Genomic DNA, 144,114 nt, shown 5'->3' with positions numbered 1-144,114 from the left:
TGGTAAAATGCCAACACTTTCTTATTTTGCTCATAACTCACGAACGGTTCATTCTGCTGATGTCCGGATAGAAGTGCAATTAGGTGCAATTAAGACTCTAAATAATGGCGTAACCTTTGTTAATTGCACCTCAAGTCGTTCTGCCAGCATCAAAATTACACACTTTCCTTATTTTGCTCATAACTCACGAACGGTTCATTCTGCTGATGTCCGGATAGAAGTGCAATTAGGTGCAATTAAGACTCTAAATAATGGCATAATTTTTGTCAATTGCACCTCAAGTCGTTCGGAGCTAAAATAAATAAATAAATTCTATTTATGTACTCTATACTACCTCTCCACATTGAATATAATATATATCGCGGGGTATGAACCCCGGGTCTGTGCTCAGGGTTCGTACTCTAAGCATGCCTGAGCACAAAATTTTATCTTAAATTTTACGACCTAATATTTTAGCAACAATATGGAGGCCCAATCTCCATATGCCGATTTATTTTCTCAAGTCAACAAACCTTGTTTCATAGAGTATAGTAGTGAAACTACACCCTACCTAATTAAAATAATAGAGTGAGGTATAGATATAAATATAAAAATTGAGAAAGAAATACAAGGCAAGAAATTATTTCTCCCAAATACAAATAGCTTTTTATTTGTAATCTATTAATATTTTTTACATTAAGGTATTAATGATATTTATAATCAGAACACATATAGTGGCATAATATATTATTCCTACGTTATATTAATATTTCCATTATTATGATCAAAAATTATTTATAAAGGTTTAGTTTCTCTCAATCTACTTCTGGTTAATAATCAAATATATACGAAAACAACCTAACCAAAAAGTGCTCAATATTTCTCAACGCGATGAACTTTTGTTCAAATGCTCATTATTGTCTAATATTATTGCACTTTCTTCTCCAATCGGTACAGTTTTTATTAGCCTTTATTTTAGTTTTAATATTTTAAATGAAATATTTTTTTTTACCTTTTCCTGTTGATAGCAAAGCAAGTTTATTATGAGATTTTTAGGTAGCTTTAAATAGATAATTTGAGTCATTTTGAAAATAAGGTTTCAATTGAAATTGAAATCAAGGCATAATGTATTTATCAATCTCAAAAATTCTTTTAGATCCAGGCCCGGCCCTGACCAGTTCATATATAATATTAAAAATTTACAAACTCATATAAAAAATATTTGAATTTAAATATTAGAATCTTAAATTAAGCATTATCAAATCTTACATGAGTATAATAAAATTTTATATGTGTGTAGATACATTTGTATTTTGTAAAAATATATTAGTACCTATATTTAAACGATGTACTGTATATTAATCAATTTAAATATCTTTTAATAACACCGAGTCACACTAAATATAATTCATAAGGTACATTCGGGATAATGCTCTTGGTAGAAAAGGTCTTTCGGTATTTATGTAATACTATTAATAAATTTAAAAATAACATTTATACGAAATATTTTAAATGATTTTCAAAGAATCTTCCCCTCCTAAGGCACTTTTACACACCTAAGACAATGCCCATTTATCCTAACCTCAAGAAGACATCTAACTTCAAGGAATTTCATTTTTTAAAACAAAAAAATTATTATTTTAAAATATGATTATTTGTTTTTTGAAGAACTTGTACTCTCCTCAATTCCGTTTTTATTGAATAATTTTTTCAATATTATATTAGATAGGAATATAGTAATATATTAAGGAATCAAATAAAAATTTCAAAAAAATAAAAATTACAAAAAAGTAAACTTCAATTAGCGAAAAATGAAATTTAAATATTAACATGAAAAGGGAATCTAAACAAAAAGAATATTGAATACAAAGCAATGACCGATATTGTATTTAATCAAAATACCAAGTTGGATGATACTGAGAGTGACTAACAGTATTATTTTTGAATTATAATTCATCCCTAATCGCACGTTCTGGAAAATGTCATTTCCAAAAGAACAGATCAACTTATTGAAAGATTTTGTCAAACTATGCACGCTTAAGCCAGAAGTGCTTCAAAGTCCTGAATTAAATTTTTTTCGAGACTGGATCGCTAGGTTTTATTTTATTTTATATAATATTTCAACAAATAATATTATATAGTTTAGGGTCTGGTATTAAACATGAACAATCTGAGCTTCCAGTATAATTTTAAATATTAATTAGTAATTTTTTTACAAATTAGAAAACGCATATATTTACAGATGCTGCTCACGATTATAAATCTGATAAAGAATCATCTAATCCATCAGATATTGAATCAGAAGATATTGAAAGTGATATAGGTAAAATTTTCTTATCATGTCCTCTATGCAATTTGTTTCCAGAATTCGACAATGAATTAACTGTCAAACCTGATGCCAATGATAATGCAGATCAAGATATGGGAAATAATGATATTGATGTTACAGAGGATATGGAAACAGAATCAGATAATAAAAGACAAGAAGCAAATAAAGCTATGGGAGAAGGTAATATTTATTATTATTGAATGATAAAGTTTTTTGATTTATTAAGAAACTTTAACATAAGTTAAAAATTTTAAATGCAGACAAAATTTATATTTTGCTAGTTATATAAAATTGTTAGTATTTTAATATTGAAACATGAAATTTTTTAAAATCATAAAATATATTTTTAAAAACTGAATAAAATAAACACTAAAATGCAGATATTCTAACATATTTTGGTGATAAATGATAAATTGAGCATATCAGTAATATCATAGAACAAATTGATAGAGATGGTATAGCACAATTGATATTTTTAGTACCCAAATTAATACACTATACAAATTAAATATATGTTAATTATATAATCCCCTCCCCACCCTCACAGTCAAAATCACTCATTAAACATATCCTTTTCTTTAGATTTAAAAAAAAACTATAATTGTTTTAGCCAGTTTTTATTTGATCTGGATCAAATAAATATTTGCATGATAACATGGTTGAGAAACATTTTTTATACAAACCATCAATTACTTTATTATATTGTCTGTCATTAAAATGATAATTTTTATTGGATGTCCAAAACAATAATTATTTTATTCTTATTTAATTTTTATTTTCTAAAAATAATGTTAAATCTCTCAAAAATAGAATTAAATTTTTAAAAGATTTAATTGAATTTAAATATAGAATTTTATTATAAAGTGTTGTAAATAAAGCAAGATTTCCTTAAACTTTAAAAATCAACTAACAATTATAAAAATATAGAACATTTATATATAAACAAACAAATAATTGATCAAAAAATTATAAAAAAAGAATCAATTAATATATTGGGTTATTTGCATTTCTATTACCTTGATGACTAACTATTTTAATGGCTTGTTTAAAATAGAAGGATTCATTATGATTGGCACTTATTTGGCTTAATTTTCTCCCAAATAATGTGATAAATTTAAGGAATTCCTCATTAAAAACACGAATAGTATTATTGACAAGTGGAATAAAAATTATGTTAGTGATGTCTCAATATTAGTTTATCTTCAAGATACCTAAATATGAGTATAAATGGTTTGCATTTTTATCTTAAAATTTTGAAACAAATTATAGATTTATATGTAGCCAAATCCTTTATCTGCAAAATAAATAAAATATATCTACTTATAATACTTTAGGAGCTATGATTATTTGAACTGTGCAATTTTACACCATACCGAGGGTAAAATGGTTAAAATAAAATTGAACATAACTTTATTGTATAATCTAATAAATACCATATGGGAATGTAAATTTTTTCTAAAATAGCACATTTAAGTGTGTCTATTTTACATTTAACATTTCAATTATTTTTTCCTTTGTTACTAAAAATTTATTATAAATAACATTATTTATTAATGTCCCTGTTTGCTTAAAAATATATTTTATATGTTGTAGATATTAATATTTAAAAATTATTTTTTTACAGCTTTAGATGGAACATTTAACATCTTCACATTTATAGTCTTTTAGCTTATATGTTAAAAAAATATCTGCATCAACATTGTTATCCCATCAATCACATTGCCCTGGGTTTCCCTACATTATATAAAAAACAGTAATTTAAAATTTAGGGAATTATAAGATAAAGTATGAGAAATAAAGATTTGACATATTTTATATTCATAAATGTAGATAGTTATTTATTCGGAATAACTGGTCAGTTATTTTTCAAAATTATAACTAGTTAGTAGTTGCAATTATCAACCCTACAAAATATTATGTGAAATATTTCCATTTTTTATTATTCTTATTTTTTAAATAATTTTATCATTTAATTCAATAAGGCAAAAAATTAAGAATAGAAAGGAATGAACATTAATATTATTTTTGGGCCACATGTTGGACCTATATTTTATTAATGTTTTGGCCTGTTACTAGGACTCTATTTTAAATAATTTGCTTATTAAGTACCAGACAGGTCCCATTCCCCCACCCCTGATCCTTATATTTTCCTAATTCAACAAAGTCTGGCTGTTGTTGTAATCAACATATTTGTTGATTTTTTTTAAATAACTACTTTACTATATTATTGAACTTTATAATAGAATAAAATATTTGACATACCAAGAAGATGCCAAAAAATTAATTAAAAAAATATATTTGGCAATTTATTATTACCAATATTTGTCTTCATGTTACCATTGAATTCATTAAGCCAAATATACGTAATTAGATTTTTTAAAAAAAGTTTCAAATGTTGGAAATGAATTATCAGAAAAGTGAGAAATATATAAATTATTATAATTAAACTCTCATGATCAGTAACAAAAGTTTATTGGGTCTTGTACAATTGGTGGTCCGTTTTGACCCAGAAAATCTATCCCCTCTCCTTATATGAATTTATGTTCACTCCTATAGAACTTTAAATATTTTTAAATTGAATATATTCCTAATTTTTCGGATGAACGACAGGAGATTTGGAAGGGGCCTTAAAATTGTATGCTGAAGCCATTCAGAAAAATCCGAATTCCGCGGCCCTTTTTGCCAAGAGAGCTCAGTAAGTGATTTCGCTTTCATCAATTATATATATATATTATTTTACTACAAATGAGCTGAGAAGTTAATATCATATATTATTTTTTTATTTTGTGCAAAAATCTAGAAATTAGGATATCACATATTAAAAAAATATAATAATATCTAGATAATGGGAAGAATAGAAATCTAGGAACCAAAATTACCTCAAATAATTCTTTAATAGATCATTTTCCTATTTTCTCCAGGATTTTCAATAAACTCAACCGTCCACGTTCCGCTATCAAAGACTGCGATAAGGCTCTGCAACTTAACCCCGATTCGTCTCTCGGTTTGCGCGTTCGCGGAAAAGCTAATTGGTTCTATGTTTTTGCTTTTAACATTTAAAATACCCTTGATTTTCCTAAAAAACTGCAATTTTTTTGATATAAATTTAATATTAAGTTTTAAACAAAATTGAACACTAAATCTAAAAACAAATGAAAAATATGAAATAAAAATTAATTTATTATCAACTCCTTGTTATTGACTGAAATACTTACTGGACAGAATTATACACATTTCGGGTTTTTTAAATATTTTATTTTCGAACCAAATTTTTAAATATATATCACGATTTTACAAAAAAATAATAATTTTTAACATATATATTTTTCTCACGTCAATTATTATATATATATATAGATATAAATATATATTATAATAATACAACATAAGTAATACTTTATTTTTATAATTGTAATAAAGAATTTATATAGGAACTATTGGGGGATAGGTTATTTATATAAAACCGATCTGGCCACTAAATTTAGATGATGTACCAAATCACGTACCTCGTCTAATTTATATATCTATTTTTATTTCTCTTAAGTATGCTCGGGCACTGGACTCAAGCTAAGCTCGATTTGGCTCAATCCCTCAAAATTGACTTTGATCCCGATACCAATGATTTGTTGAAAAAAGTCATGCCAAACGTAATGCATTAATTATCTCATGTATTTATATAATGGAGCTATTTTTAAGAAAATGGGTTTTCCTATGTTTGTTTTTGATAGCTCAGACTAGTGTTGTTAAATTGCTTGGTCGTAAAATTTACGACCCTTTTATGTGCTCAGGCCGACCCGGGGTCCAGGGTTCAGACCCGGGGTCGTGTCGTGTAACGATTTAATAAACAAGTTGATAATTAAATATTTTTTATTGTAATAATAATCACTGATAGAGGGCGGGTCTAAGGTCTTGGGGGTCAGGAATAATTTATCAAAACAAAATATCGATATATGGGTAAATTATAATCTAAATATCTTTAGATTGAAAGTATTCATTTTTTATCTTGATGGTATGATTGGTTTTGGAGGGGGGTGGGAGGAGGAAATGTGAAAAATAATATTTTTTGATATGGAAATAAAAATATTTTAATCGTGGCCACTTACTTAGGGCTTGGAAATAATTAAAATGAATTATTATGTAGGTTTGCTTATAGATTATTTCTATACTATCCTGATCTTAGTTCAGAATTAGATACAAACTTTCTGACCGGATTTATTTAATTTCATCAAATAGAGTATGAATATTTAATAATATATTTAATTAAAATATAATTTTTATTTTCGGGTTTTTAATAATAAAATTAAGTATCTGTAGCTAATTTTTTTAATGAAATCCCCTATTTTCTTATGTGATAAAAAAAGTAAATTATATATTTCTACATGATTTTAAAATCTAAAATAAAGATGTGATTGATATTAACGAGTGGCTTAGCATCTCTAGTTTCTATAAATATAATAAAATATTTTTATTTTACATAAAAAATTCAACATAAAATTGATTAATTTGATTAATTTAGATCTATTTAAAAATATTTCCGTCAACATTCTCGATGGAAACAGTTATAATTATAAATTTGATGAAAATTAATTTCCATTTTTTTAAATTTTGAAAGAAAAGGAAGTGTTTCAAAAAAATTTCAAAAACACATTTGTTTTCAATTATAATTTTATTTGTATTCGTAAATATCAACATCATCGTCATCACTTTTCTTATTATGTATAATATAATTATAATAACCATATTAAAACTGAAACAGAAAATAAAATATAAAAATAAAATCAGATTATTACTAATTATCTATTAAATTAGTTTTTCAAACTTCAAAGATATGTATGATATAGATCGAATTTCCTTTTCGATATATCATATCGTATGTGAGAGGCTGTGAAATATATTAATCAAAAATATATGGATCTTGTTTTGTTATTTGGTTTGAAGAACGCTTTGAAAAATAATTATTTAAGTTAAATTACAGGAAGTTTTAAAAAATAACAATTAATAGTAAATTTTATTTTATTTTTGCAATAAAAATTTTTTAAATCTGAAGGGGTTTTATTTTTGATAAAATCGTCAACATATTTTTTTAATATTAATAATTAATTAATAAACATTCATTGTTATTTTTTTGCGCATTCTGTTTATAAAAGTGTGCGATAATCTCTTAAGAATCTGTTTTTAGTGAATTTGGTGATATTGACTTGAAAGATCGCCGTAAACGTAAACTGATTTCTGATAAATAAGTAAATTTTGATATTTCTAATAAGAAATCTTCGATTTATTAATGTTAAATATTTAAAATATTTATTCAAATTTCATAATATATTTGTTTATTATTTATTATATATAAAGATTAATGTTACTTACTATAAAAATATTTTATATACTTTTAGAATTGAATATAAACTATAACTGATCATTATAATATATTTAAATAAATGACATAAAAATTAGATATGATATCGGATCGGATAGGCCTCCAAAAAGTGATATCAGTACACACCTACTTAAAACCCAAATTTATTAGTTATACCTTTAAAATCCGTGGTGATCCTGGATAGTTGACATTTAAAAATTATGACATATATAATATTGGGAATATAACTTTAATATAATAAAGAAAAACTTTTTATTGGCCATTTCATCACAAATTATAAATTTACATTTCTTTTTATTATCTATACATGCATGAATGACGTTGAATTATTGTATTGGTCCACATTTAATTACAATATCAATATGTGTTAAAATAAAATTTTACTTTTTTATTTTTTTTCCGTTATGCATGGGTTACTCTTTTTGAATATTTACTGATATTTTTATTTTACCATAAAAATTTTTGATCAAAGAAAGTCCCCAAAAATGAGAATAAAAAAAAAGCTTTATTAATTTAGAATGAATAAGATAAGAATAAGATTTAATTTAAGATTAGAAAATGAAATTATTTTTTTTTACTTTTCATTTATCCGAGCCCCAGGTGTAATTCATAGGTGGGTCTGAACCCCGGGTCTGTGCTCAGAGCTGATTTGGTCGATTATTTAGACCCAAACCCCGGGTCTGGGTTTTACACAACCAACCAATTAACAACACTAGCTCAGACCAAGGATTTTGATTAACCTAAAAACGGTTAATATCTGATACTGTGGAAGTAAAGCATAAGGTTATAAGTAAAAAATATATTGTTAGAAATGAAAGTCTATAGAGGGCAACTTACTTATATATCAGGTTAGGGTTTCGATTAAAGCCCTACAATTCGGGTTTTAATCTAGAAATTTTTTGGGCTGGGCTTAACCATCCCCATCAAAATTATTCTGATTTTTGGATCGGACCTTGCAGATACACCAGAAGCAAAATAACGAGAGAAAGGTTTATAATTTTTTCGAACAAAACTAGCCATCTTTTTTTGAAAGTTTATTATTTTTTGCAATAAATTATGATAAAAGGCGCATAAAATAGAAGAATATGAAAGGAAAAAGGATAGGAAGAAAACGGACAAGTTGGAAAAGCAAATGAAAGACAAACAGCGCAAGGTCAGGGAGGCCCACGATAAAGCTAAAAAAGTTTAAAAAAATTGTTTATTTGATTCGTCACTAGAGAAACATATAGAATCAAAAATTTTGAAAAAATATATTTTTTGTTTTTGATCATCAGGATGTCAAATTGATAGGTACATCAATTTGTTAGTTTAAAATTTTAAAATGGTTTAATTTCATTTCGAATATTTTCTAAACGAATTTATATGGTTTGGTCTGGTTTACAAATTTATAGCATTCTTTTTTTGATTTTTTAAATATTTTGTTTGCATTTTGATAAAAAATATTTTAAAAACTTTTATAAATAAAAATCAAACAAAAGTAGAAAACAAATTAAATTCTTTTATTAATCATGTGTATGAAATGACTAAGTAAGTAACATAACATGAACTAAATTTTAAATTTTTTGTATTTTTTTGAAAAAATTATTTAAACTATGGCGGTCATTTTGAAATAAACCGTTTTGAACTTAAACAGGTTCTAAAGTATTTTTAACACTCCATTTTTCTCTTATATTTTCTTTTTACGATTTTTTCGACTCTGTTTTTGAGTAAATAAAAGAAAATATTGAAATTTACAGAGTTGTTAAAAATACTTTTTACATGGATCTAGATACAGATACAACGTCTAAAATAATATCTAGATACATATTATTTAATCAAAAATCTATCTAGATACAGATACCACATTTTTATATCTAGATGCTTGTATCTAGATCCTTTAACAACTCTGGAAATTTATGATAAAAAAAAGAATTACGAAAATAATTTTTACGAATATATGAATAATCATAAAATCTAGCCCCCCCCCCCAGTAATTAGGTGGATTTTATATGAAATAAACAAGTGTTTCGGACGACTACTCTTTTTACATAAAAAAAAACTTGGCTTGATATTTATTTGTGTTGTAAATGTTGATAAACAAATATAAAGAACGTTATCCTTAATATCTCTAAAAATCGAAAATCATAAATAATCATTTAATTAAATCAATTTTTTTCTTTCAATAATATATATGAAGAGTCACAAATTATAAGTATATAACCCATAAAACTCTATTTAAAAAATTAAAACATTACCAATATTTTCTTATTTCGATAAAAAAAAATTAAAAAATCGAGAAGGGAATTTTTTGGGTGTCTAAACTCGCAAGACCTTTATATTTGACTGTTTAATTTTAAAAAATTGATAGCTATTTTTTTAATTTTAATTATTTTAAAATAATTATGATATTGGCGTTATATCTAAAGATAATTATAATTTATTTTTTAGTATACTATATATATACCTTTGGGCTAGAATTAAATAATTTATTTGCATTATATTTACAAAGCTTATAAAACAAATAAAGACAGTTTAGTTAAGTATTAGAAAGCTAAATGTAATTTAATGTTTAATAAAATCGATAAAATATGACTAGGAGACGTTAATTTGATTGAATAGGACTTGAGATTTTATTAAATCTACCGAATCAGGGCTATAGATACCACGCCGATTGGAATTTTGTTGGATCGAGTAGATTAGGTCCATATATCAAAAAATTACATTACATATATTTTTAAAATAGCACCTCACCCACCATCTATATTTTATATATATTTAATTTAAAAATTAAATTAGAAGTAATTAATAATTATTCTTAGAAGTTTCAGTAGTACCTGAATAAATTCCCTTCTCAGAATTTTTTTTTAAAAATATTACCTTAAATAGAATTTTATTTAATAGATAAAAGTTGATATATAATTTGTGACTAGCATAAATATTCTTAAAAAAATGAGATTTAATGAAATCACGATTCTCGACTATAGGCATATATCTTTTGATTTGGTTAAGCTAGCTCTTTAAAATTTGAATTTTAACAAAATTCTTGGGTAAGAATTATGTCAAGTTTTTTCTTACTTTAAAGAAGGCGTCCTATTATTTCCTTTTTTTTGTGAACCCAATTACCTTTTATTTAATCAATTTCTTTTTTTGTGACATAAATGGCATTCTAACATATTTTTCTAATTAAAAAATAACGTATTTACTTTGTCAAGGATAATCCTACCCACCCGGGAAGCTCGATTCCCGGTTTTCCTGGTGCCCTGGGGGGTGCGACAAGTAATCCTGGGGCTGCAGGTGCTGATATGGGTGACTTCTTCAAGACCCTCATGGCTGACCCTGAAATTTTGGAGGCTTTTCAAGTTAATAGCTTTTTTTTGGAGTTGCACTTTTTTTACCTTTTTTAAATGATTAAAATTGAGTATATAAGTTCTTTTGAATTGTTTATAAGTCAAATCATATTGAGTGTATCCCGATTTTAAGAAAGAATTATAAAGTACAGAAAAATGTGCTATTCTTTTATTCTTGTGGAACAAATATCATTTTAAATCTGCATTTATAATTGTTTTTTACGATTAACTTTTAAAAAAATGGCAGAAAAAGGTATTACTACATATAATAATGAGAAATATTGTTTTTTGAGAAAAAAATATCTTGTATACATGATTAGTGAAATAGGAATATAGCCAGCGGAGAATAATTGAAGGATGAAAAGCTAGCATAGCTAGAATTTATCAATGATTACTTCAAGATTATCCAGGGTGTTCAATTAGCAAGTGTACTATTTGATTTTTTTTAAACGCTTGATTCAAATGGGGAGATAGAAAACTAAATTAAAATTTCTCTCATTTTAAAAATTTATGTAAAATAAAAAAGATTACATTAGCAAGGGATCCGTCGCTTAAGGGTTTGAATGACAATTTTGTCTGATTAATGAATTAAGAGAAGAAATACCGATAACTTTTTTCTTGAAATGTTAACGTCAGCAGAAAAGAGGGATTTTGTTTTGCTTTATTATCTGTGTTCTTTTTTTTATTATGCGGCCAAAATTTTGGGTCCAATTAAACGAGATGCAATCTGGAGCAACGGATTAATTTTACATTTTTTTCTTGCAAAAACATTTAGGATGCAGAAATATCAGCCGCTTTTCAGGATATAAGTGCCAACCCCGCCAATATGGCCAAGTACCAATCCAATCCTAAAATTTCTGCCTTCCTCCAGAAAATGGTGTCCAAAATTGGAAGTGGATCTGGCGTGGGTTCAGGATTTCCTAAATTTTAGTTGATTTTTTTTAAATCTAAATTTTCAGAAAGTAAATAAATATGTTTTTATCAATGAATCATTCACCATTTGTTTTTATTTTTTTGTTTTATATTTCTTAAAATACTGTTAAGATTTTTCACTTATGTTTTTTCATAAATATATTTTTTTGCTATAATAAATTAAATCAAATCATTTTCTATAAATAGACCATGATATATTAAAATTTTATAGATGTTAGTTTAGACTTATATTTTGAATGTATTTTTTATTTCCATAACAGCTTGTCTTATTTTTCCATTTATTTTCATAATTTTTTGGAAAAAAGCCTACTATTATATAATCGAAAATTTAAATGTTTTAATATTATTGTGTTACGTAACGTTTTATTTGTACATTTTGTAATAAAAATTTTTAAGTAACTTTAAATATACATTACCAACCCAGCTCACTTACACATTCAATCATCAATTTTTTGTTAAGAAAACAATGTAATTGCTAGCTTCATTTGTGATGATAAAATGATTTATTTTTCTTTACTAATGTTCTTTTGAAGTTTACCATTTTTCCCATCTTTTATTTTTATTTAAAATTTAATTTTTTATAAATAAACCATTATATCGAAGCGATTTTCTTTATTTAAATTATGCAAATGTTCTTATGAATTTTGACATGAAACGCTCTACCAGGGGACCTTGGAATGTGGGAAAAATGAGTAATCTTTTCCATGAAATGTCGGATAAATTTTTTTAGACAGGAGATTTTACTTTAGAGTGGATTGAGTTCGTAGTATAGTATCGAATCAAACCGTAAACCCGAAATATTAGTTTTCTGAATGTTTTAGAATTATATTTATTTTATATGAACTGTCCTAATTTAAAATATTTTTAAAAAGGCTAGTGTGGTAAAAATGTAATTAGTGAGGAAAGATGCGTGGCCATCTATTAGGAGTAAGCAAGGAATGCATAAAATTACTTTTAAGGATTTAGTGTTCAATATACAACATTTTTTTATGCTTAATGATTTTTTGTGCTATCCTCAATTCCTCCCCAAAATTGACAGCCAAGCAACGATAAAAATAATTTCCATTTGCAGTACTTTTCTAGGTGAACTAAAAGATGCCCCTGAAATGATTTTGGCTTCAAATTTATCTTTTCCATCTTCGCCTTTTTATTGTAATTAATAAAATTTATAATAAAAGCTATTCTAAAATTCAAATATGGTTTTAAATATTATTAATTAAAATTTAATATATACTCTCATTATATGTTATTTAATATATCTTGAGGCTTTGTTTCTATATGAAGAAATATATGAGTTTTCATTTGGATAAAGAAAATAAAATTGCTTTCAATATATCAAAGTAACATAAGGTTACCTGAAAATGATTATTATTTGTAGGCTTTTGTGGATTCATTTGTGATTTAATAATTATATTTGATATTAAAATTGAAAAAAATCTAGAAATAAATTGCCATATTGCTGGTTAAATATTATATACAAATATAGTTTTCTTCATATTTTTTTTTATTAAATTAGAATATTGCAACCAGATTGTTCAACCTTTTGATATTTAGGTTCTGTTCAGGTTCCAAGAAATTGTTATATTTAATAAAAGATTAGGTCAAAGAATTAAATTTTAGTTTTAAAGATTTAGCATGCGATATTTTAACTTTGGAAAAGTTTTGAAACTTTTCAAAAAGAATCCTAATTTCGAACATAACCTAAGATAGACATAAATAAAACATTCTTTATAGCTTTTTTTAAATTTAAAAATATGATTTTACAGAAAATGTATTCTACTTAAGATAATTTTACAGCATCTAAAATAAATTATTAACAGGATAATTATATATAAAATAAATATTACAATCAAGTATCACTTTAAATTAGAATTTAAAGATTTTGAAGCTGATAAACCTTTTTGACACATTTGATAAGAATAGAATTAGTTTATTGAATATATGATGTTACTGATATATAATATATTTGGGCCCTGGTAATGTTAATTCAAAATAAGATGATAATGACGCAATAACATTCATGCTTACGCTAATCTATAAATAATAACATTCAAGTTAATAAACTATACTATAGGACAGAAATAGTGGCTAGATAAAAACAATTCAAATGTGTTAAACGGAATGGCTGATTTAAAAATTACACTAAAAAATTGGATTAATATTTTTTATTTTCAAATGAATAAAAAATACGAATGCTTTCGTCAAAAAAAAAACCACACATTCACGTTCAAAGTTAAAAGAAACGTTATCACTTTTTTCAAATATCGGACGCGTTCGTTTACAACATTACAATTTCTATTCAAAAATTAACTTATATCAGAGACCTGCAGATACCATTTGCATGGCTCGGCCCGGATTTTTTTTCAAAAATTTTTTACGGCCCAGCCCGGGTTTAAAAATTTTAGGCCCGGCCCGTATATTTAAAAAAAAAATTTTGGGCCAGGCCCGGATTTAAAAATAAATTTTTTAGGCCCGGCTCGGAATTTTTTGAAATTATATTCGACCTGGTATATTCAAAAAATTCATATATTTTTCAGCGAGTATTATTATTTAATAAAGAGGCATATTAGCTAATGTTAAACGGCTCGTTTTGAGCCTATTTAAACGACTAACTCAATATTTTCGCCAGAAAAATATTGACTAAGCCTCGAAATTTCGATACTATATGTCTGGACCTTTGCTCCTTCTATGAGCAAAATTTTCAGGCTTTCGTAATATTTTACTGGATAAAAAACTGAGTTAGCCGTTTTTAAAAATCGGTTCAAATCGAGCCGTTTAACAACACTATTTTATTTTTTATTCTAAACAGATATTTAGTATATTACAAATTGATACTATAAAAAATTTGTGTAAATAATATTTTGAAAATACACTATATTAATTGTATTTATATTAAAAATAAAACTGATATTTTAATTAATAAATATTATAATATATATTATATAATTATGTATTTAATCCTTTGCGTATTTATTCCATGGCAGGAAAACTAATTATATTATGTAATAGATAATATGAGTGTTAGCTAATGTTAACTTTCACCCATATATAATCATTATAACCATATCTAATTGACGAATATAATAATTCATGTTGTATAAATTTTACAACCCAGCTCGGGTATTTAAAAAAAATTTTTTTTCAGGCCTGGCCCGGGTATATTTTAAAAATTTACTGTCTGACTTATATATTAATTTTTTATTTTTATCTAAATTTTATTTTTAAACCGATATTAAATTTTTCCAAATTTCATATGATCATCTAAATCTTTATTACTGTTTAAAATACAATTCCAATCACCTGATTTAAAAACGTCCATATCTGTCAATTACAAATCAACAGATAAACATATATAAAGGAAGAACCTTTTTAAATTATCTGTTCATATTTATACACCTTTATAATTAGCTATCGTAATATTAATTATAGTTATTAATTACCATCATAATATTAATTACAAATAAAGTTTGATTGTTCATCTTTCATTAATATTTATTAGCAAGGTGGCGTAAATATGTTGAATAATTGATGTTTTATTAATTTATTTTTATATCAAAAATATGATTATTAATAATGATAAATTTGTATTATTAGTATTAATTTAATAATGTTTTTATTTTACAAAACAATGGAGGAAAATATATTTATTGACCAATCAATTAAATAACTGGGGGAAAAATATTTACTGACAAATACTAAAAAAGAATATATTTAATGAAAATTTTATAATGTACACTATTGTTGGGTCATAGCCGAATTTTTATGGCTATGGCTAAACCGGTATCCCGTCTTTACAGAGAATCTTTTATAGAGAATGCAAATATAAAGAAAACAATTGTAGAGAATGTTGTTTATAAAGAATATCGTTTATAGAGAATGATTTTATAGAGAATTTATTTTGTAGAGAAACTTTTAAAGAGAAAACAATTATGGAGAGTGTCGTTTATAGAGAATTTCATTTATAGAGAATGATTTTGTAGAGAATCTCGTTTATAGAGAATAATTTTGTAGAGAATCTCGTTTATAGAGAAACTTTTAAAGAGAAAACAATTATAGAGAATGTCGTTTATAGAGAATCTCATTTACAGAGGATGATTTTATAGAGAATCTCTTTTATAGAGAATGATTTTATAGAGAATATTTTAGCAGAGAATTGTTTTAGTGCGAATTATTTTATAAAGAAGGATTAATAATTTTATATTGAAGAATTTTACAGAGAATGATTTTATAGAAAATGAATTATTTTAGAAATAAATTTTCTCAAATATGACCATTTACCGTCTAATTCTATTTTTTTGGCACTTATTAAACCAGATTTAATCTAATATAATTTATTAAAAATATATTTAAGGATATTTATTTGGAATAATAAATGTAAGGACTTATTTTAACTATTTTTATTACTATATTTTTCATCTAAAAACATTATATATATATAAATTTACAAGTTAATTGAACAACTTAAATAGTTCATATACAAAATAAATAATATTCAAATTTAAATCAATCAACATATAAAATAAATAATATTCAAATTTAAATCAATCATGGTTGGCGTGGATCCCCTTGGCGTCGATGTCGTGTCCTAAGAACCTTAGACTTTTTTTGAAAAATAAGCTTTTTGCAAAATTAGGCACTAAACCATGAGATAGTATTCTTTCAAAAACCTTCTTTATGTTGTTGAAATGAACTTCGTCACTACTTCCCGTAATTAGTAGATCATCAATATAAAATATGACATCTTTCATGTCACTGAAAATTTGATCCATAATTTGTTGAAAAATCGCAGATGAAGTCTTTAACCCAAAAGGAAGTCTGGTTAACCGGTAGTACCCCCTGTGTGTAGATATAGTTAATATGTCTCTGCAGGTTTCATCGATGGGAATTTGTAGGAACGCATCCTTGAAATCTATCTTGGTGAACTTCTTCCCTTCCTTGAGCTTAGCGATAAGATCATTTATTCTTGGAAGTGGGTATCTGAAGTCCTCAAGGGCTGGGTTGACAGTGTCTTTGAAGTCGGCGCAAACCCTAACGCTCCCATTATCCTTGTAGACAGCGGTTATCGGACTTGCCCATCGGACATCTGTTACAGGCTCAATGATTCCATCTCCTATCCATCTCATAAGTTCTCTAGTAACAGCGTCTATCTTTGAATAAGGTAACCGTCTAGGTGGTATGATTTTTGGTTTGGCGTCGTTACGTAGATATATTTTGACATTCCCTTTATTGATCGGTTTTTTAGTCAGTTTAGATTCGCAATCTTTTATTAATTTCTTTATTTCATCTTCATAGTTGGTATCAATGTTTGCTATAAATTTGTTCAAAATATTACTAAAGGCATTAATCCACATACGTCCCAATAACGCATTTTTATTACATTTAACGATAACGGCTTGCAAGTGTTTGGTGATACCTTCGTAGGTTACTTTAACTTGAGTGACGCCAATAATCTTGATTAAGTTTCCATCATAAGCTGAAAGTTGTAGAGTGGACTTTTTAAGATCTTTAATACCAATTTGTTTAGCCATTTCATGAGGTATTATTGTAAACTTGGATCCCGTATCAACCTGCATAGTAACAACAGCATCATTTACTTTTAAAGTGGTCATGAACGCATTATCATTATGTTTAAACTCAGTTAAATTGTTGATATTAAAATCACTACCATTATTATTTTGTGTAGGGTTATATTTTTCTTCAACAATCTCTTCAATGTTCATGTTACAATTGATGTTACTTTGATTCACGTCATTATATTGTAATGGTTTTCTTTGATTAATATACTGATTATAATTTTTCCACGCATTATTTTCTCCATTATTGTTGTTATTATAGGATTGATATTGATAACCATATCGATTATTATATTGACTCTGATTTCTTTGATTGTTGTAAGACCAGGAATTGTTTCTCCCATTATAATCATTGTTTTGCCAAGTACCTCTACCATAATTGTTTGAATTGTTATTGTATTGCCAGGCATTGTTTCTATTATAATTGTTTGCATTATTGTTGTTGTGCCACATGGAGTTTCTTCCGTAATAGTTTGAATTGTTATTCGAAGATTGGTTATTACGAAAATTTCTAGAGTTACCCTCACTGTCTCGAAAAATATTGTTTTGATAGTTTCGGCTAGCACTATAATTAGGCCTAAAATCATTATAATTCCTCTTCTTAAAATCAAAATTTTCCTTATGAATGTTACGTCCATTATAATTAAAATTATTTTCTTTAAAATTATTACGTTCATAATCATTAGAATTATTCTCATTATTACTAAAAGTACTTTTGCATGGTATTTTATCCATGTTTAAATTGTAAAATTTTTTATTTTTATCCAATTTTTTATTATTGTCTACATAATTTGTATCGCTAACGTCTGGTTTAATATTGCTGCCATCTAACTCCACTCCTAATTTCATCATCTTCTCTAAACCTTCGTGCTTATGTTTATTTAACTTCCTTCTAATATTATCATTTAAAGAACAAATTATTAATGAGGACTTCAGATACCCACTTCCAAGAATAAATGATCTTATCGCTAAGCTCAAGGAAGGGAAGAAGTTCACCAAGATAGATTTCAAGGATGCGTTCCTACAAATTCCCATCGATGAAACCTGCAGAGACATATGAACTATATCTACACACAGGGGGTACTACCGGTTTACCAGACTTCCTTTTGGGTTAAAGACTTCATCTGCGATTTTTCAACAAATTATGGATCAAATTTTCAGTGACATGAAAGATGTCATATTTTATATTGATGACCTACTAATTACGGGAAGTAGTGACGAAGTTCATTTCAACAACATAAAGAAGGTTTTTGAAAGAATACTATCTCATGGTTTAGTGCCTAATTTTGCAAAAAGCTTATTTTTCAAAAAAAGTCTAAGGTTCTTAGGACACGACATCGACGCCAAGGGGATCCACGCCAACCATGATAAAATCGAGGCGATCGTTAAAATGCCGGAACCAAAATCAGCCGCGGAATTGTCAACGTTTCTAGGTATGGCCGGGTACTACAGAAAATTTTTGAACAACTTCGCTGAAATAGCTGATCCTTTATACAAGATTGTTAACAAAGAAAAATGGGAGTGGAATTTAGAACACTCCAAAAGTTTTGATGATCTAAAGACATTGATTAGTCTTCCTCCAGCTTTGACGTACTTTAATCCTGAACTACCTATCGGAATTGCGACTGATGCATCTAAAAGAGGTTTAGGAGCTGTTTTGTTTCACACTGAAAAAGATGGCAAAGAAAAACCGATAGCTTTTGCATCAAGAACTTTAGCAAAATCTGAAACAAACTATACCAATATTGAGCGTGAAGCTTTGGCCATTATGTTTGCTATCAAGAGATTTCAAGAATACTTGATAGGGACTAAGTTCACTATTATAACGGATCACAAGCCGCTAATCCATATTTTCACCAAAGGGCTCAAAGATAATAGCACCATGTCATTAAGGTTACAGAAGTGGAGTATAATTTTGGGGGGTTACGACTTTAACATCAGATATAAGGCTGGTAAATACAATGTTGTTCCCGATTGCCTCTCAAGACTACCACAAGTAATTGATGATGACGTTATTGATGATATCGCGATTATAAATGACTTTGGCGATATACCTCTTAGTTTTGACCGAATACGTGATGAAACATCCAAAGATTTTGAATTATCTCAAGTTATGAATGATATAAGAAATAATGTGCCTATCCAAAATAAAATTTATGAAAATATTGAACAAGAACTAAGTATCATTAAAGATTGTCTGTACAAAAGCGACAAAATAATAATTCCGTCAAGTCTGAGAAAGAACATACTGAAGGCGTTACACGAAGGTCATTTGGGAGCAGGTAAAATTAAATCCTTAGCCAAAGATCGTATGTGGTGGTCTGGTATGGTCAACGACATTGATTTGGAAGTCAAAAGTTGCGATGATTGTAATATTTATCATGACAATCCAAAGAAAATACAAAATCCATGGGTAGCAGCGACTAAACCATTTGAAAGGATACACATAGATTATGCGGGTCCGTTTTTTACAAAGAATTGGTTAATAATCGTTGATGCTTACAGTAAATTTCCGGTTATAGTTCCGGTAAAGAGTATTACGACTGAATTCACGTTAAAGGAAATTTATAAAACTATTTCACTATTTGGTATACCTGAAACCATTGTTACAGATAATGGTACCAATTTCACGAGCAAAGATTTTGAAAAATTTTGTAGCAATTATGGTATAAAACATGTACTAACGTCGGCCTACCATCAGCAATCTAATGGACAAGCTGAACGTATGGTGAAAACATTTAAAGCTCATATGAAAAGAAACATAAAGATTGGCTTAGAAACTGCGCTGGACAGATTTTTGTTCAACTATAGAAACACGCCGAATGACTACGGGAGTTACACCGTCCAAAAGAATGTTTAACCGCGACATTAGAATAAAGTGGGATTTATTAAAACCTTTGGAGGATAAAGTTGGTGAAGTCTTCATGTCGTTACCACGAAATCGAACTTTTAATAGAGGAGACTATGTTTGGTATAAGAAACAGGGTGATGATACGTGGTGCAAAGGCAGCATCAAGCTTAAAGAGAGTAACACCATGTTTCAAGTTTATACTGATAAAGGGATAGTAAGTAGGCATATTGATCAGTTAAGGAAAAGAGAATGTTACAATAGTTTAAAATTTTATGAAATTGACCCTAAAAATTCCTCTAAGGGGGGAAGTGTGGACACAAAGAATGAGATTAAGATACCAATTACTAGACCAATAAGAATTAAAAATAAACCTGATTACTTAAAAGATTACGTGCTTAAAATTTAAATATAAAACGCAAAAAATATAAAACGCAAAAAAATATAAAACGCTAAAAATATAAAACGCATAAAACGCTAAAAGTATAAAACGCTATGAATAACTTAACACCTAAAAAATAATATAATAATCGTTATGATTTATCATTCCTTATTCTGGATTTTATTCCTTATTCCATAAATTATCATTCCTTATTACATATTTTATTGTTCCGAAATTCAAAATTTTATTTGTGTATATTATTCATACATTTGATTTGATCAACTATTTCAAATTATATATTCCGATTTATTCCAAATTCCAATATTCAACTGGATTAATGATAATAACAATTTTGAGAAATGTGAACAACATACGATAAGGATATCAAACCAACGATAACGTTCAAACCTACGCGATTGATTCAAGCCTACAATAAACGTACAAACTCACGCAACTCTAATAAACGATTTTAACAAACCTACGTGATAGAATCAAGCCTACGAAAACATTTGAGACTTATGCGCTAACCAAGATTAAACCGAGTACAATCGAAACAGGAAAAACTTCTAGGACAACAAGCTCTCGATGACTGCTGAGAAGAAGCTTCGTTATTTGTAGAAGAGGGGGAATGTTGATTGATTTAAATTTGAATATTATTTATTTTATATGTTGATTGATTTAAATTTGAATATTATTTATTTTGTATATGAACTATTTAAGTTGTTCAATTAACTTGTAAATTTATATATATATAATGTTTTTAGATGAAAAATATAGTAATAAAAATAGTTAAAATAAGTCCTTACATTTATTATTTACATGGTGCCCCGGATTTTGGATTTAAGAAACTATTTAAATTAATTCTTTTTAAAATCAAAATTATTTATTATTTCTTTATATCTAAAAACATAGTATATATATATATAAAAAGTTAATTGAACATATTAAACAATCAACCTTAATATATTTTAAAAATAAACAATATTCAAATAAAACTAAAATTAACTATTCAAATTTAAATTTATTTAAATATATAATCAATCAACATTCCCCCTCTTCTATAAATAACGAAGCTTCTTCTCAGCAGTCATCGAGAGCTTGTTGTCCCAGAAGTTTTTTCCCGTTTCGATTGTACTCGGTTTTATCTTGGTTAGCACATAAGTCTCAAATGTTCTCGTAGGCTTGATTCTATCACGTAGGTTTGATAAAATCGTTTATTAGAGTTGCGTGAGTTTGTACGTTTATTGTAGGCTTGATATCCTTATCGTATGTTGTTCACATTTCTCAAAATTGTTATTATCATGTTTCATAATTAATCCAGTCGAATATTGGAATTTGGAATAAGTCGGAATATGTAATTTGGAATAGTTGATCAAATCAAATATATGAATAATATGCACGAATAAAATTTTAAATTTCGGAACAATAAAATATGTAATAAGGAATGATAATTTAAGGAATAAGGAATAAAATTTTAATCCAGAATAAGGAATGATAAATTATTATATTATTTTTTAGGTGTTAAGTTAATCATAGCGTTTTATACTTTTAGCGTTTTATGCGTTTTATATTTTTAGCGTTTTATATTTTTTGCGTTTTACATTTTTTAGCGTTTCCATATTTAATTAGTAGCGTTTTAATACTTAATTTATTTTTATTTATTTTCAATCTCCGAGGTTAAAATATGCAAATATTATGCACATTTCCCTCTCTTAAAAAAAAATTTAAATTTCACACAATATTTTTCTAAAATAATGATGTTTAATTTTTACATAACCTTTTGTCTTCAAAAGCTTTATTTCAAAAACATTTTTATCATATTAAGTATTACTTATAAGGGTTATTTAAATCAATCCCTTTTAATTCATATGTTTTAATTACACTTTAATATCATTGGTCTCACAAAATAGAATTCATAACCTATCAAGTATAATTATGTTTTTGTTGCTAATTTTAAGTTTCACGTTAGGTTTAATTATAGGAAGAAATACGACTTACGTTAAGATAGAGAGTAAAGAGTTTGAAAATATTAAGAATGTATTAAGAAAGGAAGATAAGAAAAGAAATATAAACAACTTCATAAAATTATAAATTGTTATTTCTGAACTTTTTAAAAATTATATTAAAGCAAGGTATAAATATATATTGTAAACATGTTAAATCAAAATTTCAGTGAAGATGTACCATAGAAAAGTGACAATTGTCATAATCGTCATTTTAAAAGTTTTTCGAATTTTTTTAACGCAAGTGGGTAAAAATATAGATTGTAAATGTTATATAAAATTTCAGTGAAGATGTACCATAGAAAAGTGACAATTGTCATAATCGTCATTTTAAAAGTTTTATGAAATAGATGAAATGTTATAATATAAAGGCATTTTCAATCATGGAGAAAGAAAGAATGTGAAATGAAATTGTAAATAATTTTCATATGTTTTTCGTCTTGCCCCGCCCGTATAAAAAAATTTTAACCACGCTGGCCTCATATGAAATTTAAATATGACTATTCTTTAAATTTTTTAAGTATCTAATAAAAAAAAGTTTCATCGCTACTACACCACTACAAAAAATCTCATGATATAAAAAGCATAAAAGAATTTACGATTTAAATTATGATCAAAATATTTATGGTATTATAAAATAATATTTATTGATATTAATTATAGTTATGCAAAATTAATAAAGAATTCATATTTTCTGTGCTCAAAGAGGTTCCCATTTGTTAATACCTTTCTCTCTGTAATAGAATTGCCAATATTTTTCTAATTTAATTTTAATTGTAATTACATCATTTTTTTGATGTTTCCACAATAGTAGGATATCGGTATACCTTTTCCTAAACTGAGATTTTATATAAATAAATTTATATTTAAAGAGAAATGATGCTAAATTTAAATATATTGTTTATAAATTTAAAATAAACTAAGTAGCATGAATCCTTTCTAAATTATATTAATCAATCTCCTTTAAAATTTAAATGTTTTGTTATATAAATAGTGTACTCTACTCAGTCCTCTCCTCACTATTAACCTCATCTACCCTTATATTGTGAAATTAATATTGATAAAGTAAAAAAATTTGAAAAAAATTTAAAATAATAATATGGGAGAGAGAGAGAGTCGGGGGAGATATTGGTTATTTGGTATCCCGTCTTTACAGAGAATCTTTTATAGAGAATGCAAATATAGAGAAAACAATTGGAGAGAATGTCGTTTAATAATGAATGTCGTTTATAAAGAATATCGTTTATAGAGAATGATTTTATAGAGAATTTATTTTGTAGAGAAACTTTTAAAGAGAAAACAATTATGGAGAATGTCGTTTATAGAGAATTTCATTTATAGAGAATGATTTTGTAGAGAATCTCGTTTATAGAGAATGATTTTGTAGAGAATCTCGTTTATAGAGAATGATTTTGTAGAGAATCTCGTTTATAGAGAAACTTTTTAAGAGAAAACAATTATAGAGAATGTCGTTTATATAGAATCTCATTTACAGAGAATGATTTTATAGAGAATATTTTTGCAGAGAATTGTTTTGCAGAGAATTGTTTTAGTGCGAATTATTTTATAGGGAAGGATTAATAATTTTATATTGAAGAATTTTACAGAGAATGATTTTATAGAAAATGAATTATTTTAGAAATAAATTTTCTCAAATATGACCATTTACCGTCTAATTCTATTTTTTTGGCACTTATTAAACCAGATTTAATGTAATATAATTTATTAAAAATATATTTAAGGATATTTATTTGGAAAATCTACTCAATAAGAGGCTAAGGATATTTAATCTGGAAAATCTACTCAATAAGAGGCTAAGGATATTTAATCTGGAAAATCTACTCAATAAGAGGCTTTGAGATTTTTTTTAATTACAAATGTAGAATATTTTATTATTATATATATTTGATGCGAAATATCAAATACATTTAGAAAAGGAAAACATCAAAGTAGGCTTAAGAAAAATTTCCAAAAAAGCAATGTCCTACACCATCACTTGGAAAGCAATAAGATAAGTTGGAAAAATTAAGTTATTCACAAAAATAAATAATTACTAAGTTAGTTATAATCTTAATAACTTAACATTTTATTGCATAAATTTTTTATTCAAATTTTCAAATTTTTTCGATCAAATAAAATTAATTCAAAATAGTTCCATAATCCAAAATATATAATTTTTATTCATAACAAATGCATATATACATTGTATATAAATATAAATTTAATTATATATTTAAAAATATAATTTAAACATTTAAATTAATATTGTGAGACAATGCCCTTAGGTAATCTAACATGGGCCTTGAATAGTAATCTTCGACTATTCTATATACCCGTTGAGCTCTTTCCCGATATTGTTTCTTTGAAAGTGGAGCCAATAGTCCCAAAGAATATTGCGCTAATTTATAGCAATTAAGGCTATCTTCATCTTTGAGAGCTAAAAATTAAATAAGATTTTTAAAATATTTTATATAATATATATTTCCAAATGGTTGGATGATGGGAACTTATATGGGAAGAAAAACTCCGGTGCCAACCTTCTACTGCATCGTTGGTATTTGGAGCTCGCATCAGAGTGGAATCATAGAAATTCCATAATGAAATACTAAACAATGGGGATCTCCTCTCCATTGCTATCATTTTGCCTATCCATGTCTCCTCGAAGTATTCTATCAAAGGTTGGAGAATATCCCGCCTTTCTTGATAGAATTCGGAACCAACCAGCACCTCGAATCCATGGATTATGTCGTCCACTGGCACATATGCCAGTGATAATAACATCTTAATTTGTAAAGCAAAATTAGGCTCTGTCATATATGACATTCAAATTATTGCATTTTTTTGAACGGGCGCCATATGCATTGAGACATGTGGAAGAAACATCCACGGTTATCAGCCAACGGAAAAGATTGGTTGAAAGCTGATATGGCTGCCAATTCAAAGTCTGTCATTATAGACCTAGGATCAAGATGAATTTCGAAATTTTTAATTTTTTCGAAAATATTTAAATAATCTTGATGGCGACGCGACGCCATAAGGATATAAACGGCAGGAATAATCGTGTCGTATTTCATCCCATGGATGGTATAGATTTGTTGAAAGAGTGGAGGGCATGTTTTGAAGGTGCCATCTGCGTACCATTTGTCGCACGTTGATAGGAACTGTACATTTTTCATTGTTGAAAATATTAGGCATCGATGATCATGGTGACCGCTATCATATAATAAAAATTATTGCCCGTTATTATTTATTTGATATTCAATAGGGATTATTAGGTCAATTAAATTAACAGGAACAGTAGGCGCCCTTCCTACTAGGCGTCGTTTTCTTTGAATTGTTCTTTTGATTAAGGAACAACTTGGCATTCTCCCCATAGCTGCTGTAGATATATTGGTTGTTATATCCGCTATTATATTATTGGGTAGAGTTTGCGAGGTAGTTGCCTTTTCCTTTATTTGATTTATTTCTTTCCTTGCTTCAATTTCGGCAATGTCTGGAACATGATTATGCATTTGATTATGAAATATAACTCCAGATTTTGTCCTCCTTCCATTGCACTCCTCCAAGTGGAATTTAACGCAACGCCAATAACTTGTATCGTTAATAAGCTTTTCTCGTTGAAATATAAATGATTCAAAAATTAGTAATTGATTGTTTTGACTGCTTAAAATAAATTCAGCCATTAATTTATAAGTTCTTTAAAAAAAATTTAGATTTCAAAATTAATGACAATTTTTCTTAAATCCTATTATATATAAAATTAAACTTAAATAATTGTAAGTTTAAACTTTTATTATAATTTTTATTTATTTGTATTTTCATAGAGCAAATCTCAATCAAATATAAAAATTTTTTTATTTCCATTTTATTTTTAGATTTTTTTTTCTCAATAAGAATTATATTTGTCCATATTTTCTGTTTTATATTTTTACATAAAAAAAAACAAGACAGACGCTGTCATATAAATTTTTCAATGTCTAACTTGAATTATAACCCCTTACCCTGTGGTAAAAGGTCCTGTTTAACATTGTTTGAATGGTTAAGTGTCATTTTATTATTGGTAGATAGATCTGGTTATAAGCAAGTATAATTATCATTAATATTTAAATTTCTTCGTATCATTAGGACTAATTATTTATTCAAAATTTTCTGTTGAAAGGTGGGGGGGGGGGGTGTTTTTTTAAAATTCCGCATAAAATTTTTGAACTCTATAATTGTCCCATATATAATATTTCTCTATAAAATCAAGATCTACAAATAATTCTCTACAATGTAATTTTCTACAATATAATTCTCCACAAAATAATTATCTTTAAAATCATTCTCTTTGAAGTCATTCTCTATAAAGGACATTCTCTTTAAAATCATTCTCTATAAATTACATTCTCTATAAACGGCATTCTCTATAAAACCATTCTCTATAAAATCATTCTCTATAAATTAATTCTCTATAAAAATTATTCTCTATATAAAACATTATCTATAAACTACATTCTCTATAAAACAATTCTCTATAATTGTTTTCTCTATAAAATACATTCTCTATAATGGTTTCTCTATAAAGACGTGGAACCGGCTAAACCTAAGCCATTTTTGATTTATTTGGCTAAAGCGAAGTCTTAGCCAATTTATTTTGGCTAAGAAAGTTTTAAAATATCGAATATAACGAATGCCACCCTTCCGAATTACTTTATTATTGTATTTCCTATAAAACAGATTTAAAATAATAATTTTTATTTTATTAAAAAACACTGAAAAGGATTTAAAATAAATAATGAATTGTCACCCTTCTGAATTAATTTATAATAAAATATACAGTAAGGCAGAACGGTAGTCAATTAAAATCAGCTTAAGTCAACCTTAGTCAAAATCAGCTAAGGCTCAAATCGGCACAGGCTTAGTCCATGTTAAAATAAATTGGCTAAGGGTTAGCTTTAGCCAAAAAAAATCGGCTAAGACTTTGCCTCAGCCAAATAAATATTGGATCAGGTTTAATGTCAACCAAAAAAATTGGCTAAGACTTAGTCAAAAAAAAATTGGCTTAGGCTTAGCCTAATTCGAAATTATAGTTAGATAATGGCGAAATGTCGGCTAATTAGGCTCAATCTTCAGGCGCTTACCGGTGAAAATCCGTTATCATTAAGACTTTTTTATTTATATTAATTTCATCCAAAATTGAGATGGTATCTTTTAGAGAAAAACACCGAGGCCATAGTGATAGTTTTCGGCTAAACCGGCTAGAAAAGGTGTAAACGTCAATAATATAGTAATTATCGAACTATAGTCAAAAAAAATCGGCTGAAGTTTGGCCTTAGCCAAAAAATTGGCTTAAGCTTAGCCAAAAAAATTGACTTAAGCTTAGCCAAACCAATGTGGCCGTCGACTACAAGCAACCATTCTATAATTTCCCAGAATTTAAATAGAAGAAACTAGATAAATTCTACAAGATATTAAATTTTTTGGAATTCTACAAATGAAATAACACTAAAAATAATAACTTATCATTAGAAGAAGAGGTGATATCACACCAAAAAAAGCCATTCGATTGGGATATAAATCATAAATTTTGTTGACTACTGTGTATTTTTATTTGATCTTATATGGATGAATGGAAGTTATTTATTGAACGAAACGCCTACTGATTCGTGTGGATATTATTTTTAAAAATTACAGAGATGTAAATATTGTCATAAGCACAGATAATATGCCAAACGTGTCAAATCCCATTTTAGCTCTAAGGATTTTTTTAAAATATATTTGCGAAATAATAACAAATATTTATAATTATTTGGATATTATAGTATCGTCGGCCTAGAATTGGAGTGCTCCACTTGCGCAAAGGTTTAAAATGAGAAAATCAGCATTAAAGTTAAAAATCATATATAAGAAAACCTTCAAAAATTAATATTTTTTAATCTAGTTTTTATTTTTATATATATTGGGACTAAATAAGTTATTACACTTCTAACTCAAAAACTTTAAAAATATCGAGTGGAGCACTCCAATTCTAGACCGACGGTATATAGATAATTTTTATGTTTATAATACGTTTAGGGTTTTGTATTTAATTGATTTGTTTTTAGAATATCATATTTAAACCTTAATCAATATAATTGTAAAAAATTTAATCACTCAATTCCGTAAGAAATAGTTTGACCAGGTATGGGCTAGCAGGCAAAAAATATTTTATATTCTTATTCTTAGAAAACTATTATAATAAAAAAAACTAAATTAACAATGGGAACAAAAATTTTTTTAACAAATAAAAATTGATTTATCAAAAGATGTTATTTTATTATAACAAACAATAAAATTGTGCGAAAAGGATATTCTTCAGGCGGTATTAATGTCTTAGTTCAAATTCGATTTATTTTCATCTCGAATGTCCGATAGCCGTTTTCTAGGGGTCACCATGCTATAATAATTCGTTGCCTCGGGGGCGAACATGATGTTTTTTTCTTCAGCAACAAAACGGGTGGTAACTTTAGTCTTATCGCCGCTAATTAAACATGCGGGATCTTCTTTTTTTAAAATTATTATTAAAAATAATTGATATTTATATAATAAAACGAAAAAATTTATAAAAGTTGTAACTTATACCTCCCCCCGAAAAAAAATCGTGGAAGTTAGTTTTAAGAAGAGGTAAATTTGGTGTTTTCGATGACGTTACTTCTGTTTCTCTATACGACAGGCATGGAGGATTGGCGTTGAGTGGCGGGCGTGTACTAACGTTATAATCTCCCCCACCTTTAACGTCTTTTTCTATTATATCTAATATTTTCAGAAATTACAAGCATTTAAAACAATTTTTAAATGCGCCCAACGACTGGAGCTGGAAAATGAGAAAATAATAAAAAGACTTAGTTTTTGAATATTATTCAAATCCCTTTTATAAATAAGTTGTCAAAAATTAATAAAAACAATCAAAAAAAACCACCTTTGTTTTTTTTGAATTCTAAATTTATTAATATTAAAATTATAAAAAAAACTATCAATTCAATATTGGTTCGTTAGAAATAGATAAAAACAAAAAAAATTGAAAATCTTGCTTATATCCTAGAAAATTTGTAAAGTAAATTTGAAATATTAATAGATGCTAGGGAAGTAAACATTTGTATTTAAATTTAATTCTTTAAAAGAATCGCTAAAAATAGAGGAACTATCATCAATATTCGCATAAGTTGTTCCCAATTCTGGGAACAATGATGATATTTCCTCCATTTGTAGCGATTTTTTTAAGAACTCACTTTAAATACAAAAGTTTACTTCCATAATTTAAAAAATTTCTAGGAGATATAAATGAGATTCCCAAATTTAGACCCTATCCCCAATTCTATTACAAACTAATAATTGAAACGTTAAAAATATTTGTCACCTGAGAATCTCTAAAAAAATCTATGAATCAGGTTGAACCTTATGATATATATCCTAATTGTTTTAAAGATTATTATTCAATCAATTTGAATTGATCATTCTACCTTCCGCCTCGGCGTGGCGATGAGGGGATGGCAACGTCTAAGATCGGCTAAAGAGAATTAGAGGTTCCACGTGGACTGGGTTTATAATATCATCACTGTCTCCTCAACGGAGTGTAAAAGCATCCTAGAGGGGTTGATGTCGGAAAAAACATTCTAATGTAAAAAAACGTGCTCCAAAATTCCCTAATAATTACAACCAAATATAGGCAGGGTACAATCCAAAGTATTCCGTGGACCTCCTAATTCATCTACGACAAAAAGAACGGAAAACCTGATGGAACCACAATTCGTGAAAATGAGACTTATGATGGCGATAAATGGCTAGACATTTTGTGGGGAAACCAGCAATGATAGATGACGGAAAGAATGATAGAATAAGGTGGATGCACAAAAGTGAACAGATTTGTATTGCATACAAAAAACTAGGTGGATAGGTAAGGCCGCAAGAATGATTGGCAAGACAAATGAAAAGTATAAATTTTACTAGCAAGGAAGTAACGATGGCAAAGCTAGCTTTGGTGTGTTTGTTGCAGAGAAATGGGTAAATCGGTTAAACAATGATAACATATAAGGGTAGTTTGGAAATCTGCAATGGATTAACTCCGGAAGAAGTGAAAAAGTTTTGTTATTTGGGTCATATGCTAAACGCAGGTGAAGGCATAGAAGGGAGATGTGAATGTTTAGATATTGTGAAGTATCTGAGATTGAGAAAAAAAAAGCAAGGAATTTTGAGAAAGGATTGGAATAGAAGTGGTGATGAGAAAGAAGAAGTGTCATTGGCAATTCTTAGAAATTTTTGCATACCATATAGAAGTGTTCTCAGTTATAAAATATAACCTTTATTCTTTCTCCCTATTTGTTAAAATTAAATTGAAGAAAATCTTGGAAATATTTTAATCATACAGCGCATTAGTATTTTTTTTAGGAAAATAATCACATCTATCAATAAATATTATAATAAGGTATATTTTTATGCGCAATAATGATAGGATGAGTAATAATTTTATAAAATGTGTTTTCTCTACACTTTAATTATAATGACCGGTAAAGTCAAAACAACATTATACATATTTAATCAACCAAATCTAAACCCTTATTCTTACCTGAACCGATATGACGGGTCCAATCTTTAGTTTTATGGCATTCAATAAAATCAAGTATTTCTGTTGTATCAGAGACCCGCGGAGATCGAATTGTCGAACCTGGTCTTATTTTATTTTCATATCTTTTAGAAGTGCCCGGCACGGGTATCATTTTACGAGACCTCAACCTAGATTTTAAAATTTCGCCAAAATAATAATTTTGTAAATGTTTTAAATGGAACTGTTAAGTGAAATTTTCCAAATAATTAATTGCCTATTTTCGATTTAAAAGGGCCTGGTGTCCTTGGTTTGTATATTTATTTTTAAGCCCCAGATTGTTAGAATAACTATCATTTTTCAGCCCTTCACTCCAAATTTAAGGGCCGGTAGTGAAGTAGTTACATTTTTGGAAAAAATAACTCATTAGTCTCTTTTAAAAAAAGTAAATGTTAACTTTTGTTAGAATGTAAGGATAACTAATTACCCTTCAAAATATGTTAAATATTTATTATTACATTTATTAATTTAAAAATATTAAATATGATAATTTTAAAATTGCGTTAAGTGCCGAATTCAACATGAACATATTTTCCTTTTAAATTTCCCGCAAAAGGAAATAACCGAAACTTATTATATTTATACGGAAATCACTCTGTTAATTAAATGAAATATATTACCTATATGTAGCGCTCTAAATAGAACGTTAGTCTAGTTTGGAAAAGATTTTGGACAAAGAAGATTCCTTTTCATTTAGACACCAATTTAGAAAATAGTTTATTGTTAAAATTCACTAAATTTATTGTCAATTTATATGAAAAATTAATATTGTATTATGATATTCTTTTTGAGTGCAGCAAAATATGATTCTGTATAATAAAAAATTACATGATATAGTTCATATTAATTAATTTAGAATAACACTTGTTATTTTTAAAATATAACTATAACCTGTTATCTTTTAAGGATATTATTTGTAACTGTAACGAGTTAATTTTAAAAATTAATTTTTAATATCACTACTGGCTAAGTTTCGAGCTCGCAGGTCTCTATAGTGGAAATTAGTTTTTTATTAGGTAATCAGTGAGGCGATTCTGAGAACAGCTAAAGTTGTAATATAATGCTGTTATTTTGTTTTAAAAAACATTTCCACATCTATACAAATTTGTTTAAAATAATATAGATGTTGAATAAAATTTTTAACTTACTATGGATAAAAAAAAAATTATTTCACAATAAAAATTCAACATTAGTTACTAATAACTAAACAATTACTTTTTTTGGTATATATTTTAAAAAATTGGTATTTATATTCCCAGTCCGACTTTCAGCATATAAAAAAATTTTTTCTTTCGAATTGAAATGAAAAATGATTTATCGAATTATTTGATATTTATATTTTTTCAATAATTATTCGTTATAATAATATTCAACCGTTATTATAATGCATTTCTTCAGGGACTCCATGATCTTGAGGCGGATTATCAAGAGACGTGAAATCGAACCTTGTATTTATATTTATTTCAAATTTTGTATAAAAAATAATAATTGGGAATTAAAATGATAGTAAAAAAGAAATGATAGATTAAAAGCAGAAATAAGAACTGGGGCCCTCGAAATTAGTGAAGGTTAACGACCGTTAGACCACTACATGATCAGAATATGTTTTTAAAAAAAGGAGTCAGCTGCATTGAGATCAAGCTTAGAAACCAGATATAATCCGGCCAAATCAGTTAGCTTAGTAGACCACTTAAAAAATTTTTTTGGCTTTGTGGAGCTCTAAGCCAGTCTTAGTCGATTTCATTAGTCGAAATTGGGTCAAACTTTAGAACCTGATTTTGTTTTACAATTGTGAGTGAGAAGGAACCAGAACCACCACTAAGAAAATCAGACGAAATCCTGTTTAGACTAGGTTCCAAACTTAGATTATAAAAGTATGAGAAGAAACATTTATCGAACAAAAAAATAATATTTATGTTAAAGCTTGAACCATTTTTAGAGGGGAAAAAAATTAATTCAAAAGAAAATCAGAGTATTTATGAAAAATAACTATGATTGATTTGCGTATTATTTTTTGTGTAAAACCTAATAACTTTGGCCGCCTTTCTTTCGTTAGCAGAGATTTCTACGGAATCAAATGGAGCATCGATGATATTGGGTGTGGAACATGAATTGACCTAAAAGATGGGAGAATAAAGTCAGCAAATCGGTAAAATGAAGGTGAACATAACCATAATTATTTTAGGGGTAGCCATGGTCATATTTATTGGAGAGCATCTGTGGGCCAGATTAGCCTGAAAAAAGGAAATTCCCAAGTTATGGTTTGGGACCAACCTATACGAGCCGCTATAAATTAATTATAATCCAACGTTTTTATTTTACCCACTATTAACAAATATAGGAAGCTCTGTTTATTAAAAAAATTAATAAATTCAAAAATGTCAATTATAATAAAAAAAACTTTTAATATGGATTTAGGTGATTGAAAGCCCGCGACATTTTTCATACTATTCAGTTTCATTCTTGATAAAGGATTCGTAAAATTTAGTGGAAGGTTCATTCGAGGGTTAAGCTGATCGGGAGTTATGGCGGAGGGGATCAGCTGGTTGTGGGTTATAATTCGATCCCAAAATTGTGCGAAATTTTCACCAGGTATGGGGTCAGTTTTAATGAGATCAGAACTAATCTTAACCAAACTCGAATTAGGGTGGGAGGCTATGGATCGCGGCAACTTTTCGTTTGGGTGTTTGGCGTTTGACTTTTGGTAAATAGAGTTTAAAAAAATAAAGGTCTATTATAATGTATCTTTAAAGCTAAAATTAATATTTTTGTATATTTATTTTTTATAATTTTGGGCTGTTAATATGGAATTTTTTTTTGTTCAAGGATTATTAAATATATATGTTTAATAAAATATTTTCAACTAGTAATTAAGCATTATCTTGGAAAATTTCGAATAGTAGGAAAAAAATAAAATGAAAAACAAAATTTCTAGAGCATTTCAAAAATAGAACGTTGCAAAAATTTGGATATTTTTGACGTTTGCTGGTTAAAATTCTTATCATCTGCTTTGTATTAATTCCATAATTTCAAATCGAAAATTTCATATTTTAAAGTAATAGGTATATATGTATTTAATTGAAAACTAACCTGTTTATACTTTTAATCTTATTTTATAATGACTACAAAAGGCTCAATATTTTAAATGTTAATACGTTCTGGTATGGCGTCAGGCATAAATAGGTAGTCATATAAAACATTTGCAATTGTCATTGAAATTTCAAGATGGGTCAACATAACAGTCAGTATCCATTTTACATTTTAGTCACCAGAGAAGTCGCCGCTTCTTTGGCAGGGACGCAGGTGCCTAAAGGGAGGGCTCTGAGCATATTAAATACGATTTTATTGACGGGGAGGTCATCCACCAAGTATTTTTACTGAAATTCTCAAATTAACCACCGAATAATTTTACAAGTCAAAAATTCTTCAAACATTTAGGGATGTGGAGAAAAAAATCAATCTAATTTATATAACGATTTATAAAAATTCGTCACTGATAAATCACTTGACATATAATATTACTACAAATACTACCTTTTGAATATTATTTAAATTTATTTTAGAATTTTAATAATGATTTTTCCTAAGCAAAATGAAATTATTAATTTTTTCATCAACTGATTTGATACATATGTAACAGCAAGCGGAAGATAATAGATAATCAGATATGATGGATGATATTTTTTTGCAACATATCCAATGATTTTGGGATTGAAATTAAAATTAGCATCTTTTCAAGCTGATAATTATAACTTTTTTAAATTATCTTTTCAATATCTTTTCGAGGTTCTTTACAAATTTTGAATAGTATTGGCCATTGACTTAAACATGCTTGAATACTATCTGCTAGCGTGTTCTATCTAACCTCACTAGGATCCTTTTTAATAGAGGAGTAAAATATTTAATATTTGTTCCTGTACATTTTTACCCTAAATAATTAGCATAGATTAAATTGATAAGTGCATCTATGATTTAAAATATTTCCTAAACCAGAATTTATACATTGTTCCTTATCTGTTTGTATTTAATAATGAGGTCTACTCATCTTATCGAATTATATGTAATTTCTTATATTTTAAAAATATTTAAAATTTACTTTTTCATGTATTTATATAAAATAGGAAAGAATATCATAAAAATAAGATTGTAAAAAATTTTATTCATAAGTACCATGTTTAAAGCTTTGGCATTATCTAGACTCATGACGGAAACTAAATCTCAATCAGGTCTAGCAAACTTAAAAAAATCTAAGAACTGATTTAAATAAACCAGAAGAATTAAACCTAAAAGAATAGTTATAAAATTCTCTCGTCCTGAATGTTTAAAAAAAATCGGTTAACCGTTACTTTTTGGCGGGAATCTTGAAAGAAAACTGACGAGGTATTTTCTGGGCTAAAATAGGAAAATGGCGTTTCTAAAAAATTTTTTAAAATAATTGTTAAATAATATTATTTTGAAATTATTCTTTTCTTTTTGCCCTTCTTTGTGTATATCTTAAAACAAAGATTTTTTCTTATTTAAAAGAATTAAAACTATAAAGAAGCTTGTAAATTAAAATGCTAAAATCATCATAGTAAGTTAACACGATTAAAATCAAATGTATATCATGATTTAAATAATTTTTTTTTTGATTTGATTTTAAATAATAATTTTTTTTTGTTATCAAAAGCATTTTATTTCACCCTATTTTACTATTATTTTGCATATAAGTTTTAATTAATTGCTAAATTTAATTCATTAAATAATAAATATTGAAAACACATGATAAAATATTTTTTAGTCAATTGAACATTATCAGTCTAACTATGGTGTATTTATAAAGGCTCCTATTTAATCGAATTAAAACGGAAATGCTAAGAAAAAAATTCTAAAAAGTTGAATAAATACTTAATGCACAGAAAAAAATACTAAATGCTCCGAATTATTTCTTAATGCTAAATAATTTAATTGCCCAGAAAAAATTCTAATCATTCAGGCATAAAACTGAAATGCTCAGATTAAAAAATGAATCAGTAAGAAAATATATGAAATGCTCTGACTAGTTACTTAAATATGTTTTCTTAGTATACTATTGATTTTAAAAATTTATATACGATTATAAAATTTAAAAAATAATTATGACCTCCTCCGTTTCTCAAGGACTTAAGCAATTTGTTAATTAAACATTCAGTCTTTCATATAATATCCATGTTTGAAATATAAGAAAGTCAGAATGCCTCCATAGACATAGTGGTCAATAAAAATTACAATGTTATAAATAGATCTTTATATTAGCTTTTATAAGATACCAATATTGAAATATTATAATAGAATTTTTTTTAGTTTTTCCACTCCATCCCACCCTGAATAATAGTTATAATTATCCATGTAATATATTAATCTTTTAGAAATATTATGCTAAATTCTTTTTAATCCCAGGGCATCAATGTAATCAATCTATCTCCTGTCGTTATATTATACCAAGAAATTTTTAAGCTCCAATCCTAAAACATAATCTGAAGTGATGAGTATTAATAAAATCAATTGAATTTTTTATTAGCATTATTTGTTACCCGTGTTGAGATAATATATTAGAAAATTTTCAACACCCCCCCCCCCCCCCATTTCCAAGCCGCAGAATGATGAAAATCAATTAATCTCCTTATTCATTTCAAGATTAAATTACACAAGTAGAGATTTCGCACACAGAGGGCACATAGGTTCAGAATGTTTCTTTTTTAAAATCAGTTAAATTGAGCCGTTTAACAATACTTAGTACATTAGAAGTTAAAAACAAAGAATCAAGTCTGGACGTAATCTAATCAAAAATTACTTGACTTTAAAGGAATAGCATTTTACCATGTCTATAGTAAACTCATCCCAAGAATTTCAGACAATTTTGAAACCAATTTAACTTGATCTTTCCAGATTCTATAATTAAGGCTATAATCTAAAATTTAAAGAGAAATGTATAAAATTCACAGGGTAGGTTAAGCGCTATACACCAGAGTTGTTAAAAGACACTTTTCAGCAGATTGTTCGGCTAAAAAGTATCTAGATAGAGGGCCTAAAAATGTTAACAAAATGTACAATATTTAAGGATACAATGAAAATAAGAGCGGCCATCGTCGTTACATTTCACGTTTCTATAAAGTAACTCCATTACACTTTTTTTAAAGCGCCGAATTCTTTACTATTAAAAAGTTTGAATAAATGGTTTTCCTTTTATTTTATCAGTAGATATATATTTATCAGAGGTTTGCAAATGGCAAAATTTTCAGGCCTGGCCCGGCCTGGTGGAAATTTAAATAATGACGGCTTAGTCTGGTGGGAAATCAAATAATGCCCGGCTTAATTTAAATATTTTACTAAGGTAGCCTTGCCCGGTTTTTAAATGGTAAAAAATATGCTATTGAACATCAAAATAAACTACTATTTATAATTTTGGGAAGTGGTTAAATTAATTAAAAACACTACAATCTATGAATTGTCTCTCCGATGAAATTTCCCAATTAATCAAGTATATATATATAAAATATTTTTTTGCCCGGCCCAACCCCCAAAAATTTTATAAGCCCTGGCATTGCAGAGATATTTATAATATAAATATCCCAAAATTGAAATAAATTAATAATTGGATAGAATATTTATTATATTAATGATTATTTTTAAAAATATAATATTCATTTTTTTAAATCAATTTTAATGACGATTATTTCTCAAAACTTTAAAGATCTTTTTTAGTTCAATAGACGGGTTGAAGATGGCCTGGGATTTTGTAAAAAAAAAAGGTTTTAATGTTTGAAAATTGTTAAGGTTTTATTTTTTAGAGATGTATATTTACTAGTAGAAATTTCATGGTTATCATTCGAGTTATCACATTAGACATGTCTTAGTCCAAAAAAAGCGTTTTTTTTATCTTGGAAATGAGTCTTGGTACAATTTTTTTTAAAAGATGTTGTATTTTTATCAATATCTTTCCTCATATAAGAAACAAAATGCTGTGGTTATTATTCATTTGGCCTTTAAGATAACGATGAAGATAATTTACATAATATTATCCTTACTACTAGTACAATAAAAAAATGAACATTTCCTATAATAATAACAGCTGAAAGAAGAATTAAATGAGATGTCCTATAATTTATTTTAAAACTTTGCTTTAAGATACATTTTATTATAATCTTGTAAAGTGTGCATAATGCCAAAATTGAAGTTGGAAATTAAATTGCGAATTAAACAAAACATTTTTTATTCAGTTCAATCTTTTATTAATAAACATTCGCATAGGATTTATCACTAAAGCATACTCGTTTAAACACAATTAGGTATACTAAAAAGTCTTTCAACTAGTGTATTGGAAAGTAGGGATTCAAACCAACTAAATAATTTTTAAAAATAAATCATATTTGGCAGTGAAAAAAAATAATGTTGATTTTTTGTAACCTCTATTTATTGATTTATTTAATAAAGGAATTCATATATAAAATGCAAATCATGATTAAAAAAAAATACCATAATTAATTACTTGTGTTTCTAGAACCATGAATAGCAACAATTGATCTGATAAATTGCCATCTTAAGGACCTGCTTTAGGTAGAAAACTTCATTATGATCTTCATTTGTTTTAATTTTCTACCTAATATGATCAATTTTAAGAATCCCTCACAAAACTCCATAGGTATTGTGACAAGTGGAATAGATATTCCTATTCCTTTAAGTGTTCGGCTGAACAAATTGCAGAGACATTGATTCGGGCTAAAAAAATCAATACATATGTAATCCCAAGCGACAGGATGATAAAGGTATAAGACTGATAGGATCGGGCCTTTATTGTTGCTATAAATGATCTGGATCCAGGGGCATTTTTCTTATGAATTACTCGATAAGAGAAAATTATGGATGAGACAAAATTAACGGGGTGAGACATGAAACACTAAGATGATTATAGCTAAAAAAAAATTTTGATGGATGACTATCTTCCTAAAATTGATTAATTAAAGGCTCATAAAATGCAAAATAGGGCTGCTAACAAACTTTGCTACTAGAAGTTATGAAAAATAAAAAATAATATTAAGTTAGATAGAGAATTTCTATTTTTGAAAAAAAATACAAGGAAATTCTTTTTGAAATTCAGTATGTTGATTCCAACAAACAACGAAAGTTCTTCCTTTATTAAGATGGCCCTTATAACTTCTTTTTTTCTATGGTCACCCATAGAAAGTAAAGAAAAAATATCGACTAAAAATGTATAATGATGTTTCGTTAGAATTTTAGCAAATAAATATAACAGAAAAATATTTTAAAATTAATCTACAAAACTATGATTGATTTTTCTTACTATTTTTTTAGCAAAAAAATCCTGAAATATAGATTTTACCTGAACGGAATATATTAGAATGACAGTGATAAGTGCGCGCTTTTCATATTTAATATCTTGAATCCCGGTTTGTTAATTCTTAATCGTTTAACTATTATATTTTGTTTACTTGATGAACCAAAAATCAGGGAACTGATAACAAGAACAAAAATAATGCGAATCCACATTTAGGTTTATCCGGCTGAGGAATAGTTACAATAAATACAGATATAAATCCAAAAAAAAAATCCCACGTATTGCAAATACAATAACGATCGAAATTCTAATTTGAACAGGGTAGATTGATATTTTTGTATATAGAATATGACCATGGTAATAGCAAAAAGGATCCCTATAAAGGCGATAACATTTATTAATTTACAATAATTAGTGTAGTGTCTGATATAAATAATTGGCATATTGATACATACGGTTCTGTTTAAACTCGGCCATTTGCAGCTCGGACAGGATAAGCACCTTCGGAAATTATTTATTCTTAACTGATATTGTGGCGTAAAAATAAAACTTCTTTCATTACAGGTGCGACATGTCCAACAGCATTTACTTGAGGTTGGTTGACATTTTGTATTCATCTATTTGACATGGTGCAGAACAACGTGAGATTATTGTAGTATGTATAATTTCTCCATGTGAAGTTTGAAATCAATTTTAATTGACTCCGGTTTTCCTTGTTAGACTCATAACTTCCTACCGTATATAAATCGAAACGACTATTAAATTTATGAAAGTTACAATTCTTAACCCATTAATGGTCAAGATTTTTCTAGTGGATAAAAATGCTCAATTTTTTCAAATTATATTGATTAATGCTCAAATATGATATTCTAAAAAAATCAGCCAAAAAAAATAATCCTAAATAGAAAATCTAGCCTGGTGCATATATGCACCGTTAACCATTAAGAGGTTAAAAAAGATAAAAATTATATAAAATACTATAAGATCAAAAAAACAACAAATATCTTTATTCTTTTTTTGTAATTTATAATAAAAACGAGAAAATGTTTATATATTATGAAAATCCTTGAAACATTTAATATGGAGTGCGATTTGACATGTTTGGCACATATATCTTGAGTGCGTATGGCAATATCTGCATCTTCGTCTTTTTCCATCTATAATTTTGGATAAATAATGTCCAGATGAATCAATAGGGTTTTCACACTGTAATGCAAACTGGCTGGCGTGACCTGTACTTGAATTTTTTTCAATTTTTACTGGCTTTCGAAGGAGGTAGTTAGTAACTTCTCGTCTAAATGCAAGCAAACTCTTCTTGTCATCTCGATTCACGAATTTCCAGATTTTCCATGAATTTACCAAAGCTACATCAATAAAATTGGTGAATATTGGCCACCACCATTTTTTTCCTCTTATTTTTATTCTATATGTAGATATTAGATTATCACATAGATCAACTCCACCCATGTGTTTGTTATAAGCAGTTACCATATTTGGCTGAGGAATTTTTATTTTAGAAGATATTTTCTTAGAATACCTTGAAACATTAGAAAGCAAAGAGATAGTGTGGCATGTCGATGCAACGGTCACCACCGAATTATCATTCCAACGAACTACAAATATTTCGTTTAATTTTTCAAACCTATAATCATAATATCCTCTTTCTTTTTTTGCTACAACCTTTATAGATTCAACTGGGCAATGCTCTATTCTATTGTCCCTCACAGTTCCAGTTGCAAAATATCCCATTTGTTTTAAGTATGACAAGAGTTTAAATGATGTAAAGAAATTATCAAAATATATTTTATGATAATTTGGTTTTTGCAATGCCTTTAATAATTTTATGATTACATTTCCACCTAATCCATATTCATATTTATTTTCGCTTTTTCCTTGATATATATCAAATGAGAATACGTAACCGTCGGAAGAGGCCAATATCCAAGACTTGTATCCGAATCTAATTGGTTTTCCTTTTATGAACATTTTGCAAGAATGTCTTCCTCGATATGGTATCATCTGTTCATCTATTGATAAATGATGTTTAAAAATTCCGAATTGCTGAAATTTATTATTCAATATATTAATGTAAGGCCTAACTTTATAAAATCTATCATGTATATCTATTTTAGTATTGTCTGCCAAATGGATATTATATTTCAAATTTCGAAATTGTAATTGGGTCATTGTATCCCGGATTATTGGAATAGAAATATCGCTGTCATTAGACCAGTACATTCTTTCTTGTGGGAGAGAATGATATCAGTAAATAATAGAATTCCAATAAATCTCTGAATATCTTGGATGGTTATGCATATGTTAGGTCTATTCATTTGTTTAGCATAAATATTACTTTGTTCTACAATTAGGGAATATAAGTATTCGTCGAAAATTAAACAAAATATATCTGATGGACTTTTACCATGTAAATCATTTTCAAGTTTTATTACATCTTCCTTTTCTCCATTGAAAGGGCTTGAAGAATATATTGCATCCGTTTTTCTCCATTTTAAATTGTGAGAAATTCGAGAATAGCTTCTTGTAGAATATGGTTCTGGAAGGTCGTCATCAACTGAATTATGAATCTCCAATTCTCCAGCTGTATCTGAAGGCAAAACTCCGACATTTGTTAAGTCATTTTCATCGAAATCTTTTTCATCACTAACTGCAGAGGGGTTTGGAGGAATTATAACCATATCTCTTTCTTCAATTGGTTCCTCTTCAAAAAGTTAGCAAGCGCTTGTTCAATTGTTAGAAAACGTTTCATTAAAAAAATTTATTAAAAATTAAATATCTAGACAAATTATTTTCGTAGAATCTTGATTTTTTTATTAGTCATCTATTATTTTGATAATTTTGATTGAATTGACAAAACAGGTGCATAATATTTTATATAAATAAAATAAAATCTTCAGAAAGGAAGAGGCTAAAAATAATTTTAAACTTTGGAATATTTATGAACCTAATAATTTCATATAATTTGATCGGGATAAAAAATTATAATAGGAACAATATATTATTCGATTTAATCTCAGGGGAAAAAAATTTTTTTAAATTATTTTCAAAAGGTCTTTTTTGGGTATAAAATTTTTTTTAAAAATTCTTAAGGGGCTCGAGCCACCCACCCCTCCCCTTCCCACCCTTAGTGACGGTAGTGGTTTTAAGTATAATATAAAAAATTATAATTCATTATGTTAAATTTCATTTGTTTGAATTTTTTTAAATAATATATACTGCTAGATGGTTAACGGTGCATATATGCACCAGTCAACTTTATGTGGTTACCTACTAAAATATTAATTATTTAAAAATTCAAAAATGATTGATAAATATTGATATATCTATAAAGAATATATACACACTAGTTTTCATCGAAATAATTTTATAATATGCTCGTGAGATCACTTAGAAAATTTTGCATTTTAGACCTGATAAATTCGCAAAGTTTGAGGGTTTCTTAGGGGCATAAAAAAATATTTTTTTCATATTTTTCTTTTCCAGTTTTGAAGTACAATGTCTGAACTATATAAAAATCTTTTTTATTATTTAAAAAAAAAAAACTACTATGTTAAAATAAGGTATATAGGAGGTGGTGCATATATGCACCGTTAACCAGTAACGGGTTAATGGGTTATTTACGGCTCGATCCGAATTATAATCAATTTTACCTGACATTCCATAAAATGAGACATTTTGAAAATAGGGTTTTAAATTGTTATCAATTATGCAATTTTTTAATTGGCTTTTATTAATATTAGAACATTTTTTCCATATGAGAACATCTATAAGAAACAATAAAGCCATGGTGGCACCATACTTAAAGAAACTCTCTTATCTAATTTAATATTGATTACTTGTGTTTAAATTTAAGAGGGTATCGTTTTCATTATTTAAAAGCCTATTCCTAATGCTATTAAACCAGATGATATGGATCAATAATTCTATCCTTATTTAGCAACCAAGAAGAATAATTGGCTGAAACACTGCCAAAACAGTTATTGATCCTTTGACCATTTTTGCTAAGCCCAGCCTTCTAACAACCGTTGAAAAAGTAATCACCCAAACCTAGAACAAACCTCCAAAAATGCATGTGAACCAGTTTGAACCTTATATTTTAACTCTTTTAAAAATGATTAATAACAAGTTCTGACTGATAAATATCATTAATTATTTTTGTACATTACTATTTGATAATGTCAGCCACCCTAGTTAGCATATAGAAGTGTTCCCAATCATAAAATTAATTTTCCTCCTTTTGACAGAAGAGAATCTTGAATTTTTTTAAAAAAGGGTAGGGGAGACCGGGGTAAAACGATAGGCATTTTGCATATTTACCATAAAAATTTTAAACAAGAGTCAAACACAACAAATTATAGATCAATGTGTAGCCCCATCCCTCTTCTACAAGATAAAAAAAAGTGTAGGCCTGTATCTATAATATTTTAGGAGCTATGATTAGTTATGTAAAACTACTCATTTTCGCCATTTTACCCTGGGTACAGGGTAAAATAGATAAGCACTAGGGTAAAGTGGTTAAAATAATATTTGACACATATTTATTGTTTTATTTAACAAATATTACAAATTTAAGATTTATTTATGATTTTTATTTAAAAACTAATCGATACAATAAGGACATGTAAAATAATTATCATAATTAGCACATTTAGAATGTGCCCATTCAAGGCACATTGTACATTTTAGCCATTCATCGCCCTCGCGACTATTTTTATAGTTTTTATTACAAATAACACATAAACAATTATTTTTTGATATCTTTTTTTTTCTCTGAATTAATAATTTTTTTTATAAGGTGTAGATGTTAATATTTCTGAATTCTTTTTTTTAGATATTTTATCCGATGAAATATTGAATAATTTTGGAATAGGTATTATAGATGAAGGATTGAATACTTTATTATAATTTTTTGAGCATGATGGTAACATATCATGATAAGGTTCATCAATATCATCTGGAACATTTTCGTTCAATAATATAGATAAATCACTATCATTATTTTGTCACTGTAAGATTTTGAGTCACTGTAATATTTTCATCATTATTTTCAAATTCAATATTTGAGCTAGCATTTGAATTATTACAGCAGATATAATCTTGTTCTGTAAATATATTTGGGTTTAAAGGAAATATGCCACATGCTAATAACCCATTTAATATATTATTTGGTGTCACTGCCCTTGGTATTTCATTTTTTAACACTCCTGGAATATCATAAATCTGAAATTGTTGCCCACATGATTTCTCATCCATGTGTCAATAGCTCCATTATAAAACTTTTTCAATGGCCCATAAACTGCTTTGTCTAATGGTTGGAGTTTATGCGAGCAATGTGGTGGAAGTGTTAGAATAACAATCCCATTGGAGCGACAATAGTTTATAACGGAAATTGAACAATGAGAGCTATGGTTATCTAAGATTAATAAGACATTTTTCTCATTGGATGCACTAGAATATTTTTTAAAGTGTTCCAAAAAAGATAAAAATTCCTCCTCTTGCATCCAACCGATGCGTTTCCCACACCCTTAGATCCAATAGGCCTATCACGAATAAAGTGATCTTTGTATCGTTTTCTTGGAAAAATAAAAAATGGTGGAATGCTATGGCCTATAGCATTGATGGCTAAACATATTGTAACTAACGTTCCTCTTTCTCCTGACGTTATAGAGCCGACTTGTTTGGCACCCTTCTGTGCTATAATTTTTGCAGGAGTTTGAACGGTGGTGAAACCACTTTCATCTGCATTTCATATATTATGTGGTTCAAAGTTATAAGAATTATATAGCTTAATTAAATTTTCAAAAAATTTATTGACATTTGTGGGATTGAAGCCATATGCTCTTGCTAGACTAGTAGCTTCAGGGGTACGAATCGAAAGATGTCGTTTTCTAAACCCCATAAACCAGTCCTCTCCAGCCATACCATTAGTTGTCCAGCTTTCTGGGAAAGATTTGCCATATTCTTTAGCAAGCTGATAAGCAAATCCTCTTATCTTGTTTAAATTGAATTAATTTCATAATTTTAATAATACTCAATTGGTAACTTTAATATTAAATATCAATATTTATTTGATTATAATAAATGAATGAATGAAAAATTTAATGTGAATAATTTTATATTTTAACCGTTTTACCCATAACAGCTTTACCCATATATTATATATATCGTTATTGCGTGACTTCTAATATAGCTAAAGATGTCAGATAAATTTTATTTTATAGTTAATACATTAAGGAACATGTGTGCCAAATTTTGAATCCTGAGGATATGTAAATTTTACTAAAAGCAAAATATACTAGAGATTGATTTTTATATTTTTTGGGTAAAAAACAGTTTTTTGACAAAATATATAAAACCAGGTAAGTTTTTTAAAAGATGAACATAGGTAAGAAATTAGATATAAAAATACATCTTCACACCAAATTTAAGGTCTTTATACTCAATGGTTAAAAAGTTATTCGCGTTAACATTGTTACCCCGTCAATCGCTTTACCCCGGTCTCCCCTATATGGCACTATATTATTTTTTAAAGAATAGTGATAAAATTTAAAAAAAGTGTTCCCTTTTTACAATAAAATCACGATACTCATTTTTAAAATAATCGCTCAAAGTATTAATGGTTCATATCTTTTGGGTGGTGTTGAAGAAAAAAAATATAATATTCATTTTGCGATTTTTTTTCTGAGATTAATATCATTTGAAAACTTTTATTGTTTATCAATCGTTGTGTCAATTCTTTTAATCTTTAAAATTTGAAGCCAAGTAAAATGTCTTGATGCGGCGTTGATTGTTTCTTCTTAGTTAGTATAATAATATTAAGGGTTTAAAAATTTACAATATATAAAAGGTCATCCATTGTGTAAAATAACGTTTGTTTTGAATTGGAAAGAAATAAACTCAGGCAGATATTTAATATAAAAAAAGAGGATCAAATTAATTTTTAAATATAATATCAAAATGTACCTATAAATAAATATAGATAGAGCTAAATATGTATCTAGATACTTAAACAACTCTACGATATACATGGGTAAAAATACAATTCCGGTAAAATTAGGTCTGTTAATATTAAAAAAACATCCTATACATATTTTAAATATTGATTTGCAAAATAAAACTTATTTGATTAAACCTGCGATTTTTTAAATTATTTAAATCAAATTTTATAATAAAATATAAATAAGCCTAGTAGACGAAAATAATTCCTGAGGAAAAATTTAATCAAACATGCAATCAACTTTATTACATTAATTAAACATGTTTCCCTATGAAATTTAATTAAATTAGCAATATTTTAAAAAGTATTTTTTCATGTATGTTATATAAATATTTGTTCATATTTAAAAATGATTTTAGTATATTCTGTTCTGAGCATAATTTATAATTAAATTTCAATACTAACAATATTAGATAATATTAATTAAATTTATATTTATAAACTGCATCTAAATTCATCTTAGTATCAACTATTGAAACAATATTTAATTAAACAGGGCAGAAATAATAATAAAGATTTTTATTATCTCCTTAAGTTATAACAATAAAAATGATTTTTATAAAAATAATTTCAACATTAACACAACATAAAATCATTTATAATAATAAAATTAGAAAATACTTATTACTTATATGCAATATATAATAAAATGAGATGAAATAAATATTTTTAATTGAAAACAAAAACGAACCATTATTTAAAATTAGAAGCAAAAAAGTAAATTAGGCGATTTAATTTGATTTAATCATGCTACCCTTAACTAAAATAACTTTAAGCTTAGCAACATAATAAATTTATTATTATTAACTAAACAACCTATAAAATATATAAGAAAAAAATATTAACTAATAAAAAATACAATCAGGAATATTCATTTTAAGACATATTTATAAAAATATAATTAATATTTAATGTGATCGTTGTTAATGAAATATTATTTCTCACCGTAAATAAATTTCTCTAAAACAGAGAGCCAAATTATTTCATATTAATAATTACACATTATTCAAGCCTCCAGACTTTATTATTTGAAACAAACTTCTTCTATATGTAAGATATCACATGTTTATACCAGATTAGTAAATGTCAAAGACCGGACCAGATACCAGTTTTTAAAATCGGTTCGATCTTAGGGCCTGTACCATTGACCTACTATGCTAGAGTTTACAAACTTAATCCTAAAGAACAACAACCCAGTTTATCCCCCCCCCAACCCTTCCTCCTTTTCAACCATTGAAAATTTTCTATCTTCCTTTCTCTAATTTCCCTCCCTACATTTTATTATTTCCTCCCAATTCTTAAAATATGAATTATAAAATTATTTACCGGAGGTTTTAGGTGAGTATGATTTATCGATATCGTCCGAATTCCAGAATATACCGCGACATTTTAGCTAAAAAAAATAATAAGATAACTAATTATATGCTTGTTGATCGACAATAACAAAAAAAATTAACGATAAAATATTTGTGATTAATAAAAAACAACTTTATCAAAAAGCCTTTATTTAAATGTATGCCAATTAATCTTATAATCTTTTAGAGTAATAGTCAAAATATGGACATTCGCCAAATGATAACTATTTTCCACTAAAATTTTTTAAATTTTTTTTATAAAAAACCGTGACAAATTTTATAATTTTCTTCTTTTTTTCAAATAGTGAGCTGTTATATATGTTTTTTTTAAAAATCGTTTTAGACATTTATTAAATTACAAGTTTATTTATAAATAGGCATTTTAGGAATGATGATTTATTATCTTAACCGGTCAAAACAACAAAATATTTTTTTCCCTGGATATCAGACATTCTGCCCGAATCAAAAATATCAGTTTTTATTTTAAATGAAATTTGCAAAAGGAGTAATATTATGATAATATGTTTAAAATAGTACATTAGAAATATCAAAGGGCCGAACAGATTTGTCAAAATGAGAAAAAAAAATTATAAACCCAGTCCGTGAAACAATTGGATAAAAGATGGCTTACTCGGCCTGTAATAATATTTTTGCTAAATAAAGTATATATCTCTAATTTGAGCTGACGTGGTTAACATAGAAATATGAAGGTTTTGGTAATGACAATAAAAATTTATTGAAAGCTTCGTTACCATCATTACCGATATCTTTTAACTTTTTGACTAATACTGTATTACGGCCTTCCTACTAGCATGGGATCTCAGATGAGAACAATTTAGTAAGAAATGGCTCCTCTACCAATTCAACCGAACTTAAAAAAGTGGGTAAAACTAGATTTAAATAATATATAGAATAAATAAATTATCTTTGGCTTAGAATTGGAGTGTTCCACTTGTGCAAATATTTAAAATGAGAAATCAACATTAAAGTTTAAAATCAAATATAGGAAAAGCTTATTGATCAATTTTGACAGAGTGGCAAAAATTAATATTTTTTAATCTAGTTTTTATTTTTATATATATTGGGAATCAATAAGTTATTATCCACTTCTAAAAAATTTGATATAACTCACATTCAAATCCATTCGTCACTAATATTTTTTTGGCCATAAATTCATAAAATTGTATAAGGATTAAGCATAAAGTCAAGAGATATAGGTGATGATTGACACAAAGTGATATAGATAGAAACCATCCACGCCCTCCCCTGTCTTCTCATAGTCTCGGATCGATCAATATTGATGTTATAAATAAAACAGATTTGATAGAGTTCGGTTCATATTCATGTTATAATTGCTGGTTTCAATTACAATTCGCTCATAAAGCTTTAAAGTAGAATTTTTAGGAGTATAAAATGATAATGTGTGTTTATCTTAATTTTAAGTGTAAAGAAATGAGTAGTGACTTGTGGCATATTTATAAACTATACTTATTAATAAAAGTATTAATAGAATAATATCTCAATTTATATAGCAACAATTCCACAATAATTCGATTCAATTATACGAATTACCTTGACATTATATGAGTAAATCGGCATGTATTATAATAGTACATACAGGCTATGAGGGTCCAAGTTTTAATTAAATATATTTTCTAATTTTGCACCTTGTAAATGATTTTTGTTAGCCTTAATATCTATAATTAATTTAATTAAAATATTTTTTAATTCAAAAATTTGAATAAAATATCAATTTTTATTAATTAAAAATAGTTTTTTTAGTCAATTATCGGATCGTTGCAGTCCGTTTCGTAAAACGCTAAGGAGAGATAGTAGAGCAAAGAAATCTGAAATCGTATAGAAACTAAATTCTTAAGGACATGCAAGTTGAAGTTATGGCTTATATGATTATTAATCGGATCGACAATAGTTATGTAATAGCTTAAAAATGACTCGATCGTTAAGTCTACCGAAGAATATCGGTCATGATTAAGACCCGATTTAATTGATTCCTGCTTTTTCTTCAAAGTTCTGTTATATTTTAGAAAAAAAATCTGAGACCGTGTTGATAGTTTTTGGTTAATTATATTCGCGGGATAAAAAATAAAATCCGAACACTAGAAACAAAAAAAATAAATAAAAAGAGTTGGTAAGTGAAGGAAAAAACTTTTTCGCGGTTAGAAGGTTCTTTGTTGCCGTTGTTAGGAGTCAAGTCCAAGCCCGAATAATTAAGGGACAATCGCCAATCTTGAGTGGACCCACAATTTAGAGTCAAACGTCGCAGTGGGCGTTTAACAGAGGCTCCTAACCGAGACAGAATATCCCGCAGAATAGATATTGAAGCGGCATTTTTCTGGCCGGTTAACAAGACATTAGGGATTTGGTTATCGTTATCGTATTCGGTGATATTACCATTCTTGTGGTTGAGGTCACTTTGGCTGACATCGGGACTATGGAGATGATCACCGAGAGCGACAAAACATTCATTTTTGGAACCGAATTCGTGATATTGATTAAAAATATTTTCGACCCCCAACCTGGCAGAAAACAGCTTTAGCTGCTCCGCTAATACATGTAACTGATCATCGATCCTAGTTTCTGCAGTATAAGAAAACTGATTTCTCAAATCCGGGAATAATTTGCCGAGGTAAGCAAGACCCTTAAACAAATGGTTATACAGGGCTCGAATCATGCGTAATTTGCGTTTATTCACTGTAGGGTCATACGATTCAGTTATAACGGCAACAGCAGGACTTGGTGAACTGTTAATAGCGGACCATTCTATACAGAAATTAACGGCTGATTGAACCCGGTTATTTGTCAAAAGCAATGTGCAAAACAGGACGGCGTTCTTGTAAGGAATCAAAGGTAGTGGCCACAGGTGGAAGAGTCTAAAAAAACGTGGAAGAAAATTAGGTATTTTTTGCACTGAAACAATATGAAAAACATACAAATCAAAAATAAAATTTATTTGGTAAATGTACAGTAACAAAAAAAAGAAAAATAAATTGCATTTTTTTTCTTCAAAATAAATTTTAGGGCTTAGAGCGGTTAAAATAAAAAGATAACGTCAATAAAAAATTTAAACATTATATGACGCCCGTCATTTAGAAAACTAAGTTAGGCATACAGGAGTGTTCTGCCATTCATAAAACTAAAAAAAACTCCTATTAAATCGCACAGAATTAAAACTGAAATGCTAAGAAATATTTTTTTGTTGTATTTTTTTTCATTATTGTTTTTTACGTGTAATAATATGATTGTGTAATAATGGCGCACGTATTTGACTTTGATAAAATTTGTAAGACTCATGATTTCGGAGAATGTTAATCGAGTTTGACTTTTTAAATTTTGTTTAATAAATTGTTTTTATTTTAAACAGTATTTCGTTTAAATTGTTTTTTTATAATACATATATATACACCTTATTTTATATTTATTTTTAGTATCATTTTTAGTTTTAGAATAAATTTATTATAAATAAAAATCACCACCGTTATCTCTATATAACATGGTGTTCCGCTTTGAATGATAACTCACGCACAATGATATATAAAAAAATCTCATGTATATTGTGCATATGCCGATAAATATAAAAATTTTTTTGGAATTATGTAATAAATTATAAAAATTATTCGATATATAAAGGACACACACAAAGTAAAAAAAAAATTTTTTTTTATATGACTTTACAACGACAATATATATCTTTATGCTAATGTAAATAAAGTTTTAAAATAAAAATTTGCAATTTGGATAAAAAAAAATTGAGTACATAATAGTGACAATATTTATCTTTGCTAATTTAAATAAAGTTTATAAAATAAAAATCTGCATTATGGATGATAAAATTAGCATATCTTCCAACAGGGAAGTTAGGTTCCTAAAGTTGGAGGGATGCTAGACGGACATATATTTGGAGAGACTTGACGATTATTTCTCTCAAACAATTTTATCCGACTCAGTAAAAATTGAAACATTGATGAGCAATTATACGATAAAATTAAGTCATTATGTACTAAGGAAGATATTAAAGATTATAAATTTATTAATAAAAAATTAAAATTTTTATTACCCAGCAAGATGTTTGGATATTGACTGGGAAGTTTAACCTTGCTTCACAAGGTGTTAATGAATCTTTTTTGGATTGGTTTTTTAGACTGTGTAAATTAAGTAGACAATGTAATTTTATTGATGATCGCATAAAAGAAAAATTGAGAACATCTAGTTTAAATGACAATATAAAAAATTAATTAAATAAAAATATTAACTACACATTAGACGAAATGATTGAAATAGGAAGAAAATTAGATATTATTAACATTAAATCAGAAAGTGAGAATGTTAATTATGTTTTTAGTAGGGATAAAAAATTTAATAAAAATAATGAAAATAGAAATAATGATAAGAATTTAGATATCCAAAGTACTTCTAATAGGAGATTAATAGTAACTATAATAGACCTAATTATTATTCGAGGCAAAATTTTGACAGTAGGAATAGAAATTATGGTGATAACAATTTTAGTAATGTTAACGACAACAGGAATAGGAATTTTAGTAACGTTAGAAACAATAACAATTATAATAATAACTATAGAAATAATCAGTATAATGATAGTAACTATCAAAATGGCAATTATCGGTATAACAATAGCAACAGAAACTTTCATAATAATAATCATCAATCTTATAACAACAACTATGATAAGGAACAACGCCTGGTTTAATTATAATCTGAGGAGGCAGATTCAATGTGACGATCAAAATCATAATAATTACCGATCTTATAACAACAATTCAAATAATTATGAAGGAAACAACAGGTGGCATAATAATGATAACCAAAGAAAACAAATCGAATATGACGATCGTAATCGGTGGAAGGATTTTAATCAAAGAAAACAAATCCAGTATGATAATCAAAACTTCTACGATAGCAATAATTGTAATATGAACATTGAAGAAGTTGGGGAAAATAAAGTTGGCACTGCCAAAGACAATAATGAGAATGATTTCAATGTCAACAACCTGGCTGAAAATACAGACAAAGGTGATGACAGTGCTTTTATGACTACTTTGAAATTAAATAATGTTACTACTACTATGCAGGTTGACACTGGATCAAAGTATACCATCATACCTCATGAGATGGCTAAAAAAATTGGTATAAGAGAAATAAAGAAATCCAGTTTGCGGCTTACAGCCTACGACGGAAACTTGATTAAAATAATCGGGACAACTCAAGTTAAAGTAAGTTATGAAGGGATCACTAAATATTTACTAGCAGTAGTTGTAGAGTCAAGAAAGAACGCGTTATTAGGAAGAATTTGGATCAATGCCTTTAAAAATATTTTAAATAAATTCATAGGAAATGTCGACACCAATTATGAAGACGAAATCAATAAAGATCGTGAATCCAAATTGACTAGCGAACCAAAAAACAAAGTAAATGTCAAATTACATTAAGATGTGATGCCCAACCTAAAATAATACCACCAAGACGTATATTGTATTCAAAGATTGATCTTGTGGGCGAAGAACTGAATAGATGGATACAAGAAAAAATTATTGAGCCTGTAAATGATGTGCGAGTCCTATAACCGCCGTATACAAAGATGATGGGAGCATCAGGCTTTACGCAGATTTTAAAGACACTATAAACCTAGCTCTCGAATACTTTAGATACCCACTTTCACATATAAATGATCTTATAGCTAAACTTTCAGAAGGAAAAAAATTTGCCAAAATCAATTTTAAAAATGCTTTTCTACAAGTTCCGATTGATAAAAATAGCAGATTGACTATATCTACACATAAGGGATACTACCAATTTGTCAGACTTCCTTTTGGGTTGAAAACTTCATCTGCTATATTCCCACAAATCATGGATCAGATTTTTGTAGATATGAAAAATGTTATATTCTATATTGATGACTTATTAATAACTGGAAATAACGATGAAGCACATTTAAACAACATCAAAAAGGTGTTTGAGGGTTAGTACCTAACTTGGCCAAAAGTTTATTTTTTAAAATAAAGTGAGGTTCCTGGGTTATGATATTGACGCCAAGGGGATTCATGCTAATCACGACAAATTTTTATTTAATTACAAAATACGCGTAATGATACTACAGGAGTTCCGTCTAAGAGAATGTTCAACAGTGATATTAGAGTTAAATGGGACTTATTGAGACCGTTGGAGGAGAAGGAGAATAAAATAAACGTTACTTTACCACGAAATAGAACCTTTAATATAGGAGATTTTGTTTGGTATAAAGTACAAGGGAATGACACGTGGGACAAAGGGACAATTAATTTGAAGGAAAGCGACACTATGTTCCAAGTCTATACAGAAAAAGGTATTACAAGGAAACATATGGACCAATTAAGAAAGAGAGAATGCTATATACATTTGAATACCATGACTCTCCTAAGAAGGACGGATGTGAGGACAATTAAAACTAATTATAAAAATATTGTAATACCGACTCCTAGACCGATACGAAGTAGACAAAAACATGTTTATCTAAAAGATTATATAACTTAGAATATTAAAACTGTAAAAATAAATTAAATACTAAAACACGAAAAATTAAATTAAATACTAAAACGCGAAAATATAAATTGGAAAACGCAAAATAAAAATAAAAACGCTAAAAATATTATCTAACAATCTTGTTGATTTATCATCCTTTTATTATTCTAACATCCAAATTTGATCAATTCTGTGATTATTCATATATCCCAACATCCTATTTGATAATAAAAATTTTAAAAAATTGATAATAATAACCACTGAGATATGAAGCTTATGATTTAACAAACCACGATTAAGACGAAATATGCAACAACTTGACAATCAAAATGATAAATCATCTGGACGACAAGCTTGCTATGACAGCTCAGATGGATTATGGGAAGGCTTTTCAGAGGAAGGGGAATGTTAATCGAGATTGACTCTTTAAATTTTGTTTAACTTAAATTGTTTTTATTTTAAACATGTTAGCCTTTAACTATGTATTTCGTTTAAATTGTTTTTTTATAATACATATATATATATACCTTATTTTATATTTATTTTTAGTATCATTTTTAGTTTTAGAATAAATTTATTATAAATAAAAATCACCACCGTTATCTCTATATAACAGAGAATTATTTATTTTATTATATGATATGAAAGGGCCGATTTTTGCCAATATTGGATTTATTTCATTTTTTTTATTTCAATTTTACGTGACGTGATATATAACGCTTTTGCACTCTAGCGTTGAAGGTTCAACAGAGCTACGCTAGGTTTTCCCCATTTTCATCTAATTGGAACCAATTTAATTTGGGTGTAAAAGTAAAAATATGAGGAGCCCTCCACACGTTTGTGGGCAAGCCACAGTACTTAAACCTCTATAGGCTTATTATAAAGGAGTGGAGCAGTAAAAGAGCCTATACCCGAGAACTATAGTATAATTTAATTACTTTAAGGGTGGGTGGTGGCTGATTTTAAGTTTAAATTCTTTAGTGTAAGTCTTAATGAGATTTAATGTTCATAGAATCTATAAATAAAGATAAAATAAAAAAATTTGCCTGATCAGTATGATAGAGTTTTTTATTAATGATTCATCCCATACAAATACAGTACTATCATTTATTCTCCAAAATTTTTTGCACCGGATGAACCGCACCTCAAAATCCCAATTCTTTTACTTAAATAAAATTAGTTTTGAGTTATTAGTTCTTCTTCCTACTGCGGACAATCAATAGTACTATTAATTTAAAGAATTTGCATAAGAATATAAATTTTCCCAAAAATATTGGTCTCCGGTTCCCACGGACTTCTGCACCCTTTAATTTCAATGACGTTATTACCTTATAACCCTCCTCCCCCTTCTAGTCCCTTCCGGTTCTTCAAAATAAAAATTAGTAGTTATGAGCGCTAAAAAGTGAATCTATTGATTTATAAAAATAATTTTAGCTAAATAAAAAAGGAGTAAATTCATTCAAGAATCCTTCACATGATACCATTGTTTGGAATGTTAGAAAGTCAGAATGCCCCTAAAGACATAGTGATATGTAAAAATTAAAATGTTATCAGTAAATCTCTATATTAGCTTTTATAAGATATATTGAAATATTATGTTAGAATTTTTTAGTTTTTCCACTCCATCTCACATTGAAAAATAGTTATTATCCATATAATAAATCTCTTTTACGAAATATTAAGCTAGAAACTTTTTATCCCACCGGACACACTCTGAAGACATAGAGTGATTAGCATCAATATCCTTACTAACTTTCATTTGTTACCCATGTAGATATTTAAAATATTTAACACCCCCCCCCCCCCCCCCCACAACTTACCTTGAAGAGATGAGTATTAATGTAATCAATTAATCTTTTTATTATATTTAATTAATTACCTTGAGATATTTGATTATGCACCTTTACCCCCCCCCCACCAACTGGAAATCTTTATTTTAAGATATTATATTAAAAAAATTAACCCCCCCCCCCCAACCCATGACCCGAGAGCATGTATTAATAAAACTCAATAAGAGCATAGATTAATAATACTCAACAATTCATTTGATTAACTTTAATTTGAAAATAAAATAATAAAAGCAAACATTTATGAAAGATATTATATTTCATCTAAGAAAAAATAGTCTTTAATTATAAGGAAAATATCTGTGAAATCAGGTATAAATCCTTAGCTTTAAGTATTTTTTAATTCTGAGCAATTAAGTAAATATAATTATGAGCTTTACAGTTTTTGTTCTGTGCGAAATAATATAAGTCATAATAAAAACCTAAATGCCTCGTGAGTCAAATCAAGTTTGAGCATGCGAGTGTAAAGACGTTTTTGGGAACCACGTCCGAAAAGGGAGATGATTGTCTCAACGAATAGATTATCGGGATCCGCTGGAGCGGCGACAAAATTTGAAAAATTTTCTATAGCGTTATGGTCTTTAAACTCGTAAATTGCTTTGGCTCGATCAACTGCTCGGGTTTCCATTGAAGCCAGAATTTGATTGACAGTTTTCTTTAGCTCAACTGATCGATATTCGTGGAACACCACCCATAGCAATAGCGTCAAGCCGGAAAGGCAACCATAAACATTAAAATAATTATTCGGAAGTTGGGATTGAAATCGTGTGAAAACATCTAATTTCACAATGCTATCGATATCAGCGTTAATGAGGCATGGAATGAAGAGGCGTGAAGGTATGCGGTTGGCTGAAAAAATAAAGCATAATTCCCAAGTCAAATGGGCGGCAAAGATTCGCGGTACGCTCATATGGACATTTGCGAAATGCGAGGATAGAAGACGTGTAAGGAAGCGACTCATCGAATATTGGCTTAAAATAAGATTAGAGTGATTGATGGATTGGGTGGTCATTGAGGGTGCGTTCAAAGAAGAAGAATATGGTGGTAAAATGAAAGGAGACCTTTGGTGATAAAAAAATAAATACTTTTGTGGAAACTGAACTTTATTTATTATTAACAATTTTCTTTATTTATTAACAATTTTCTTTTTCTATATTCAATTCTTTCTTTCTTTTTCTTTCTAAGAATTAGAGATCTACAAAAGTAAGCCCGGCCCATACCCTGGCAGGTCCGAACGGAATTCGGGCCGGGCCTAATATTTTTTAAGAAAATTTGGGCCGGGTTGAGTCGCTTAGAGATTTTTTAAAATATATCTAAATTTATCAATTTAATGTTGAATTTATTATGTAAAATAAAAATTTTTGATTTTATTTATAGAAAGTAGACGCCAAATACATATATCGTTTATTTTGAGTAATTCTAAAAATTAATTTCTATATTAAAATAAATTCGGGCCGGGCCGGCAAAATTTTTTTAAAAAAATTTCGGGTTCGGGCCGGGCAAAACTTTATAAAAAAATTTCGGGCCAGGTCACTACTGAGAGATAACAATTAATTACGAAATAAAATATATTTAAAAATTATCCGCTATTATGTTATAAGAGTTCTTTGAGAATTATTCTTATATTCGTTTTTCTTCTTTAGATATTATAAGTGAAATAAAAAATAATTATCCTTCAGAAATACCTGAGAGTATCCAGGAAGGCCTCCACACCAGAGGTTCTCGGACAAATTCCGTTCAAGGCAGCCCACCCAACGATCGCCCATATTCGTTGTAGAACGTTGGATATGCGCGATTCGGCACACCGAGCATGAGAAAGAGAAGACGAAAAAATGTCTAGGCTATTGAATATTTTATCAATAAGGGCAACAGCAGGCAAAAAAGTGCGGGACCCCTCGAGAGAGAAGTGGAGAAGACGAGAGATGCGTGATATGAAGTGAGAGTGGATCGAGGATAAGCATGATAGGTTTGATGAGTGCCTTAGCCATGTTGAAGAAACAAATGGGAAGATAAGAATTGAATGCAAGAAAGATAAATAGAATAGAAAAAAATAAAAAGTATAAGAAAATAGTAAATACAAGAAAAGTGAGATAGAATGAAAAAAGATTTTTTTTAGTAAATTCCTAGTTTAATGAATTTATCATTTAAACCATTTGGGTGTTCAAGGAGGGAGGGAAAACTCTCATCCACTTTTCGAAAATTTATCATTTTTGATAAATAAATATCATTATAAGGTAATAAAAATTTCCCCTCTATAATATCCCCCCCCCCCCAATGAATACAATATGTCATTATAAACCATTTAAAAAAATATTAAGTTAATATAATTTTTAAAATATTGGCTATAATAGAAATTTTTGAATAAGGTATATGAGAAACCAAAATTATATTTTTATAAATGGAATTCGGCCAAATGTCTTCACAAAAAAAGAACTTAAAAATTAAAATTCATGGTAAAAAAACCCATACATAACCCCTCTACCCTCCGATGAAACCCTAAATACGCTTATGAACTTAACCTCTTAATAAAATCGTATTAAATTTTTTTTATCACTTTAAACTGCCTAGTACCCACACGTCCATATCGAACTTATCGGATAAATCTAAAAGAACTGATATCTGTCGGCATTTTTCCCGATCGATTTCGCCATTTTCTATGTTCTTTGCTAAATTTTCGATATCGAAAATACTTTTTTCGATTCTATGTGCTTTTGTGGTTTATATATTTAAACGAGGAAAAACGTTATAATAATCCAAAATCAATTCGAAATGTATAAAAAATATATATTAAGAAATGTTTGTTTACGTGAACAATCGTCCTCTGACGGAAGGTCAAAAAGGGCCACGGCCCATCGATAAAATGGGGCAGGGTTGGTCAAGGGGTTTAGTGGGCCTATCAACGATGAGCATTCGTACAGACATTTCCAAAAATTTTGAAAAGGTGATACCCTCCTTAAGAATTAATAAATTATAGCATAAGATAATAAATCTTCTTTTTGTTACTTAATCGAGCCCATAAATGGTGCAAAAAAAACCATCGTTACTCAAATTATAATTAGGAATATAAAAATAGTTTTTAGGGGAAAAACACCCTATATCATAAGGATAATATCTCACCTTAACTAAATCTTTAACAAAAATAGAAAAATTAGAACCATATAATATTCAAATGATTTAAGCAACATTAGTATAGTTTATAAAATGTAAAAAAATTGTTTAAATCGTATCATTTTACAGGCGCGTGCCTAATTATTTGTTACCGAAAACGCGAGATTTATAGTGTTGCTAAATACTACTTTGAGGAGCACACTAACGGCGCCGCTTTTAAATAAGGTAGCGCGTGAATATCTATTATTCTTTAAAAACTAACGAAAAAAAAAATACTCAAAATATTTTAAAATTTGTGGAATCCAAACTTTTAACAAAATATATAAATTTATTATGAATGGCGACTTGTGTAAAATATAAAAAATAAATAAACGTTTTATTCATTAATATTACACCTTAATAACCAAATAATTTTATATTTAAATTTCCAAGTCTTGAGCATCCCTAAATATAAGGTATTAATTATAACATATAACAATTAAAGGTTGGCGCTGGTCGGCACATGGAATTTTTTGGGAAGCATAGCCCGGCCTATAATAATTCTTACCTGGGCAGGACTGTGAAAAAATTTTAAACAAGTTGTCCGGCCCGATCCGTAATTATTTTTTATGGAGAAATACGTCATAAAAATTTAGGTCTGGGTAAGTTTGTAAACATATTTTCTACAATCTGTTCGACCTGGCAAAAATATCTTTATTCTAGACTAGAGGGCCAGGGCCGAGCTGGCTGGCCTAAAATAAGAAATAATTAATATCGTTCTAGTCAATACTCACATATGTAATTCAAAATTATAAATTTTCAATATTACAACTTCAAATTAAATTATAAAATAATGAATGTATGTTATAAATATTTATTCTATTTATTTTAAAAGCAGCGAAGTGGTGTGCTATATAGAAGTTAATTTCCACAAAAATAGTAGCGCGGCATTGCCAAAGCTAGTAACGCCTTACTTTTACAATAATGGGTTTAAGTAATAGTTTTCGACTATAGCACTAAGTTTCATCGTTTTTTAAGCCAGCTAAATAATAGAGCAATTACCCAACTATTTTTTTTCTCTCTTTAGCTTTCACCTTTTCGGGTGGTAAGCTCCTTCAATATCTCTCTCCACTTTATGTTATTCATACTATCTCTTTTATCTAATTTATACTTCTTTATATTGGCTCTAACTTTATGGCCCCATTGAAGTTTTGGCCTTCCTCTTTTACGTTTGCCCGTCACTTCCAAACTCTCAACCTTATTCCTATGTAGTTCATAGGCCTTCTCATTGTGTGCCCATACCCCCTAAGTCTGTTTACCATTATCTTAGTCTTAATGGGTACTACCTTTAAACTACTTAGTATTCTTGTACTGCGCACTTTATCCTTTATTGTTACCCCAGAAATAATCCTCAGCATTCTCATCTCCATAGTTTGTACACTTCTCTCGTCTGATTCCTTGGTTGGCCATGTTTCCGAACTATATAGAATAGTTGGTTGTACTATGGAACTGTAAATTTTTCCCTTTAATTTGTGTGGGATTCTTTTGTCAAATAGCACTCCAGATCAAGATCTCCACTTTAACCACCCTTGATTAATTTTACTCTTTATCTCTTTTCTATTGTGCCGTTTGTTTGTATAGTGGAGCCCAAATATTTGCAGCTTTCAATTGCCGATATCTGCCATTCATTTATATCAATACTCTCTGTTTCATCTCCTCCTATCACCATATACTCCGTCTTTTCTCTAATTACTTTTAGTCCGTGCTTTTCTAGGATATTTATCCAACTCACTAATCTTTCTTTCATCCTTGGATTTGGCAAGTATCACAATATCATCTGCAAATATCATATTCCACGGGACTGTTTGAGGTATAGACTGTGCTAATTCATCTATTACTGTAATGAAGAGAAGTGGGCTGAGAGCCGACCCTTGATGAACTACTTCGGCTATTGTGAAGCCTGCTGAAGTAGCTGTTGTACTACGGACCATTGTTGTATGGCCCATATACATATCCTGTATTATTCTTATATATTTTTCGGGAAACATTTTGTGGCGTAACGCCCACCAGATAAGTTTTCTTGGGATTCTATCGAAGGCCTTTTCTAGATCGAGAAAGACCATGTGTAGCTTTTTGATCTTTTCCCTGTATTTTTCACTCATTTGCTTAATTGCGTCGATAGCATCAGTTGTTGATATTCCAGGCATAAAGCCAAACTGAGTCTCTCCTATTTCGATTATGTCTCTTAATCCTTTTTCTATTATTTTTTAGTATAGTTTTAGAGTGTGACATTAGTTTTATGCCCCTGTAATTTTGACAATTGTGTGGATCCCCTATATTTTTGAAGATAGGAACTAGATAGCTTTGCCTCCATTTTTGAGGAACCTCTTCATTTCCAAGTATTTTATTGTATAGATTTGTGAGGAAATGTATTCCATCATCTCCTAGTGCTTTAAGGTTTTCTATTGGAATATCATCTGGACCCCTAGCTATGTTGTTTTTTATATGCTTGAGGCATGTGATTATTTTTGTTCTATTATAGGTTGTACAAGGTGTTGACATGGGGAGTGTTCGTCTAGATGTAGTATGTGGGGATTAAAGTTGAGAAGCTCCTGAAAATATTCTTTCCATCTATTCATTATTTCTTTTTCCTTTATTATCAATTTCCCATTTTTATTTTTGATTACTTTCGGAGCTCCGTTTATATCTCTAGAATTCTTTTCTTGCTGTTTGGCTAATCTGTATATTTTATTTTGCCATTCGTTGGTATGTAGTTCTTCGTATATGTCATCGTATGCCATAGCTTTGGCCCTAGCCACCGCCTTTGTAGCTATTCTCTTGGATTTTTTGAATCTTGTCTTGTCATCTGGGTTTTTGGATTTGTACCATATTTTATAAAGGGCTTTTTTCTCCGGTATAGTGGTTTGTACATCTTCATTCCATCACCATAGTTCTTTGTATAATTTGCTACCTCCCCTTGTCAAGCCTAGTGTATTCATCTGGATGAAATGTCTGTTCACATTTTTAGACTGACTTGTGAGGAATCTATTGTTTCAATGATTGCAAAGGCATCTGTCATTGTTTTTAATTTATCCCATTTGATGCATGGTTCTAATTTTATCTTGTTTTGAGTGGATTTATTTGTGAGGTGTAAATTCATGACTAGTAACTTGTGTTGCACAGGAATATCTTCTCCTGGGATGACTTTGCAGTCTATTACATCTTTTAATCTTCTGCGAAAGATTAGCATGTAATCTATCTGTGTTATCCTTGTACCACTTTCATATGTTATTAAATGAGTCTTTTTTCCTATAGTAGGTGTTGGTGAAGGCAAGGTTGAAGGCTTGCACAAATTTCAGTACATGCTCTCCTTCATCATTTCTTTCTTCATATCCAAAACCACCATGATGACTTTTGTAGCTATCTCTTGCTTTTCCCACATGCGCATTTAAGTCACCACCTATTATGACTAGATGTCATCCTCAGGGATTTCCATTACAGCTTCATCAAGGACAGCTCTAAAGTCACCTTTCTCCTCTTCTTTGAGACCCGTTTGAGGAGCAGTATTGATTGACCAATGCAGAGTTTTATTTTCATTAGTCTATCGGAGATCCTATTAACTTCTATCAGAGGAGGTTAGATCTTGACTGAGGATGATGCCGACATCGTTCCTACTGCTAACAATTCCATTATAGTACAATTTATAATATTTAAGGATTCTGATCAGAGTGGAACCAGAATCTAAGCCCTTCGGAATAGGAGTAAAATCAAGGAACCGAAACTTCCTTTTTAAATATTTAAAAACAATTGCCTATTGCAGAACCGGAACTCTTTTACAGTTTTGACCAGATATGATGGAAAACATTTCCTATTTTTTAATTTATTTGAAAATAAAATTATTTGACTTGGAAAAAATTGTTAAAATAACATATTTATATATTCTAATCAAATTTTTATTTACAAACGAATTAAAAAATATAGGAAATGTTTTCCATAAAATCTTCTCAACACTATAAGACCGGGTTCAATTCTAATTCTGATCATTCTTAAATGGATGATAGCAGAACTAGATAAAAAAAAAGAATTATGAGAAATCAGAAAGATAAAAACCTCAACATGATTGATAGACTACTGTTGGGCGTGATTGACAGGCTAAAAGATAAACCCTCGCAGAGCTTGTTCGAAAAATTCCAATGATTTAAGATCAAGCGAACGCGATTTGGATGTGTGGGTAACAGGAAAGAAGAGTTAGATGGAAGAAGCGTACGGGAAGCAGTGGAGACAGTTTTTAGGCGTTTTGAATTTTTTAATGTCAAAACGAGTTTCTACAAAGTGTTCATATTTTTTGTGTAAAATATTCTATAAATGATTTTTTAACTTACCAATTTATATAGGTGGGTAATTCCATACGAAATCGCTAACTTTTCGGCCCGACCTTTTTAATTTCGATAAAATTTTGTATGCTGAGAGAATATCATCTGAAAGCATCGAATCCAAAATTTTAGCTTCCTAGTACTCATAGTTCCAGAGATATCAATGATCAAAAGTGCCAAAAATGACCTTTTTCGAAAAATATGATTTTTTGAAATTGATATAAGTTAAAAAATAATGATTTTAAAAATATAAGTTATATGTCATTTTATAACTCTATTAAAGGCCTTTTATTAAATATTAAGGATTTTTTTGAAATAATATTGTTGCGGTTTTTAATTACGTTATAAATTTTAAACATAAAAATTCCAGGTGTTTCGCTTTTCAAATTTTTTTAAATTTAATATTTTCCTATTCTCTAACCTTATATCTATTCATAAAAAAAATTTAAACTTGAGACAGCCACGGGTTTTTTAGTTATTACGATTTAAAAAATCAAAAAATAAATATTTTTTCAAAAATAGATGGCGCTCCTTTATAAAATAACGTGTTTAGTTATAATAATTATTTTTTTCACTTTTAAACATAAATAATAAGATTTTCCAGCATTAATATCATGAAATGAGATTATTTAGCTGCGGTTATAATAAATTTTTTTATAAAAAATTTTAATTTTCGAAAAATTATTTTATAAATTTTGAAGATATAATATATAAATTAAAATTCAAGATATTACCTATTTTCGGTTTTTCATTAAATTTAGATTTTTTGACGCCATGAAAATTTCGTTTTGCGATAAATTATATATACGCCCAGTAGCCGTTGATGGGCTAACTATTGTTAAAATATTATTTTTTGGTATGAAAAGGATATCTTGTGCAGCTGGATAAACAAAAGTATTTGCTGGTCTAGGGTGAAGAAAATTAATTTTTACTTCATCTCTAATTACATTCACTTCTTGTACAAACCCTAACCACCAATCGTTTTCATATGCACATGTTACATATCCTCTAATCTCATCGATTAACAGATCCTCAATCAAAGGATCTTCACGTGGATATACTATATTCTCCACAATAAATGTCTGCGAATTAGAATAGTTTAGTGTTGAGTTTAGTTAAGTCAATCGGAAACACTGCATGAATTTTTTGTGTCCCAGGTATTGAGATAGATTTACTAAGTCTCTCACTTAGCCTTTCTTCATAATCTGGTATAGTGGCATAAGAAAAATTTATACCTTTTATATGTTCTTCCGCATATTTATAAAATTGTAAAGGTGTAATTATTTGATCAGTGTAAGGTCTTTGTAAGATTGCCTTGGCAACTAACCTTTTTACTGTGCCGCCTATGCCGTCGCAGGCACTTTTACCATGTGCCGAAGGAAAAAAATGCCATTCAGCTTGAACACCAACGATTTCATGGTAGCAAACATTGATGAAGTTTTTCCTATTTTTATATTACGCTGCTGAACCATCAGAAAAGTAGTGAATTTTTTCTGATGTGTCGAATTTATTTTTTAAAAAATGAATCAAACGCCATTGGAATAAATGGAATGAAACAGTATTATGAATTAAGGATTCTGATATTACCACAAAACTTAGATTGTTTATTTGATCTCCTATTTCATAATAAATTGAGAATGGATGCAACGTAACTTGCGAAGTGTCCAATGATAACCCTGAACTTCGTCTTGGACAATAAAGGAATAATTTTCTGAAAAGTCACAAATAATTAGATAGTGATTATTTTCTAAACTATTTTTAAGGTTATTGTGAAATGAACTTTGTTGTTCACAAATAAATGAATGGCTTTATCGAAAAAATAATTAATAAATTCGTCTGAAGATTGAGAAATAGTCTCCTGAGTTGTTCTATCTACCGAAACCCACTGTTTAAAAGTAACAAGAGCTATATCATTTTTTATAAATAATTATTCGATGCGTTTTTTTAAGAGTGCCGAGCCAGGACATTCGATGCAGTCACCAAAATAACAGGTGGGTAACGGGGGATTGCAAATCATTTTGCCTATAACATCTCTATAAGTTGTTAATGTATCCTCACCATTTTTAATCAATGTTGCTAATTCACAGCATAAAATCATAAGTTTAATATTCAGGTGTATGCTACAAACGCATACACTATGTGTTCCGCTAGCCCCTGCTAATATACAATTTTTTGGTCTTAAGCTAGCAAATTTCGAAAATCCAATTGTTAAGTTTGAATTACTTGCCTTAAAATGATTATATAATTCTTTCAAATTATTAAGAACTAACCATTTTTGAACGTTCACTCGTTCCCCCTTTTCAATGATAGATATGCAATTTTTTTACTGGTAATACCTTACTAACTTCATCACTGCAAAAAATTTTTTTAACAATATCAACTGTTTTTTGATTGAGATATTTTGCAGGCTTTCGATTTGGAGTTGAAAGAATCCACTTTTCTTCCAAAATGATTTTGGAATTATATGCCATATGATATGTAGCGTTGAATGTCGTTTTTATTTTATTTGCGCTCCAATTAGGAGGCAGAATGGTCAGCAATTGATATTTTTCTTTTTAGATAAATTGGGATATTGTAATTTCATGTTATTGAGTATATCATTATTATCGTTCTTATCCGAATCTGGATTGTTAATTATTATATCTGTAATCGTTTTTGTTATTTTTGATGCCTTTTTTTGGATAATTTTTTTTCGGTTAGTTTTTTCTTCTTAATAGGAGATATTCCTATTTCATTTAAAGTTATAATGATTTTATCTATTGATTTTGATGCTGTGCTGTTATTTACTATTCACCATCAGAATTTATAATTTCGATATTTTTTTGTGATAACCTTTTAGGCATTTATCACAAATGTAATGTTCTGCCTCAATGTTTGGATATTGTGTCATCCACATCATGACTTTGCGCAGGTTCTTTTTATAATTAAAGTGTTTAGATTCTTTAAAAGAATTTACGCATTTATATTTATACATTATAGATAATTTAAGAATAAAAATAATTAATATCAAAATATTTGTAAAATAAAAATTAAGGCCCAAATTTATTTAAATATAGGAATTAATTTTTATAATTACTCAAAATAAAAGACATATGTTATATGTCGTTTAGTTTCACTTTCAATAAATAAAATCAAATATTTTTCTTTTTACATAAAAAATTAAATATAAAATTGATAAATTTATATATATATTTTAAAAAGTTTCCAAGGTCCTACCCGACCCGGCCTTTCTTAAAATATTAGACCAAACCCGAACCCGATTATTTTAAATAGAATTAGGCCCGAATCCCGTCCAGGCCGGGTACGGGCCGGGCGGGGTTCGGGCCGGGCCTAACTTTGCAGATCTCTAATAATAAGTAAGCCAATCAAAAGGTCTATATAATATTTTTTCTTGATAGTAATGCTGGAAAATCATATTATTCATGTTTAAAAGTGAAAAAAAATAATTATTATAACAAAACACGTTATTTTATAAAGGAGCGCCATCTATTTTTGAAAAAAATATTTATTTTTTGATTTTTTAAATCGTAATAACTAAAAAACCCATGGCTGTCCCAAGTTTAAATTTTTTTATAAATAGATATAAGGTTAGAGAATAGGAAAATATTAAATTTAAAAAAATTTGAAAAGCGAAACACCTAAAATTTTTATGTTTAAAATTTATAACGTAAATAAAAATAGCAACAATATTATTTCAAAAAAATCCTTAATATTTAATAAAAGGCCTTTAATAGAGTTACAAAATGACATATAATTTATATTTTAAAAATCATTACTTTTTAACTTATCTCAATTTCAAAAAATCGTATTTTTCGAAAAAAGTCATTTTTGGCACTTTTGACCATTGATATCTCTGGAACTATGAGTACTAGGAAGCTAAAATTTTGGATTCGATGCTTTCAGATGATATTCTCTCAGCATACAAAATTTTATCGAAATTAAAAAGGTCGGGCTGAAAAGTTATCGAATCAAGTCCTATTCGACAGCTCATAGAGAGTTAACCCATTAATCACCAATGCTTAATAATAAGACAACTTTGGCGTTGGATATTTTTTTCTTTGAACATTTTTGTTAAATTTATGATCTTTTAAAATTTGCAAATTTTATAATTTTTTGAACATAAAAACTTTAAAAAAATTAGTTTAGATAAATTTCAAATTCAAAATATATTATACTAAACTATATTTTTTTTAGTAAATTTGCCTGTTATCATTTATATCATTTTGAGTTAATAAAAAATTTCCCCTTACACACCCGCCCTTCCCCTCTTGCCGAGAAATGTATACAATATATCACTATAAAGAAGAACTTGAAAGAAAAATTAATAAAAATTAACAAATTTTAAATATAAAAAAAGCATATTTATAAAAAAATAAGTGAAAACCCAAAATTATCTTATGAAAAATATAATGTAGCGAAAGGCATGCAAAAGTGGACCTAAAGACCTAATTTATGATGGAAAACCCAACCTAATAGTGTTTTTTGATTGCTCACCATCGACGACTATCATTTCAATAACCCAGAGCAATTTTTTTATCACTGAAAGTTTCAAAACCTTTTCTGGGACTTTTTTTCATTAGTTTATAAATCAAAAGATATTTTTTGGTTCGATTTATGAGATTGCTCCTATAAAACATATCTTTTCTCTTAGCATTCTGCATAAATTTGTAGAATAAATTATCTAAAAATAGTATAATCACACATAAGGAAAGTGATATGATGTTCCAAATTAAGACTGAGAAAGGTATTTTGAGGAGACATTTAGATCAAATAAGAATTAGAAACTGTTTTAACACAATTATTAACAATGACTCTAAGGATTCTTTTAAGGAGGGAAGTATGGACAAAAATATAAAAATTACTGATAATAATGATATAACACCTATCTCTAGACCTGTGCGAATTAAAAATAAACCTGCTTATTTAAAAAACTATGTAACTTAAAATATAAAATAAATATTAAATTGCATAAACTAAATTAAATATTAAAACGCTTATATTAAAACGCTAAAAATATAACAATCTTATTGATTTATCATTCTTCATTTATTCTTATGATGAACTATTATTTCTTATTCGCAACTTATTTTGTTGATTTATCATTCTTCATTTATTCTTATGATGAACTATTATTTCTTATTCGCAACTTATTTATGATAATAACAATTTCGGAAAAATGACAATTAACAATTGAGTACTATCAAACAAGCTATGATCAATGGAGACAATTTACGATATGGATATCGAGCTTGCGATTTAAACAAACCAACGTGCAAAATCGATTTATACAAACCAACGATTGGACAAGCCAACGTTATGATGATTTGTGATACAACTTGATTACCAAAACGATAAACCACTTGGACAACAAACTCTCTGTGTCTTCTCCGATGAAATTATCAGAAGAGGGAGAATGTTGCGTTATTATAATTATATATTTTTGTAATCTAATTTTATTTTTATATTACATTTTATGAATTCAAATTTATCTTTTCAACTTAACTTTTTATTTTTGTAATTCAACTTATATTACTTATTATTTTGCGTAACCTTATTTATATAACTTTCGGTTTAACTTTACTTTTTTTTATATTATTTTATTTTTTATATTCTAATTTATATTTTATAAAACGTATAAATACCTTAAGAAAAGAAAAAGAAATTAGTCAATAAAGTTAATAAAATATATTTTTACTGACTCGAACCTCGCACCATATCGTCACCACCCATATTCTTTGCATGCCTATGGTTACAACAAAGCATGGGCGGGGTACAGCCCAAAGTACCCCGTGGGCCTCCTCATCCGCCTACGACAAAAAGAAGGATGGGAAACCTGGTGGAACCACTATTCATGAAAATGAAACCTATGACGGCCATAAACGACCTAATAAAAAGTGGAGAAACCAGTTTACGGGTGATCGAGTTAGGGTCGCGACATGGAATGTTGGGAGTATGACGGGAAGAGCGGGAGAAGTCGTCGATGTATTGCACAGAAGACATATAGATGTGTGCTGCATACAGGAGACTAGATGGAAAGGAAATGGGACCAGAATGATTGGCAAGACTAGCGAAAAGTATAAATTCTTTTGGCAAGGAGGTAATGATGGTAAGGCTGGAGTTGGGGTATTGGTTGCGGAGAAATTGGTAGACAAAGTAGTCGAAGTGAGAAGGCTAGACAACCAGATAATGGTTATCAAGATGATTATTGGTAGAAAGCTATATAATATGATCTCGGCATATGTTCCTCAGGTTGGAAGAAGTGAAGAAGAGAAAGATGTATTTTGGGACAGTCTATTGGGGGTGACATCGAGACTGGCAAATGAAGAGGGGATTATCCTGGCTGGCGATCTGAATGGACATGTGGGAGCGAGTAGTGAGGGTTATGAAGGAGTACATGGAGGGTTCAGTTATGGCATGAGAAATTTGGAAGGAGAGAGGATTTTAGAATTTAGTGATGCTATGGATATGATTGTTTGTAATACAATGTTTAAGAAAGAATCAGAGAAGCTGGTGACTTATAAGTCGGGTAGTACCAAAAGTGTTGTGGATTACTTGTTATTAAGGAGATGTGATCGATGTATAATAAAAAATGTGAAAGTGATACCGGGAGAGGAATGTATAAATCAGCATCGACTAGTTGTAGGAGATCTCACTCTTAAAGGTGCCAGGGTCACTAAAAGAAAGTTTGTCCCAAGGCTGAAGGTTTGGAAATTGAAGGAGGAGAATGCTAGACGTCAATTCAATATGGCATTGGCGATTAGGGAGGCGGAGGTGGCACAAGCATCTGGGGTGAATGACAAGTGGGAAGCCATGAAGAAAGCTTGGGTAATGACAACTGAGGAGGTATGTGGATGGACAAAAGGGCCGCCTAGACATAAGGAGACTTGGTGGTGGAGCCCAGAGGTAGCGAAAGCCTTGGATGAGAAACGGAGGTGTTTCAAAGTATGGTATAATAGCAAAGAAAATAGTGATAATGTTATTTACAAGATGGCTAAAAGAAATGCTAAGAAATTAATAGCGAAGGCTCAAGAAGAAAAAAGACACGAGTTTGCTAAAGAAATGAAATGCGCTGATGGAATTGGAAATATGGTTAGAATGGCAAAACAGATGTCAAAAAAGAGGCAGGATGTGATAGGTGTAAAGTGTTTGAAAAATATGGAAGGAAAAATGACGATTGATAGTAGTGGTATTAAGAACACCTGGAAGATTTACATGAAAGGACTTTTGAATGAAGAAAATGAATGGAATAATAATATTAGTTGTGCAAAGGTAGAAGGTCCAGGGTGTAAATTTGGCAAGGACGAGATAAGGAGAGCAGTGAAAAAGATGAAGAAAGGGAAGGCATCGGGTTTAACGATGGTGGTATCAGAGATGTTTAAAGGTTCTGATGATTTAGGGATTGAATGGTTAATGAATTTAGCAAATCAGATTGTCACAGAAGGTACTATTCCCGAGGACTGGCGAAGAAGTATAATTATCCCAGTATACAAGGGGAAAGGTGATCCTTTAGATTGTGGGTCTTACAGAGCTATTAAACTCTTGGAACATGCAATGAAAGTTTTTGAGAGAGTGTTAGAAAAGCGGATAAGGGAACAAATCAAAATTGATGAAATGCAGTTTGGTTTTACATCGGGAAAAGGCACGACAGATGCAATTTTTGTGGTGAGACAAATTCAGGAGAAGTATCTTGCGAAGGAAAAGAAACTCTATTATGCGTTTGTTGATTTGGAGAAAGCATTTGATAGGGTGCCGCGTGAGATTACAAAATGGGCCTTGAGAAAATCCGGTGTGGAGGAATGGTTAGTTACCGCAGTGATGGCAATGTATGTTGGAGCACAAACAGCAGTACGGACGGATCATGGTGATAGTGACAGCTTTGAGGTGAAGGTAGGACTTCATCAAGGATCCGTGCTGAGTCCATTATTATTTATCTTAGTAATGGATGTGGTGGCTAGAGAAATGCGTGAAGGACTTCCCTGGGAGATATTATATGCAGATGACCTTGTATTAATGGCAAACAGTGAGGGAGAATTGAGGGATAAAGTTAGTAAATGGAAGATGACTATGGAAGCAAAGGGCCTGAAAATGAATGCATCAAAAACAAAGGTGATGATTGGTGGGGAAAATCTAAAGATAGAAGAATCAGGTAAGTGGCCTTGTGGTGTATGTGGGAAAGGAGTTGCTAGAAATTCTATCCAATGCACCAGATGCCAGAAATGGGTACATAAAAGATGTAGTGGGAAAAAAGGCAGTTTGATGTTAGAAAGAATGACCTTTATTTGTAAAACATGCATGAAAGGGATACATAATAATGATAACCTAAAAAATGGTGGTCTGGATATTGGCAATGGGTTAACCCTAGAAAAAGTGGATAAGTTTTGTTATTTAGGTGATATGCTAAACGCAGATGGTGGTGTAGATTCTGCTGTTGTTGCAAGGATCAGACAAGCTTGGAAGAAGTTCAGAGAGATGTCATCTATTCTTACAAATAAAAAAGTTTCTCTGAAGTTAAAGGGGAAAGTTTACGTAAGCTGCGTGAGGAGTTGTTTAGTTTATGGCGGTGAAACATGGGCAATGAAAGCAATTCACGAAGCCAAATTAGAAAGAACAGAGATGAGGATGGTTAGATGGATGTGTGGGGTATCTCTGAGAGAGAGAAAAACTAGCAAGGAATTGCGAGCAAGATTAGGTATAGAAATGATTGGTATGGTAATGCGACGAAATAGACTAAGATGGTTTGGGCATGTGGAACGTATGACAAGAGATGACTGGGTAAAGAGATGCACAATGATGGAAGTAGGAGGATCAAGACCTAGAGGAAGACCCAAGATGACGTGGACAAATGTGATAGCGGCGGATATGAGAAGCTTGAATCTTACAAGTATTGATGCTCAGGACCGTCAAAAATGGAAAAGAAAAATCAGAGGGAAAACTGGCCTACCCGGGTAAACCTGGAAATCGCCATAAAACGGAGAAGAAGAAGTATATGCTCTTGAACACTATAAATAACATTTGATAATTTTTTCAGAGTAATAAATGTTAACGTTAGCCCTTTTGATGGTACTGATGTGGGCAACTTCCTTAAACAATTCGATGGCCAAATATATTTGACAGTACTATGATTGATTAAATCCGTTTATTTTAGGGTTGGCTTACTAAGCGAAATTAACTTAATTTTGACCTTCTATACATAAAGAAAAATGTATTAAGCCTAAAAATTTCATTAAATTCACAGCTGTTGTAAAATATCTCAGCCAATGGTGGTTTTTTGGTTTAGTTTGTCCCAAGTCTGATATAAATTCTGACGTAATTAATAAATAAACCAATAGCATGTGATAACGAAAAACATATTAAAGGTAAAGTACACATAAAGGAAATAAAAAAAAGGAGTGAGTATTTAAATTTATAATTACTATTTTCAACAGATTTTACAAACTTTTTCGAGATCAGCTTTACCCAAAAAGCCGCACAGGTATGGGGTCAATGTCGTCCCGCCGTCGTAAAATCCATAACACCCTGGCTCATCTTGAATTTTTAATTGTTTCTTCATTAAAAAGGGGGGCAAGTGAGATATTCGGATTGTCAAGGCGCTAGGCATCTTGGCCGCGTACCAGGCATTCATGTCAAACGCGAATACGGCTATAAAACTGCTATTCATCAAACCTGTTTCGTCGTCCGTTATCTTTCTCTTGGCGGATTTAAAGGGAGTTTTAACCAATCGTGGGCAAATAAGTTCGAGTACGATGAATGTTAGATTGCTGTCGTATTCGTGATTGTTGTTTTTGGGTATCGGAACGTTCAAGTCAGAGGAGATCTTAATATTTTGTTGGGTCAAATAATTTATATTTAAGAATTTTTTTCCGTGTCCTACTTATCAATTTTTGGCGTGTTAAGCGGTAAAACAATGTAAGATGAGGACTTCCTTCCTTCTATTCTTGATATTTTACAATTACAATCCAATAAAAAGTCAAGAAAGAGAGTTAAAGAAGATAACTTTAATATTTTTAGGAGAGCAGTAATCAGGATGAGCCACCAAATCGAGTATTCTAATGTTTTCGGTGTTACCGTCAACCCGCGTACCGGCGAACAAAAGGGAGCTAATATTACCGCTATCTATAGTTAAACAGGGTCGACATTCTACGAACTCCTTGTAGGTTATGGGCGAGGGGTCAGTTGATTTTGTCTTAAACCTGAGTTGATATAAGGTAAATTTTGGGTTTCCGCCTTTCAAATCTAAATATTTGTTTTAAAAAAATTTTAATTTTATTTTGAGAAATCCAAAAAAATTCTACTTTTTTAAATGTCTTATTTTATTTCCTTCCTTTTGAACTTCTTTTTTATCCGCTCATTAAATCCCTTTCTACCTTTTTCCAACATTATAAAATACTAACTTACCACGATTCGAGGGGCCATAGGGGGCTGATATAGTTTGGCGTGCTACCCAAACGTAGTAAAAAGCAACTGGATCATTCTCGGGTTCTTGAAAACTGGCGTGAGAGACAAAGCAATGGAGTGGAACGTCACCAACTGCTTCCCATGTGTTTTCATAGAGTAAATGTAATGGCACAAGGTTCCAAATCTCAAAATTTCCGTTGGAAAACCCGCATAACAAGCAGTCTATTGATGGACAATACTCCAAACAAGAAACATAAATCAAGCCCTAGCAAATTAAATTATAATGTAATTCTTAAGCCTCTTTAAAAATGATTTTTTAGGCAAAAATATTGGTATAATATAGATTTAATATGTATATTTTAAATACATATTGAATGTTGGAATTAAGATTACTATTTTACAGTGAAAATTTCTTTTAGTAAGAAAATGGCTTCATAAAAATTTTGTTTCAGTAATTTTAAAACTTTAAAAAAGACATTAGTGCTAAAAGTTTTATTTTTAAATTTAATTTTTTGATGCTTCGGATGCAGCTTGATATAAATCTTCTAAATCAATCTAGTAGGTATATTTTTAGTAGAATCGTTATATTTTTGTGTGGCAAAAAAATATATATCATGTAAAATGATAATCTTTAAATTTTCAAAAAGTATATTAATAAAATATTAAAATAAAAACAAATATTGAAATGATAGATGAGAGGTAAAAATAGATTGTTGACAAAGATTTAAGGTTAATTTATGAATTACTAAATAACCTTCTGTATAAAAAATGCTTGAATATTAAATCAAATAAATAAGTATCTAAAAACATCAAGTTATATTTTAAAATGATTATATCATGATATAAATAATATCTAAATTAAATGGCAGCTCAGGCCGATTCTAATGTGCGGATGAAACGTTTTAAAAAGTTAAGCCAGTCCAAGCCATATTGGTTTTTTATGAAGGAAAACGACATAAATTTTCCTAATTATCAGCTTTAAAAACATTTTCAAACTTCGGTCTTGTTTGTAAAATATTTAGCACAATCGTCTGGCCCAGCCCAAAATTATTTTTCCCAGCTCGGACTATGGACCCAGCTAACCTCTAATCTAAATATTTACTACCCCATCTCATTGATATACAACAATCTTTGATTTTTAGCTTGCATATTCAAAAATAATTTAAATTTAAATTAATATAAATATTAGTGTTGTTAGGTAAGATTAAAGATGCAACTAGTAACTGTAACTAATTATTTCTTGAAATGTAACTAAAAAAGTACTTTTTAAAAAAAATGTTTAAAAAAAATATTTTTTTAATTATCTTATTTCACAAATTCGAATTACTTCATACTCATCTACATTGCACTCCTCCTGTATCCTGTAAAATGTTTGTTTAGTCTAAGAAAGCTTAAATTTATAGTAGGCCTATTCAAAAACGATTAGAATAAATGTCAATCGATGAATACAAAAAACAATACGAATATAAAATTATGATTACAATAAAAAGAATAACACAAATATTCGACTAATTATTTGAATAATTTGTTAATTCTACAAATTAGAATCTTCAAATTATTCGGATAATTATTATGTTTTTAATAAAATGTAATTATTTATCATTTATATTGAAACCTATGTGAATAACAAGGTTATATACAACTGCCTGCGAATTTTCTTAGTTGAAACTAATTTCTCTCAAAAAATCCCATGTCTTATAAAGAAAGAAAAACTATTTACTTTAAAAAATTCGTCAGGCATTATAACATTTTAATTTAGTTAATAACTTGTTGGCATGTTCTTTATCATCGAATTATTATGATAATTTTTTTATCTAGAGGTGCAATAAAAATATTCTGTCAACATATTTTCATGTGGATTATTTTATAATATTTTTAAAAAACGAATTATTCAAATAATTTAAATAGAATACAAATAATAATTTTTATTCCTCGTACAATACGAATACTAAATTATTGGATTCGTATTTTTTTTTGAAATTTAAGGAAAAACTAGCACACTATTTATTACACATAAATTTTAAAAAATAGCCAACTTAAGTCGATAAAAAGTTTTTAGTTCAAATTATTATGAAAAATAAATATTATATTGTGTTATTTGTATATTTGGGTTATATAATAAAATGTTATATATTTTTTTCAATACAATAATTAAATGATAGTTTTTCAGTGCAATTATTTCTTTAACTAAATCATATAAAAATTATATTAAAAATGTTAATGTTGGCCATAAATTATGTATATAACTATTAATGTAACTAGTTATTTTTAAATTTTAGCTGTAACTAGTAACTAGATACCTTGAAATAATTTAAATAGTTACCTTCAAAAGTAACTTTCAACGCTAATAAATATATATAATAATAATGTTAGCAAAAATTTATTTAGAATTTAATTTTAAAATATAAGGAAAATATAGGTGTTTTAAAATGTAAACCCCACCGTTTATAAAAATCACGGCGACGCATGGCCGGAAATTTTTTAAAAAATAATTTTCATATTTTATGCATTTTTATTCTAAATTTAGTCAATATTACCGTTGTAATTTTATTTATGATAATCAAGATTTTGATAAATTCTTATTTTATACTTATTTTAACATCATTTTAGAATTCAATCAATCAAAAATTCCAAAAGTTACTACAATTTAACATATTTTTAAATTTAGAAATAGTGTTTGATTAAGTGAATATAAACACTACATATGTTTGGGTCACGGTTTGCATAATCTGGTTACAATATAGTGGATGGTATTAAATACCTTTCATTGAAAATCTTATCAAAAGAATAAGAGAAATTATTACTGCTCTAAGATATAAAACTCCAGATATTTAATTTGAGTTCGAGGTAAATCAAAGAAAATGTTAAGTAAATCAAAGAAAATGTTAAAGTACAATGGATCTTACATCAGATATGCTAGATACTGTTAGCACTAATCCATACCCTGATCCCCGTTTTCAAATTGGCGATTCCAATGATGACTCATATAAAAAAATTAAAATTAAATGTCCCAACCAGATGGCATGGCATATTAATTATGCCTAAAAGCATATCTGAAGAAAATAAAAATTTAATTAATAACATTTTGAAAAGAATCGGGAAACTATCTAATCAAATCTAGTAGAAGAAGTATTAGCTTTTCTTTTAAAATTTAAAGAAACAGTTGAATTTCTATCTACACAAAAAGGCCTACATTAAACTTGGCTTCACTTTTTAGAAGTGTAATTGGAAACAAATGTAATAGTAAATGGTAATGATAACTTAGAAATCATTTTCTATAAGATTATAAGCTATTTTTCAAAAATAATCTAGGTGTTGGCTTCACTCTGGACCCAAGATTTCAAAAATTGAAATTGATATCAAAGAGTATAATAGAGCAAGATTACTCAGCGTCAGAATAAATTATAAAGCACTTAAACCTTATAGAATATGAAAATATTAGGGTAGTAAACACAGATTGAGAATTAAGAGGAGATATTAAATTCAAATTAGTTGACAAAATTAATAACTAAATATTCAATAACAAAATTATGAATTTAAGTGATTTAGAATAAGAATACCCTATACATCTCAGAAAATGTCATTCACACGATATAAATTTTCTAAATTTCTAGAGAAAAGAGGATCGAAATTTCTAATTTTTTCACGCTAGCTAAAAAAAATTATTCATGTTCCGGCAAATAGTACACTTAAAGAAAGCGTTTTCTCTACCACTGGGTTGACGTTGAATTCAAAGAGATCATCATTATGTCCGGAAAATTTAAATAAACTAATATTTATACATTTGGATTATAAAATTGATTTTAAATTCATGAGTTTTCTCTTCAATAAAGATCTAAAAATATATCGAGATATCTGTAGTGTAGTGTATATTTTAATTTTTCTAAAAAAAAATTTAATATGCAATTAAAAAATATAGATGTTATAAAAAATTAATAACGATGTGCCGATTTATGCCGCTTATGCTGATGAGCTAAAAATTAGTGCTCCGCCGATAGCCGATTAGATTTTTGAAACTCGCGCCGGCCGCGATAGTTTCGTCGGCGCAAAGATCTATATATGGATATATTTTTAATTTTTAAAAGGAAATTATGAAATTAGCTAAAATCACCAAATGTCCATGTTAATTTATCTATATTTTAAAAATAACTATATTCTACTTATTTTCTAAATTATATTATAATTTTTTATAACCTTTCTAAGTTTTTTTTTCTTCAGAGGAGTAGAGAGAAGACCACAAATATCCGCATTTGTATGATCACTGTTAACTCAAGAGAAGAAATTTTGGAAAAAAGATAGCTAATTAATTAGCTCTCAATCTACTAAGATTACAATAATAATATTGAGGTTTCTAATACTCAAAATAAAGGAATTCTATAAAAACCAATTAAAAAAAAAGATTCAAAAACTTGTTTTAAAAATCTGTATATCTCTTTTGTTTAGATTTTTGCAATTGAAAGACAAGTTTTTATATCAGCTTAGATCACATTCAATGAGATATTCCTTTCATAAGGGAAAAAAAATCATTTAAAATGTTGTTTACATCACTATTTTATGTAGTTTAAGAGAAAGCCATTTTGAACAACTATACAAAAGAAAAGATTAAATTGGGTTTTAAAAGAGAAATTTGAAAACATAATATCCTGCATAATTAAAATATGTATAAATTTTGGGTTCTTACTATATAGGGTTATAAGAAACCATGCAGAATGCTTTTAACCTGATTTCTTAAGAACCGTAAAGTTTCCCTGGGTCATTCCAATACAAATCAACAAAGTTTTGGACTCAAAAATGAATGAAACTTGACAAGTTAGTTATTTATGTAGTAAATTTTAATAAAATCAAAATTCTAGAGTGCTAGCTCAACCAGATCTAAAGACATAAGCCTTCAAAGTCGAAATCGTGCAATGCATGATTTCATCAAATCTTTATTTTTCAAAAAATACTTAAGATAGAGTTATATATTAATAATCATTTTATGGCCCTTAAAATTGGAAAATATAAAAAAAATTTAAAGTTTCTTATTTTCGGCAAAAATAAAAATGTTGAGAAGGATTATTTTGGGTACTGATATTAGGTTGGAATGATGGTTATTGCTTATATTTAACTATTTAAACAAAAAAATAAATAATATTGCCCCAGGACATCATATTTGTTATATTAAATGAATATTTTTTATTTTAATACCAATATAAAACATATTTTTATTAAATATATTATATTATGATTTTAAATAACACCATCGTAAATAAGATCAAAAAATGAAATAAAGTTATCGATTTTTTTTGATTAAACAGTTGAATATAAAAATAATAACTATTTCTAGCGAATATTAACATCCCAAAAAAATCCCTTCTTAACAATGTTAATTTTTTATTTTTACCAGAAATAAGAAAATAGTTGGAATTTGTCAATCTTTTTTGATATTTTACATTAAGGCAGGCGCGTACGCAGGAATTTGGCCTGGGGGGGGGGGGATAATAAATTTTTTTAAGAAATAATATTTTTAATTAAAAATACTAAGCATAAATTTATTAGGATTAATAACTTTTCTAATACACAATTTTAAACTAATGTGAATTAAAAAAATTATATATATAAACAGGCATTTAAATGTGAATCATAAAGTATAAAGTGAATATAACCCACGATATGAATCACTTAAATGACCCAAAATTGAAATTTGAATTTTTTGAGCTTTTAAAATATATAAAGTATAAAAAATTTAAATGTTGTAAATATAAATTAATACACAAAACGTTTCTTAGGAATAATTGTATTTTGTATGTTTTGAGCTAATTTTTCAATTATCAATCCTTGCTTAGCGTTAAATGTCTATGAATATTCAAAAGATCCAAATCATTCAATCTACTTTCAGATGTTGTATTTCATAGGTATGTTTTTCACAGACTTGCAGGCCCGGCCCCTGAGCCGAACCGTATTTAAATTTTTTTAAATATACCCAGGCCGGGCTCGTAATTTTTTTTTTTAAAAACACCCGGGCTGGGCCTGAAAATTTTTTAAGAAAAAATATCCGAGCCGAGTTGTATATTTTAAAACCAAATATTTGAAATCGCCATTATTAGCTATAAATATCAAAAATAAATATAATTTATTTTAAAAAATTCGGGCTAAGCCAGCCGGGCCTGAAAATTTTTTTAAAAAAAACCCGGGCCGGAAAAAATTTTAAAATAAAATCTGGGCCTGGTCCTGCAAATGGTACCTCTGCAAGCCTCTGTTATTCTTCTTAAAAAAGTGAATGTTCTCTCATTAGTTTACTAAAGAGCTGCTAATATATATATAACCATTTTAATAATGGGAGTATAATCTAAAATGTGTTTGAAATAAAAAGCATCCATAGCATTTTTTGGGACTGTATCAACCATAGTTAATCTTTTAATCATAGTTATTCAGCTATAAGGCATCATAAGATATTTTAACATCTTCATGATAAAAATATAATAAATATTTATATTTTTTTTCTATCCCCATATGAAAAAGGTTGGGAGAGGGGACATTTGTTTTATAATACTCTTCTACTGATCCTATATTAATGTTTTGATAATGAGCTTGCTTGCTGCAAGTCGAGGGGGACAAATATTTAACACGTATAGCTCTGCTTTTGACTCAACAATAACATATAAAATATGAAATTCTTCAACAACACTAGCTCTATTTCCTTGAGTTCTAATAAAATGATCTCCGCTATTCTCATCTTCTTAATCAAGTCAATGTTATGTTTTTAAAAGTATTACATAAAATAGTTGTATAATTAAATAATACATTCTAATGAGAAAAAAAATTTGGAATAAGTATTGAATCCAATAATTTTCTTGCTTCTGAGGAAATATTTCTTTCAAGCCATTGTGATATTTCAGTAATAGCATTAATAATCAGCTCTTCTAACTCCAAAATAGCTGTTACTGTGGCGGAGACTCGATCTCGTTGGACAAGCTTGCAATTTTTTTCTCCCTGTTGGACACGGAGTTTCAGAGATAATTATTATTTTATTAGAAATTTAGATAAATATTACGCCACTAAAATTTGAAAATAATAGGTAAATTACGCCAAGGAAAACTTGAAATCGAAATTGATTGATAAAATAACTTAGTAGATGAATGTGATAAATAAAATATATATATATATGTATATATGAGATAAGAATAAATATTAACAAATATAAATTAATATTAACAATAATATTTTTGAAAAATATAATCCGGCATCTGCATTTTTTGGCTTGAGGGGGGGGGGGGGGGGATTTGTCCCCCTGTCTTCCCCCCCCGCTGCGTACGCGCCTGCATTAAGGCAATAAGATTATATATATCTTGTAACTCTATTTAAAGAAGTTTTTTTTTTCAAATTAGTGATTAACATTCAAAATTCTTATTTTTTGTTTGATTTGATATGAAATAACCCAAATAATATAATGGAGCAAAAGGACTAGTATATAATATAATATTGTGTAAGTAGCAAGATATCATAACAAAGTGTTATCCGATCAATTTAGCAGCAAGATGGAGCACAAAATCTAAAAGAATCCAAAATTTATAATATTAGTCCGTTACAATTCTCTTCCCAATCCAATTGAAAGAATAGGTTTCCTCAAATGAAAACTTAAAAATTAGTTATGTACAACAAAGTATGCTTTGAAGAATAAATTTATTTATATGAAAATTGTTTTGAAATATGAGTCATCTTATGAATTCAATAATAACATAAGAATATTCATATTTATAAAGGCAAAGGTAGACATAACATAACTTTAATAAAGTTGGCCAAAATTTGTATTTTAGCAGAGTATGATAATAATTTTAAATAGAGTTAAATATTTTAATCAATGAGACTTTAATAATTTAAATATGATCTATATTAAATCTTGTTCATTATATATGGCTACCAAGATTTTGATATTTTTTTTAAATTAAAATTTTAATAAGCTAAAAAAATAAGAATAGCTGGTTAACAATAAAGTGAAGTAGTATATACATATCTATACAAAAGAAAGAATTATTCAAATCATATATTAAATAAAAGGTACTTTGACTATTGCTAAATCAAGAGAAATTTTTGGAAGTTTATCTGAATTCTTATTATCATTAATAAAATTGTAAGAAGGAATATATTCTTCAATAATATTTGGATTCTCCATCTTAGATATTAATTCTTTATAATTATTATATGTTATCAATGAATTTAAGGATATATAAATTAATGATATTTGCATTTCATGTTGGAGAGTAATAGTAGAATAGATTAAATAAATTATATTTGATTTAAAAAATTTGGTATCCACATATTCTATTTCATTTATACAAGTAATTAATCCATTTATGTTGATCAGATTTTGGAATAAGTTACTATTGGCATTAAATACACAAATACAACTAAAATAGTATTGAAATACAAATTAAATAATATATTATATAAGATACCTATTTTTTAAATTTTTATTGGTTAATGAAATTAACAACAAATTTCTTTTAAAATTTAATGGTGTAATATCAAATATTTCGAAATCTTGGTTTATTATTGAAAAATCAATAATAAATTCAGATGCCTTATCCTTTTTAAATATCTAATATAAAGTAAGAATATTTTCATAAAATATCATTATAACTTTAATGGTGCATTTATCTATAGCATAATAAAATTCAGAATCACACATATTCACACAATTTAGATATTTCAAAAGCTATAGCATGAATAAATGACTGTGTATAAAAGTCCGAACGCTGCGGTGTAACTAAAGTGATAATTGACAGGTAAAAGAATAGCCAGATAAACTGAGAATTGACAGGTAAAATTTCTATTTTATAGCCTATTAATTTTATTTTAAAAATAAAAATTAAATGTTTTTATTATAAAAATCAAATTTATCCATATAATTTTATCTAAATAAACAAAATAGAATATAGAAGAAATTGTAGTCCGTATAAAATATGTATAGAACGAATCCCAGAAAAAAAACCCCTGGAAAAAAAACCCCGGAAAAACCCCCGAATAAACCCCCGGAAAATAAACCCCCCGGAAAATAAACCCCCCGGAAAATAAACCCCCGGAAAATAAACCCCCAGGAAAAAAAACCCCCGGAAAATAAACCCCCAGGAAAAAAAACCCCTGGAAAATAAACCCTCAGGAAAAAAAACCCCCGGAAAATAAATCCCCAGGAAAAAAAATTCCGGAAAAAAATTCCCCAATAATTTTTTTTCATTTTTATAGAATTTACTTAAGACCGGTCTACTCTTCATAAAAAAATTCTTAAATAAGAAAAACTGATGTTTAAATTGGTACTGGGAAAAAATGCCTCAGTAAAATAACTATGTATTGTAAAAAAAATTTCCTATAGTAAAAATACAATACCATCTTTAAATATGATATTAAATAGACTAAATTTGACAAAACTTAGAAATAAGAAATGTTTATTTTATTGGTAAATCATGATTATGTATATATAATTTTATAATTTATAATAATAATTATATTGGTTGACATCGAATATTGAAGGATATCGCTCTTATAAAATCCGAAAGGCTTCGCACCCCATCACGGTATTCTTCGCAAAGTTTCTTTAGCCGAATCTGGTTGTTAGAACTCTGCGATTTTGTTTTAGATGTCCAACTACCTACGCGCCATCTTTCAAGTTTGGTTTCGTCGGCAGCCACCTCGCATTTCATTTTTTTAATGAGTACCCAGATTGATGGGTGTTTATTTCCAACCAGATTAGAAAAACGATGATTCCAACCTTCGCATTGATTATTTGTTCGTTCTTCATCTGAGAGAGTACTCTGATTCACGTTCCAGGTTTCTGGAGGAAATCGAGGCTCAATTCGACGTGTTTGGGATTGAGAATTGCTTCTCATGACATTCCTTGATACTCCATTGACATAATTTTTATCGAAATAATCGAGAATGTCCTTACCATTGCTCGGAGTAACTGATCTAAGGAATGTCATTGCATTATCCATATCACATAACGGAACGAATGCTAAGCCGTCCATCATGCCACAAAAAAAACTTCGAGTTTCACCCGTCCTATATTCGCTTTCCAGACCCAGCTTCTGAATTTTTCTATGTGTACTTTGACACAAATGGTAAAAACATCCTCTAATTACGATGTGATCCCCTAATTGGAAAAATAAATATAAATTATTAAACATATTAATAATCATACCAATGATACTCTTAACCGCGGTCATAGCAGACTTTTCGAAATCCATGTATATATATAATGGATCAGGAAATAAATCCCTTTCCTGACATTTAGACATTATTGTTTGAAATATTATTTCATATGTACTTTGAGTTTTTTTCTGGAGTACACAATAAACCGCTGTAATAAAAATATTGTTTATTGCTACTCTAATCACATATAATTGTAGAAAATTTTTTGGGGACATGGCAAAATTACCATCCATATACCACTTTGTCCTATTAGATATTAGATTCAAGGAATCATCTGTTGCGAACATTATTATGCGTTCTTCAGCTTGTGGGCCATTATCAAATAATAAAAATCGTTTTGAGTTCTGGGAGCCACAATTTGCCCAATCACCTATAATATTTAAATTTTTATGAAAATATAATTATATTTAAAGTAATACCTTCAATAACTAGGTCTTCCAAATTCTCAAGATTTGAAGGGTGTTGCATTGCTTTGTGATTCCTTAGAGTTCTTTTTATAGAATCTTCCGATAACATATGCGACTGAACTTTTTGGTCTAATTTTACAATTTCCTCTGCATAAATTTGAAGAGGTTTTGCCAAAGAGTCTGCACATCGCTTCTTCATGTTAGCAATGGATTTCATTGCTACTAGTCCATCAATATTTAATGGATGATTATGAGCTGTATCAAGAACCAGGTCTTGATTATCGAGTGTTGAAAAAAGTATTGCTCGGCATTTAAAAGAAGAATACTTTGAGCAGCGCCATCTAATCTTGTTTGAGCATTTTTTATGTATGGTATAAGATAACCTTCAAATATGAGCTTTCCAGGATGAATAAGATCCATTAAATTTTTTTTATAAAATATAAATTTTATGAATAAAATATTTTTGTAAATTTAATTTTTTTTTATAAAATATAAATTTTATGAATAAAATATTTTTGTAAATTTAAATTTTTTTAAAATTTTATGAATAAAATATTTTTGTAAATTTAATTTTTTTTTTGTCTTTTATATACGGCATAAAGATCCAAATTATTATTGTTTAATTTTATAAATAAATACCAATTATAGCGTTTTTAATTTATAAACAATTTTTATTCTTTTGATTAAAAATACATTTTATAACAATACATTTTAATATCTGTTCATTTAACTAGTTGCTGCAATAATATTTATTAACTTGCAATTGTCTAAAAACCAATTATAGCGTTTTTAATTTATAAACAATTTTTATTCTTTTGATTAAAAATACATTTTAAAACAATACCAATCATAGCGTTTTTAATTAATAAACAATTTTTATTCTTTTGATTAAAAATACATTTTAAAACTTTTAATAAGCTAATAACTAAAGGTAGTTGCATATCAATGAGGTGAGAAATCATGAATAAATTAAAATTATCACATTTATTCAAAATACCAAATGCAAAAAAATTGAGTATTTTACATTTGCATTTTAATGGTTTCAACTGAATTAAATTGTATATTGGGTGAATGTATATTTGTTTATATTATAATAAATCACGAATTTATTTCAATATTCATCTTTTAAATATGCATGAATTAAGTTTCAATTTCTTTATATACTGGCTGCTAACAACCAATCAGGTTATATATAGATGTATTTCTAAAAATTGATTATCTGCTTAAATAAATTTGTATTTTAAAAAAAATACATTACGTTTTAAGTATCAATAGTAAATATAAATAACCCATCATATTGGGGGTAAATTTGGATGGTGCATCATATTCATAGGAGACACACCAACTCCAGCAAGATCCATGACAGTAAGAGGAGGTGGGGGTGGAGGAAGCATGAATGGTCTATAAGCTAAAATTTGATGAGGTCATAATATTTTTAACAAATTATTAACTTGCAATTGTATATATACCAATTCAATATAAATTATTGCTAGAATATACTTAAATATGAGAGTGTATAAAAATAATCTCAAGGGGTTTTTTTCCGGGGGTTATATTTCCTGGGGGTTTTTTTTCCTTGGGGTTTTATTTCCTGGGGGTTTTTTTCCGGGGGTTAAATTTCCTGGGGGTTTTTTTTCCGGGGGTTTTATTTCCTGGGGGTTTTTTTTCCGGGGGTTTTTTTCCGGGGTTTTTTTTCCAGGGGTTTTTTTTCCTATTACCGTATAGAACAGATATCTTACATAGAAAATATAACATATATAATAAATTTTAAAATCATAAATATATTCCCAATATATGGCGTAATATATTAAAAATTTAGTTTTTAATTAAAAAAAAATATGAATTATAGGAGCATAATTCTTTACTTTATATTAATTTATTTGGTACAAGCTATATAATCATAAAATGAAAAAAATTTAAGTTTCCATCATTATTTTTGGAGTTATAATGTCACTCAGTTTAGTAAAAAATTTTTAGATTTTTGGGATTTTAAAAATATTTTATTTTTTTTGACTCATGTTGTGTAAACTTACTGATATAAACATAAAATGAAAAAAATTTTAAGTTTCCGTCATTACTTTTTGAGTTATGATGTCAATTCTCAGTTTAGTCAAAAATTTTTAGATTTTTGGGATTTTAAAAATATTTTATTTTTTGTGACTCATTTTGTGTAAACTTACTCATATAAACATAAAATAAAAAAAATTTTAAGTTTCCATCATTATTTTTTGAGTTATGATGTCAAATTCTCAGTTTAGTCAAAATTTGTTAGATTTTTAGGATTTTAAAAATATTTTATTTTTTGACTCATTTTGTGTAAACCTACTCATATAAACATGAAATGAAAAAAATTTTAAGTTTCCATCATTATTTTTTGAGTTATGATGGGAAATTCTCAGTTGAGTCAAAATTTTTTAGATATTTGGGATTTTAAAAATATTTTATTTTTTTGACTCATTTTGTGTAAACTTACTCATATAAACATGAAATGAAAAAAATTTTAAGTTTCCGTCATTATTTTTTGAGTTATGATGTGAAATTCTCAGTTTAGTCAAAAAATTTTAGATTTTTGGGATTTTAAAAGTATTTTATTTTTTTTGACTCATTTTGTGTAAACTTACTCATATAAACATAAAATGAAAAAAATTGTTAGTTTCCATCATTATTTTTTGAGTTATGATGTCCATTCTTAGTTTAATCAAAATTTTTTAGATATTTGGGATTTTAAAAATATTTAATTTTTTTGACTCATTTTGTGTAAACTTCCTCATATAAACATAAAATGAAAAAAATTGTTAGTTTCCATTATTATTTTTTGAGTTATGATGTGCATTCTTAGTTTAATCAAAATTTTTTAGATTTTTGGGATTTTAAAAATATTTAATTTTTTTTTTACTCATTTTGTGTAAACATACTCATATAAACATAAAATGAAATAAAAATTAAGTTTCCGTCATTATTATTTGAGTTATGATGTGAAATTCTCAGTTTAGTGAAAATTTTTTAGATTTTTGGGATTTTAAAAATATTATATTTTTTTTGACTCATTTTGTGTAATCTTACTCATATAAACACAAAATGAAAAAAAAATTAAGTTTCCGTGATTATTTTTTGAGTTATGATGTCAATTCTCAATTTAGAAAAAAATATTTAGATTTTTGGGATTTTCAAAATATTTTATTTTTTTGACTCATTTTATGTACACTTACTTATATAAACATAAAATGAAAATAAAGTTTTCGTCATTATTTTTTGAGTTATGATGTCAATTATCACTTTAGTCAAAATTTTTTAGATATTTGGGATTTTAAAAATATTTTATTTTTTTGACTCATTTTGTGTAAACTTACTCATATAAACATGAAATGAAAAAAATTTTAAGTTTCCATCATTATTTTTTGAGTTATAATGTCAATTCTCAGTTTAGTCAAAATTTTTTAGATATTTGGGATTTTAAAAATATTTTATTTTTTTTACTCATTTTGTGTAAACTTACTCATATATACATAATGAAAAAAAAATTAAGTTTCCGTCATTATTTTTTGAGTTATGATGTGAAATTCTCAGTTTAGTCAAAATTTTTTAGATTTTTGGGATTTTAAAAATATTTTTTTTTTGACTCATTTTGTGTAAACTTACTCATATAAACATAAAATGAAAAAAATTGTTAGTTTCCATCATTATTTTTTGAGTTATGATGTCCATTCTTAGTTTAATCAAAATTTTTTAGATATTTGGGATTTTAAAAATATTTTATTTTTTTGACTCATTTTGTGTAAACTTACTCATATAAACATAAAATGAAAAAAATTGTTAGTTTCCATCATTATTTTTTGAGTTATGATGTCCATTCTTAGTTTAATCAAAATTTTTTAGATTTTTGGGATTTTAAAAATATTTTATTTTTTTGACTCATTTTGTGTAAACATACTCATATAAACATAAAATGAAAAAAAATTAAGTTTCCGTCATTATTTTTTAGTTATGATGTGAAATTCTCAGTTTAGTCAAAATTTTTAGATTTTTGGGATTTTAAAAATATTATATTTTTTTTGACTCATTTTGTGTAAACTTACTCATATAAACATGAAATGAAAAAAATTTTAAGTTACCATCATTATTTTTTGAGTTATAATGTCAATTCTCAGTTTAGTCAAAATATTTTAGATATATGGGATTTTAAAAATATTATATTTTTTTTGACTCATTTTGTGTAAACTTACTCATATAAACATAATGAAAAAAAAATTAAGTTTCCGTCATTATTTTTTGAGTTATGATGTGAAATTCTCAGTTTAGTGAAAATTTTTTAGATTTGTGTGATTTTGAAAATATTTTATTTTTTTTGACTCATTTTGTGTAAACTTACTCATATAAACATAAAATGAAAAAAATTGTTAGTTTCCATCATTATTTTTTGAGTTATGATGTCCATTCTTAGTTTAATCAAAATTTTTTAGATATTTGGGATTTTAAAAATATTTAATTTTTTTGACTCATTTTGTGTAAACTTACTCATATAAACATAAAATGAAAAAAATTGTTAGTTTCCATTATTATTTTTTGAGTTATGATGTGCATTCTTAGTTTAATCAAAATTTTTTAGATTTTTGGGATTTTAAAAATATTTTATTTTTTTTTGACTCATTTTGTGTAAACATACTCATATAAACATACTCATATAAACATAAAATGAAATAAAAATTAAGTTTCCGTCATTATTATTTGAGTTATGATGTGAAATTCTCAGTTTAGTGAAAATTTTTTAGATTTTTGGGATTTTAAAAATATTATATTTTTTTTGACTCATTTTGTGTAATCTTACTCATATAAACACAAAATGAAAAAAAAATTAAGTTTCCGTGATTATTTTTTGAGTTATGATGTCAATTCTCAATTTAGATAAAAATATTTAGATTTTTGGGATTTTCAAAATATTTTATTTTTTTGACTCATTTTATGTACACTTACTTATATAAACATAAAATGAAAATAAAGTTTTCGTCATTATTTTTTGAGTTATGATGTCAATTATCACTTTAGTCAAAAATTTTTAGATATTTGGGATTTTAAAAATATTTTATTTTTTTGACTCATTTTGTGTAAACTTACTCATATAAACATGAAATGAAAAAAATTTTAAGTTTCCATCATTATTTTTTGAGTTATAATGTCAATTCTCAGTTTAGTCAAAATTTTTTAGATATTTGGGATTTTAAAAATATTTTATTTTTTTTACTCATTTTGTGTAAACTTACTCATATATACATAATGAAAAAAAAATTAAGTTTCCGTCATTATTTTTTGAGTTATGATGTGAAATTCTCAGTTTAGTCAAAATTTTTTAGATTTTTGGGATTTTAAAAATATTTTTTTTTTTGACTCATTTTGTGTAAACTTACTCATATAAACATAAAATGAAAAAAATTGTTAGTTTCCATCATTATTTTTTGAGTTATGATGTCCATTCTTAGTTTAATCAAAATTTTTTAGATATTTGGGATTTTAAAAATATTTTATTTTTTTGACTCATTTTGTGTAAACTTACTCATATAAACATAAAATGAAAAAAATTGTTAGTTTCCATCATTATTTTTTGAGTTATGATGTCCATTCTTAGTTTAATCAAAATTTTTTAGATTTTTGGGATTTTAAAAATATTTTATTTTTTTTGACTCATTTTGTGTAAACATACTCATATAAACATAAAATGAAAAAAAATTAAGTTTCCGTCATTATTTTTTAGTTATGATGTGAAATTCTCAGTTTAGTCAAAATTTTTAGATTTTTGGGATTTTAAAAATATTATATTTTTTTTGACTCATTTTGTGTAAACTTACTCATATAAACATGAAATGAAAAAAATTTTAAGTTTCCATCATTATTTTTTGAGTTATAATGTCAATTCTCAGTTTAGTCAAAATATTTTAGATATATGGGATTTTAAAAATATTATATTTTTTTTGACTCATTTTGTGTAAACTTACTCATATAAACATAAAATGAAAAAAAAATTAAGTTTCCGTCATTATTTTTTGAGTTATGATGTGAAATTCTCAGTTTAGTGAAAATTTTTTAGATTTGTGGGATTTTAAAAATATCATAATTTTTTTGACTCATTTTGTGTAAACTTACTCATATAAACATAAAATGAAAAAAAAATTAAGTTTCCGTCATTATTTTTTGAGTTATGATGACAATTCTCAGTAAAAAAAAAATATTTAGATTTTTGGGATTTTAAAGATATTTTATTTTTTTGACTCATTTTATGTACACTTACTCATATAAACATAAAATGAAAAAAAATTTAAGTTTTCGTCATTATTTTTTGAGTTATGATGTCAATTCTCACTTTAGTCAAAATTTTTTAGATATTTGGGATTTTAAAAATATTTTATTTTTTTCACTCATTTTGTGTAAACTTACTCATATAAACATGAAATGAAAAAAATTTTAAGTTTCCATCATTATTTTTTGAGTTATAATGTCAATTCTCAGTTTAGTCAAAATTTTTTAGATATTTGGGATTTTAAAAATATTTTATTTTTTTGACTCATTTTGTGTACACTTACTCATATATACATAAAATGAAAAAAAAATTAAGTTTCCGTCATTATTATTTGAGTTATGATGTCAATTCCTCAGTTTAGTCAAAAATATTTAGATTTTTGGGATTTTAAAAATATTTTATTTTTATGACTCATTTTGTGTAAACCTACTCATATAAATATAAAATGAAAAAAAAATTAAGTTTCCGTCATTATTATTTGAGTTATGATGTCAATTCCTCAGTTTAGTCAAAAATATTTAGATTTTTGGGATTTTAAAAATATTTTATTTTTATGACTCATTTTGTGTAAACCTACTCATATAAATATAAAATGAAAAAAAAATTAAGTTTCCGTCATTATTTTTTGAGTTATGATGTCAATTCTCAGTTTAGTCAAAAATATTATGATTTTTGGGATTTTAAAAATATTTTATTTTTATGACTCATTTTGTGTAACTCATATAAACATAAAGAAAAAAAATTTAAGTTTCCATTATTATTTTTTGAGTTATGATGTTAATTCTCAGTTTAGTCAAAAATATTTAGATTTTTGGGATTTTAAAAATATTTTATTTTTTTGACTCATTTTGTGTAAACCTACTCCTATAAATATTAAATGAAAAAAAAAGAAGTTTCCATCATTATTTTTTGAGTTATGATGTCAATTCCTCAGTTTAGTCAAAAATATTTAGATTTTTGGGATTTTAAAAATATTTTATTTTTTTGACTCATTTTGTGTAAACTTACTCATATAAACATAAAATGAAAAAAAAATTAAGTTTCCGTCATTATTTTTTGAGTTATGATGTCAATTCTCAGTTTAGTCAAAAATATTATTTTTGGGATTTTAAAAATATTTTATTTTTATGACTCATTTTGTGTAAACCTACACTCATATAAATATAAAATGAAAAAAAATTTAAGTTTCCGTCATTATTTTTTGAGTTATGATGTCAATTCCTCAGTTTAGTCAAAAATATTTAGATTTTTGGGATTTTAAAAATATTTTATTTTTATGACTCATTTTGTGTAAACCTACTCCTATAAATATTAAATGAAAAAAAAAAGAAGTTTCCATCATTATTTTTTGAGTTATGATGTCAATTCCTCAGTTTAGTCAAAAATATTTAGATTTTTGGGATTTTAAAAATATTTTATTTTTATGACTCATTTTGTGTAAACCTACTCATATAAATATAAAATGAAAAAAAAATTAAGTTTCCGTCATTATTTTTTGAGTTATGATGTCAATTCTCAGTTTAGTCAAAAATATTATGATTTTTGGGATTTTAAAAATATTTTATTTTTATGACTCATTTTGTGTAACTCATATAAACATAAAGAAAAAAAATTTAAGTTTCCATTATTATTTTTTGAGTTATGATGTTAATTCTCAGTTTAGTCAAAAATATTTAGATTTTTGGGATTTTAAAAATATTTTATTTTTTTGACTCATTTTGTGTAAACCTACTCCTATAAATATTAAATGAAAAAAAAAGAAGTTTCCATCATTATTTTTTGAGTTATGATGTCAATTCCTCAGTTTAGTCAAAAATATTTAGATTTTTGGGATTTTAAAAATATTTTATTTTTTTGACTCATTTTGTGTACACTTACTCATATATACATAAAATGAAAAAAAAATTAAGTTTCCGTCATTATTTTTTGAGTTATGATGTGAAATTCTCAGTTTAGTGAAAATTTTTTAGATTTGTGGGATTTTAAAAATATTATAATTTTTTTGACTCATTTTGTGTAAACTTACTCATATAAACATAAAATGAAAAAAATTGTTAGTTTCCATCATTATTTTTTGAGTTCTGATGTCCATTCTTAGTTTAATCAAAATTATTTAGATTTTTGGGATTTTAAAAATATTTTATTTTTTTTTGACTCATTTTGTGTAAACTTACTCATATAAACATAAAATGAAAAAAATTGTTAGTTTCCATCATTATTTTTTGATTTATGATGTCCATTCTTAGTTTAATCAAAATGTTTTAGATTTTTGGGATTTTAAAAATATTTTATTTTTTTTAACTCATTTTGTATAAACATACTCATATAAAGATAAAATGAAAAAAAAATTAAGTTTCCGTCATTATTTTTTGAGTTATGATGTGAAATTCTCAGTTTAGTCAAAATATTTTAGTTTTTTGGGATTTTAAAAATATTATATTTTTTTGACTCATTTTGTGTAAACCTACTCATATAAACATAAAATGAAAAAAAAATTAAGTTTTCGTCATTATTTATTGAGTTATGATGTCAATTCTCACTTTAGTCAAATTTTTTTAGATATTTGAGATTTTAAAAATATTTTATTTTTTTGACTCATTTTATGTACACTTACTTATATAAACATAAAATGAAAAAAAAGTTTTCGTCATTATTTTTTGAGTTATGATGTCAATTCTCACTTTAGTCAAAATTTTTTAGATATTTGGGATTTTAAAAATATTTTATTTTTTTCACTCATTTTGTGTAAACCTACTCATATAAATATAAAATGAAAAAAAAATTAAGTTTCCGTCATTATTTTTTGAGTTATGATGTCAATTCTCAGTTTAGTCAAAAATATTATGATTTTTGGGATTTTAAAAATATTTTATTTTTATGACTCATTTTGTGTAACTCATATAAACATAAAGAAAAAAAATTTAAGTTTCCATTATTATTTTTTGAGTTATGATGTTAATTCTCAGTTTAGTCAAAAATATTTATATTTTTGGGATTTTAAAAATATTTTATTTTTTTGACTCATTTTGTGTAAACCTACTCCTATAAATATTAAAAAAAAAAAAAAGAAGTTTCCATCATTATTTTTTGAGTTATGATGTCAATTCCTCAGTTTAGTCAAAAATATTTAGATTTTTGGGATTTTAAAAATATTTTATTTTTTTGACTCATTTTGTGTAAACTTACTCATATAAACATAAAATGAAAAAAAAATTAAGTTTCCGTCATTATTTTTTGAGTTATGATGTCAATTCTCAGTTTAGTCAAAAATATTATTTTTGGGATTTTAAAAATATTTTATTTTTATGACTCATTTTGTGTAAACCTACACTCATATAAATATAAAATGAAAAAAAATTTAAGTTTCCGTCATTATTTTTTGAGTTATGATGTCAATTCCTCAGTTTAGTCAAAAATATTTAGATTTTTGGGATTTTAAAAATATTTTATTTTTATGACTCATTTTGTGTAAACCTACTCATATAAATATAAAATGAAAAAAAAATTAAGTTTCCGTCATTATTATTTGAGTTATGATGTCAATTCCTCAGTTTAGTCAAAAATATTTAGATTTTTGGGATTTTAAAAATATTTTATTTTTATGACTCATTTTGTGTAAACCTACTCATATAAATATAAAATGAAAAAAAAATTAAGTTTCCGTCATTATTATTTGAGTTATGATGTCAATTCCTCAGTTTAGTCAAAAATATTTAGATTTTTGGGATTTTAAAAATATTTTATTTTTATGACTCATTTTGTGTAAACCTACTCATATAAATATAAAATGAAAAAAAAATTAAGTTTCCGTCATTATTATTTGAGTTATGATGTCAATTCCTCAGTTTAGTCAAAAATATTTAGATTTTTGGGATTTTAAAAATATTTTATTTTTATGACTCATTTTGTGTAAGCCTACTCATATAAATATAAAATGAAAAAAAAATTAAGTTTCCGTCATTATTATTTGAGTTATGATGTCAATTCCTCAGTTTAGTCAAAAATATTTAGATTTTTGGGATTTTAAAAATATTTTATTTTTATGACTCATTTTGTGTAAACCTACTCATATAAATATAAAATGAAAAAAAAATTAAGTTTCCGTCATTATTATTTGAGTTATGATGTCAATTCCTCAGTTTAGTCAAAAATATTTAGATTTTTGGGATTTTAAAAATATTTTATTTTTATGACTCATTTTGTGTAAACCTACTCATATAAATATAAAATGAAAAAAAAATTAAGTTTCCGTCATTATTTTTTGAGTTATGATGTCAATTCTCAGTTTAGTCAAAAATATTATGATTTTTGGGATTTTAAAAATATTTTATTTTTATGACTAAATTTTTATGATTATATAAGGAGCTTACCACCAGAAAAGGTAAAAGCTAAAGAGAAAAAAAAAAAAAAAAAAAAATAGCTTTTACCAAATAAATTAATATAAAGTAAAGAATTTTGCTCCTATAATTCATATTTTTTTTAATTAAAAACTAAATATATTTATGATTTTTTAAATTTATTATGGGCGTTATATTTTCTATATAACATATCTGTTCTATACATATTTTAAATTTATGAACTACTCTTTCTTCCATATTCTATTTTATTTATTTAGATAATTTTAATTTTCAAAATATATTAGATTTACATAATAAAAATACATATTTATATTTTTAAAATAAAATTGATAGGCCATAAATATATTTATACCTGTCTATTATCAGTTTACCTGTCCATTCGCAGTTTACCTGTCAATTCACAGTTTAGTTATACCCAAACGCTGTTATTTTATTGACCCATCCTATCATATGTCTGAGTGAGGGAATTTGGAGTCCAGCGCTAAAATGAATGCGTTTGTCATTCATTAGCAAAAATCATATATGTTTACTTCAAATTTGGAAACGGTATTTTGAGTAACATATTTTTAGAAGTAAATGTGATAATATATTTTGAGTAAGGGATAAGTGATATTGAATATAAATAAATGTCAAATAACATTATGTTAGCTGAATAAGGGGGGGGGGGCATCCCTTAAAAATATGTCTATTTTCTAAATATTATGGGTTATACCTCTTCCTCTCTCTCATCTTCACAAAAGATTTATACAAAATATAACTATAAATATATACATAATAAGTTAATTTTTTTAAAAAAATAATGACTATAATTAAAAATTAAAAAACATTTATATATAAAAAATAAAATTATTTCTATAAAAATGAAAAATAAATGCCTTCAATAAGTTGATCGCACCAACAAATTTCATGGGAGGGGGTAACTAATATACACCCCCCATCATATGCAAAATTCTGGCTATGCCTATAATTATATTAGTCAAAATGGCATATTTTATGGGAAAATCTTTCGTTTTTATTAAAATTTACTGTGGAATAATGTTAAATAACATTTAAAATTGTAAATCGGTTAAATTCGATATATCAGAAAATTGTGAAATTTTTTCAGGCTCTATTTTCTAACAATTACATTCATTATTTCGGATAATTAAGAAAACAAAAAAAATTCTTTAACATGAATTGCATTTTAACTTTTTTAATACTAATGTTAATTTATATATCGTTGTAATCATGTTTAATTAATTTCATTTAGAATAAAACATCATTCAAAACTTAACCCTGAAAAAAGAGTGAATTATATGAGATAATTTAATTACAAAAAATTAAAGGCTGCTTATTATCATCTAAGGGACTAGGATTCACTGATAGCTAGAGTAATAGAAATTTTTTTTGTCTTCACCAGAGTTTAGCCAACTTTTATCACAAAATAATTTTATTAATCGCAATAAATGATCATTATTTTAACATAATTGTGATATATGTATAATAAATAAGCTCAAATAAATTATTCTGGTAAACCTCAAAGCATTAATAAAACTTCATTTAGGCATGACCTTCTAATAAATTTACATTTATAATAATAGAATTATTAGGATTATAAGATTAGATTATTTTACATCTTTGTAGAAGATAGTGAAAACTCTGATATCGTTAACGGATATTTTAGAACACTATATTTACTTTTTTTTATTTACTTTTTACATTTTACTTTTCCCAAAAAGCTTATTCATTGTCAAATCCTTTTTGTTTATTAGTTTTTTTTACTAAACTTTAATGTATTTTCTCTTGTACAACACTTATTTATTCTTATTTTTAATTTTTCTATCTTATTAATTTATTTGTATTATTAAGGCTTATTAAATGATAAAATCAGCCACTACCCACCTATAAATTAATTAAATTGTATTGTAGTTCTTGGATATAGAGGTAGACTTTTGTTTTGCCCAACTCTTCTGTTATGAGCCTATAGATGTTTAAACAACAATTCTCGGATTGTTGTGCTTACAAATACATGCGGCTTGCCCACAAAAGTGTGAAGGGCTCCTCATTTTTCTCCCCCTAAATTATATATCCAGTTTGATGGATTTTGAGGAAAACCTAGCGTAGTTCAGTTGTATCCACAACCAGAGGGTGAAAACGCTTTTAACACGTATCATGTAATTTTTTAACAAGCCATTTTTGTAGTTAATTAATTTGAATATCATTGCTTATATTTTAATTTAATAGATTATCATAAACATGGATATCATTATTTCATCATCTGATTCTGAAAATTCAAAATCAGATGAATTAACATTACCATGGCCAAATATGATAAATATTTTACAGTAACATCCTCCTATATTGAACAGTGGCGTCACTAGGGAGGGGTGCGCAAGGGCTCGAGCCCCCTAAAAAATTTGAATAGCCACCTGAAGCAAAATTTTTATTTTAATGGCTCCTTAATATCCCCTTGAACTAAAAATAGTTCTATTACGTAATATATAAATTTAATTTTATTATTTAAAAATTACTAAGACTATCTAAATTTTTATTAAATACTATTTTAATTATTAGATTAGATTAATACATATAAATTATATTTTCACTATGTCAGCTTGCAATCAAATTCTGTGTTAAAAATAGAATATCAATATCACTCATTAAATATTAATTTAGCATTAACAGTTGAAGCTTAATTGACTTTTATTATTCAAATAATTATATAATCAATTAAATAAATATAATCATTTATTAATTGTAAATAAAAAATTTAATATTGTAAAATTAGCCGTTCAAATTTTTAAAATCACTAATTAACTATATTATTCATTTTTAAATTTCTGGTAATTATAAAGTCATAAATCAGTCTTCACATTATTATTACGTATCTGATTTACAATCCTCAAGTTGTTCTCGCTTACTGGATCAACACCCAAATATATCGAAATTCACTGCTCAATCTCCACATTATCCCCATTTACGCGACCAACACTCTATTACATCTAAAATTTCGTTGTCTCATACAAGTTCTAGAAACGCCCAACCAAAATCACCGTGTTGGCCAAAATCTCAACTGATTCATCGGAAATTTGGCTACCACAAACAAGATCGCGAAATATACAACAAAGTTCACCAATGGCCCGAATCTCATCTGATGTTAGGATTATCCAACCAACGAAAGCTGAATTAGTTGAAATAATTAACAAATTGAAAAATCACAAAGCAAGTGGTCAGGATCTACTACATAGTGAATACTTGAAGAGCGACTCCATGTTATGCGCGGATATCCTCAGGGTATGGATTGAAAGGTTTTGTCCTAACGATTGGATCACCGCCATTCTAATCAATTTCCCCAAAACCAAAAATCCTGAATTTCATGAAGATTGGAGGGGAATATCACTAAATTCGGTGGTATATAAGATTTTTGCAAATGTTATACTAAATAGATTAAGACCGGGTGGAACCTCTTTTTGTGGATTCATTGGTTTCGTTTAGGATGAGTCGTAACGCATTAGAGGCGATCCTAGCATTAAAAATTTAGATAGAGAGAACGTTAATAAGGAAAAGATAATTGATAATTGTTGCTCTAGATTTTTAAAAAGCTTTCGACTCGATAATACATTCCAAACTTTGGAGGACATTATAAGAGTTGGGTATTCCTTTAGTTTTGATAAGTTTGCTGAAATAATTTATAAGGATTATTATATGCAAATTATCCATGCGGGGAAAAAGTCACTGAAAATTCCGATAATGATGGGTTTGAAGCAAGGTTGTGTTTTATCACCGATTTTATTTAACATCGTTATCAACCATATTAATATCAAAGTCAGAGATATGCACTTCGCTCAGTGGTTTTCAGGAAAATTAAACATTATAGCTTCCGCCGACGATTTATGTTTAGTCGGTGAATCGGTGTTGGTTATCCAATCAGCCATAAATTATATCATCTTAGAGGCGGGACACTTTGGTCTAATATTAAATACAAACAAGACAAAAATTATGACGTCCTATTATACTTCTTCACAGATAAGTTTAACTATAGATGGAAGTATGATTACTGAAGTAACTACCTTAAAATACTTAGGTGTATTATTGGATAAGAAAGGTTGTACGAAAAAAGATCAACAGTCTAAACTAAATAAAACGAGATAAGTACAGGGCTTTGATGAAGATTTGGTCTTCACAACAAATATCGATCCCTTTGAAGATTAGACTAATTAAAGTCCTAATAATGGCTGCTCTTTAATACGGTGTAGAAACATGGAATGATACTAAGTCGGATAATAACAAGATGCAGATATTTATTAATAAATGTCTAAGATACATAACTAGGACCTTTTACCCTCGTATTACTACAAATTATAGGCTATGGGCAAGTTGCGATATCCTATTCATTGAATGATAGAATATAGGAAAATTGAGTTGGTGGGTCACATATTAAGACATCCTTCAAACAATTTAATACATCAAGCTCTTATAAACCAATATCAGGAAGACATTGCTCTTAAGCTTTTTTTATCCTATAAAGGCAGCTGGTTTGGAAGAATTGTAAGGTCTTTGGTCGAACTTGATTTATCTTGGGAGTTTTTAAAGAGGGCTTCGTCAGATAGGAAAATATTCAAAAAGATTTTGAGACTCATTATGACAAATATTTGCTAAGCGAGGTTAAAATTGATAAACTTTATTCATAAATATGTATTTTAAGTTATTATTATTAAGACAGTGAGTTACTTTCTAGAAATGAGGTTTTTCTAAAAAAACATTTATAAGGACAAAAGGTTTTTTTTAAAGAAATTATCTATTAGGACAAATAAAGTAAATTAATAAATTATACTTATTACTAAGTATTTAAAATTATAAGCCTGTGGGGTCGATTAAAGAGATTTTATATTTCGATTTACTTGGTTTTTTTTCATATGGCCAAGGGGGTCCCTAATAAAGGGATTTTATATTTCGATTTATTCTGGTCTTTTCATATGGTCTTTCCATAATGTATCTTAATTATATTTTACAATTTGATTCTTATTTAAAGATGATCAAGCTTCTTCTTTAATTTATTATAATTTAAATTTAATTAATTGTGATTTTTTTTAAAAGAAATAACAAATCTTATCTTTTATTGGAGATAACACAAAGCCAAAAAAAAGGAGAAAAATGTGGAATGAAATTGCGTCCACTGCAACAATTCTACAGACAAAATTGATTTTATATAATGTTAAATGATTAATGTTTGCATCATTATTTGTTAGTGAAATAAAAATAATAATATTTTATCCTGTAAAAAAATTGATGTTGATTTTTAGCCCTAATTAATATGTAGTCAATATATTATATTTATTTTATTTACGTTTTTATATATAAAAGGATATATGTTCTATGATCAATTAAAATTATCTAGAAAATAAATTGTTGTTTATTCCATTAGCTTATTGTTGTTTTTCAGATAAATTTAGTGTATATCTTGAATTTCCGAAATTATTTATCAAATAATTTGATAAGGGCCATATCTTTCTGTTAATATATTTATGTAAATTAAAATGGCATTCAATATTAATGAAATTTAATTGCAATTTATTTATATATTTATTTAAGAAATTTTTTCTTCTTGTCAATCCATATAAATTTAGGCTAATTTTTTAAAAAAATGATATTTTGTGTATCTGTTAAAATTTTGAGAAAATTTTTTTAAAGACATTTTAATTTATAACGAAAGGGCGAAATATGGGCGGTCGTTTGGAGTCTGATGAAGAAATAATTCAGGCATAATTTTATCCCATTTAGGGTTCAGGTAAAAGTAATGAATAATGAAGGCTTACCAAAGCAGCGTATAATGGCCTTTCCTGATTAAGCTGATGTATATTAGGTGTAACTCTAGATATAGATGCAATATCATCAGTAGCTAAAATAGATGTATTCTAAAATGTATTAATGAACATACACAATTAATATATTTGAATACAATTAATCATATTATTAATTGTCTTTGAGTTGATTCTATTATATCTAATCTATTTTGGATAACGGTTACTTGTACTTTCGTTCTCTACCATGGGTTGATCTGTACTGTCGATTTCAATCTTATCATTTATGATGGTATCTTTGTTACTGAGTTTTGTGTCGGATCAATGTCTTGGGTCAACGAGTCGTGTATAGGATCAATGTCCGTGGTTATCGAGTCTTGTATATGATAATTTTTTGGCTATCGATTCATTCGTGGTGTAGTTTGCATCGTTTCTCCTTCAATTTTTTAATAAACAATGATGAAAATTTATTTAAATTATCCCCCTAAACCTCATTAATTGTATTACATTGATTTATGTTTATTAAATTTTTAGCTATCAAATTATTGCTGTTACAATTCCGTATTATTGTAATATATTAATCGAAGGATTTAAGGGAGACTAACTAAAAGCTCCAAGGTAAATTACCGAGAAAAATAAAACTTTAAATAATTTGTATAAATTATAAGAAAAAGACTAATATAATTAATTAATTTAATAATAATTCTTACGACTTTATTCAGGATAGATTTTAACAATTTACACCAAAAAGATTTTATTCACTAGATTTCAAAACAATTTACACTAAAAATTTACTCTACTTTATTTAAAAATTTTTGTGTATTTATATAAATTTTTACTATGCAAAAAAAAATTGAAAGTAAATTAAAGTTCATCATATAATAATATATTCCTAAAACTAAATATTCAAATATGTCTAAATATTAAATTACAATTGTCGAAAACTCGATTAACAATATTCAAAAGGAAAATAATTATATAACAACATAATTCTGGTTCAAATATTCAAATTAACGCGTAATTATAAAAAATGGAATAAACACATAAATATAACAATTACCATTGTTTACAATTATAAATTCATGATATATAATTTTATTTTTATATTTAATGGGTAATATACACTGTTGACCAGATTTGATGGAAAACATTTCCATATTTTTTTGATTTATTTGAAAATAAAATTTTTTGACTTGTAGCATATTTATATATTCTTATCAATTATTACAAGTTAAATAATTTTATTTAAAACGAATTAAAAAATATGGAAATGTTTTGAATTAAATCTGCACAACACTGTATATTTAGCTCTAATATCGTTCATTCCGAAACTCCTCTGGAGAAGCCCAATCCTCAAAACTTTCTCCCTCCTTTTCTGGGACATCTATCGAATATATTTTTTTTACCACGATTCCTTCTACATACTTTCTGTAAATGTCCTTATTCCACAGTATGACAAATTGAATTTAAATTGGGCATTTTGGTTTTATATGGTTTTCTAATCCACAAAAATTACAAATAATTTTTGATACTGGTTTATATTTGTCATACTGATCCCTTGTCACTGTTTTTGTAATTTTATTTATCTCCTTTCCTGCAGATAATTTTTCATAATTAATCATTTTCGTTGTCTCCACCCTGCACTCATTGTTAGTGCGAATTTGCAGTTAAGTATACAAATATGATAAATATAATATTTTTACATTCATTTTGCATACTCCGCCGCGAATTCGCGCTATATGTGAATGAAGGGTTACACGTTTTTTAAATTTTTTTTATGGGACTTAAGTTATTCTTTGTCAAATTTTAGTATTTTTTAATTTTAATCTAAAAAAAATGAATTCAAAAATTTGAAGTTACTAAGATCCTTCATCAATATAAATTTCAAAAAAAACTAGCAACGCGCTTTAAAGTTATAATGATTTCTAAACAAGTCGTTTTTTTGAGCCAACTTTACTATATCGGATAAATTGAAAAAAAATTAACAAGAGTAGAATACCACTATTATATGAGCATTAAGTCGGTTAAAATTTAACTTAAAAATTTTTATTTTAACTCTTACTTAGGGGTATAAATTCTAATATTATTCATTAGCATTATTTTGGGTAAAATATTTATGCATTAAACCACCTATACTGTTATTATAGGGTAAATAATTTTTAAATAAAAATAGAATTGTTGCAAATCGAACTTCTAAGATTAGTTGGTATGTAATTTCATTTGTATCCACTTAATTTTATTCTTGCTTATTTACAATATTTATATATTTGTTTGTGCTTTCAATATTTAACTTGAATAATATTATACTTATATAAATTATAAATTTTAAACATAAAATATCATGCAAATTATGGTTTGAGAGGAGTTATTATAATGGGCTTCTTATTCATATAAACTCTTTTGTACCTATATTTGCTTTATAAAAAAAATAAATATGAAAGACATAGTTCTAATATCCTTGATGGATTTAATTTTTTTTAGCATAAGGGGCAACTCTTAAAAAACGGGACAATGAATTGAAAGTGACTCGTATGTCATTAAGATTTCCAGTTGTCTCTATTTCCATTTTTTATTTTATTTTCAAAAAATTCTTACAACTATTTTGCTAAGAAAAATGTCCCCCTATTTGCCATATTTTTGCGAATTTGGTAACGTTTTGAATTTTAATAACTCACCAATCTGTGAATGCAACCCAGATCCTAAATGTCCACCTGTTTGTCGAATATATTGCGTATATGGTAACGTCTTATATGCTAATGGCTGCCAAATATATCAATGCAATTCTGACCTAGTTATATATCATCGGGGTCCAAACCTTTACTTTTTTGACTATCGAGTTTGATGGACGATCATACATATTAAACGGGCGGGTAAGTGCGAAATTATTGTTCTCTATGCATTTAATTTTTTTAAAAATATTTCTTCTGCACCATTGATATTTTTATTCTTATAATTCCTCCCAACCATTGGTATTACCTTCACATCCTTATAAATATAGTGGTAATGCTTGTGACGTTTGTGAAATGTTTAGTGGATGAGATTTATTGAATCTATGAATGCATGCCCAAAATTTTTCTAATAAGCTAAGGATTGGTTTAATTAATGCTTAATTAAAAAAAAATTTATTTGGGTATAAAATTCTGTTAGTATTATATATTCGGGGTTGATTTAATGGCCAGTTTTTAAAATATATTTTATCCTTTGAGCGAATGCAGGCGGTTGGAGTAGTCCCTATCTCAAAGTTAATTACAACTAATATGGGTATGGGTATATAAATTTAATTTAATTTTCATATTATATTTTTAAAGAGAAATCTTATGGTTAAATCTATGTTAGGTTGTTATTTTATGTAAGATATTCTATGCCTTTCTAAAATCACATTTTCTAAAAATATTTATATAAAATTCTTACAATTTAAACAAATATGAAATCATTGGTTTTAATATTCTTAGCCGGAATGCCATTTCGACAAACGGGGTAACCTTATAAAAACGGGATAATGAAGTTTCAGTGCCACGTAAGATACTGATATTTACTTTTCAAATATTTAAATAATTTTGATATACATGAATTTCTATTAATTTAAAATAATGCAAATTTCTTTAGCTCAAATTTTGTAAAAAAAAAATTAGTTAAAAAATGTTTGCCTAATGTATTGGGAATTTGGTAATGTTTTGGATGTTAGGCTGTCCAACCTGTAAATGCAAAACAAATCCTAATTGTCCACTTGTTGGCCGTTTAGGTTGTCCTTTTGGTAACGTGTTGGATGTTAATGACTGCCCAATCTGTGAATGTAAACCAAATCCAAATTGTCCACCTTGCTATATAACGTTTTGAATGCTAACGGATGCCCAATTTGTGAATGTAATCAAATTTCAAAGTCCACCTGTTTGCCATATATACTGCAAATTTGGAAATGTATTGGATGCTAATGGTTGTCCAACCTGTAAATGCAAACCTGATCCCGGGATCCAGCGGGCATGAATTTTTTTATTCGTTATATCTTTAATTTTATGATTATTTGTAGCTGAGCCTATGTGCCCTTGTCCATATGGAACGAAATATTATAGCTTTTGATGGTTGTCCAACTTGTAACTGTAAGTTGTCCCCAACAAAGTGACATCGCATTTGAAACTCATAATATTAAATTTTTATGTGATTTTAAATGTGATAAATTATATAAATATATTATGAATTATATTTTTTTATATAGATGCTGAATATTTTAATATTACAAGTTATAAATTTAAAATTAACACCAACACATAGTACCAAATTTTATTTATTGAATAATATTGAACTAATCATCATTTTCCCTTACTGGGTACGTTGGTCTAACAATAGGTTATTATATATTTTTCAAACGCCACCTTTTTTAGTGAAAATAATTTAATATATCTTTTTTCTAACCTGAAGAATGTATTATCACAATGTGCAAAAATAAACTTTGCAAAAACATGCATTGTAAGAATGTTTATTTATTTCTAAATTAATATCAATCCATTTCTTAAATTTTTGTTGGAAAAGGACGTAACGCTCAATGAGAAACTATCCACGCTTTTCTGGGAAGGTCCTAGTGATGGAACATTATGTAATAAAGATTCAATGAAAAAGACAAACCGACAACTCAAGTGAACATAGATGGTTATTTGATATTAATCAATGTGAAAATAAAAAACTTAAAAGTTTTGAATTTTAAATTATGTGGTTGTTACACATTTATTGAAATTTAAAGTACCCTCCTAGGTTCGCTTTTTTATGCATCTCTAAATATCTAGACCGATAATTCATAAACTAGATGTAAAGAGATAAATACTTGAAAATTGTCTCCAAAAAACAATTGAAGTTATGGCTAATGAGGAAAAGGACTTAATATGATTATCAATTTGATTTATTTACATTTCAGGGGGAAGCAGTTAAACTCCTGAGTAAATGAGGAGTATACAAAACAGGTATAGGTGCTCTTTAAACATTTTATAGTATCTAAAACACCTGAAAAGGTTTGATAATATAATATTATATAACAATGATTACATTACTCTAATATCAGAAAATATAAATTAAATGATTACGTAAAAATATATAAAATGTCAATATAATATTCAATTATTGTAATATATCAACATATTTTAAAATTTTAGAGTATGATTTTTTTCTCATATAAGTAATTTATCTTATTTTTATACACTTTATAATTAACGTTGCATATATATAACAGTTCATACAGATTTCCTTTTTAAGACGGAGAATTTTCATTTAAAGTAAATAATAAGTTCCTAAGAATTATTCTATTTGTTTGATAGAACAGTTGTTTACGCTTAGTTAATAATTGCTCTCCAAACTGTGACAATAAGTTTTAAACTAAAATCTCACATATATTTTTTTTGAAAAGCTTTACAAGCGATGCTTCAATCCGTCTGGCAATTTTGGATCAAGACGGGAACCAAGTTTTTTTTTAGATTTTATTATATCCAATCAAATAAATACAATTTATGATAAATTAAACGTTTCCAAAAATATTTCAAATAAAATGTTAAATATTTTTAAAACAAAACAATATTACAATTTTAAAAATTAAATTAAAAAATGACAATATTTATTTTAAAGAATCAGATTGAGTCTTCAGCTTAATGTCAAAATTTTATCGTTGTAATCATAATCATTTAGCCAAAAGTCATTGGAGGGGGGACTGTAATTTCTCCCTTTCTGCGTAATATATAATGTTTATTTAAAAATTATTTATTTAAGCTAAGGGAAAATATTTCATTCAAAATGGTGGGTAGAAAATATTATATGAAATAATGCTAAATCATTTGTAGGCCTCTCCCAAAAAATCTAAAACTTAATTCTAAAATTAACAACATTTTATTGATATTAACCAAATGAACCTTATTTTAATAGAAAATTAAAAACCTGACCAAAACAATTTTTAATATTTTATAAAATTTTAATATTAACTTAAAATTTTAAAACCTTTAAAAATTATTATACCTTTAAACAAGTTTCTGATGAACCTTACTATTTTAAAAAAAATTCTCTGTAAAAAGCTGTTGTAAAAATATTACTTCCGACTATAAAAATTGTATATTATATTTATTTTTGATTTTTATAGCTAATAATGATGATTTCAAATATTTGGTTTTATAGTATATGGCCCGGCCCGGATATTTAAAAAAATATATTTTCAAACCCGGCCCGGCCCAGGAATATTTAAAAAAATTAAAATATGGCCTGCCTCGTGTACCAGGGCTGGTCATAGGGCCAGGCCTGCAGGTCTCTGACAAAAATATAATTTTTTTATTAAGTGGGTTAAATTAAAGTAATAATTGTAATAATTATTTGTTGGTTTATTTATATTCTAGATTTTTTAGTTTGTTCTTTTTCGAATTTAATGAGAATAAAAAACTGTGGACTATATGTAGATCTGTGCGCCGCCGGCTCACGCCGGCGCCGCCGGTATTTTTATTCACGCCAGAAAAGCCGCCGATTGAGATCACATGCGCGAGCCGGCTATTTTTATTATGGCGGCGGCGCGTCGTGTGTAATTTTTAGAAAGCATATTAATTATATTTTTATATTAAATTATTATTATTTTAATTTGAATACTAACATTAATAAAATTAAAATATGAATTGTATTATATTGCTATATATAATAGACTAGTATATATCTACATTCATTCATACATCATATTTTATTTCCACAAACAATTCATATTAATTATTTTTATAGACTTGCACGTTTTAAACCACCCTATATACAATTATGAAATAAAAACTCTCTCTACTAATCATAAATCAAGTTATGTCTGGATGTACTTTGGAAATCTTATTTTGAAGAATGAAAATAAGAAAAGCACTTAATTAATTATCACAAACTAACAGAAAAAATGAATAATAATAAATCCATTCAAAGTCTAATGTTTTTATAGCCAACACCAAGATGCAGCAACAATATAAAAGATAAAAAAATGGCTCCTAGGTTAGTATTATTGTTTATTATTATTCATTTAAATTTTTTAACTGGTTTCTGGTTTGTAATATTAATTTTATAAACTTTGAAAGTTCAAAACAACTAAATTTTTAGTTTATTTATTGCCAGCTCTATTTTGAGATCTTTTAATGTATTAACTTAATATATAATTTATTAAATTAATTACGTAAAACTTTATTTTGAAAGTTACTACTAAATCAAATTTATAATTTGTTTCATTCCAACTCTAATTATTATATTTTTTAAATATCTTTATAATGTATAAACTTAATATATAATTTATTAAATTAATTATGAACTTTATTTTGAAAGTTAAAAATCAAATTTATAATTTGCTTCATTCCAGCTCTAAATATTTGGATGCTTTTTAAATATCTTTTTAATGTTTAAAATAAATATGAAATCTAATAGGGCGAAATTATGTTTAGATGTGCTGCTTAGATTTAATGCCATTTGATTCTATAAACAATAAAGGAATGACAGATTTTCTAAAGGTTTAAAATTTATATGAAATGATTATTAAAAAATAAATTGCCTAAAAAATAGAAATATAAGATAATTGATTCCTCGTCAGAATTACCAAATAGGACAACCATTAGTCTGGGTGCACTAGACAATGTTTATTTATCTATAAAGGCGCATGTTTTAAATCTGATTGATATTGGACTAAAATTTTGTTTATCACTTTTGATTTATAGGCGAATCATTTCAAGCGTCGAAATTATATCACATTTAGTCTTCATCATTTAGATGAAAATTTTGATAATATTTTACCCTAGCAACTAGAAATGTGACTTAAAAGCATACTGGGGAAACAATATTATCTGAGATTGATAGTATTGAAGAGGAATTCCATTTAAAAGCCAAAATAATACAAATGATAACTGATGCTGGGAATGTCAAATGAAGCGTCAGATTAGGGGATTATGAGCACCATTTATGCTTAGAGCATGGACTTCATAATTTGGTTACAGTTAAAAAAAGTTACCAAAATTGATATTCTCATTAAAAAAATTAGAGAAATTATTTCAGCCCTCAGATATCGAGTAGCTGATTTGGAATGTGAAATTGAGGCTGAACATCGTAAATGCAGTGGCGTCGCTAGGGGGCGCAGGGGCTCGAGCCCCCTGAAGCAAAAAATTTTTTTTAATGGCTCCTTAATATCCCTTCTAAAAATAAATTTTTTTGATTGCCCACTGAATGATTTCTTTTATAATTCTATTGAGTAATATATAGATTTAATTTTATAATTTAAAAATTAATTAGTATATCTAAATTATTCTTAAATGAATACTATTTTAATCATTAGATTAGATTAATACTAATAAATTATATTTTCACTATGTCAGCTTGCAATCAAATTCTGTGTTAAAAATAGAATATTAATATCGCTCAATATTAATTTAGCATTAACAGTTGAAGCTTTATTGACTTTTATTATTTAAATTAATATATAACCCTAATTAAATAAATATTTATTGAAAATTAACAAATTTAATATTGTAATTAGCCGAGTTCAGAATCACTAATCAACTATATTATTGATATTTAAATTTAATTACCATGCTTCTTCTTAAAATTAATTTTAAGGTCCATATCCAAATAAGTATAAGAGATTTATTTATAAAAAGTAAGTAAACATAGTTAATAATCCTTTATTAGATATAATGGCATAAAATATTAGGTTAAATACCACTTTTACAAACGTATTTGACAGTTTTATTATATATTAAAGTTAATATTTTAATAAATTTTACTGATAAATGCTTTTGTTAATAAATATAAGTAAAAAATTGCTTTTAAATATTTAACGCCATCTATTTATTTAGAAATATTTTTAAAAATTTAACATCTTATTATTTATCCCAGAATGGATGTAATAAATTAGATAACTTTTCTTCTCTTTTTTACGTGTTTTTAGGAAAGCTATTTTTTTCTTATTTGAAAAACAGTTTTGAGTTAAATTTTTAATACTAGTATATTTTTGATATTATTACAAACTACTATTATTTTAAGTTATAATATACCAACTAGAGGTGGTGTGAAAATATATAAAATCTTAATTGTTTCATCATATCATTCTGGTCCTTATTTTATAGTTAGAAAATATTTCATTTCTAATATGGCATCCTTGCCTTGTAAATACCTCCAGGCTTCAATATATTTGCATAATTATTTCTTCCAAAGATTTTTAGTGTTTTTATTTTATCAATTTAACTAACATAATAAATTCTGATATTAGTTTACATCGTGAGTGTCATGGCTATTACTGCAAATTAACCAACATCTATTATTTGTGTTGCTATGTAATTTAAGATTATTACTACAGCTGCTGAGAGCATATGATTGCATATTTTATAAGCAATAATGGTCAACTGTGTAGTTGTTTATATATGATTAAAAATGGAAGATAATCTTTTAGAAATTTAATATCTCACAATTTTTTTCTCAATTACTTATCTAGCTTCCATCATGTCATTTAAGAGGAAGCCTAACCACCATATAGTTGTATAATTTGGATTAGGCCTATAAATATTTCCTTATTAGTTCATTCTATAAAACATTTTCTAAAAATGGTAACAGAGTGTTATATTAGTTTCTTGACCTTTTTTCAATGTAACTTGCTAATTTAATAATATGTAGTTTTTAAAAACCATTATCAATTGAGGCATATGTATGAATTAATTAACCTTTTTTACTTGTAATTCTTTAGACGCAAATTTTTTTTATATCAGCAGTCGAAAACATTTTATACTGTATTATACTGTAATAAATAGGTTTTGTATTAAAAAATAATATTTTTAGAAATGTCTTATATTGTTTTAATTATTTATATGCTAGTTTATATTGTACGCATAATATAATAAATGACAAAATATGAAATTCAGTATAAATATTCAGTTAGAAAATTTTTAAAAAGTATAATATATTAATATAAAACCCGGCTGAAGGCCGGCCAAAAGCGGTCCGAAGGCCCGCAAATGGAGGTATGGTGAGCAAAGCCCCCCCCATAAAAATTTTTTTAGTTGAGCCCCCTGAGATTGTAAAGGCTAGCGACGCCCCTGCGTAAATGTCTGCAGTCAATTTATGAGACAGGTAATATCTTGGATATTGATGATTCTGATCCATACCTTGATGACCATTTTGATATGTCTGATGAATCGGATAATAGAAATGGCATTGCACCAACCAATCTAATTAATGCAAAAACTTTAAAATTCAATTGCCCTACCCGCTGGCATAACATATTAATTATTCTAGAAAGTGTTCGCAGTGTAAACAAAATTCCTATAAAGTTCTAAATAAAATAGGAAAACAATCTTTAAAACTCTTTAATAATGAATGGGATATGATTGATGAGCTTTACGCAGTATTAAATCCATTCGAAGAGTCGGTGGAAATTCTTTCCTCCCAAAAAGGGACAATAAACTTAGGGTTATTATTTCGCAGTGAAATAAAAGTTCATATACAAATCAATAGATCTTATTGCTCAGATATTATATGCTTAAAAGAAAATATGAAAAATAGCTTGACCATATTATTTCCCATTAATGAACTTCAAGTTATTTTCTATTTTTATTAATAAAATTATATTTTAAACATTAGATATTAGCAACTCTACTTGATCCCATATTTCAAAATCTCAAAATTGTTTCAGAAATATTTAAATTCTAATTCTACGACATCATTGCAATTTTTAATTCGACTGTTGGATTATGCAAAGTATATTTATGGAACAAAGATAATTTAAATGATGGATTTTATTTTATGCAAAACAAATTTTACTTTGTTTTTATAGTTTATGTAACAAGATTAATTTAAATGATGGATTTTATTTTATGCAAAACAAATTTTACATTTTTTTTTATAGTCGAGGGTAAGTAATTAAACATCATTATTATTAGAATTAATCTTTTATTTTAATAAAGAAAGATTTAACAAACTTTGGATTCTTAATTGCTCTCCCACTACTGATTAAACACCCTGAGGTAAGTTCGGATTTATAACAATTTGGACCGAAGTAAATCAGGGCCTGTTAGATATTCACGTAGGAATTCAAAGGTAAAAACAAATCTATTTTATGTTATGTAAATTATTATTACTTTTATTTATTATAGTAGTAATTTTATATTTATACAATTTTTTTAAATTATTTAAAATTATTTTAATCAAGTGGTTATTGAGTACACTTTAATGTATATTACGCAAATAAATTTATTAAGTTTAATACTTGAAAATATAAGTATAATTATATTTTTGGTGCTAATTTTAAGTTTCACGTTAGGTTTAATTATAGGAAGAAATACGACTTACGTTAAGATAGAGATTAAAGAGTTAGAAAATATTAAGAATATATTAAGAGAGGAAGATAAGAAAAGAAATATAAACAACTTCATACGAACGGATAATTACAGACAGATAATTTGCTATAGTTGTGGTCAGCCGGGCCACATGTCGCGCCAGTGTGAGATAACGAAGAATCTAAGATGCGCGAGGTGTGGCAAGAATGGCCATGTGGCTATAAGTTGCAGAGTAAACAATTCAATTGTAAGGTGCAATAATTGTGCCCAAGAAGGACACACACAAGAAAATTGCAATAAATGACTAAGAGAGAAATATTTTAATTTTAATGATAAATTTTGTAATGATAATAATTTTTCTAATGTTAATAGTTTTAATTCAGGTAAGAATAAATATTTTAATTTTAATGATAAATTTTGTAATGATAATAATTTTTCTAATGTTGATAATTTTAATTCAGGTAAGAATAAATATTTTAATTTTAATGATAAATTTTGTAATGATAATAATTTTTCTAAGGTTGATAATTCTAGTTCAGGTAAGAATAAATATTTTAATTATAATGATAAATTTGGTAATGATAATAATTTTTTTAACGTTGATAATTTAGTAGAAAATAAGAATAAAGATTTTAATTTTAATAATGATAATTTGGATAATGTTGATAATGCTAGTGCAAGTAAGAATAATTATGGTAATAAGAACGAGAAATTTTGCGATGATAAAAAGTGCTTTAACGTTGATAATTATAATTCAAGCGATATTAATAGAAGTGATATAAAGATAAAAAGTAGAGATTTTGAAATATATAGAATTAAAAAGGCAACTAGGGTAGACGTACTAAAGATGGAATTAGAGAATTTTTTAATGAAAAATAGATGCCCTAGAGTAAAGATAATCATGGAGGAAGCAGAAATTTGTTTTTTATTAGATACAGGAGCAGAAATTAGTTTAATAAGTATAAAGGATTTTATGAGATTTTGGCCAGAGAAAGAGTTTGTTACTAAAAAGATAAGAGCCAAACAATTGGATGGTAGCATGGTGAAAATTTTAGGGTATTATAGGGTAAGGTTACCAAGAGTTAATAAAAGTATAAATTTGTGGATAACGACGTTGAAGATTGAACCGATTTTAGGATGGGATGATATAAGAACGTTAGGTCCAGTTTATAATTGGTGGAAATTTTTCGATACTATCCCTGTAAGTAATGATGAAAATAGTGAAAGGATAGATTTCGATAGATTTAAGTTACCTATTATAGAGGATAAACAAGAATTAGTTCTCGATAAACTTAGAAATCGAACACCAGAATTTTTGATTAAATATAGAAGCAACTTAGAAGAAAATAAGAAAACAAGAGATACAAAGACAATAGAGGTAAATTCAGTCGAAATTAAACAAGAAATTAATAATATGGTAGACCAGAATGTTGTTGAAGATATTGTTGACAAAGAAATAAAGATTATTTTGAATAGGTATAATGAAGTCTTTAAAGAAGAATTAGGTACTCTGAAAAATTTTGAAGTAGATATACGATTAGAAGAAAATTATAGGCCTAAGTTTTGCGGCATAAGAAGATTACCGTTTTCCTGGATAGAAGAGATAGATAAAGAATTAGATAAATGGTTAAAAGACGGAATAATAAAACCAATAGTGCATAGTGAATGGGCAACACCTTTAGTGCCCATAAGAAAACCAGATAACAGTTTAAGATTGTGTATAGACTATAGAGTAACAGTTAATAAGTGCGTAATAAATGAAAAGTATCCACTACCTAGAATAGAACAATTGCTAGCGAATTTAAGTGGAGACACCCTGTTTTCAAAGATTGATTTTTCGAATGCTTATTTGCAAATTAAGGTGAGTGAAAAGACAAGTAAGATACTAACGATTACAACTCATAGAGGTTTGTTTGCATTCTGCCGATTACCTTTTGGTTTGAAAATATCAGCGCCAATATTTCAAAGAACGATGACGGCGTTATTTCAAGGAATAAAAGGAATAATGTATTATTTAGATGATGTTTTGATATCTGGTAGAACAGAAGAAGAACACAATTCGAGATTAGTTAAAGTGTTAGATATTATATTAGAAAATGGTTTAAAAGCTAATTTGAAGAAGAGCGTTTTTGGAGTAAAAGAAATAAAGTATTTAGGACATGTTATAAAGGGAAATGAGATTACGCCAATTGGAAAGAATATAGATAAAATCATGAATATGAGAGCCCCGAATAATAAAGCGGAGGTACAAGCGTTTTTAGGAGCAACAAATTATTATCATCGGTTTGTTCAAAATTTTGCAGAAATTGCTACACCGTTGTATGATTTATTAAAGAAAAATAAAAAGTTTGAATGGGGAGAAGCACAGGAGAAAAGTTTCGAAAAGTTGAAAATAAAGATGGTAGAGAAGCCGATTTTAAGTTGTTTTAATGAGAAATTAAATATTATTTTAGCAGTAGATGCTTCTAATGAAGGTATAGGAGGAGTTTTGTTGCAGATGATAGATAATGTGGAGAAACCTGTTTTATTTTTATCGAGACGATTTAATAGCACTGAGAAAAATTACTCAACGATAGAAAGAGAGGCTCTAGCAGTGAAATTTGGGCTTACGAAATGTAAGGAATATCTGATAGGAAAAAGGTTTTTATTGTATACGGACCATAAGCCGTTGGTAGATTTATTTAAAAAAGAGAATAAGGAACTTATGATTTCACCCAGGTTGCAAAAATGGCTAATTTTAGTTGGTAATTTCGATTTTGAAATAAAATTCAGAGAAGGTAACCAAAATTGCTTACCGGACATTTTATCAAGATTGTTTAATAAAGACATTGAAGACAAAGAACCAGTAATCAATAATTTAGAATATATAGAAGAAGAAGAAAATGTAAATGGTAATATTATAAGAGCGGTGAGAATAGATACAAGAGAAAAACCTATAACATTTGATATAGTAGATAAGATATCCCAAAAAGATGAAGAATTAATAAGAATTAAAGCTTGTTTAAAAGGAGATATAGAATGGAAAAATGAAGATAAAGCGTTTAAAAAAGTTAAGAGTGAATTAAATATAGAAGACAATTGTTTATTGAGAGGATATAGATTAGTGATACCGAATAAATTAAGAAAGGAAACCTTAAATGTAATACATTCAGGTCATCAAGGCATAGAAAGAATGAAAAATAAAGCAAGAGAATATATGTGGTGGCCTAAGATGAATAAGGAAATAGAAGAGTTAGCAAGGAGCTGTGAAACCTGTAACATGTGGGCTAATGTTCCAGCAAAGAATAAGGAAGATAAATGGCCAAAGACAGACATTCCATGCGAAAGAATACATGTAGATTTTTTAGAATATGAGAAGAAAAGATTTTTTATCATGGTAGATGCAGGTTCAAAATGGATAGATTGTCAGCAAGTTTCAGGTTTATCAACAAGAGTAGCTTTAGACAAGATAAAGGATTTTGTAGGCAAATATGTTTGATGAAGACGATAGTATCAGATGGAGGTCCAGCGTTTAAAGGTAGAGCATTTGATAAATTTTGCGATAGGTGGAATATTAGACATTTATTATCACCACCTTATTACCCAAGAAGCAATGGACAAGCTGAACGAATGGTAGCTTTAGTAAAGAGTTGGTTGAAAAAGGCAAAATATGGAGAAGGTCAATGGTGGTTATCATTGTTAGCATACAACAGTACGGAAACAGCAAAAGGAAAGTCACCAGCTGAAATGTTTTTAGGAAGAAAGACGAGATCAGAATTAGATTTTTTAAAGGAAAAAGTGATAAGGAGAGAACAAGCAGAGAGTGAAAGATTTCCAGTAGGAAGTTTGGTGTGGGTATTGTTGTTTGATGGGCCTATTAAATGGGGGAAGGGTGTAATAAGCAAAAATATAGGAAAGAAAAAAGTAGAAGTAAAGATTGAAGGACAAGAAGGAACCTTTACAAGGCACCTGAAGCAAGTAAGGTGTAGAAGCTTAAGGCCTTAGAGAGAAATGAGAAATATACGAAGAATTAGAAAAGAATAAATTGATGATAGACATAGTAGGAGAATCATAATTTGGAAAGGAATAACGTGATGATAGACATAGTAGGAGAATCATACGTTGTAGGAAATAAAAGGGATGTTAGACTTAATTAGGAGAGTTATATTTTATAAAGAGTTAGAGAAGAAAGTCTAACCTAGTATAGAGAAATAAGAGTCGAAGAATATATATATGTGTATAAAGTATTTTATTTAGATGGCCTCCTATGTTAGAGTGGGTAACAAGGTAATGAAGATAGAGATAAGAGAGGTTGACGGTTCAGAAAAATCCAACAAATGGGTAGAAGCCGCTAGGAACGAAGCGAAACAAAGATACGGAGATTGGCTACAAGAAACGCCAACGAGAGGGGGTCGCAGAATAGCGCCGTATAGCACAAGAAGGAGAGTGGAATGCTGGGCGTGCGGGGGTGAACACAAACTTAGGTTTTGCCCAAGTATAGAGTTGACAACGAATAGTAATTCGAATGAACCAGGAAGGAACATGGTAGCATCGGCAAACACGATGGAGTTAAGGGAAGTTTAAAGGGGGGAGATGTTGGATTATGCAAAGTATATTTATGGAACAAAGATAATTTAAATGATGGATTTTATTTTATGCAAAACAAATTTTACTTTGTTTTTATAGTTTATGTAACAAGATTAATTTAAATGATGGATTTTATTTTATGCAAAACAAATTTTACATTTTTTTTTATAGTTTATGTAACAAGATTAATTTAAATGATGGATTTTATTTTATGCATTTTTTCTTCCAAAAATTATAATTTTACTATATAAATAGCAATTGTTTTTTACACAATATGAATCGGATGATATTTTGGAAAATAAAATTAATAAAAAAGGAAAGAGTTAATAAAGAAAAGGTAAATATACAATTTGATAAATTAGAATTATTATTATATATTTAAGGTACTCGAGGGTAAGTAATTAAACATCATTATTATTAGAATTAATCTTTTATTTTAATAAAGAAAGATTTAACAAACTTTGGATTCTTAATTGCTCTCCCACTACTGATTAAACACCCTGAGGTAAGTTCGGATTTATAACAATTTAAAACTTTTAGATCATGATAGAAATGCACAGAGTGAAATTCAAGTTGAGGATAATGGTCAAACATCAAGCTCTTATATAGCTAAATTAGCTCCTAAACATTCCCTTCCAAGTAACGATTATAACAATATTAGGAATCTGGAACAAGAATGGCATATTTTGCTCAGCCAAAATAATATCCCAGAAGAGGATGCATTAATCTTTTGAAAGAAAAAGCGACTGGAACTTCCTATGCTTGCTAATTTAGCTAGGAAGGTTCTTTTATACCTGCAACCAGTACACCAGGCGAAAGAATTTTTTCCATTGCTGGATTAATATCAATGCTAAAAGGACTTCTTTATGTCTCACAAATCTTGATAAAATACTGTTTATTCATGACAATTATCATTTTGCTAAATCTGAGTTCTGACTTATTATATTTCATACTTTATAATTTGCTTGCATTCCAAATTTATTTTAATTATAATAAAAATCAATAGAATATTTCTTATATATGTTGGTTGATGTGACTCTGATCTGAGTAAAAATACAATTCCTTAGTCTATTTCTGAGAATGAGAAAATATATAAATTTAAATTAGAGTGAGACAGGAAATTATTTATGATCAATTAAACTATGTTAACAATGTGTTAGAAAAGATCGCCCAAATAAATTATAAAAAATGTAATACATTAATTTATAAATTAAATTCATTAAAAAATAAATTGATTTATAAATTAAATTCATTAAAAAAAATTTTTAAATAAATTTTGCGCCGCCGCCGACAATTTAGTAGGCGACGGCGAAATCGGCGCGCCGCCGAACGCCGATAAAAAAAATTAAAAAAACCGCCGCCGTCGATTGAGACATCGGCGCACAGGTCTAACTATATGTTATTATTTAAAGATTCTTTTTTTTTAAAGTTATATAGAATTTTTTAAGAAATCTATGATTTTTTTAAAATTTAATAATTATTAAAAGTCTCTTGAAATTATAATAAAGATGGTGTAAATAATAAAATTTATATGGAATATATTAATTTTTTGTTATTATATAAAAGATTATTAGAGCAATTATTTTCCCTGACCTTGACATCTAAAGCGATATTATAAAAAATATAATTTTATTGAAAAGTAATTGGTAATAAATTATATATTGTTTCAATCAATTATATTATAGGTATAGAAACCTCCCTTTTATACAAACAATGTTAAATTTTGAAAGAAAAAAGCTAAAATTTGTAAAAAAATAATAATATATAACTAATTTGTTGAAAGAATTTTCTTCCTAGATATATATTATATTGCAAAATATTCTTAACTTACTTATTTTTTTATTTGATAAGTGCTTATGTATATTTGAATTTCTTGGTGAATAGAGAAGAAAAATTCCGAAAATTCCGAACATAATTAACAACAATACCGAAATTTTCAATTCTCTAATTAAATATAGGGATCAATCTATTAATTGCGTGATTATCGCATAAAAATCAATAACCACCTATTGTTTGACTTCCAAAGCAATGCTTGATATAATAATTTTCAGGCACTTTATTTTTATCGTTAGATTGCTTGTGGGTCGAATCAGTCAACCGCACATATAGTTTGAATCTAGGATCATTTTTATAAGTTCATAATTGAGATATTGGAAGAGTGCAGTGAGGTAGACTATAAAGACTCCTGGTCCTTAAGAGTAAATTAATTCTATATTTATAAATAATTATGAGAAGAGTTAAATAATATAAAATCAAAAATATTATAAGCAAATATTATAATATTTGATGTTTCGATCTTCCTTTTTTATCTCCATTGTTGTATTTTAGAAAAAAGGGGCACAAACTGCTCCTCCACATTTGAAATTCAGTTTTATTAATAGAAAAATAATTAATTCCCTTTACTGAAATATTTATTTAAGAAATTATTTATATCTTGATTTGTACAAATTTTATTTATTCCTTATTAGCTACTTTAATATTCAATAGTTTGCTCTATTGCAGAGTGAATTATTATAATATTCCCTCATGTGCACTAACTTTTTTGTCATATCCCAATTTTTTAAAATATTTTATCCCTTTTATTCAATATTTGTAAAAAAAAATATTTGCTTTATTGTATATTTTTAATTTAGAATATATGACTAGAAAATGTCTATGCATATTCTTGGCAAATACTTATTATTTCAAAATATTTAAACATATAACTTCATCAAACAAAAATAAGGAAAAAATATTATCAATCGTCTTTGCAATATCACCATAAGGATTTTACATTTTAAATAAGATTAGACATTTTTTGACTACCAATAGAACTTATCTGACAATTTGAAATATTTATATAAAATATTTATTTTGGAGATTCGTAAAAATACGCTTAGAAAAACTTTAAGTTAGGCCCTTTTTTAAAAACGGCCAAATCAAGATATATCCATGAAATGTTATCTAAGCGTTGAGATTTCACATATATATGGATAGAAAAATTTGGCCCTGTTTTGTTTAAATCTCAAAGCATAAGTAATATATCTTGTGGAAATTCATTTGTCTCTTGTTTCAAATTTCAACAACTGCTTATGTGATGGGCAATTAATTGTTTGATAAAGAAATAATATTAAAAAAAGATTCTTTCTTTCTTTCTTTCTTTCTTTCTTTCTTTCTTTCTTTCTTTCTTTCTTTCTTTCTTTCTTTCTTTCTTTCTTTCTTTCTTTCTTTCTTTCTTTCTTTCTTTCTTTCTTTCTTTCTTTCTTTCTGACACGCCAGTTAGCTAAATGTGTTTAATTTCAAACCCTCATTTCTCTTGTTTTTGGGCTGCAATTTTTTTAATATAATCTTATTATATTCATCAATATTTTCTCGCCATTATCTTGTATTTTACGATATATATTGCTAATTTGAAACCGTTCAAATGTTAGTGGCTGCTGTCGCAATAGATATTAATGGCTGTCGAATCTGTAAATACAACCATGCCTCCAAGCTGCCTGCCATTGCCCATTCCTCTACAAAATATCTGCTAGCATAGATAACTATCTAAAAAAAAATCAAGGTCGCGTAAACTATTCTACGAATAATTTATGAAGAAATCTATCAAAAGGCTATGCCCTAATTAGTCATTTTCTTCTTAAAACTTCAATAGCTGTTTTGAATTGTGGTTTTTAGACTTTAGTAATAGGAATAAGTGAACCTTTAAGCGTATTTTAAAGATATTTATTACCCTAAAATAGTGTTTAGGCTGCTTTTCTCCACAGAACTCAGAATTGTTAACAAAAATTAAATAAATGAAAATGCGGCATAAGGGCATATTATTTACATTTATTTCCTGTGATAGATCAAGATTTTGATGTTTTAAACTAAATTATTACTTTGCGCGAATGGCATTTTTTAAACTTATTAGTTAAAAAAATTTCAAGGTAGATATTGGTGAATGTTAAATATGTAAAAATAAAATGAATAATATAACCTTTAAAATTTTATAACCTTAAAAAATTTACTTTCTTACTTTAAATTGTTCTTTTCTTATTAACCTTAAAAAAATAAATTGTTTTATTTTTGTAGGTAGATAGTTAAATTTTGTACACTATATATATCGAAAGAAATTTTGTAAAATTGTAATATATATAATTTAGATAAAATAAATAAAAAAGTAATTTAATTTATTATTTTCTCACTGCCTCCTTGTTTTATCAGTGAAGATATCTATTATTTGAAAATTTTTTTTTATTAAAAAAATTCTTAAATTTGTAAAGTAAACTAGTTTAATGGACTGAATTAATTAACTTTCTTACAAAATCATTCTTTATTAAGTCTTATATGTTATTACGCTGAATAGCTTGAATTTGGATGAGGTCTTTAGTTTTACTATCCTTAATATTCAGATGCGAGTGATAGTAGATATTTATTATCAGGGTTGTGCATTTGACAGGTCAAATACAATTCGGTCAATTGACCGATATTTGACCGGTCAAATTTGGTCAAATTCAAATAAATGTTTTTTACACCAATATTAACTTTATTTTGCATTTATATAATATTATAATAAATCTATGTATAATAATAAATATCATAATATTTTTTAATTCATTCTATGTCAATGTTTCACCCTCCGTGGCAGAGTCTTGTTCCGAATCATATTCAATATCATTATTTTCTTTAATATTTTTAATCAATCTTAAATTATGATACACTCTTACTAATTTTCCTGCTGTAGAAGCCTTTAATCTATTTCTGTTTTTCGTGTGAATATTGCCCCAAACCGACCAATTTCTTTAAAAGAAGTCGAACTAGGAAATGTTAGTAAAATATTAGCGACTTCTCTTAATGTGCAAGGTGGGCAAAATGCATTCCACCAACTTGAGGCCGAAATTTGATTGTTTCTTATGGAAGTTACAACTTTCCACATATTATGGCTATTAAATATACCGCTTTTGCTTCTGAAATTTACTATATTACTCAAAATATTTTGATTATCACCACCTTGTAAAATACCCAATTCTTGTATTATATTACATGCTTCATCAAATTCAGTATTAGTAAGATGCTCCCCTTGATATTGGGGGTCCAATAAATAAGCAGCATTGTGAGCACATGTATTTAGATCAGTTTTTCTCTTTTCAAACATAACCTTAATTTTTTTTTTCTTGAGATGGAGAAAATATAGAATCATAGCATGATTGTATTATGTGTTTTTCCAAATTAAGCATCTCGTTTTTTACTTGGGGTAGGTACATTTATCCCCTTGCACTTTCAACAATGAGGTAGCTAAAGGTAGCTAAAAATTTTAAATTTTTCGTCCAAAATTCTTCGTTTAATATATTATTGGTAATTTATATGGGACAAATATCACAAACAGCTTCTTCAACAACTGATGCTTTTAGAGCTTTCTTGCATATTTGAATTTGCTCCATACATTTTATTGACGATGCCATCTTGTTTGGCTAATTGTATTTAATGTAGATGGTATGCCATGAAGATTCTTATTACGGGAAAATACTGCAGCTGGTATGTGTTTATTCTTGAAAAATTTAACAATTTTTTTAATTATTGAAATATGGTCACTGAAGGCGTTCAATCGTTCAAAATCGTGAAAGAATAACTGCAATGTATGCGCTGCACAACCATAACATTGTATATGATTATAAATAGATTCAGATTTTAGAATTCTCCAGGCTGCTTTCATGTTAGCGGCATTTCAGTAACTAAAGAATATACTTTTACCGGATTCAATTCATGAATTACATTTTTAAATTCCTGAGCAATATAATCTGCCGTATGGCGATTTTCCTCAGTATTTAGAAATTTGTAGAACACTGGAACAGGCGTCATCACCATAAAATTAATAATACTCTCTTTTCTAATGTTGCTCCAGCCATCTGATACAATTGATAAGTAAGGAGCTTTATCTATTATATCTGCAACTCTCACCTCCATATCACCTGACGCTTTGTCTAGAAGATATCCAGCCAGCTGCCTTCTCCTGGGTAATGTGTAAATAGGACGTATTTTTATAAAAAATTCTTGGATGTAGGGATTTTCAGTGATGTGGAAAGGTAAATTGCTCGCATATATAGCCTTACAATTGATCCAGCTCATTTTTTTTCTTTGGGATTAATTCTATCTATGAAACCGGTTATACAAGATTGAGATTTATATTTAATCGCCTTGCTTGGCTTGTAGATTGGTTAGAAATAATGGAATCAAATTCTCCTGAGTCACAAGACAAAATATTGTTCATTTGATAATCATTCTCACTAATTTCACCCAATTCTTCATTAGAGTTAGACTTAGAAGTATTACAAATTACATTCGTGATATTTTTTGTAGAGGTTGATATTTTGGAATTTGAATAAAATTTTTCCTTAATTATAACAGGGCACATAGTACAGCTGCTTAATAAATGTTTGACCATTCTATCAACGTGGGTGATATAGGACATCTTGCAAAACTTGCACACCGCTTTAACTGATTTACCATCGCGTACTTCTTGAAAATGTTTCCAAACATGATGCTTTGGTTTGACCATATTCCCTAATATATTAAAATTTAACAAAAAATGATTTTGATTATTGTAAAGTTAATCAATCTTAACTATTTTATAATTATCGACCAATTATTCCAATTATTCCAATAATTTCTTAATATTATAAATATAATATAATATATATAACTTTTTACCAGAATTGAATAATATTCTGTAAATCTGACCAGAACAATTAAAATGAAAATTAATTTTAAAAACCAAATATAGCAAGTGTAAGTAAAACAAATGAGAATTAATATAATTTATACTCGGTTAAATATTAAATAAAATTTAAATTTATTAAAAAATAAGAATGAAAAAATTATATTATGATTATAATAAATCGGGTATTTTTATTTTTTTTAAGAAAAATGAATTGAAAAAAATAAAGAAGGCGAGAAACGGCAATGATTAGGCAAAAAATAACTAAAAATATTACTATATTTAGAAAAATTACATATTTATATTTTAACAATAAAAAAATTCTTTTGTTTTTAACAATTCATGATACAAATAATTTTTTAAATAATTGTAACCTAATAAGATTGATAAACATGTTTTTAATGCATACTAGTTAATTATATCAAAATATTTATTCGCCATTAATATTTTAGAGTATTTGACCGTATTTGACCGGTCAATTGACCGACATGCCAACCCTGTTTATTATATCAAATTTTTTTTAAATTTCATGTAACGTTCATATATTTTTTAAAATCATTTGAGGTTTAAGTTTATATTTTAATACAAAAGTATATATAAATTCAAAACACGATAATTTATACGCCTTCTATAATACCTTATAAATTTTTAATATGGAAACGTTATAATTGATTATAGTTTTTCAATATCGTGTTGAAACTCAAGATTAATCTAATCTAAGCACTTTGGTCTAGGACTTGCCCAAAATGAACTAACGTTATTTTGATATTTAATAAATAAAAAAACTACTTTTTTAAATAATAATTTTAGTATATATCAGGGATGCTAATTGTAGATAAGTTCAGATATTGATATATTTTAGACCTCATAAATTAATAGATGATTTTTCTCGACTCTCTTTAAAGTTCACAATTTTTTGAATCTTTCAATAAAATCATATTGAATAGTATTACATATGTTAGTATTTATGATATTTTTTCGTATAGTAGATAGTATATCTACTATGACCATAAGGTATAATTATATCAATAATATAAATAATTTTAATTACTTCAATATAAAAATCTTTTAGACGAGTTTGTTGAACCCTTGTTATTTTTTTTTCTTGGAAAGACTTGACATAAGCTGTTACCTTATATTTTTTTAATTTTTCTAATTTAAAAAAAATTCCATCTAAAATTTAAAGATTTGGATTTTATTCAGAGGAACTTTTGTTTATAATTATAATTTCACTATTTTTCCTCACATGAATGTTAGTCATCATTCACATTATAAAAGATATATAATGTTACTATTCTATTCAGTTTATTAACATTAATATACAAAATATATGCTTTTGTCTTAGTGTTGTTATATCTATCATGATGTAGGTAAATTTAAGTTGATTTTTGTTGTAGGGTAGACCGGGGTTATATTGTCCATTAAAAATTGAAGTGCTATAAAAAAATAAACGAAGCAATTTTTCAAAAATGCTGTAATCTAGTTTTATTCTTTACATATATTTCTACCGTATAAATTAATATTTAAGAAAAAAATTTTTCGTTTTTAATTAATATGAAATGTAAAAAAAGAAAATTTAAGAATTATAAAAAACACCCGGTGTACTATATCCTTTCGCGTTGCGTGTTATAGCGCATCTTTATTTGTAGATTTTTAAAAAAATGTATAAAAATGTTAATTGTTAGTAAATAAATAAATCATCAAATAGGTTAAATTTATTAGGTTTATCTATATTACATGTACCACCCGGAAGAACTTGTTATTAAAACTGTAACTTAAAAAAAAATCAATATCATCATATTTTCATTCATGGCCCTAGACAAACTATTGGCTTCTAATGTTTTTATAAATTTAGTTGGATTTTTTTAATTCAAAATAATCCCTGCTTAAAAATGGCTAATACGTACCCCTCCAAAACCTGCCCTAGTCTATTCAATTGATTAAAATTTAAAATATTGTCAATATTTTTATTTTTGTATATGAAAAAATGAAGATTTTTTTATCATTTAGAATTATAAGTTTCAACAACTTTTATAAAAAAGGTTATTAGTGAAATGTAAAATTTTAAAAAGTTTCTTTTGATGTGTTCAAATTTAAATTTTCATTTAAAATTTTTCATGAGCAATTTTGTCCAAAAATTTTTTAGACCTACTTAAGCCCCTTATTAAAACATATTTGGCTTAAATTTTAATTCTCAAAGTTTATTAGTTTTTAATTAATTTGAGAAGTAAATCCCTGCCCCAGGAACACACTATCTCCGGTCTCCCGTATTCTGAATTATCCCGATATTTTTAAAATATGACGACATGAAAATAAAATGAAATATATATAAAAATTATCTATATCTTTTATCGTGAAAAAGATACAAGATTATTTTGAAAATGAAGTATTATCGATACAGATATAAGTATCTTATTAAAAATTAAACAATATACAATAGACTCTTGTATCTCAGATAAAAGAATTCGTGGTAATGCTCAACTCTAAGTATATGCTTTTAATTTATTAAAGGCTACAAAATGTCAAAAAGAGTTTAGTTCCTTCCTGCCCTGAATAGTTTAACTTGATTATTTAAAATTCTTAAAACATATAGCTAAAATGGAATGTTTTTTTCTTTCATATTTTTTATTTTTTAAATCAACAATGTTTAGATAATAAGAAACAAATATTATCTTTAAAATAATATTTAAGAAAATTATAAAATTGTAATCACACTATTTATTCTTAGATAAAATATAAATATATAATCATACAAGTTGATTAAAATTTAAATATTCTTATCTTTTTTATATTTCCTTGTGTTCGTGTTATTGAAATAATCAATTTTTTTTTATAAAAAACAGAATTTTTTGACTTAAACTTTGTAAAGATTTTTTTTTAGAAATATGTATCAATATATCGGATATTCATTTTTAATATTTGTAAGAAAACTTTAAAAAATAATTTAATTTAATGTAATGTTTATGTCTTTTAAGCTTTAAGACATATTCGTGCAAACGGGTGAACAAGTGAATTGTAATTTAAAAAATTATAAATCTTAGATAAATTATGCTTAATAATACATAATCAATTCTTTAGTAAAAATTTATATATATTGGTTTACTATGACAAATTGTGTAAATATTATCTAATTCATATTCTCAGCTGCATATTGACGAATACTATTTTCATTTTTTTTAAAGCTTAAGTAAGTTTGAAATTTATAAAGGGCCTCTTAAATCATTTTCGAATCCACCATTTTTTGATTAAAGTAATCATCGTGCCAGCATTGTTAATTTGGTAGCCTACTTTATTTTATAGAATTAAGTTGAGAACTTTATTGTCTATCAAAAGTTCGGAAGTAATAAATTCCATTTGAATAATAATAAATTTTAGTCAATCTATTTTATGGTTCAACTTTGCATACCTGTAACAGTTGCTACTTATATATTTTTCAGACAGCACCTTTTTGAATGAAAATAATTTAAAATTTCTTATTTAACATGAATATTGTATCATCACTATGACATATAAAAATAAATTTTGCAAAATATTATTTTTTAGTTTATCAATCTTTGCTTAATGTTAATGTTCTCAGACTCCTACACAGTTAGCATAGAGCATTTATTTTTTAAAAAATTAATCAATTTCTTAAATTATTAATGATAGAATGATGTTAAGATTGAAACCCACTAGCAAGAAATCTGAAATAATTTTAAAATACTCAATTTTAACAAGTCAAAAGAACATAGATGATTATGATATTAATCAGAGTAAAAATAAAACCTGAAAGTTCTGAACCTTAGATTAGGAGGTAAGGTTGTTACAAATTTATAGAAAGTTTAAGCTCCTCGGTTTGCTCTATTTTTTTTTTCGCATCTAAGATGATAAGGGAAAAATACTTGAATATAGTCCTCAATGGCTAAGAAATAAAGGAACCCGTTATTATTATAAATTTAAAATGGTCAATAAAATATTAGTACGATAAACTATGGTTTAACATGCAGTGACACATACGTAAAGAACTTTCACCCATCCATTAAATGGGTTCAGATTTTCTAGTAAAATATTATTCAACTAAATCTATTCATATATATGCAAAGAATAGATTTGTTCTATATTTTGTTGTTCATGCATAAAATAAATATATAAATATGAAAATATGTCTAGGTAATATCTAGACAAGATACATAATGTCAAATAATCCATATTGATTGCTCTAAAAGATTACATAAATATAAAAAATGGTCATTAGAATATTTAATATCAATAAACTTAAAAATTTTATATGGTATATTTTTTTCTCATATAAATAAATAATGTTATTTTTATGCCTTTGCTTACATGCAACAGTTCATACAGATTATTTTTTAGGCTGTAAATTTTAATAGGAATTTATAGTTAGATTTTAATAATAATATTATAAACAATTAATAATTTTCGTTGGAAAATAAAATATGTCTGATCATTAATGGGGTAGTGTTAGCACCGTGAATAGATATTTATATCATCTTCAATCCTCAAAACATAGTTTGCCCACCTATATATCCTAGGGATTATTTGCTTTCTGCTTGAATAGATAAATCAGTTAATGTTACTGAGAGTCACTAATTGTTCTCTAAACTGTGACTCTATAAGTTTTAAGCTGTATTTTCAAGGATGTCATCAAAAAAATTACTTTTTGTTCACTCACATCATATATTTTTTTAAAAGCTTGTACAGGTGATGCTTCAATCCGTATACCTGAGCCCATTAAAACCCCGCATGATATCAGTCAAAGAAGTTACCCCTTTAAAATGTGAAGGCTCAATGTTTCAGAGCGGAATTTGTAAGCCGTGCCCTAAAAGTTACAAGTTTTGTTCGAAAAATATGCAGAGCGTTAATTGTATGGCAAACGCTTGCGACATAGACATGTGTTTGACAATTTTGACTGATCAAAACGGAACCTTAGTACTTTGCAAATGAAACCTTATACGATTTTCCTATCCCTTTTACATTATTTTTATAACTTTTAAACAAAATATTATTAGTTAAAACTAAAAATTTATCTTTCTATTTATTTCTGAAAAGATTTAAAATGTTTATATGTATTTACGTCAATGTTTTTTTAAAAATTTATTATATCGAATATTTAATAAATAATTTATATGATAAATAATTTAACAACGTTTCCGAAACAATATTTCAAAAAAAATTTAAATATTTTTCAAACAAAACAATAAATTTCAATACATTATAATCAAAAATTAATTATAAAAAAGACTTTATTTTAATCAGATTGAGCCTAATTTGGTTTTCAACATAATGTCAAAATTTTCATCCTTGTAATCACAATCATTTAGCCAAAAGTCCTTAGAGGGTACACTGGAATTTCTCAATTTCTGTGCAATATTAAATATATATTTTAAACTTTTATATTTAATTAAATCCTATTATTAAATTTTTTTTTATATAATAAGTAAAAATATTTTAGTCAAAATAATGGATTGAAAATATTATTTAAAATTATGTTAAATCATCTTTAGGCCGCTTCCAAAAGATGTAAAAATGTAATCCTAAAACTTGAAAATTTTATCGAAAAACTTAATTGTAAATAAAAACCTGATCAAAACATATTTATGACATTTTAAAAAAAATTTAATTAATTTCCAAAACTAATTTCCTTAAAATTTTAAAACTTTTGAAAATTCTGAAACTTTTTAAAAGTTAAAAATAATATATATACTTCCGTGAAAGTGCCAGGCTGTCTGTAAAAGTATACGCTCCCAACTATAATAATTTGAGCTAAAATGAGGGACGTCATTGTCCAACCAAAATTATGGGCCCATCCCGGAAAACTGTAATTATCTAATTTATGTTCGCCTTGGGTGACGAGATCATATAACGAAGCTATCGCAATAGCCTAGATAAACATATCAAAAATATTATTAATGTAATAAAAATTAGTTTATAACGCCTCTGAAGTCTTGAATTCACGAAAAAACATACAATCATAATTTAAAACTTAAATCGAATTTTTCTTTAAAAGATAATTAGAGCAATATTCCTGCCCTTAATATTTAAAGAGGTATTTTTAAGTATATTATATATTAATCACCCTAGAAACATAAATGGTAATCTATTATATATTTTTTTTGGTATAATAAGGTATAATTTTACCAGTAAAATAATGGGACCTATGAAAAACCAGGTAGTGTACCAATACCATATTTGGGGTATTTTGCGACCTAGCATGACCTCGATGTCCTTTATGAATCTTTTGATACCTATTTTATATGAAAATGATTATAAGAGAAATATATTTCTTAGCCTTCAACTCTACTGATTATATACAAATTTTCCATAAATTTTTTTTATAAATATTATTTACCGTATATCCACATGATAGCGATAAGTTCTGCAGCCGCTATCATAATCAGGCAAAAATCTCCAACATAAAAGTTCACCAAATCAAATACATAGAAACCTCCCTTGTATACAATAAATTTTGAAAAAAAAAGTTAAAATTTGTAAAATAAATAATATGCAATATCAATTTGTTGAAAGTTTTTACTCTTCCTAAAACTCAGTATGGATTGTTTTTCAAGAGTTTCAAAATTTACCTTTTTTTATCTGACAAGTGTCTATGTGTTTATAATTTGGCAGATTTCACCCTCTTTAAATTTCTTGGTGAATAAAGAAAGAAAATGAAAATTCTGATCAAGATTAACAACAATATCGAAATATTTATAATTTAAATAAAAATTAGATTTTAAAAATTAAATAGGAGGTCAATCCATTAATTAATCTCATGAAAATCTAACAATTAACATCAATTGGTTGACTTTCATAGTTTTAATGATGTTATAATTTCAAGCGAAAATTTTTTTTATATCGATAGTTTCGTTTTGAGGAGAATCAGTAAGCTGAACATATATTATCATGTAGGATGTTTTTTATAAATTTTATACTAAATTCTGGTTTTGATATAATAATTTGCTTATTCAATTGTTTTTATTTTTCAATCACAGCTATTTTAATTTAACGGATGGAAACAAATTTGAGCAAAGTTTATGAAAAAATTACACGACACGATTAAATATTTAAGCATCGTAGTAAAATAAATCCGGAATTATACACTAAAATTAGATATAAATTTTAAAAAAATTAAAAATTCATATAAACTTACGTAAGTTACCAATGGTAATCCCAGTAAGAAGCAAATGAAGCATAAAGCTAAACATAGGTATGTCTTATGTTTCCAAGGGAAAAGGTTTGGAAGTTGATCATGAATAGCACTGGTAAGGGTGGAAATTAAGGCAATCGAGCTATCCAACCCTAAGCTGTAAAGCATGATGAAAAAAAGGACGGACCATAGTTGAGGTATTGGAAGAGTGGAGACGGCTCGAGGATACACTATGAAGACTAAACCAGGACCTTAAAAAAGTTTGTGGGGAAGAGCAAATTTATTAAATGTTTAGAGTTTGAGATGAGTTAAATAATATAAAATCAAACATGTTACATTTTTGTATATCATTTTAAGATAATATTTCTGCTACTAGCGCGATCTACTTCAACTGTAATCACTAAAATATTAAAATTAGATATATTTTTATTTATTTCAATTAACACAAGTTTTTTAATACTATATTTGATACAAAAGTTACTCATATATGGAATTTATTATTTTTTAAATTTTAACAGATTTTATCCTTTTAAAGCTATATAATAATTAATTTTGATAATTAAAACTTATTTAATAAGTTGGAGGTGCCATCAATGTAACGTTCTTCTTTATTTAATCATTTTTTCCTTCTGATAAAGCTAGGTGATATCAATAAAATACCACTTATTTAATTTTTAATATTTATGATAAATTTTAATTATAATTTATTTATATTAAAACTTTTCACTAATAAAAACAAAAAATTATTGGCACTTTTTTTTCCACGCCTCAAAGGGTTAAATAATAGAGCTCCTTATTGTATTTTTGAAAATAGAATTAAAACCTGAGAGAGTTTCGGCGCCTTGTGCTAATGAAATATTCATATCCTGTGCCATATTTCCTAGGTAAGAAAAGATGACGGTTGCCGCCATCAAACTTGTTACGGTATCCATTATGCTCACTATCATGGCATCCTTGTAACAATTATTATGGAAGGGGTTGAAACTAGAAAACGTGGTTATACCCCCCAAAGCTAGACTCAAAGAATAAAATATCTGAGCACACGCTGACCTCCAGACCTAGAAATTTAATTTTTAAATGTAGCAAAATAATGAAATAAAATTATCTCCCTTTAATCAAATATAAATTTTTTTAAATCAATTAAATTTTGATTTGCATAAGCTTTATTTCTTCTTTCCTATTTACTTTTATATCCAATAGTTTTCTCCATTGCGGAGTGAATAGATATAAAATCCCCGCACGTGCACCGGGAAGAGTAGCTCCCCTAATGAGTAGAATAACTAGAAGCAAATAAGGAAGAGTCGCCGTCACATATATAACCTTTTAATTAATTTTAAAGAAAAAAAAATTTATACCAGTATGCGTTTATTAACTTTAAAATAATTGAAAAAATTAATGGCATTTTGTCCAAAAATAGAATTGGCATTTGGACTTAATGTCAGTGTTACTCCATTTTTTTATGTAAAGGAATTAGTTAGTATAATCTAAAAAATAATTCTTCTAACAAATATCTTGCCCTTCAAATCTACCACTGATATTTGATTGGACAGATTTCCCGAAGATAAAAATCGGCAAAAAACCTGGGCATAAAAACCCTGCCAAAAATATACTGAAAAAGAATCAGTCTAAAAAAAACTTTGGACAAAAATGCAACATAAGTAAAAAATAAAATGCCGAGACTAAAAAAAATTGGTACAATTTTGATAAATTTTTTAAAATGCTTTAAGAATATTATTAAAATTGCTAATTTAAAATAATAACATGGTAATAGATATTTTTTTGGGAAAGAAAAATAAAGGATTTTAAAAGACACAATATGGGCTAGGTTTAGTTTAAAAATGTGTAAAACTATTATCAGAATACATATTTACAGTGATTGACTTTTCCTAAATATATAGAAAGAGTTTTTTTATCCTATGTCTTTTTGTTCGGGTTCAGAATATTTAACTCCGGAAACATTTAATTATATATTTAAAATATCTATATTCGTTTTTTCAAATTCGAAATTTTTGTATAAATCATGCTAAATATATTTAACATTTATATCTATGAATATGTAAATTTTATGATAAAGATAAATAAGTCGAATAATATAAAGTTATTATTTAGACAAATTTATATAATTTCAAGAATAATTTTGTTTTTAGAGTTTTAAAGTAAAATCATGTCAAAAGCAAATAATTTAAACCTTTCCAGAAGTTTGAATTCCTTTGAAAAGCATAGCGAATACCAATCCCCAAGATAGAAAAAGTATCAAGGCTAGGTCCCATTTTATGGGTCCTATGTCATGTATGCCCGTTGATCTATCAAATCCCAACACTTTTATTCTAAATAAGATAATATATAATTTATTACAGTAAAATTTCTGTAATGACTTATGTTCCACATCCAAATAAAACAAAATAATGAGAAAACTTCCAAAATTCTTCCAATGATGACACTTTTCTCACTACAGTAGTCGATAAATTATTCATAGATGTAGAATTGGCGCCAATCATATGTGTCAAATTAGAAAAGTTGGATAAATTGGTCAGATTAGTTAAACTGGTTAAATCAGTGGCATTATAATTTGTCCAGCTTGAATTATAACCTTGAGTTGAATTATGAGCCATGGTGAAGGATTGGTTGGCAGAATCTTGATACCTTGTTAAGACTACACAATTCTCCGTATTGAAAGACTGGGTTTTTTTTTCAAGGAAAAATCGAAGTTTATTTTATGGTCATAAAAAAGATAGTTTGAAAATTGAAAAAAAAGAAGTATTTGGGAATGATAATTAAATGTAATTATTTAAAAATTAATTGGTGGATCCAAAAAAAACTATGCATAACAAAATTATAATAATTGTTCATTGAAGCCACCATAAAGATTGGTTCTCATGTAAAGAGATAGTAAGATAAAGAATTGGGTTTTGGACCCTAATAAAGACGAATAATCTATTTATATTTTAAAATGGAAACCTTATTAGATAAAGTTCTCATTAAAAGTATAAAATTTGTAATTTATACGAACAGCATTTATCATATAAGTTTTATTTACATTGTTGCAATGAGACCATGGAAGATGTCTCTGGAAAGAGGCGAAGGTATAATAGAGAGTGTAGACCATCAGAACATTGTAGTAAATGCAAATAATTAGACAGGTGAATAACATGGCATAGCCCACTCCTTAAAAATTAATTTAAAAAGGTATATAAATGGTTGAATTTCTTGGAAAGTAACGACAAAATACTGATTAGTTTTTTAGTTACTTTTTATTTTTGTGTACAATTTAATATGACATTTTGGAATTCCCTTCAAGAAAATTTTTTCTTTATTTAAATTATATTTTAATTACTTTGATTTAAATCACAAATAATCTTGTATAATACTAAAATTATACGATGAGTTATTTAAATAAAGGAAATGATAAAGTGTGTTATAATGTAACTATTTACTTTTGAATTGTACTTATTTCTAGTATATTACCAAGATGATAAAATAAAAAGCAAATTATCTTATCAAGAATGTAACTTGTAAAATATCCTTACTTATTTTTAGCTTATTCTATCTCCTTAATCTATAATAATATTTGATATAAATACCATTATTATGATTCTAAGGCCAACTCCTGTATTTTGAGATCTGCAAAGCTCGGTCTGTCCTGCCTGAAAACCTACCCGCGGGGCAGGTTAGGTAATTTTTTAAAAAAAATAAAAGAGACATGCCTTGCAATTATTTATAAAGGGCCGGGGAAGTTGTTCATAAAAAATCTCCGGACCGAGCTTGATAATTTATGTAGAGTATCGGAAATCTTTGATATATCGTAATTTTTTGAAATATTTTCAATTTCACGCTATTTGATTTTTTATAATTTGAAAATAAATTACGATATGTTGATTGGCTAACTAAAATATTAAATCAATATAGTAAATTAACAAGAAATTAAACAAGTTATTTATGATATGTTCTAATAACAATATATAATACAGTATCAAACAATTTATAACGCTTGTTGTAGAAATAGATAACAATAGAGGATAGATATAAGTTCCTTTAATGATATTGGAAAAAAAATTAGATATAGATATTTAAAATGTGATGGCCAGAAAGTTCAAATAAAAAAATTTGAGAGGTGGCTAGCTTTTATTAAATTATAACAATTTGGCGACCTGACATTTTGTAAATTTTGGACATGGCCAGGTTATGCAAAATTTTTTAACGGGCCGAAATGAGACAGGCCGGCCTTGCAGACCTCTACCGGTATTTACTACCAAAAAATATTTATATTATTTATATTTATTTTTCTAAAAGTAAAAGGATCGTTTCAAATCTTATACTAAATCTTTTTGCAAATCTAAATGGCGCCTTCACCAAAATGGGAGGATATGACGCAAGATTCATTAAAATTTAAAATGGTTAGAAGTTATGATTTTTTTTCTAATTTTAATTTATATATTTTTTTTAAGATTTTCTTTTTTTATTTAGGGGAAGAGGGAGTTTATTGGCTTGGGGGAGGGGGGGGGCTAAAATAAACAAACAGATATTTAAAATAAATAATAATTCTCTTAATATGTCTTCCCATCTGCATACCTTAATCGGCTGCCTTCCTAGGAAGACTTATGCTTTTTATTTCCCGACCAAGGGTTGGCCTCTAGTCTAGAGGAGCGTAGCAAACTAGTAATATGATAATTGATATAATTACATTATGCGATGCTCATTATCATGATCATCGATTTATTTATTGTTTACCCATAGCTATAGGAACTATTTTAAAAGCCCCTGGAGGTCCTTGGCGGGTGAATTGCCCTAGAGCTAATTCCATGAAGTATAACGGCTTTCCTATCAAGATGAGCATTATGATGTATGGAATTAGAAAGGCTCCTACGTTTTAAATAAACCAATAAATTAGATTGGTTTTATTAGTATAATTTGAAATGTAAATTAAATCTTAATAATTGAAAATAAAGACTTTTCCTGAAATTATTGAATGGCAAATTTATCAATAATATATTTGATTAAATATTTAAAAAAGGGAGGGGAGATAGGCAAGATATTTATCTATTTTTTAAATAAATTTATGTGGACCGGTAATATAAATATATAAAAGCAATAGTTAATGGGAACAACAAAAATATTTAATTAAAAATATCTAATGCTATATATAAGGTAAACTGTTGGAAATGCAAGATATTCTTATTAATAACATAAATTGAGTCAATAAACTATGTAAAAACGACAAAATCGATACTCACAAAATTAATAAGGAAAAAGTTTTTTAGTTTAATAATCAAAATTAAGATTAAATTATATAGGTTTATTTTTTATTTGTAAAATAGCATTTTTTACTCTAAAAATTGATATCACAAAGGGATCATAAAAAATAAATTTAAAAGGGAGATAAATATGTTGTAATATCTTTTCTTATAAATAATCTAAATGAACGAAATAAACCTCCACCGTTGTCATAACAAACATAAGGGAATCTCCAGATATTTCCGAAACCGATAGAAAAGCCTATGATAGATAATATAAACTCCATATGGTTACCCCAATGGCCCCGATGGTCCTTTTCATAAACATCCTGGCTCATTTCTAAATCTTCACTTTTTTCTTGCTATATGAATATACAATTTTTTTTTTTTAAATTAATAAAAAAATGGAATGAAATGAAATGAAAATCCACCTTTAGAATCATATAGCATAATATAAAGTTTTAGATGACATAAAAATCGATTAAATAGTAGGAGAAAACAATATTATTTAAAAAAAATACTTCAGCCAACCAATTTAAATTTACTCTTATTAAAAAATTTTATATTTTCTATAAACTTTCGACTTCTCATAACCATTTTACCTTTAAATCATTTTAAAGAGTGATTAAAAAAAAATATCTAAGACTTTTCTTGATATATCCAATTTATCGCTGAAGCATATTGTAAGATAATTTAGGTAGTAATATATTTACCATGCTTGGGATTTTTTTTGAACAAGATTTTTCGTTTAATGTCATATTCGCGGCTTGTGAGGGAATGACTCCTATATTGGGTGAAGAAAAAGGTGAGCCTGCGTTTACAAATTTTTATTTGATCTTTGAATAATTTATCTAAAAATATTAATTATTTTTTGAGAAAAATGTTAAGGTGTTGAGAAAAATTATAAGTATGAAATCACTCATAATTTTGCTTCTAAAAACTACAAACATCTTTTAATAATTATTTCTAAATTGGTAAGTGTCAAAATAACGTCATCAAAATCGAAATGGGAGATTTATTATTTTAATTTTTAGAATAAAAATTTACATACCCCCCCCCCCTCCCCCATCCACAATTATATTAATTAAAAAAATATTATTTTGCATTTTAGATAAAATTTAATTAAAATTAGAAAGTTAAATTCCTCGTTGTCATATTATGTATTATTTTCTTTATTATGTCTAAAAATAATATCAAATAAATATTCAGGTCAGATAGCGGATGACATCCGCTCTGAAAAATGAATAAACCTATTAAACCAAAGAATTCACGCCTAAATCAGAAGATATTGTATATAAACATGAAGCTATAGATGTAAAAAAATAAATTTGAGCCATGAATTAAGGTAAAATTTAAATATATTTTTCCCAATTAAAACCTAGAAAATAGCTTAATTTTATTATATTGTATATTTTAATCGTGTTCAGAGAAAAGCAGTGCTACAATAATTCCAGAGGAGAATATTAGGAAAATGGTAATGATGCGAGTCAATTAGTATCACATGGTAATATTTATTATGACTTTAACTTTATTTAAGTTATAAAATATAAGTGTATTATGTTGTAATAGACACAATGACTATGCAATTTGATGAACGTTGCATGCATAAAAAATGATTTGGAGTTTTATTCCTTTTATAAGTTAAACTCCAGTGAATTTTTCAAAGTATTCATATTTCAACCAATCAATTTACATTACGGCCAAATCCAATGATATCCTTTGCATAATTATAAATTTTTATAACGATATTTTTATATTATTTAACTCCTAGTGCTAGTAAATTTGTAGACGATACCGCTTTATTTTATTTTACCACAGTTTTTTTTATGATTTATCTGCCTTTCCAATTTATTAATTTTATGTAAATATATTAATCTTCCCATCTATACATGGTCGATTGTTTGCATCATAGTGTTCTATCAGAGTTTCAGCGTTATTAATTTTATTTATTTTTTGTTAATTAAAATGATACTTTACATTGTAAAAGGATGATTTAGCATAGCTTTGACGACTGGAATGCCCCTATCTTTTATAAAATTATAATCCAAAAATATCTTACCCATTCCTGAATTTATAATTTTAAACAACACTAATTCAAAATATTTTAGAGTAAATAAATCATAGTTGTGATAATATTATTTCAAGAACATTTTAAAACCCCTAATCTTCCCTCACTCTCCTTTACATTTAATTAATTAAAATGAAAACTCAATCCAAAGCGGGCACGTTAAAATAAAACAACATAAAAAGAATGTCTCATTGTTTCACTTACTATTATATTAATTAAAATTTTTCACCTAACAGTTAACCTGAATTTTTTCGTTGCCATGTTTAAACGTCTAAATAAATTTTACATTTATTAATAATTACTTTTAAACAACAAATACCATTTGCAATATTTAAAAATTTATAACCTCATTTGGCACCTTCCGAGTGGAATAAAATAATAATCATTATTATTTAAAAAGAAAAATAATCATTACCTTTTCTTTTTCTGGGATTCGATCTAACTATTGATTGAAATTATTTATCAGAAGATAATTCTTGCATTTATACACAATAAATTAGTGGGTATAAGAATCATTTAAAATTTTAAAAAATTTTTCTATATAAGATTATTTTAATATTCTTAAAATTCTGAAATTAAAAATGTAAAGTAATTTTTTATAAGAATCTTTTAATATATTCTAAATATTAATAATGTCATTTTTTTTGAAATATTTTTTTTTCTTCCTTTTTGGATGTATTCCAATTTTTATTTTAAAAATATTTTAGATAATTATTTCTAAAAATTTTCCACCTTGGAATAATTCAATTTAATAAATATGATGAAAATTATGTCCAAACCAAATGATACAAGTGAAAAAAGGTGGAGTTAATATAACCCTTAAAGCCTCAAGCCAATTTATTAATAAAACGTAGAATAATTTATCTAAAAAATTTTTAATTTAAAGGGAATAATATTGCATCATTACTTCTTATCTATAATACATTTTTACGATAAATGTATTAATAAATAGTGACTTTGCTTATATGTAGATATTTGAAGGTGGTATATAAGGTACATTAATTAGTAGCTCTCTTAAATTTATAAAAGGTTGACGTGTAGTGGGAAGGGGGGATTCTAGTTTAAATCGCTAAATCAAAAATAGCAATAAAAATGAATTTTCTTTATAACTGTAGTAATTCTTAAAGCGATATTGGAAATAGTATTATAGATGCTATAAATTGAGTTTTTTTAAAAAAATGTGGGAAAACGCTTTAAATGTTTCCAAAATTACCAAATTAAGATCTTCATAATATTTCTCCATTTTTATCGTTTTTTTAAATTAATAAAAATATAAATATTACCTACCCTAGCATCTATTAACAATATTTTAAATATCTAAAAATATTCTAGGAAATATAAGTAAGATTCTCAATTCTCATTGATTTTATTTTCACTATTCAGAATATATTCGGAAGCGCAAAGAGTTCTTTTTATAGGTATAATTATATATATAAAAATTTGAACTTTTTTCTTTAATCAAGTTATTGTATAATTACAGAGCGCATTTTAAAAAAATAATTATTCATTTAAACTTATTGAACTTTTTTTCACTTCCCAATCTTTTTATTGCAAATCCTCAAAATTAGCAAACAGGGTTGATAACTTTATAGCCTGATAAGTTATTATAATCACTTTGTTTAACATTATTTCCTTAGGAAAACAAAAAAATTTATATATAAATAGGATATACTGCATAAATTATAAATATTTCAAAAATATTTTTATAAAGGACATAGGTATATTATCAATGTCTCCTTTTATTTTAATTTATCAAAACTCCTCTTAACAATATTTATGATAAATGAACGTAATAATGAAAAATTGCCAAAATATTTCAGTATTAAACTTTATATTATAAAAATAGATATTTTATGAATATTTTTTTAGTTGTTATTGTAAAGTATATATTATACACTAAAAAAAAATTCGTATTGCCTTTTTATAATGGAATATTATTCTTCTAACATGGGTAAATATATCTGTTGTGTGATGTTTTATCCAAACACATCATAATTTTAGGTCAAAAAAGGAAAGAAATAATAAATATTTTAACGTGTGATTTTGAAGAAGGTCTGGCATTTAAAATATCTTAATTTTAAAAAATAGTTATTAATATTAAGGATGTTTCTTTTTTAAAATATTTTATCAGATTGAAGGATGTTGGCTTTCAGATTCCTATTTGACTGTATAATATTTTTTTACAAGTTCCTGTGACTATAGCCCAAATACCAACACTAATGCTTCTTTTTTCTATGGCAGCTACTTCTCGTCTGCTATGTAATGGTTTAGGCAGGGCAATGGCATATAACTGCTCTTAGCTTTCCCATGATGGGGGCCCCATTCCAATACTTATTAAAAACTGGTTCGCTTAACGAATTAATTTATCTTAGATTGGCATCTTTTTTATTTTAGAGTACTTCTGGTGGCATATTTATCATGTAACATATTCCTTTAAATTTTTTACTCTTCCTATTTCTTGGAGGGGTATAAAAATTTTAAATAAAGATCTTTGCATATAGTATTTTGAATAAGAGTAATATTATTTTAAATATTATTTTAAACCTAGTTCAATATCCATTAATACTATAAAATTACTTTTATTTATAATATTTCCTAAGATTTCTTATATACACAAAAATTATCTGTTCAATTTATTAATATTTTTTGTGGCATAGTTATGATCGAAAATAATACTCTAATAAATTTAACAGGTAAACACCAATATATCATATATCAGCCTTTGCAGTATATATTGCTTCTTAACATCGTTTGACGCGAAATAAACCCTTGATTTTGATAACATTGTTATTATAGGTAAGCGGAAAATAATTCCCCGGAAAAAAAACCGGAAAAAATATCCCCGAAAATAATTCCCTGGAAAAATATTCCCCAGGAAAATAATTCCCCGGAAAAAAATTCCCTGGAAAAAAATTCCCCAGGAAAATAATTCCCCGGAAAAAAATCCCCTGGAAAATAATTCCCTGAAAAAAAATCCCAGGAAAAAATATTTGCTCCATCAGAAAAATAATTAATTTTAGCCACTCTATTAAATCTTTCCTTCAAATTTTTTTTCCGGGGATATTTTTTCCTATATTGTTAATTTTATAAAAATAATTTAATATTTTATAGGATTTAAAAAATGGGGAATTTTTTTCCAAGGAAATTTTTTCCGGGGAATTATTTTCTATGGGAATTTTTTTCCGTGAATTATTTTCCAAGGGAATTTTTTTCCAGGGATTTTTTTCCGGAGAATTATTTACCTGGGAATTATTTTCCGGGGAATTTTTTTCCAGGGAATTATTTTCCTGGGGATTTTTTTTCCCGGGGATTTTTTTTTCTAGGGAATTTATATACGGGGATTTATTTTCCTAGATTCGTTATTATCCTAATTCCATTGACATTTTTAGTATTCTATTCAGGCAAATTAATATCAAATATTGTTTATTTGCAATCATTTTTTCTTATTAACAAAAAAGCTAAACAGAATTATTATTTTTCCTGGTAATTTATTCGTTTAGAAAATTTACACGGTATCCTTATTTTAAAAAGTTTAACTCAAATAATTTTCTCTTTTAAAGTGCGACTGTCTAAGGTTTCAGGACATTTTTTGGAATAAAGCATGACCTAAACGGCAATTTTGTTCGAAAAAAGTAGCTTAAGTGTCTGGTAAACAATTGGGATATAGACATGTGTCTGACAATTTTGGATCCGAACTGAACCCTAATTCCATGCAAATAATATATTTATCATTTTCTTATCCCTCCATATTTATTTACTTTTATAAAAAATTCATAGAATAAAATTATAGGCCATAATTTATTTGGGCAGTAAATTAATCATTTAATTTTTGATCTAGTAATTTAATAAATATGAATTATAAAAAAAATAAATCTTTAGGGCAGCAGTATTTATAAAATATTGAGCAGTAATAAAATTAAATAAATTTTAGTTATAAACTAAAATTGTCCACTATTAAAAGTTGTTTTTTTTATACAAATATCTCTTCTCATCAATTTCAGATATAGAGGCATTATTATTGTTAGCTATAATAGAATTTTTATTAACTAAAATAAGTAAACATCTCATATTTCACTACTATATGAAGATAAAATTAACATATCAAATACGAAAAAATCAATAAATTTAACATAAATATAGACTAGAAGGGATTATTTAATTGAATTTTTTAATGTTTCATCAAGGAAATCTATATTAAATTAATTTAAAAATGCTACAATATGATAACATAAAAATAATTTAAATAAGATAGAGCAATTGAATGCAACATCTTCCCTAATCATCTCTGTTTTTAGATAGTTTTACAAATCAGATTAAACTTTTAATAGATTCATTTTGATAAATTGTTTTCAATTTATGAATTTAGTTGGGTAATGGCCAAATGTCGGCTATTACATCTCAATCTTCAAGCGCTTGCCAAAATCCGTTAACATTATGGCGTTTTAATTTATATTAATTTCTTCCATATTTGAGCTGCTATCTTTTAGAAAAACTCCAAGATCAAAGTGATAATTTTCGGCTAAAAACTTAGTTATCATTTTTTAGCCTGTTAAAATTTTCTTCAACGGCTAAAAATATATTATATACCCTACTATATTTATGAGGGCTTGAATTCGTAATAAGATATTTTTATTTAATTTTGCCCAAATCATGAGCTTATTTTCTAAATAATTATTGGATTTATCATAAATTATTTTTGCATAGACCATTTTTATTTTCATAGCAATAATTTTGAAATGAGACAACTGTTAATATTTCCTTAAAATATTTTTATCACTAATTACCCTATTTCTTGCTTCTAATGCATTATTGGTACAGGGTGTAAAATGTTTAAAACCTTCATATAATGTGATTTTTGCTAATTGTTTTAATTTAATCAAGGACGATTATTTTTCATTTTTCAGTAAGTAATTCAGAGGCTTTATTAAAAAATTAATTAGTTTTGAGCTAATAGTAATCAGACGAATCTTAACAATAGTCCTCAGTTGATTTCATCATAGTTGAGCCTAAGTTACTCAAATCCATTATAAAAGTTAGCGGGCAAAAAAAATAAAAATTTTCCAAATTAAAAAATGAATTATTAAGTATTAACTTACCAAAGATTTAAATACCTACCAAATTATTTTTCTACTGCCTATTTTAATTTAAATATCCATATTGATTAATATTACTTTTCTTATTAAAAAATTGCCAGAATAATTTGTCGTTAATATTATATTCACTTAAAAACAATTTTAAAATAATATTTTGAATATATTTATCATAATCTTTTTTATAATTTAAGAATAAATAAAATACATATGATTTAAAAAATGTTTTATTTTGTTGTTTTACGTTAAAACTTATCAAAATCTGTATGGTAGAGGTAAAGACGTGAACTGAGAAGCACTTCAACTTTTGCTAAAATGGATTTGATATTAAAACGTGAGGCCCCTCCCCCTCTCCCGTGAAATCAAACGAATAATAAATATAATAGGGCTACATCAAAACACTAATTTTTTGAAGTTTTAACATTTTTTTGATAATATATTCAAAAACAAATAATGATCAAAAATTCATTTTAAAATAATCCAAAGTGATTAGATTAAGCTTAATTTGTTCTTCGGCAGAATTTGGAAATTTTTATCTGTCTAAGAAATACTATTCACCCAAAAAATCTTCATCAGGAATACAGGAATGCCTTAATTCCTGCGACATTTATATCATTTAAAATGATGTTTAATAAATTTTTATAAATTAAATAAAATTTTATAAAACTCCAATATCCAAACCTTCAGGGTTGTCTACCATAGTATATGTTCCCACTATAAAAATTTGAGCCAAAATGACGGT

The 144,114-nt window shown here is 27.0% G+C and overlaps 4 protein-coding genes and 1 long non-coding RNA gene across 14 annotated transcripts; 1 reads left to right on the top strand and 4 right to left on the bottom strand.

The window, feature by feature from the left end:
- Window positions 1–1,931: 1,931 nt before the first annotated feature.
- Window positions 1,932–12,490, top strand: LOC135931290 (hsc70-interacting protein-like). The gene is made up of 10 exons (XM_065468290.1): window positions 1,932–2,074; window positions 2,121–2,160; window positions 2,203–2,302; window positions 2,345–2,488; window positions 4,919–5,003; window positions 5,230–5,340; window positions 5,853–5,955; window positions 8,749–8,865; window positions 10,874–11,020; window positions 11,784–12,490. The coding sequence occupies exons 1-10, from the start codon at window positions 1,959–1,961 to the stop codon at window positions 11,937–11,939; spliced, it is 1,119 nt and encodes a 372-aa protein (XP_065324362.1). The 5' UTR covers window positions 1,932–1,958; the 3' UTR covers window positions 11,940–12,490.
- Window positions 3,929–12,025, bottom strand: LOC135931291 (uncharacterized). 2 transcript variants are annotated; one of them, XR_010573002.1, is made up of 4 exons: window positions 11,540–12,025; window positions 10,865–11,056; window positions 5,188–5,354; window positions 3,929–4,042 (listed from the first exon to the last, which is right to left on the bottom strand). It is a non-coding gene; the product is annotated as an uncharacterized LOC135931291 (long non-coding RNA). The 2 variants fall into 2 exon arrangements; XR_010573003.1 differs by lacking the exon at window positions 11,540–12,025 and adding an exon at window positions 11,321–11,394.
- Window positions 12,491–28,915: 16,425 nt separating the features above from the next.
- On the bottom strand, window positions 28,916–83,004 carry LOC135922643 (uncharacterized). 6 transcript variants are annotated; one of them, XM_065457065.1, is made up of 19 exons: window positions 82,908–82,970; window positions 82,723–82,865; window positions 82,329–82,674; window positions 74,288–74,552; window positions 73,887–74,125; window positions 73,329–73,706; window positions 63,630–63,844; window positions 59,239–59,384; window positions 58,987–59,140; window positions 58,118–58,411; window positions 56,855–57,493; window positions 50,216–50,939; window positions 48,020–48,086; window positions 35,711–35,778; window positions 33,766–34,062; window positions 33,390–33,481; window positions 32,739–32,809; window positions 29,348–29,518; window positions 28,916–29,268 (listed from the first exon to the last, which is right to left on the bottom strand). In XM_065457065.1, the coding sequence occupies exons 1-19, from the start codon at window positions 82,953–82,955 to the stop codon at window positions 29,099–29,101; spliced, it is 4,527 nt and encodes a 1,508-aa protein (XP_065313137.1). In that variant the 5' UTR covers window positions 82,956–82,970; the 3' UTR covers window positions 28,916–29,098. The 6 variants fall into 6 exon arrangements, 4 of the variants coding, with proteins under 4 accessions (XP_065313137.1, XP_065313138.1, XP_065313139.1 ...); XM_065457066.1 differs by having other exon boundaries at window positions 28,916–29,265; XR_010570979.1 differs by lacking the exon at window positions 28,916–29,268 and adding an exon at window positions 31,329–31,495 and having other exon boundaries at window positions 29,379–29,518.
- Window positions 83,005–83,766: 762 nt separating this feature from the next.
- LOC135923508 (uncharacterized) lies at window positions 83,767–85,299 on the bottom strand. Its single transcript, XM_065458306.1, has 4 exons — window positions 85,206–85,299; window positions 84,892–85,152; window positions 84,462–84,842; window positions 83,767–84,413 (listed from the first exon to the last, which is right to left on the bottom strand). Exons 1-4 carry the CDS (start codon window positions 85,297–85,299, stop codon window positions 83,767–83,769), a joined length of 1,383 nt encoding a protein of 460 aa, XP_065314378.1.
- Window positions 85,300–129,012: 43,713 nt separating this feature from the next.
- Window positions 129,013–138,853, bottom strand: LOC135931082 (sodium- and chloride-dependent glycine transporter 2-like). Of its 4 annotated transcripts, XM_065467948.1 has the most exons (15): window positions 138,698–138,832; window positions 138,629–138,640; window positions 136,928–137,065; window positions 136,414–136,576; window positions 135,712–135,843; window positions 134,021–134,148; window positions 133,399–133,661; window positions 133,172–133,310; window positions 132,169–132,303; window positions 131,807–132,041; window positions 130,987–131,234; window positions 130,189–130,288; window positions 129,978–130,084; window positions 129,544–129,720; window positions 129,014–129,199 (listed from the first exon to the last, which is right to left on the bottom strand). In XM_065467948.1, the coding sequence occupies exons 3-15, from the start codon at window positions 136,970–136,972 to the stop codon at window positions 129,092–129,094; spliced, it is 1,980 nt and encodes a 659-aa protein (XP_065324020.1). In that variant the 5' UTR covers window positions 136,973–137,065; window positions 138,629–138,640; window positions 138,698–138,832; the 3' UTR covers window positions 129,014–129,091. The 4 variants fall into 4 exon arrangements, with proteins under 4 accessions (XP_065324022.1, XP_065324020.1, XP_065324019.1 ...); XM_065467950.1 differs by lacking the exon at window positions 138,629–138,640 and having other exon boundaries at window positions 129,013–129,199; window positions 130,996–131,234; window positions 138,698–138,853; XM_065467947.1 differs by lacking the exon at window positions 138,629–138,640 and having other exon boundaries at window positions 138,698–138,853.
- Window positions 138,854–144,114: the final 5,261 nt, after the last annotated feature.

This window comes from Gordionus sp. m RMFG-2023, chromosome 1 (assembly GCF_954871325.1).
Source record: "Gordionus sp. m RMFG-2023 chromosome 1, tfGorSpeb1-WG-v2, whole genome shotgun sequence".
Lineage (NCBI taxonomy): Eukaryota > Metazoa > Nematomorpha > Gordioida > Chordodea > Parachordodidae > Gordionus > Gordionus sp. m RMFG-2023.
The sequence above is the reverse complement of the archived record's forward strand: the minus strand, read 5'-3'. Positions and strand labels throughout refer to the sequence as shown.

Bases quoted from the DNA above. Each gene is read 5' to 3' on its own strand.
- LOC135922643 (XM_065457065.1), bottom strand. From the start codon at position 82,955: ATGTGTGATTCTGAATTTTATTATGCTATAGATAAATGCACCATTAAA. The intron at 74,126-74,287 runs GTAAGTTAGTAT...ACAAATATTTAG, and splicing joins CTATGGCCCCTCGAATCGTG to ATTTGAAAGGCGGAAACCCA. The intron at 63,845-73,328 runs GTTTGTAAAATC...AACACTTTGTAG, and splicing joins GTAAAGCTGATCTCGAAAAA to AAACTCGTTTTGACATTAAA.
- LOC135931290 (XM_065468290.1), top strand. From the start codon at position 1,959: ATGTCATTTCCAAAAGAACAGATCAACTTATTGAAAGATTTTGTCAAA. The intron at 5,004-5,229 runs GTAAGTGATTTC...TATTTTCTCCAG, and splicing joins CTTTTTGCCAAGAGAGCTCA to GATTTTCAATAAACTCAACC. The intron at 5,341-5,852 runs GTTCTATGTTTT...ATTTCTCTTAAG, and splicing joins GTTCGCGGAAAAGCTAATTG to TATGCTCGGGCACTGGACTC.
- LOC135931082 (XM_065467947.1), bottom strand. From the start codon at position 136,972: ATGACATTAAACGAAAAATCTTGTTCAAAAAAAATCCCAAGCATG. The intron at 133,311-133,398 runs GTTTTCTCATTA...TATCTTATTTAG, and splicing joins TCATTGGAAGAATTTTGGAA to AATAAAAGTGTTGGGATTTG. The intron at 132,304-133,171 runs GTTTAAATTATT...ATTAATTAAAAG, and splicing joins GAATTCAAACTTCTGGAAAG to GTTATATATGTGACGGCGAC.
- LOC135923508 (XM_065458306.1), bottom strand. From the start codon at position 85,299: ATGGATCTTATTCATCCTGGAAAGCTCATATTTGAAGGTTATCTTATA. The intron at 85,153-85,205 runs GTATTCTTCTTT...TCGATAATCAAG, and splicing joins ATTAGATGGCGCTGCTCAAA to ACCTGGTTCTTGATACAGCT. The intron at 84,414-84,461 runs GTATGATTATTA...TTTTCCAATTAG, and splicing joins CGCGGTTAAGAGTATCATTG to GGGATCACATCGTAATTAGA.